The sequence below is a fragment of the Phyllobates terribilis genome, unplaced genomic scaffold (assembly GCF_046119375.1).
Source record: "Phyllobates terribilis strain yellow unplaced genomic scaffold, ASM4611937v1 Scaffold_306__1_contigs__length_2273795, whole genome shotgun sequence".
Lineage (NCBI taxonomy): Eukaryota > Metazoa > Chordata > Amphibia > Anura > Dendrobatidae > Phyllobates > Phyllobates terribilis.
This window is the reverse complement of record NW_027363066.1, coordinates 683,282-827,460: the sequence shown is the minus strand read 5'-3', so window position 1 is coordinate 827,460 and position 144,179 is coordinate 683,282.

Here is a 144,179-nt window from a genome sequence, read left to right as displayed (position 1 = left end):
AATTAAAAATAATTTTTTTCTTCATTTATCTCTGAAAAAATATTTGGGCTTCTAGCAGCGTGTGGGACTTGTTCTATTAGTCCATCTATACTGACCTCCATCAGGTTGCAAATTAAAAATAATTTTTTTCTGCATCTAGCTCTGAAAAAATATTTGGGCTTCTAGCAGTGTGTGGGACTTGGTCTATTAGTCCATCTATACTGACCTCCATCAGGTTGCAAATTAAAAATAATTTTTTTCTTCATTTAGCTCTGAAAAAATATTTGGGCTTCTAGCAGTGTGTGGGACTTGTTCTATTAGTCCTTCTATACTGACCTCCAGCAGGTTGCAAATTGAATATAATTTTTTTCTGCATCTAGCTCTGAAAAAATATTTGGGCTTCTAGCGGTGTGTGGGACTTGGTCTATTAGTCCATCTATACTGACCTCCATCAGGTTGCAAATTAAAAATAATTTTTTTCTGCATCTAGCTCTGAAAAAATATTTGGGCTTCTAGCAGTGTGTGGGACTTGGTCTATTAGTCCATCTATACTGACCTCCATCAGGTTGCAAATTAAAAATAATTTTTTTCTGCATCTAGCTCTGAAAAAATATTTGGGCTTCTAGCAGTGTGTGGGACTTGGTCTATTAGTCCATCTATACTGACCTCCATCAGGTTGCAAATTGAATAAAAAAATTTTCTGCATCTAGCTCTGAAAAAATATTTGGGCTTCTAGCGGTGTGTGGGACTTGGTCTATTAGTCCATCTATACTGACCTCCATCAGGTTGCAAATTAAAAATAATTTTTTTCTGCATCTAGCTCTGAAAAAATATTTGGGCTTCTAGCAGTGTGTGGGACTTGGTCTATTAGTCCATCTATACTGACCTCCATCAGGTTGCAAATTGAATAAAAAAATTTTCTGCATCTAGCTCTGAAAAAATATTTGGGCTTCTAGCGGTGTGTGGGACTTGGTCTATTAGTCCATCTATACTGACCTCCATCAGGTTGCAAATTAAAAATAATTTTTTTCTGCATCTAACCCAGCCAATAGTTTTGGCCTAATACCACAGTTTGGCCACTCAGCTCTGCTCGGTTACCATCCATTGTTTTTTTGTGCAAACAACTCCAGAGTTGTGAATTAGTTAACCACCAAAATGAGTGGAAAAAGGCCTGCTGCTGGTGGAAAGGGGAATAGGCGTGTTGGGAAGGGGAAAAAAGGTTGTGTCCGTGGGGTAGGTGCAGAAGAAAGACCATCTTCCAGCCAAACTAAAATGTCTACTTCTTTTAGCGGACAATGTGATAAGATCCCTTTCTTACGGCCACGCCAATCGCTACAAATTCCAGATGAGGCACAAAAACAGCAGGTGCTTCAACGGATATCAAGTGCTCCTTTAAGTGGGCTCTCCTCCACATCAACTTCAACATCACAAATACTCCAGTCCTCAAAGGTGTCACCCAAATCGCACTTGCTTCCTCACAGCTCCCAAATCTCCAGCTGCCCGTCTGAGTATGAGGTAGAACAGATGGTTGAGTCTGCAGAGCTGTTTACTCATACTATAGCCTGGGAATCAGAGGTCGACTCCAGCGCTTCTGTGAATCCAGACGAGGAAATGATCTGCACTGATGCCCAGAATCTTTATGAGTCGGATCCAGGACCAGACGCAGAAGGTTCTGACCATAATGTAGACCCTCATTCCCAAACTGTAACTCCTGTTGGTGGAGACAATGAGGAAGACGATGATAAGACTCAAATACCTGATTGGAGCGACAACTTTAGTTTTTTGTCAGGGCAGGAACAGGTTGGCTCTGAGGACGACGGGTGTGATAACGCACAGGGTGATGATGATGAGGTCGGAGATCCCACTTACTGTCAACCCACAGTCAGCCAAGAGATGAGGTCAGCAGAGGAGGTGAAGGAAGATGCTAGTGACGACGAGGTCAGGTTGCGCCTTCCTGGACAGAGACGTAGTACTGGAAGCACGTCAACAACTGCATCCTCAAACACAACTCTGCCTCTCACCACAAGTCGTGGTGGCTCTTCAGGTCGCATGGGTGCTAAGCCTTGCATAGCCTGGGCATTTTTTCAGATCGATAAAGATGACCCAACTCGTGTTATCTGTAACATTTGTCAGCAAAAGCTAAGTAGAGGCCAAAAAATACATAGTTTGAGTACTTCATGCATGAACCGGCACATGGACATGAAGCATAAGTTGCAGTGGGAAGCTCAGTGTGCTACAATGCGGCCTAGCCGGCCGGGCCAACCACCGTCTGCCATATCTTGTGCATCCGCGGCCTCTTCATCCTCTGTGACTGGGGGGACAGCAGTCACACCTGTTTTGGGGCGCAGACCTGCCACCTCTTTACCCGCAACAGCCAGCGTGATTGGCAGGTCATCATTTTCTTTGGAGGTGGTAACACCAGCTGGTCTTGAGCGCTGTCCGACATCGATAGCACCACCTTTGGATCAAGGCAACCTAACATGTCCGCCTGCATCTTCCTCACAGACCGGCAGTTTGCCGGGGACACCCTTATCAACCCCGTCTAAGCACAATAGCCAGCCCTCGGTCCCTCAGATGTGGACAAGTAAAAGACCATTTCCTCCTAGCCATGAGAAAGCTAAGAGGTTGAATTTCACCATCTGCAAGCTCTTGGCTACAGAAATGCTGCCTTTCCGCCTGGTGGACACAGAGGATTTTCGAGACCTTATGTCCGTCGCAGTGCCCCAGTACCAGATGCCCAGTCGGCACTACTTCTCAAAGAAAGGTGTGCCTGCGCTCCACCAGCATGTCGCACACAACATCACCGCTTCTTTGAGAAACTCTGTGTGTGACAGGGTGCATTTCACCACAGACACTTGGACGAGTAGGCATGGACAGGGGCGTTACATGTCGCTGACTGGGCACTGGGTAACTATGGTGACAGCAGGACAAGGGGCTGCTGTCCAAGTCTTGCCGTCCCCACGAGTTGTGCGTCAATCCTCTTTATGTCAAAGTTCCTCCACTGCTTCTGCCTCCTCAACCTCCTCTCGGTCTTCCACCTGCACCCAAAGCCTGTCTGGTCATGCCACAAGCTTTCTAACTGCGCAGAAGGGATCCTGCACACCTCCTTACTATGCTGGCAGTAGGGCTCAACGTCATCAGGCGGTTTTTACATTGAAATGTCTGGGAAATGTGAGTCACACAGCTGAGGAGTTGTGGTCAGCTCTGGAGAACCAATTTCATGAATGGTTGTCTCCACTGGACCTGAAACCAGGGAAGGCCGTGTGCGACAATGCTGCAAACCTGGGTGCGGCCCTTCGCCGGGGCAATGTCACACACGTGCCTTGTATGGCTCACGTGTTGAACCTGGTTGTCCAGCAATTTTTAGCCCACTATCCCAGACTAGATGGCCTTCTGCAGAGGGCACGGTCGCTGTGTGCTCACTTCCGCCGTTCGCATCCCGCAGCTCAGCGACTTACATCTCTACAGAAGTCGTTGGGCCTGCCACTTCACCGGCTAAAATGCGATGTGCCTACCCGGTGGAATTCAACTCTGCACATGTTGCAGCGACTGTGGCAGCACCGACAAGCCCTGGTGCAATACGTTCTGACGTATAGCCTGGGCCAACGAGATTCAGAGGTGGGGCAAATCACGCTGGAGGAGTGGTCTCAGATCAGGGACCTATGCACCCTTCTGCACAGTTTTGAAATGGCGACGAAGATGTTTAGTGCTGACGATGCCATTATCAGCATGACTATTCCGGTGATTTACATGCTGGAGCACATGTTAAACAGAATTCGGAGTCAGGTGGTGGCACAAGAGGAGGTGGAGGAAGTAGAGGAGGAGGAGTTGTATGCGGAAGGGCTAACATCTGCAAGGTCCAGACGGTCGGCAGCACCAAGGCGGCAGGCATGTGAGGGTGGGGGAGATGATTTTACCAGGGCGCATGGTAGCAGCCAAACTAGTGAGGAAGGTGCAGGAGCCCAGGAAGAAGTGGAGGACGAACTGATGGAAGACTCATCAGATGAGGGAGACCTTGATCACATTTCTGTTGTGCGAGGTTGTGGGGAGAGGACAGAGGAAGGAAGCATGATTGTTACCTCGCCACCAACACAACAGGGACTTGGTGCTCCTGGATGCGCAACACACATGAGTGCCTTCTTGCTGCACTACCTGCAACATGACACTCGAATTGTGAGAATTAGAAATAATCCTGACTACTGTGTTGCCACACTGTTAGATCCCCGGTACAAAAGTAAATTTGCAGAAATTATTCCTGCCATAGAAAGGGATGCACGCATGCAGGAGTATCAGCAGAGACTGTTGCAGAATCTTACATGTGCTTTTCCACAAAATACCAGTGGTGCACGTAGTGAATCTCACAGTTCCAACTTGCCAACCGTGGGACCGTCAAGTGTTCAGCACTCAAACCGTAACAGAACCACAGTATCTGCTGGTAACATCAATTTTGCGGAATCATTTCACCACTTTTTTAGCCCATCCTTTGCAAGGCCACAGGAGACAAGAAGTCTGACACATAGTCAACGCCTAGAGACGATGGTACAGGAGTATCTCCAAGTAAACATTGAAGCCACGACTGTGTCACTGGACCCTTGCTCTTTTTGGGCTTCCAATCTGGATAAATGGCCGGAGCTAGCCACTTACGCCTTGGAGATCTTGTCATGCCCCGCAGCCAGCGTTCTGTCTGAACGTGTGTTCAGCGCTGCTGGTGGTGTGCTGACAGATAAGCGCATGCGGCTCTCCACTGATAATGTAGACAGACTCACGTTCATAAAGATGAACAAATCATGGATCCGAAACGACTTTTCTACCCCTGTGTCATCCTGGGGAGAGTAAAAGCTTGATGATTGGTTAAAATCACCCTACCAACCGTTTTAAGCTTTCAAATTACTAATCATGTTTATCTGTATCTTGACTGGAAAATAATTTGGGCTTTGTAGCAGTGTGCAGCACTGATCCTATTAGGCCATCTATAATAAGCTTCACCAGATTTAAAATTAAAAATAATTTTTAGCTGCATCTAGCCCGGAAAATAATTTTGGGGCTCCGAGATGCGCAAGACACATAAGTGCCTTCTTGCTGCACTACCTGCAGCATGACCCTCATATTGTCAGAATTCGAAGTAATCATGACTACTGGGTTGCCACACTCTTAGATCCCCCAAACTTTTCGATCAACCTTTTCATTTTAATAAAGACCAAAAAAATGGTCATTTTTGAAATTATAAGCATTAGCAGGTTGTTAGAAACTGAAATCAAACAGTTTTCAACTCAAAACTTTATTCTAGGTGATGTTACATTTTTACATAGGACCCCTTGTTCGAAAGGAGCTTCTGAACTCTCTCGTCCATTGAATTTGTCAGGTTTTGGATGGTTTCTGCTTCAATTGTTTTTCATGAGGACAGAATACCCTCCCAGAGCTGTTGCTTAGATGTGAACTGCCTCCCGCCATCATAGACACTCCTTTTAATGATGCTCCAAAGGTTCTGAATGGGGTAGAGGTCAGGGGAGCATGGGGGTCACACCATAAGTTTGTCCCCTTTTATGCCCATATCAGCCAGAGATGCAGATGTTTTATGTGCAGCATGAGATGGTGCATTATCATGCAGAAAAATGATCTTGCTGTGAAATACACGGTTCTTCTTCTTGAACCATGGCAGGAAGTGCTGTTTGAGAAAATCCACATACATTATGGAGTTCATCTTTAGCGCCTTCAGGGATCCTAAAGGGGCCGACAATCTCTCTCCCCATGATTCCAGCCCAAAACATTACTCCACCTCCTCCTTGTTGGCGCTGTAGCCGTGTTTGCGTGGGGTGTCCATCAACCAGCCATCCTCCACTCCATTCATCTGGACCATCGAGCGCTGCACGGCACTCATCCATGAACAAAACAGTTTTGAAATCAGTCTTCATGTAATGTTTGGCCCACTGGAGCCGTTTCTGCTTGTGTGAAGTGGATAGAGGAGGTCGACAGGATGGCGTATGCACAGCTGCAAACCTCTGAAGGACCCTGCATCTTGTTGTTCGGGGGACGTTGGAGGCACAAGCAGCTTCAAAAACTTGTCTGCTGCTATGACAAGGCTTTTTTGCCGCTGCTCTTTCAACCTGACGTAATTGCCTGTAGGAAAGAGTCCTCAATTTGCCCTTATCAGCACGCACACGTGTGTACTGTGAATCAGCTACATACTTCTTGATTGCCAAGACACTTCATCCTGATCATCGCACAATGTTGATTGTAGTCATGCCTTGACCTAAACACTCCACAATTTGTTGCTTCTCAGCAGCCGACACATCCTTTTTCTTTCCCATTTTGGCAGAAAATGTAGGCTGCTTAATAATGTGAGAGAGCCTTCTTAAGTAGTCTTGCCTTTCATTGGACACACCTGCCAAACTAATTAGCACAGGTGTCTGCAATTGCTTACAGTGATATAAAGAGCCCTGACACACATCACCATCAATGAGTTTAACTGACAAACAAATTCTTCCCTTATCACTCCTAAACACTTTTTGCATAATAATTTGGAACGCGGTGTACATGTGCTTTTCCACAAAACACCAGTGGTTCACGTAGTGAATCTTACAGTTCTAACTTGCCAACCGTGGTCTGTATGGAATTGTTCAATAAAGGGCCCAAAATTAAGATAACATAGATGGGAGAGGTCTCTATGAATAGGAATTCCTAAGTATTTGATACCCTGTGAGGGCCAGGCAAAGGGAAAGTTGGACTGGATGGAATCCTATATGGATTTAGGGAGGGAGACATCGAGGGCCTCAGACTTCGCTGCATTGATTTTAAAATTTTACCATGTAACAAAGTGATCTATTTCAGCCATAACAGCAGGGATGGATATATGTGATTGAGTGATATATACTAGGACATCATCAGCAAATAGAGAGCACTTGTACTCGGTGCCTCCCACCTCAATCCACCTAATATTGGGGTTATGGCGAATTGATGAGCGCAGGTGCTCCGTCACTAGGATGTATAAGAGAAGGGACAGAGGACATCCCTGCCTTGTCCCATTGGTGATTGTGAAAGGTGATGAAAATGTTCTGACGCACCCCCTGGGCCTTGGGACACCCGGAGCCGGACCCTTTTTGGTGGATGCTGGTGGTTGTAGTCTTCGTGGCGGCGATCTGGTTCCGTGGCTCATGGCGGTCAAACCAGTGGCGGAACTATTTATGTGGTTTTGATGTTTAAATGTCCGACTACGCCACCCGTGGATTGCGGTCAGAGTGAACCGCCGCTACAGGGCAGACCGCTAAGGCTGGTGTTGTGGGTGCAGCAGAGCGTAGCATAACTCCCCACGGGAGGAGTATAGCCTCAGGGCAGTGTATGCGGAGGATGGGGGTGATGGTGCAGGGCAGCAGCAGTAACGACACGGAGTCAGTGATGCAGTTCAGGGCCTTTACTCACAGTTCTTATTATCCAGACCACGTCTGCAGGTAACGGCTGCCCACGTCGTACTGTGCTCACCAGGTGAGGGGCTCAGACAACTCCCAGATAACTTTGGAGCGCTTCACAGGACCCCCTTTGTGTGTCCTTTGTCTGGCCTTTCTTACCAACACTTCTGTCCGGCTGCCTCGGGCCTCCTCTTGGTAAACTTGGCGCCAGTTTCCCTGACCCTATGTGGTGCCTTCCTAGCGGGTGGAGCAAGGGGCTGCGCCACATAAAATGTCAGAGCCTCCGGTTTCTAGCTGAGGGTCGTTTCCTGCCTCCACTAGTTCGGGGACCGGTCTCCCCCTTTGGCCTGACCCCTCCACGCAGGTGGATTCGGGCGTGCGGTGGCGACTCGCCCGTCCGCACCCCTGGGATCCCTTCATTCCTCGTTCCTGGAGCCTTCTCCGCTCCTCTTCCTTCCTTCTCCCTCTTGCAGGCCTGGGCCTCTGTTACTAGGCCCGCCTCCGGAGCAGAGCTCATGCAGAGCCCCTGCTCCCTGCCACTTCTGCTCAGACTTCTCTGCACTGAACTAAGATGGTGCCCACCTTTTATACTCCCTTCTCAATGCACCCAGGAACTGCTTCCTCCCTGCTCCTGCACTACAGGGTTCCCCTTCCTCAGTGTTCCCTCCCCCCACTCCAGCCAGGGACAGGGACTGTCGTGCCCATCTCAGGGGCATATTGGTCGCCCTGCCCCACGGCAATGTGGTGTAATGCATGCAGGTGTCGGGTCCTGATCCACACTCCATCCTTACCTGAGAGTGAGATATCACACCTCTGGGTGAGGTGCAATACGTCTGTAGCAACTGAGCCCTCAGGGTGCTACAGTTCCATTTATCTTCAGCCTAGGTGACGTATTGCGATACAGGGCCGTGATTTTGGCTATAAAAGGGTCCCCTAGACCCCTACCCCAAGCTCTTTAAGAGAATCATATATGGCGTGCCAGGAGACTCTATGGAATGCTTTCTCAGCATCCAACGAGAGTATCTAATTACAAATTTTTAACTGCATCTAGCCCAGGAAATACTTTGTGCCTAGTAGCAGTGTCTGCTAGTCAGCGGATTATCCCGGCTGTTAAGCAAGCTACACCACCTGTAGTTTAGACACTTAATTTTTTCAAAGGAAATGCTTCGGGACCATGGGATACTTAGTGAAGAGCATCAGGAGGCACCCCAAGGCATAGGGGCTGGGACTGGCAGTAGGATGCCTTGCGGTGGACAGCCGAGCTCGATCCTTATAAAAGCTTTTTAACTGCAGCAGCTTTAGTGGACGCTACTGGAGCTGGAATTACCGCGGCTGCTGGCATGAGACTTGCCCTCCAATAGATCCTTGTAAATGGATTTAAAGTGTATTCATTCAAATTAGAGAGACAATTTAAATTAAAAAGCTTAGAGCTGCCTCCACCACAGGGGGGCTCGCTCGACCCACCAGCGGACAGGCACCAGTATTGGGAGAGGGGGGCTGGCCGTCAGGGTTCACCGCGGCTCTGGCACAAACCCGGCGACACGGAGGTGGCACGGGCAGGAGCGGACTGGCCGTGTCGGCTTCTCACTTTTTGGATTTTAGAAGGGCATGACATGCCTATATCTGTGTCTCCCCCTCCTTTTACTCCTCCACCTCTTTTATTTTCGCATGACTATATGTACTTGTCACTTTTCCATGTGTTAGTTATGTCTTCTGAGCAGTTTGTCAGCTTTTGGACACCTTTGAAGGTGTTTTCTATGTGTTTCTATGTGTTTTTGTTTGCCTGCCATTGGTTTTAACGGTGTTCGAAGGTGTTCGACGAACAGTTCGACGAACAGTTCGGCGAACACACGGGTGTTCGACGAACCGAACCGAACTCGAACACTACGGGGGTGGCTCAACACTACTCCTCTCCTCCAGAACTGGGTACCATCCGCACATAGAGACGCATAGAAGCCGCTTGTAAAAATGTATAGTCGCGGTTTCTATGCGTCTCAATGCAAGTCAATGGCGGGAGTTCCGCTGCGCTTCCGCAAAATTAAATGACATGCTGCGGATTTTTGTACGCAGCATAAACGCTGCGGAAAAATCCGCAGCATGGGCATAGAACATGCGGAATCCCCTTGGGGACCATGGGGTGCGGATTACCTAGCGTTTCACAAGCGTTTATGCTGCGGAAATTCCGCAGCATAAACGCTTGAAAAACGCTACGTGGGCACCCAGCCTAAGTGTCATGATGTACTAAAAGCAGGGATTATAAATAAAATATAAAATTAATAAAAAAAATAAAAAGTGAATTAAAACTAGTAATGCGTGAATAAGAACCAAGAGAGAAATAGGGTTAATGAATCGCATTCTCAATTGTTAAATTAAGGCCCTCAGGGGACAGAGTGCCCAATCTAAAAATCCAATAACTCTCACGATTAATTAAACGACCCAAGCGGTCAGTCGTGGTTTCAGCAATCTGATCAATAATTTTAAGCCTTAAGTCAGTAGGATCCTTATTATGCGCCACAGAAAAATGATAGAAATGCTATGTAGAAGGAAACCACTACGAATGTTAGACCTATGCGTATTCATCCGTGCATGCATGGCCTGTATCGTACGGCCCACGTATTGTAGGCCGCACGTATATTCAAGAAGATATACCATGAACATGGAGTGACAGTTTTAAAATTGTCTAATGGTATATGTTTTACCAGTGGTATTCGAGGAGAAAGTCTTTGAACCACTCAAGATGCTCTGGCAACACATGCATTTTGGGGACCCACAAGAGAAGCAACCACTGATCAAATTGCTCATGCCTATAGGTTGGGTTGGCGAGGATTCACATAGAATATTGCTAGGAGCCACCATATTGCGGAGGTTCTTACCCCTTCTGAACACCACCCTTGGTTTATCAGGAAGGTGCCTAGAGAGGACTGGATCGCTCTAAAGGATAAACCAGAATTTGTCTAGTAACTTCTGCATGTTCCTGTGAGACTGGTTATAAGTAGTCACCAGGCTCCAGTTACTCAACTCAGTAGCGTCATCATGGTTTTTATCACTGGCCGAAGTCATACTCTTAACAATACTGTCTTGGGAACGGAGCTGGAGTTTTTTGATACAGGACTCTTGAAATAATGCTCTACATTTCTGAAAGGCATCACTCAGTAATTTCAGTGAATATCCTTTTTGCCTGAACCGTTTGTTGAGGATTTTGGCCTCCAGGGCAGAATCAGAATTATTAGTGCAGTTTTTTCTGATCCTCCAGTATTGGCCATGTAATAGTGGGGAAGGGCGTAGCCTTCCCTTGAGACTGAGAGAGTAAAAGGAAGAGTTCCTGAAGACAGACCTCCCCAACTGTGGTAAGCCAAGCTAAGGGGGTTAGCTTTAGTGGTCCGGTTGGTAGAGCAGAGGGGGAACTTAGTGCCCTTATCAAGCCTAGAGAGATATAGAGTTTGTTCCTGGTATAGTTCCTTCTGGGCTGTAGTACCTGAAAACAGCCACAAGATGCCACTGTTCGGGGTGCAGATGTCAGGATGAGTCTGCTAGCCGAGATATAGACAGTGATGGGTTAAGGTTCTGTGATGACAGCTCACTGAGGGTGGGCATATTAGGAAAGTCTCTGTTTTAATTTCCTGAATCAGGAAGTGATAGAGTAGTACAAGAAGGGATTGCGACCTGATGAGACAGCCTTACTATAGTGGCTGCTAGGGTAGACGGGAGCTCCGAACCCTCAGACAGTGAGATCCCAGTGCGCAGTTCTCCCCACGCAAGAGTACGAGTCCTGTTCGCTCGCCGTAGAAACTCACCAAAGCGTAGTGAGGACACGGGGCACTTCTGGTCTGCAGGCAGCAGAGGAAGCTAAACAGTACTCCATGCCAAGACGTGGGGGAGAGATATCGGATCCGTTCACTGTTAATACAGAGGAGTCTCTAGGGCCAGGAATTATAGCCACAGAGATGCTCCGCTTAAAGAGGGAACCAGGGCTGAAGCAGTTAACGGCGCCTGTGAGGGAGATGATTACCTGTCGGGCCTTATCCATTATATCTGACTGTAAATACTGTAAATATTCCTCTTCCCCAAGTAAAGTCCAAGTTCTGGTTAAGAACCTCGTGTCCTCTGAAATTATTGCTGCCCTGGTCCCAGAAGAAAATTGCCTGGAGACAGCCGCGATCGGATGGCGTGAAGTAAGTGAAGAGCACTACATACACAGCCACACTTCAGAGAGAGGACACGTATTGTCTGTAGGGTGCCATAGCGAGAGGGGGCTACAGCTCGCCCACGACTACCTCGCTGGGGCACCTTACATTTGGCGTAGTCGGCAGGATGCGAGCTCCTCGCATGAAGAAAGCGGGGAAGAGCCGACACAGAACACTGAGGAGAAAGTGTTGGAAGGCATGCGGCCCAAGATGGCGGCCCGAAGCATGGATTCCAAGATGGTGACGACGGCGGTAAAGTCTGGGAGAAGAACCGCCCATCGTGGGAGTGGACGGCGCTGGAGAGCGCGAAAAGATGTCCAGCCCCTACGAGTTCCGGCCCGAAGAGGGATGGGCCCAGCGGTGAAGATGCGCCCCAGGATGGGACGTCCAGTGAGGAAGAGGGTGCGGCGCAAAGTGAAGTCCGGCCCCGTGAGTATCAGCGCGCGCAGAGAGGGGGCGCGGCTGAAGGCGGAGCGGCCGAGAGTGACGAGTGACGCGGCGGTCGCGTCAGAGGTCCGGCCCAGGAAGAGGCGGAGCTGGACGCGCAGGACGCGCGTCACCGGTAAGCGACCGGCGCCATTTTCTGTCCGGCACATAAGGAGAAGGAGGTGCGGCAGCAGACGTCCTGAGAGGATGGCAGCCCCAGAGCCTGACAACGTGCGCGAGGCAAGCGGTGAGGAGGAACCCCTGAAGATCACTACACCAGGGGCCGCGGCTGGAAGTCGTCCGCCGGCGGGCGCTGCCCGCGATCCGCTGCCTTTACCCCCAGTGGCTGTTCAGTGGGCCACTAGGCCTGATCCGGAGCTGGGCCTGCTAGTCCACGAGCTTCACATGTGGTGCTGGAGCCGGATGCCGGAGGAAACGTCCCCCTCGGCTGAGAGAGGAGAACATCCAGGTGGGGCCGGAGCAATAGCTGCAGCGAAGCTTACAGAAGGTGAGCGGTCCATGCCCCAGGGGCCGGTCACGTCTGCGGTACCTGCCCCAGTAGTTTCCGTGGCAACAGAGGCCCCCAGGCCTTCAGGGGACGGTGCGGAAGGGAAGCCCCCTAAAAGAAAGGCCCCGCGGGAGAATTTCTGGTCGTTGGCCTTGGAGGCCCTACATTCCCCCTCGGCAGAGCGGTACGCCGAGCCCAGGAGTCCTAAGTGGGCTACCCGGGACCCCCCGATGACCGCGCGAGAACAGCGGCGATGGACCGATACCTTCCTGAGAGGCTGGCTGGAGGGGTCCAACGCGGCAAGAAGGGAGTCAGTGGAGGAAGCTCAGACCCGGGGGCGGGTCATAGAATTCCGTATCCATGAGGGGTACGGGTTTCTGGAAGAAGAATGGACCGGGCACGAGGTGTTCGTGTCCCGCGAGGCGGTAAAACGGGACTATCTGCCTGACCGTTTACACAACCTGCACGTGGGGGACATCGTGCACTTTGTAAAATGTGAGTGCCAAAACGGGTGGTATGCGGCTGCGGTCACCCGCCCATATAAATGGGAAGACGTCCTAGAGAAGGACCGACAGGTCTTCGAGAGGAGGGCCAAAAGAGAGGCTAAGCAACGCTGGGCTAGGGAAGCCCCTAAAGGCTTTCTGTCCCCACCTAAGGCCAGTACTCCACCGACAGAGGAGCCTGGGAGGCGGCAGTGGGGAGATATTGTGAGCGACGAGTAGGAGGATGTCGCCAGCAGCAAGGAAGCCGATTTCCTTAGTGAGGTGCCAGAGAAGGAGTCGGCACCACAACACCCAGGAGGGGCTGAGGCAGTTGAGCAGGGGGCTGCCAGAGAGACTCAGGCTGGTGTTAGCCAGGAGGTCCATCATTTTTCTGTCACCAGCTACGGCCCTACCCAGGTCGGCTGTGGCAGTGCTACGTCCTCGGACGAGGACCCCGGGCCTAGCAGATACCCCGATCAGCCGTGGAAGTGGAGGAAGCCACCTTCATCTGCAGCATGGGCCGCCTTCATGAGGGAACAGAGGGAGGCCCGGAAGAAGTGAGCTAAGTGGGCTAAAAGGTCCGTTGACCTTTCACTTCTTCTCCTACTAGGACCCATCGGTGGTGGTCCTTTCTGTAGTTTGGGACTGTTACCCAGTGGGGGCGAAGTGCCCCATGTTGACTTCAGTTGAAACAAAAAAAAAAATGGAGGACTGTTCCCCTACCTCCTAGGCCAGGAAGGCCTTAAGCAGCACCCAAAAGTTGCGTGCCCGGGAGAGCTGCTCTTTTTGTTTTTATTTTTGTTTTCTTTTTGTTGCGCTTGTTGCGCCTTTTTCAGCTGGAATTTAAATTGCTGAGGCACACCTTGAGGATGGTTATCCTCCAAATCTAAGAGACTTGCGGCCTAGCGGGAAGAACCGGTGACCCCCGCTAGGGCCAAGAAGAAAAGAGACTCACAGGGTGTTACCTGTGACGGTGTGCCTCAGAATGTAGCCCCAGGAGGGGATTAAGGGCTATTGAAGAGTTGACCTGATTTAAAAATGTGGACATGGACACTTCGTTTCCAGGGCCCTTAACCGAGAAGGGCCGGTCTTCCATCCAAGAAGATGACCTCAGGACCAGTCGCTTACTAAGAATGTTTTAGTAAAATTTAGTAATGTAATTTTATAACTGTTGATTGATGTTTATTGCCTAGTGTGGTCAGGGACGACCAACATTAAAGTGTCGGGGAATGTAATAGTGGGGGAGGGCGTAGCCTTCCCTTGAGACTGAGAGAACAAAAGGAAGAGTTCCTGAAGACAGACCTCCCCAACTGTGGTAGGCCAAGCTAAGGGGGTTAGCTTTAGTGGTCCGGTTGGTAGAGCAGAGGGGGAACTTAGTGCCCTTATCAAGCCTAGAGAGATATAGAGTTTGTTCCTGGTATAGTTCCTTCTGGGCTGTAGTACCTGAAAACAGCCACAAGATGCCACTGTTCGGGGTGCAGATGTCAGGATGAGTCTGCTAGCCGAGCTATAGACAGTGATGGGTTAAGGTTCTGTGATGACAGCTCACTGAGGGTGGGCATATTAGGAAAGTCTCTGTTTTAATTTCCTGAATCAGGAAGTGATAGAGTAGTACAAGAAGGGATTGCGACCTGATGAGACGGCCTTACTATAGTGGCTGCTAGGGTAGACGGGAGCTCCGAACCCTTAGACAGTGAGATCCCAGTGCGCAGTTCTCCCCACGCAAGAGCACGAGTCCTGTTCGCTCGCCGTAGAAACTCACCAAAGCGTAGTGAGGACACGGGGCACTTCTCGTCTGCAGGCAGCAGAGGAAGCTAAACAGTACTCCAAGCCAAGACGTGGGGGAGAGATATCGGATCCGTTCACTGTTAATACAGAGGAGTCTCTAGGGCCAGGAATTATAGCCACAGAGATGCTCCGCTTAAAGAGGGAACCAGGGCTGAAGCAGTTAACGGCGCCTGTGAGGGAGATGATTACCTGTCGGGCCTTATCCATTATATCTGACTGTAAATACTGTAAATATTCCTCTTCCCCAAGTAAAGTCCAAGTTCTGGTTAAGAACCTCGTGTCCTCTGAAATTATTGCTGCCCTGGTCCCAGAAGAAAATTGCCTGGAGACAGCCGCGATCGGATGGCGTGAAGTAAGTGAAGAGCACTACATACACAGCCACACTTCAGAGAGAGGACACGTATTGTCTGTAGGGTGCCATAGCGAGAGGGGGCTACAGCTCGCCCACGACTACCTCGCTGGGGCACCTTACATTTGGCGTAGTCGGCAGGATGCGAGCTCCTCGCATGAAGAAAGCGGGGAAGAGCCGACACAGAACACTGAGGAGAAATTGTTGGAAGGCATGCGGCCCAAGATGGCGGCCCGAAGCATGGATTCCAAGATGGTGACGACGGCGGTAAAGTCTGGGAGAAGAACCGCCCATCGTGGGAGTGGACGGCGCTGGAGAGCGCGAAAAGATGTCCAGCCCCTACGAGTTCCGGCCCGAAGAGGGATGGGCCCAGCGGTGAAGATGCGCCCCAGGATGGGACGTCCAGTGAGGAAGAGGGTGCGGCACTACATACACAGCCACACTTCAGAGAGAGGACACGTATTGTCTGTAGGGTGCCATAGCGAGAGGGGGCTACAGCTCGCCCACGACTACCTCGCTGGGGCACCGTACAGCCACATAGTACGTTTCTGACCCATCTAGGGAGGTGTCCACTGTCAAAGCAAAGGTAGCTGTTAACATCAACCTGTTTAAAATGGGTAGACGTGGACAACCTCCCCGACTGGTCCACCCGCACCAAAAGGTCCAAATAATGGAGGGTTGTTTCTGACACAGTTGCTGTAAAGGTAAGACCCCATGTATTCAAATTTAATTCTTCCACAAACATAGATGCCTCCTCTTTAGTCCCTGACCACAAAAAGAAGAGATCATCAATGAAACGCTTGTAGAGGAGAACATATCCAGCTGCAGAGGGGGACTGCGCGATGAAGACAGACTCAAACACCCCCATAAACAGGTTAGCGTAACTGGGGGCGAATCTCGTCCCCATCACACAGCCCCTCAACTGCCTGTAAACAGATGTCCCAAAAGTAAAAATATTGTTGTTCAAAATGAATAGGATCCCCATCTTAAGAAATTCCTTCTGGTCCTCCAAGATAGTATCATCCAAGGACAGAAAATGATCTACCGCAGATATGCCTAGCTCGTGAGGAATATTGGAATAAAGAGCTGTGACGTCTAAAGTCATCAGCAAACAACCTGGCACTGAAGGAACATCTCTAAGGTGACTGATCAATTGGGATGAGTCCTTCAGATAGGACTCTAACTAAAGAACAAACTTTTGAAAAAAAAGGGCAATTTGATCAGTGGTTGTTTCTCTTGTGGGTCCCCAAAAGGCATGTTTTGCCAGAGCATCTTGAGTGGTTCAAAGACTTTCTCCTCTAATACCACTGGTAAAATATATACCATTAGACAATTTTTAAACTGTCACTCCATGTTCGTGGTATATCTTCTTGAATATACGTGCGGCCTACAATACGTGGGCCGTACGATACAGGCCATGCATGCACGGATGAATAAGCATAGGTCTAACATTCGTAGTGGTTTCCTTCTACATAGCATTTCTAAACATTTTTCTGTGGCGCATAATAAGGATCCTACTGACTTAAGGCTTAAAATTATTGATCAGATTGCTGAAACCACGACTGACCGCTTGGGTCGTTTAATTAATCGTGAGAGTTATTGGATTTTTAGATTTGGCACTCTGTCCCCTGAGGGCCTTAATTTAACAATTGAGAATGCGATTCATTAACCCTATTTCTCTCTTGGTTCTTATTCACACATTACTAGTTTTTATTCACTTTTTATTTTTTTTATTAATTTTATATTTTATTTATAATCCCTGCTTTTAGTACATCATGACACTTATTGGGTATACTGTGGCATCTTTTATCCTTTCTTTTTTAACCTTTTGATCTAATGTAGTATTTATATTCATATTTATATGATATTCATTTCTTTTACTAATTTTTTTTATTTTTTTTACTTCCTGTTTTGTATTTCCTGTGTTGTCATAATTGTTAGTGTCCTTTGATTGGTGCACCTAACCTATATAATGGTTGCTCTTTCATTTGCTCTCTAATCTACCTGAGGAAGATAGCGTCTGCTATTGAAACGCGTGGTGGCGTTAGAGAGCGTACTAAACAATAAAAGGTTTGTGTGCTATAACCTAATCCCCTGTCTAGTTGTTCTAGCGCTTCACTAACACCGCACAATTCCTTCTTTCTTGATTGCTAATCTCCCCTGTGGAGAGCGGTGGAAGCTGCTCTGTTTACAACTAGCCTACTACAGGACCTGCCGTGTTGTCACTGTGGAACGCCCACTTCGGTCACGCGGTCATGGTCATGTGACCGCTGAAGCAGACAGAAACTCCCTACAGCAGTTCCTGCTAAGCTGCAGTCATCTTACAGACTCCCACCTGGAAGTGTTTTCCCTTGCTGTGAGGGGCTCCTTTGCACAAGGACCAGGTGAGTGGTCACAACATCTCCCCCTTCATCCCCCCCCCCAAACCTCAGGCTCTTCACCATTGGCGCTCCAACTGCTTTTGTTTTCCATGAACTTAAAAGTTCGGCATTCATACCGGATAGTTAGTCCAATGCTAAACGCCGAACATGGACTTTCTCTAGAAGTCTGTTGCAATGTTCGGAGTTGTGGGGGAAGTCCGTTGTAGAGAGTTTATTTTTCTTACTCAGACCCAAAGTTCGGGTCTCCATTGTTTTTCAATGAGGTTCGGGTCCTGGTTCAAGTTTGGGTACAGTTCTGGTACCCGAACCAAAGTTTGGAATACAGTTTGGGTCGGGTACCAAGATCCAAATTTCAACAGGTCCGCTCATCCCTTATCCTGAGCTATGGATGTTTACAGCCTGATTCTTTGTGACCCATTCACTTTAGCAGGATTATATGTATCTAAAAATAAATATTATTTATTTTATATGTAAAAGGGTTCATCATGGTTATTTCTCTCTCTGGTGTGTTGTGAGTCTGGATGTGAGGTTATAATGAAAAAAAGAATAAGTAAAAATTATATTTTGTAACTTATAAGATATTCATTGTAATTATTTATAGTAATTTCGCTAATGAATATTCTGTAATTCCAACTACATACAAGTATGTTAAGAATACTTAACTGCCCTTTTGTTTTTGATACAAAATTATCTAATTAAAAAACAAAACATTACCGATTGATTGCATTCCAGTTTCTTTGCTTCTTGTGGTCATTACTGTTGAGGCTGCACTTGAAAAGCATGTTATTCAATGCACTCTTTTTATTGTTGTCAACAAAATATAAAAAGCAGAAAGTTAAAAAAAAAACTGTTTTGGCAAGAAAAACTAAAGGGTTATTTTTCATTAGACTTGTGAAACAATTGTTATAAAATTTTCATTTTTACAACTTATTTATGAAAGCTAACAATACCAATCTTGTTGCCAAGTGTAACTTTCTTTTTTTCCAACAAAAGAAAGCCCAAGTTCTGATTTAAAGAAGATGTTTCACCATTTTTTAGATGCTAAACTGGCTATATCATGATAAAGTGGCTGAAAATCGGAATAAAACATAATTTTTTATTCCTCATCTCCTTTGCACAGCTGTTAGCTTGTAAAGTTTATATACTAATTAACGTTACAACTAAGAAACGGCAGGATCACAGATTCTTCTCTGAGGGCGTTTCTCTTTTTCCCCTGTATCATGTTGCCCAGTAATAAACAAGCAGCGTTGCACAGGGAAAAAATAAGATGTCCCAGTGAAGGTTAGACCAAGCTTTCTCTATTAGATCTGGTAAAATTGATGAGTCTAACTAGGTCACATGGATCTCACCGTCATCACTACCTGTGATTACGAGTGCAAGGGGAGTAGAGCATAGCAGTATGACATTACATTCACCATTCTGCATCAGCGAATACTGCAAAGTGGTGTATGTAATGACTTACAGCTCTTGTCCTCCTCCGGGCACTTGTAATCACAGTAGGTATTGGCAGAGAATTTTGTGTGACCTGGGGAAGAGAGCCGAGTAGTGTTGAGTGAGTGTGCTCAGTTAACCCTTCACTGAACACGCTCGAGTGCTGCCCGAGTATTTTCGGCATGCTCAACAACTGTGTTCGAGCTGCCGCTGCATGTGTCACGGCCACTAGACAGCTGCGACACATGCAGGGATCACATAACAAACAGGCAATCCCTGCATGTGTCGCAGATGCCTAACAGCCATGGCAGGCAATACCTGTGAGGTTTTTTTGGCTGTATAACAGCTGCAAAACATATGGAGCGGAGACTCGAGCACACGCGATACTCAGTATATACCCGAGCACCCGATGCAAACTCAAGTAGCGAGCACTTACACTCAACACTAGTCGCCATATCGTCGTCTTTTTTTTTTACTTTGGAAAAAATCCCATCCCCAACACAACCCTAACTTTAACCCTAATACAACTCCAACCCTAGCACAAACCCAACCTAACCCTACTCCAACCATAACCCTAGACCAACCCTAACAGTAGCCCACCATAACCGTAGCCCAACCCTAACCCGAGCCTAACCCTAACCCTAGCCTAACCGTAGCCCAACCCTAACCCTAGTCTAACCCTAACCCTAGCCCAACCCTAACCATAGCCCAACCATAACCTTAACCCTAGCCCAACCCTAACCCTAGCGCAACCCTAACCCTAACTCTAGCCCGACCGTAACCCCAGCTCAACCTTAACCCTAGAGGTTTTTTTTTGCGCCGTTTTTTACACCCGATGCCAATCGCCGCGGCACCGCTTGTGTGTGGGCGCAATCACAGTATGAAGTAATAGTACGTCCCTGGCCCAATAAGCCCATGGCACAAGGACGTACTATTACCACATACGTCAGAAAGGGGTTAAAATCTGAAATGTTGGCCTACTGAAATGTATGTTCAGTAAATGCACTCAATACTTGGTCGGGGCTCCTTTTGCATCAATTACTGTATCAATGTGTTGTGGGTCATTATCCCCCACTTGGTCTGGGGAGGTTAAGGACTCCGCCGTGTGAATAGAGTTATTATTTACAGTGTAGAGTTTGGCAATAGTGGCATAACGTGGTAATTTAACCTCGTCTTCCCGATAGTTAAGAAGACGGACGGGCACCCTCCCATTGCGTACATCTACTACCCCCCTGGCGGTTAAGAGTGTAGGTCTGTGCTCTGAGCTAAGGGGTTCTACTACCGCCTGGTAGCTCTGTCCTTTAAGACCTATTGCTGCTCTACACCAGATAAGCATTTCACTCATTGGGGGAATTACAATGGGTATCGGGTCAGTTACCCGCACGTTACCAATCTCACCGCCGGTCAGCTTCGCTTGCTGCTGGTACGTCAGGGCTCGGATCTCCTTCTGGATCGCTCTCCTCTGCCCTGGTCTGGCAACGTCAGCGAGCTGTTGGAGTAAAAACACAACCTCCTCCAAACAGTTACCAACAATGTTAGTGCCTAGTACCATATTCAGTCCATTTTCCTCATTGACAGTCTTCACTACAATGAGTCCATGGTCCTTTAACTCCACTCTCCCCACTTTTACTGCTACATTCTTAACCCCGAGTAGGTCAAGAGGGAGGCCGTTAGAGGCATATACTGAAAAGTCTGGGTTTGGGGGTTGGAGACTGTCCATGGACCAGTATTTGCTATAGAGGACATCAGGTATGATTGTTACCTGGGATCCGGTGTCCAGCAGGGCAGGTATCGCAATGCCATCAAGTATGATGGATAGGAAAGGTCTTCCTCCCACGAACCTGCGGTGCCAGTCTGAGGGGCCTGCTGAGTCTATTCCTGGGTGCTGGTCCTCGGACCCAGGGTTTACTCGTTTAAAGGACACTGGTGCACTGTGTGACCTGCCTTCTGGCAGCGGTGGCAGACGAACTCTTGGTGAGGATGGCGCTGGTTGTTGGTCCTTCCTGGGGGTGGCGTTGTCCTCCTCCGGGGTGGCGATGTCCTCCTCCGGGGTGGCGACGTCCTCCTTCTCCTCCGGTTCATCCAGGGGACATCCTCAGGGCAGTCGGCTAGCAGGATCTTTCCTTCCGTCTCTGGCTCAGTCCGTAGTTGCAGGGCACTCATCACAGTGGCCAGGTTTTTGGTCAGCTGGCGCACTTCTGAGCGCAGACAGTCCAGCTCAGTAGGGGGCGCTGTGTGCACTTTGGCTTCAGCAGCCAGCGGGGAAAAGGTGGGTGCTGCTGGCGTTGGAGTGGCCCCACCCTGGTAACGCTGGATAGACGTATCTGCTGTCTCCAGGGGTTGCAGTCCCTTGATAGCCATGTCCTTAAGGGTGTCGAAGGTAGCATCTGGATGGTCCAAGGACCACCAACGCACAGTCCTGCTCTCCGCTTGGGACCTCAGCCCCCGGACAAATTGTTCTTTTAGCATTTTACTCTCATTGGTTATGCTAATTGGACTAACCTGTTTTAGAGCTTGCAGGGCCACCTGTAAACGGCAGGCATAATCCCGAACGCTGTCCTCCGGCTTCTGAGAGCATTGGTAGAACTTCATCCGGAGGTCTGCCTCAGTGCGGTCCTCAAAGGCACTCTGTAACTTTTTGAAAATTGTGGACACTGATTCCTGGTCTGCGGCCGACCAAGTCTCTACTTCTCTCTCCGCAGCACCAGTCTATTGTCCCACAACTACTGCAGCTCTTTGTTTGCCGGTCATAGAATACATGTCCAGAATGCTGCATATTTTGCGCTTGAATCCGGACAGGGTGTCCGGCTTGCCGTTGTACTGGGGGAGCCACTTTGCTCCAGGCATGTACGGTAAAGTCAATGGTACAATAGGGGCTACAGGCGCCGGTAATGGGGCGGCTGCTCCGTCTTGCGCGGCGGCAGCTGCGGGCGCATCATCGGGGCTGTCAGCCTGGTCAGCGACGTCGGGCTGTTGCTGCAACATCTTGGCGCCCCCCTAGTGAACCGTGGCCTACCTTCCTTCTGTAGGCCGCAGCTCCGCAGGCGGAGGTCTTCTGATAGGACCTTGCATCGCTTACGTTCCACGTCAGAGCGTTCGCTTGGGCTTCCTGCCAGGACCTGACGCTGTGTCAGTGCGTGGGGCGTGTCCTCGACTTCACTCGCTTTCAGGGGTTACGCCCTCTAGTTTTCCCGCGGTTACGCCCTTCTTCTCGCATGGCGACCGGAAAGATGGCGGCCAATGGCGGGAAACTCCAGAAAATGGCGGGAAAAGCTTCACCACTGTGAGTTTTTTACAGTTTCTTAAGGCGCACAGTACCCGGTGGCAACGGGCACAACTCTTTCTGTTGCCGCGGGCACGCAATCCTGTTCGTGACGCCAGTTAGAGAGATGTGGCACCCAGGGGATGGGGACTACTCGGCGCCCGGGCCTTAATGCCTGGCCTTGGGGGATGTCGCGGTGGTCGGCTAACGGGCCCGTACCCTGGGGTCTCTCTTAAAAAAAAAAGGGGTTAAATGGAAAATGAAAGTTCGTGACGCCACCTGTGGTGTCTGGTGACGACCACCAGCGCTGCGGCAGTCCACTGAGGCCGGTGTTACGGCAGCTATGATGGGGTAGCTCCCCACAGGTGGAGCTAGGCCTCAGGGCAGCGGTGTTCGGTAAGGTGCACTATATGGTGGTGACCCAGCCGGGTCCAAGGAAAAAATGGGAGACACACTCACGTTTGGCTTCAGTACCTTTTTACTGGTGGAGTTGCGGTACCACCCGGAGCACTGTAGGGTGAGGGGTGCACTGCAGGTCTCTCCCCAGTGAGCAGGTATAGGGCCTCCTGTATCCTTGCCGCTTGTGTAGTTTATGGCCTGTCTGAAACTAGGCCTAACTTAGTCCTTGTGTTGCGCCGGCTGACCTGGTGTTAGGGCCTTTTGCTGAAGAGCACGCTCCTGGTATGGCGGAGCCTCCGTGCCTCCTGGTCCTGTTACGTGTCAGCTCCTGGGCTATCCTGAGACCTGAAGTCTTCCAGGAAAGATCCAGTTGTTTTCCACAGAGGGTATACTGCTCTGCAGACTCGGAGCCGGTGTCCGGTATATTTCTGGGGTGAGCTTATGAAGCTCCTCGGTCCCCGATGCTACTGTTCCACTAGCCTTCGGCCTACTCTGGGCCCTCACTAGGCTATACACACTGGCAGTAAGCTGGCTGCCTCTTCTGCCGCTCTTTAGAGCGTCGGCAACGCTACTAGCTGTCTCTCTCTGAGCTGCTTGCAGCAGACTCCAAACAACTCCTCTCAGCAGAAACCTGCTGAGTCACTAACCTTCTGTGTCTCAGCAGAGACTCCTGACTGGACTCACTCCTTAGACAACTGACTGAACTCCCTCTCTTCCTGCCTCCACCCTCCTTTATATATTCACTAAAGGGCTCCCTCTGGTGGTTCTGAGGTAGGGTGGAGGTGTGTGTATGCTCTGAGGGCCTCTTGTGGAGAAAACCTGAAATGCACCCCCCTTTGGTCTGTGACTTCATGCACAGCAGGGCGTCACAGACCTATCTCATCTCTGTTGATATTTGTTATTGGCGTTTTTAGGTGATTTTTATTGAGGTTTTTTAATCAATTCTAATAAAAATATATTTTTAATTAGTCCAATTACTGCTTTTCTTGACTTAAATCTGTTTGGGCATCTACCCCTTGCTTTTTTGACTATATTTTATGCATCATAGATACAGTCATTACATTAGTAGACACATAATTACCGCCCTTGTATTTCAGTTTGCCTTCATATTGTGGCAGCCGTGGATCATAAAAATGAGAACTGACATATACAACTACCTGAGTGCTATAAAATAAAGACACAAGGAGACAGAGCATTAATTTTAAACATTTTATTAAATAAAATGTTTACCCCTACCTAAAGCCAATGATCCAGAAGAAGGCAAAAAACCTGGACACGTTCAGCCAATGTGTGTCACAGGGAAAAAATTCCTTCTTGACCCCGAGAAAAGGCGATCAGTTCGAGAACCCTGGACCAAGGCCATACTACAACTAACTAACTGATATATAGAGCAATGACTCGTTTCCGGAGAGCAGATCTTCTTTGTCCTGGTAACACGCCTCACCTCTCCTTATCAGATCGGACTCTGAGCTCATAGCTTGTCTACGTTGATCTCCCCTGTAAAAATACAGAACACTACCCCCCACAAACACTACACCCCACAAACACTACACCCCACAAACACTAGCCCTTCGGATACAGACATAGGGCAGTTATATCATATCAGGTCCCTTATACAATTAGGTTAGACAGCAGACACCTATGTAATATGATGTCATGATGCACTGATTCCAGAATTAGATCTATATAATCAGTATATAATGACCTCATAAGACAACAAATATTATCTATAGACATATTAAATGATTAACACTAAATAATCCCGTGGCTCTTGTTAGATTCTTCTGTCTTCTTTCCAGGATCCAGATATTCTTCCTGGTAAGAAAAAAAAAATAATACAAGACGGATCAGGCAAAGACCCATAGAAAATCAGTCATATATATATATTGTACTTTAAGCCCCCTTTTCTTTGCATTTTTAAATTTTGATGTAGATACTTAAAAACGGTGCAATAAGATTTCATTTAAAAAAAAATGAGGAAAATGTGTACATATATATATATATATATATATATATATATATATATATATATATATATATATATACATATATACACATTTTCCACAATTTTTTATATATGTAAAATAAAGAGTAAAATAAATAAATATATGTCCCCCAATGTATGTACACCAACCTCTCTCCCATGTGGGGGACTAAGGGTAGATTTTTTTTGCCTCAAAAATCTGAAATTAAAATGACAAAACCACCACCAGCAATCTGGAACTGTCACTGACCGAAGTAGCCTATACAGTGTCTCCATCCAAGGTCCCATCTTGTTACTGACCTCTGTGATAGCCCCAGGGATGTCCCCATGTTTGCTGCATAGAACTCTCAGTGTCCAACATTCCGCTGTGTGACCTCACAAAGAACCTTCATCACCCAAGTCTAGAGATTCTGCCAGCAAGGACTGGAGAAAGCTAGAACCTTACAGCCACAATCTGTAGACTTGGAGGATCGATGTCCATGTTGGCGCTAAGTTCACTAACAAATCCCTGTAAAGTTTCTCATTTACCTGTATCCTCAATCCAGGAACTTCCAATCTCCTCGTCTCATCTCCTGAAATGAGAATCTGTGTCCTCGATCCTGGATCCTCTGCTCTCCTTGTCTTCATCTCTTGAAATGAGCATTTGCCCCCTGAACACCCGTTTATATAGACCCACAATCATTGTGACATCATGCTGTGAGGTAACAATGGCCTCCTGGATTTGATGATGTCACATATGACCATGAGTGATATCTCCATAGGTATTAATTAATATTTATAACAAGTAGTAATAATATGGCAGATCACATTGGTTAGCATCAAGGCTGGAGGAGCAGGATGAATAAGGAAAAGTTCCCAAAAGTAAAATGCATTTACTGCGACTGAAAAAAATAAATAACTTTATATTACTTCAAATTTAATTAAATTCTAGGCTCTATGACAACACTACACTGTTACCATAGGAACAAAGACCTATAGCCCATAGCAACCAGTCCAATTCCAGCTTTAGTGTATTTAAGGCCTGAAATCAAGAACATTGAGTGCTTTGTTTGCTGGTGATACATCTAGCAATGGACAAATGACAGGTAAGAGCAGGAATCATTGTCTATGAGAGAAACCATTCCCATTGTTACACATTTTCACACATTTTGTAGGTGCAGGAACTATGGACATTCCAGTTTTTGTGAAACAACAACTCCCAGCATTCACAGGATAAATATGAACAAAAGTTCAAGAATTGCTTTTTATTTCTTTCATGACATTCGCCGTGCGGTATTAGCAGGGTCGGCTCCAGGTTTTCGTGGGCCCTGGGCGAAAGAGTCTCAGTGGGCCCCTTTATCACATACCACGATTCTTGACGCACAGATGCCGCAGAAAAATATATATATAATACAATGCAGAAGATTTCACTTCTTACATTACATGACCAATATCTATTGGAAATTCCACAATAGCTCAGAAACCAGCGAATCGCTGCATACAGAATACTGGCCCCCATAAAATGCTCCATACAGGATACTGGCCCCCATATAATGCTCCATAAAGGATACTGCCCCCCATATAACACTCCATACAGAATATTGGCCCCCATATAATGCTCCATGCAGGCTGTTTCCCCCACATAATGCCTCATGGAGGCTGTTTCCCCCATATAATGCCCCATGCAGGATGTCACACCCTCTTATAATGCCCCATGCAGGATGCCACTTCCCCCTTGTTTAATGCCCCATGCAGGATGTCACCTCTCTCCCCCCTCCCTTATAATGCCCCATGCAGGATGTCAAAACACCCCTTCCTTATAATGCCCCATGCAGGATGTCACTCCCCCCTATATAATGCCCCATACAGGATGCCACTTCCCCCTTGTTTAATGCCCCATGCAGGATGTCACCTCTCTCCCCCTTCCCTTATAATGCCCCATGCAGAATGTCACAACCCCCTTTCCTTATAATGCCCCATGCAGGATGTCACACCACCCCGCTTTTAATTTCCCGCTTGCAGGATGTCACACTTCCCCTCCCTTATAATGCCCATGCAGGATGTCACTTCCCCTTTATTATAATGCCCCATGCAGGATGTAACACCACCCCCTTTGATGCCCCATGCATTATGTCACCCCCCTTATAATGTCCCATGCAGGATGTCACCCACGCTTATAATGCCCCATACATAATGTCACCACCCCTTATAATGCCCCATGCAGGATGCTACTTCCCCCCATATAATGCCCCATGCAGGATGTCACTTCCCCCTCTTTCAATGCCCCATGCAGGATGTTACCTCTCCCCCCCCTCCCTTATAATGCCCCATGCCTCCATACATTAAAAAAAAATAAAATAAAATACTCACCTAACTTCTCACCTGCTGCCGCTGCTCTGGACTCCAGCATCGCCGGCGTCTTCCCACTCTGCGCTGTGATGGCTCAGGAGAGAGCGCGGTGGAAAGACGTCACCACACCCGCTGACCTGAGACGTCACAGTGCTGCAGCTGCGGAAGACATCGGACCTGCTGCGGAAGCACAGGGAGAGGTAAGTATTGTGCCGACGGCTGACGGGGCGGGGCCCTGAGCAAGCGGGGGGAGCGGGAGTTGACACCGCCCTCCTCCGCTCACGGGTCCCATAGTGCGGCGGGTGAGTGAGCCCCCCCGCCAGCTCAGGGCCCCGACACTTGATACGATGGCTTTATTCTGTAGGTCAGTACGATTACAGCGATACCAGATTAATATAAGATTTTTAATGTTTTCCTGCTTTTTCACACTAAAAACATTTTTTTTTGGATGCATAATATTTAATGAACCCTTTTTATTCAGCAGTATGCATAACATACCGCCATACACTCGTCCTAATTTTCTGGATCAACATCGGACCAATTTTTTATACGCTAGTATGACTCCAGCCTTAAGTTTCCAAACTGATAGCTCTATAACAGATCACTTTATTGAGCTCTGTCCAGTTTGCCTTATATACTCCCTGCTGACATAACCGATAGACCTGTATGAGAATGTTCGGAGAGGTCTGGGCATGTACGTTGGAATATTTCCAATATATAATACATTAACATTATAAATTAATAGGTTTTGCATGTATAACTTAAAATCTAAATGTGTCAGGAAAATTCGGAGTTCATGTTTGGAATCAGCGCGTTCAATTTAGTGTAAATCACAATAAATCAAAAGTTTTTCTCTCAGTAGCAAAATCATTTTTGGCATGTACTTACTTTTCTAATGTGGCCACTAACCATTAATACAATAACCTTAGTAATCCAGATAATAGATTATCTGCTTGAAGATGGGGTGTAGAAACTCCAGAAGGAGATTAACTTGCCTTATCATCTTTTTAAAAATACCTACAACTTAGGCACACATATTAGACCCAGTCAACTATGACAAGGATGCTAATACACAATCACTTTATCCCAGATATGATCCTACCTGTGAACCACACACATGGTTTAATTTCTACTAAATATTAACAACTTCGGTGACCTTGCATAGATGAGAACCCTCTGACAGTTAAAGGTTTATTCTCATCTCCAAGATCCTACTTCAATATGTATCAGTTGTAATAATAATATTAGCGAATTACTCCAATTATAAATGTAGTATAGTTCTTCTGATTCACTATGCTGCTTACCCCATGCACAGATCATTGCAACATCTTAGGCTTCCATGTGTCACGCAAGATGTGGGAAAGACATAGTGCATCACAAAGGGAAGAGGGAAAGGAAGCCCAGACTCTAAGGAAAGGGGGGAAGTGGAGACCTCTTAGGTTAATCAAGCATCACCCTGTCTTCCCTTGTATTGGCTCTTCACCAATCGCCGCACATGTGCCTTGTCCTGTCTTTCCCTGGCATATGGCTAAGGCTAGGGAAGGGAGGAAATGAGCACTAGTTGATCTCAATTAAACACTATAGACAACAGAGGTAGACAAACAGGGGGAAATTGCTTAGCTTTAGACGAACTCAGGACAAATGCGCACCCGTTCTCAAGCTCCAGAGAGCATGAAGTACTGCTCTTGCTAAAGCCTCCACAAGTAGTAATGAATACATAGCAGGTATTTATACACCCAGGCAGGGTGTTAAATAGCCAGAGGAAGGTAGCCGCTGGGTCCTAGAGACAGCGTCTAAGAAAATGTCTGTAAAGCCAAACGTAGAGATCTCCTGCAACCAACTGCAGGGTGACTGTCTGTCACTTGTGACACACCCGTTACACCATGGTTACAAAAATTAAAAACTTACTAATTGTCACTTTATGATAAGCCATAACCATGGATATCTAAGCTGCTGCAATGCCCTGCCATGGGGTAGGTGACAAAGCAAATCAGAAGAACTATACTACATTTCTAATTGGAGGTATTTGCTAATATTATTATTATACCTACTTTATATTGGGATAGGATCTTGGAGATAGGAATACCGATTTAAATCTAAGTGGGAAGCAGATATTGGTCCAATTTCTGAAGAACCGTAGAGGGAGTTGTTGGAGCTCATTCCCAGGTTATCCCCTTGTGAATCACAGAATCTTTCACAGATCTTTTTTATTCATAGGGTTTATAGAAAACCCAGTTTCCTTCATAAAATTGGGGTTTACTCAAGTGCAGAATGAGAATGAGTGCAGAATGAGGTGTGGAGTGCAGAATGCACAATTGATGAATATGTTCTGGGAATACACTCAGGCCCATTTTGGAAAGATGTTCTGTCCCTAAAAGAAAGCATATTTGAAATCCGATTTTAGGCGCATCTCAGGATTTGTGTATCGGGGGTTTCTGAAGGATTCGGTTGACTTGGAATCTCCGATTGCTATAGGTATATCACATATTTTATATATCAGGCACAAAAACATTGGTTAGATGTCCAACCACCAATAATTGGGGAATAAAATGGACAATATGTGGTTGTAAATAGGAGTCTATGGAAAGAGAAATGCAATTAAGAAATTTGAAAACATTCAGCAACCATTGTTGGATGTACTAGGATTACCCACCGGAGTCTTGTTGAGAGACAGAATGCTTCCGTTACTTGTCCTTTTTAGTTTTATTTGATTGCTCTAGATTCTGTGTACTAAAATTAAATCAAGTAATCTTGAGTAGAGATGAGTGTACCTGAACTTAAAAGTTCAAGAAAGAAGGAATTGTGCGGTGTTAGTGAAGCGCTAGAACAACTAGACAGGGGATTAGGTTATAACACACAAACCTTTTATTGTTTAGTACGCTCTCTAACGCTACCACGCGTTTCAATAGCAGACGCTATCTTCCTCAGGTAGATTAGAGAGCAAATGAAAGAGCAACCATTATATACGGTAGGTGCACCAATCAAAGGACACTAACAATTATGACAACACAGGAAATACTTTTTTTTTTTTTTACGTCCTGTTTTGTAAGTAAAAGAAATGAATATCATATAAATATGAATATAAATACTACATTAGATCAAAAGGTTAAAAAAGAGAGGATAAAAGATGCCACAGTATACCCAATAAGGCTATGTGCCCATGATGCAGAAAATTTCTGCAGCATTTCTGCATCTCCCTGGCAGAAAAAAACGCATGCAGATTGTGCATGCGTTTTTCCTGCAGAATACATGCGGATCCACATGCGGATTCACATGCTTTTCCGCATGCAGATTGACAAGCGCTTTCCAGGCGATAGCATCACTTAGAAAGTGCTTGACAACTAGGTCACGCTGTATAAATCCATGCAAACAGCATGGATTTATACAGTGTGAACCGTAAAAATTAAAACAAATAAAGCTATACTCACCCCCGATGCCCAGGTGGCTGCAGCGCTGCTTCCTGGCTGGTTCCCGGCTGCCGGCATATCGCGAGACAGAGCGGTGAAGGGCCTGCGGTCACATGACTGTGACGTCACCGCAGGTCCTCAAGCGATGCCGGCATTCAGAGAGAAACCTTCGGAAAGGTGAGTATAAACTTTATTTGTTATTTTATTCTTTTTTTACAGGTACAATGGTACCCAGGTCTGGATGAGAGTCTCCTCTCTAGAGATGAGCGTTGTTCTACTCGAACTGTTCGCCAATCTCAAATTCGAGCTGTTTTGGGCGGTGTTCGAGCCGGTCGGCGAACACGAACAATTTGAGAAAAATTCGGCTGTTCGAGGTTATGTTCGATAACTGTTCGTGCACCAAAATCATAACTGGATTTTTTCTCAGTAATGGTGAAAATTAATGTTAATACGCAGTTTGAGTGTACAGCGGGGCGGGGGGAGGGGCAGGGGATGGATCTCTGCAGGAACAATGAAGATCTCCATTTTTTTTTCTCTTTCCCGCATTTGCAGTGGGGAGGTGCAATCTGTCAGCCTATCAGCAGCGCACACACGGAGCGAAGTGCTTTTTTTCACACAAGCAAGGGCATGTGTGATTGGCAGTGTATGTCACATGTCCTTGCCCTATAAGACCAAGCCATTTTCCCCGTTGCCACCATTTTCTCACTGCTGCAGCTGCGTGTTAGACGGCACCGCTGTTGCTGTGTGCGCTATACCTTGTTAATTTCAAGCCAATTTTCGCACAAATATACAGATAGCTTGGGAGTAGGGAATAGTTGTGATTGCAGTCCTTTTAAGGACTAGGTTACAGCATTTCCTACGACTTTTATCAAGCAGGTCTGTGCTCTTAAATAGATAGATTGTGGGAGTAAAGACTAATTGTAATTGGAGTCCTTTTCAGGACTAGGTTACATCAGTTCCTATCAGTTTTTGCCAGGCAGGTCTGTGCCAGTGCTGTGCAAGTTTTTTTCACAGCATTTGGCTGAATCTAGCAAAGCTAATCCTTTTTGGCCTATTGCAGAGTGTCTTAGTCAGTGGAGTAGCCTATCTGTGTTGCAAGATATACCACCTGTGTATAGAATACCAATTTTTTTACTGCACCTAGTGAAGTAAAATCTTTTGGGCATAGCATCATTCTATTAGTCCATCTATACTGACCTCCATCAGGTTGCAAACTGAATATAATTTTTTTCTGCATCTACCTCTGAAAAAATATTTGGGCTTCTAGCAGTGTGTGGGACTTGGTCTATTAGTCCATCTATACTGACCTCCATCAGGTTGCAAATTAAAAACAATTTTTTTCTTCATTTAGCTCTGAAAAAATATTTGGGCTTCTAGCAGTGTGTGGGACTTGTTCTATTAGTCCTTCTATACTGACCTCCAGCAGGTTGCAAATTGAATATAATTTTTTTCTGCATCTAGCTCTGAAAAAATATTTGGGCTTCTAGCGGTGTGTGGGACTTGGTCTATTAGTCCATCTATACTGACCTCCATCAGGTTGCAAATTAAAAATAATTTTTTTCTGCATCTAGCTCTGAAAAAATATTTGGGCTTCTAGCAGTGTGTGGGACTTGGTCTATTAGTCCATCTATACTGACCTCCATCAGGTTGCAAATTAAAAATAATTTTTTTCTTCATTTATCTCTGAAAAAATATTTGGGCTTCTAGCAGCGTGTGGGACTTGTTCTATTAGTCCATCTATACTGACCTCCATCAGGTTGCAATTTAAAAATAATTTTTTTCTGCATCTAGCTCTGAAAAAATATTTGGGCTTCTAGCAGTGTGTGGGACTTGGTCTATTAGTCCATCTATACTGACCTCCATCAGGTTGCAAATTAAAAATAATTTTTTTCTTCATTTAGCTCTGAAAAAATATTTGGGCTTCTAGCAGTGTGTGGGACTTGTTCTATTAGTCCTTCTATACTGACCTCCAGCAGGTTGCAAATTGAATATAATTTTTTTCTGCATCTAGCTCTGAAAAAATATTTGGGCTTCTAGCGGTGTGTGGGACTTGGTCTATTAGTCCATCTATACTGACCTCCATCAGGTTGCAAATTAAAAATAATTTTTTTCTGCATCTAGCTCTGAAAAAATATTTGGGCTTCTAGCAGTGTGTGGGACTTGGTCTATTAGTCCATCTATACTGACCTCCATCAGGTTGCAAATTAAAAATAATTTTTTTCTGCATCTAGCTCTGAAAAAATATTTGGGCTTCTAGCAGTGTGTGGGACTTGGTCTATTAGTCCATCTATACTGACCTCCATCAGGTTGCAAATTGAATAAAAAAAATTTCTGCATCTAGCTCTGAAAAAATATTTGGGCTTCTAGCGGTGTGTGGGACTTGGTCTATTAGTCCATCTATACTGACCTCCATCAGGTTGCAAATTAAAAATAATTTTTTTCTGCATCTAGCTCTGAAAAAATATTTGGGCTTCTAGCAGTGTGTGGGACTTGGTCTATTAGTCCATCTATACTGACCTCCATCAGGTTGCAAATTGAATAAAAAAATTTTCTGCATCTAGCTCTGAAAAAATATTTGGGCTTCTAGCAGTGTGTGGGACTTGGTCTATTAGTCCATCTATACTGACCTCCATCAGGTTGCAAATTAAAAATAATTTTTTTCTGCATCTAACCCAGCCAATAGTTTTGGCCTAATACCACAGTTTGGCCACTCAGCTCTGCTCGGTTACCATCCATTGTTTTTTTGTGCAAACAACTCCAGAGTTGTGAATTAGTTAACCACCAAAATGAGTGGAAAAAGGCCTGCTGCTGGTGGAAAGGGGAATAGGCGTGTTGGGAAGGGGAAAAAAGGTTGTGTCCGTGGGGTAGGTGCAGAAGAAAGACCATCTTCCAGCCAAACTAAAATGTCTACTTCTTTTAGCGGACAATGTGATAAGATCCCTTTCTTACGGCCACGCCAATCGCTACAAATTCCAGATGAGGCACAAAAACAGCAGGTGCTTCAACGGATATCAAGTGCTCCTTTAAGTGGGCTCTCCTCCACATCAACTTCAACATCACAAATACTCCAGTCCTCAAAGGTGTCACCCAAATCGCACTTGCTTCCTCACAGCTCCCAAATCTCCAGCTGCCCGTCTGAGTATGAGGTAGAACAGATGGTTGAGTCTGCAGAGCTGTTTACTCATACTATAGCCTGGGAATCAGAGGTCGACTCCAGCGCTTCTGTGAATCCAGACGAGGAAATGATCTGCACTGATGCCCAGAATCTTTATGAGTCAGATCCAGGACCAGACGCAGAAGGTTCTGACCATAATGTAGACCCTCATTCCCAAACTGTAACTCCTGTTGGTGGAGACAATGAGGAAGACGATGATAAGACTCAAATACCTGATTGGAGCGACAACTTTAGTTTTTTGTCAGGGCAGGAACAGGTTGGCTCTGAGGACGACGGGTGTGATAACGCACAGGGTGATGATGATGAGGTCGGAGATCCCACTTACTGTCAACCCACAGTCAGCCAAGAGATGAGGTCAGCAGAGGAGGTGGAGGAAGATGCTAGTGACGACGAGGTCAGGTTGCGCCTTCCTGGACAGAGACGTAGTACTGGAAGCACGTCAACAACTGCATCCTCAAACACAACTCTGCCTCTCACCACAAGTCGTGGTGGCTCTTCAGGTCGCATGGGTGCTAAGCCTTGCATAGCCTGGGCATTTTTTCAGATCGATAAAGATGACCCAACTCGTGTTATCTGTAACATTTGTCAGCAAAAGCTAAGTAGAGGCCAAAAAATACATAGTTTGAGTACTTCATGCATGAACCGGCACATGGACATGAAGCATAAGTTGCAGTGGGAAGCTCAGTGTGCTACAATGCGGCCTAGCTGGCCGGGCCAACCACCGTCTGCCATATCTTGTGCATCCGCGGCCTCTTCATCCTCTGTGACTGGGGGGACAGCAGTCACACCTGTTTTGGGGCGCAGACCTGCCACCTCTTTACCCGCAACAGCCAGCGTGATTGGCAGGTCATCATTTTCTTTGGAGGTGGTAACACCAGCTGGTCTTGAGCGCTGTCCGACATCGATAGCACCACCTTTGGATCAAGGCAACCTAACATGTCCGCCTGCATATTCCTCACAGACCGGCAGTTTGCCGGGGACACCCTTATCAACCCCGTCTAAGCACAATAGCCAGCCCTCGGTCCCTCAGATGTGGACAAGTAAAAGACCATTTCCTCCTAGCCATGAGAAAGCTAAGAGGTTGAATTTCACCATCTGCAAGCTCTTGGCTACAGAAATGCTGCCTTTCCGCCTGGTGGACACAGAGGATTTTCGAGACCTTATGTCCGTCGCAGTGCCCCAGTACCAGATGCCCAGTCGGCACTACTTCTCAAAGAAAGGTGTGCCTGCGCTCCACCAGCATGTCGCACACAACATCACCGCTTCTTTGAGAAACTCTGTGTGTGACAGGGTGCATTTCACCACAGACACTTGGACGAGTAGGCATGGACAGGGGCATTACATGTCGCTGACTGGGCACTGGGTAACTATGGTGACAGCAGGACAAGGGGCTGCTGTCCAAGTCTTGCCGTCCCCACGAGTTGTGCGTCAATCCTCTTTATGTCAAAGTTCCTCCACTGCTTCTGCCTCCTCAACCTCCTCTCGGTCTTCCACCTGCACCCAAAGCCTGTCTGGTCATGCCACAAGCTTTCTAACTGCGCAGAAGGGATCCTGCACACCTCCTTACTATGCTGGCAGTAGGGCTCAACGTCATCAGGTGGTTTTTACATTGAAATGTCTGGGAAATGTGAGTCACACAGCTGAGGAGTTGTGGTCAGCTCTGGAGAACCAATTTCATGAATGGTTGTCTCCACTGGACCTGAAACCAGGGAAGGCCGTGTGCGACAATGCTGCAAACCTGGGTGCGGCCCTTCGCCGGGGCAATGTCACACACGTGCCTTGTATGGCTCACGTGTTGAACCTGGTTGTCCAGCAATTTTTAGCCCACTATCCCAGACTAGATGGCCTTCTGCAGAGGGCACGGTCGCTGTGTGCTCACTTCCGCCGTTCGCATCCCGCAGCTCAGCGACTTACATCTCTACAGAAGTCGTTGGGCCTGCCACTTCACCGGCTAAAATGCGATGTGCCTACCCGGTGGAATTCAACTCTGCACATGTTGCAGCGACTGTGGCAGCACCGACAAGCCCTGGTGCAATACGTTCTGACGTATAGCCTGGGCCAACGAGATTCAGAGGTGGGGCAAATCACGCTGGAGGAGTGGTCTCAGATCAGGGACCTATGCACCCTTCTGCACAGTTTTGAAATGGCGACGAAGATGTTTAGTGCTGACGATGCCATTATCAGCATGACTATTCCGGTGATTTACATGCTGGAGCACATGTTAAACAGAATTCGGAGTCAGGTGGTGGCACAAGAGGAGGTGGAGGAAGTAGAGGAGGAGGAGTTGTATGCGGAAGGGCTAACATCTGCAAGGTCCAGACGGTCGGCAGCACCAAGGCGGCAGGCATGTGAGGGTGGGGGAGATGATTTTACCAGGGCGCATGGTAGCAGCCAAACTAGTGAGGAAGGTGCAGGAGCCCAGGAAGAAGTGGAGGACGAACTGATGGAAGACTCATCAGATGAGGGAGACCTTGATCACATTTCTGTTGTGCGAGGTTGGGGGGAGAGGACAGAGGAAGGAAGCATGATTGTTACCTCGCCACCAACACAACAGGGACTTGGTGCTCCTGGATGCGCAACACACATGAGTGCCTTCTTGCTGCACTACCTGCAACATGACCCTCGAATTGTGAGAATTAGAAATAATCCTGACTACTGGGTTGCCACACTGTTAGATCCCCGGTACAAAAGTAAATTTGCAGAAATTATTCCTGCCATAGAAAGGGATGCACGCATGCAGGAGTATCAGCAGAGACTGTTGCAGAATCTTACATGTGCTTTTCCACAAAATACCAGTGGTGCACGTAGTGAATCTCACAGTTCCAACTTGCCAACCGTGGGACCGTCAAGTGTTCAGCACTCAAACCGTAACAGAACCACAGTATCTGCTGGTAACATCAATTTTGCGGAATCATTTCACCACTTTTTTAGCCCATCCTTTGCAAGGCCACAGGAGACAAGAAGTCTGACACATAGTCAACGCCTAGAGACGATGGTACAGGAGTATCTCCAAGTAAACATTGAAGCCACGACTGTGTCACTGGACCCTTGCTCTTTTTGGGCTTCCAATCTGGATAAATGGCCGGAGCTAGCCACTTACGCCTTGGAGATCTTGTCATGCCCCGCAGCCAGCGTTCTGTCTGAACGTGTGTTCAGCGCTGCTGGTGGTGTGCTGACAGATAAGCGCACGCGGCTCTCCACTGATAATGTAGACAGACTCACGTTCATAAAGATGAACAAATCATGGATCCGAAACGACTTTTCTACCCCTGTGTCATCCTGGGGAGAGTAAAAGCTTGATGATTGGTTAAAATCACCCTACCAACCGTTTTAAGCTTTCAAATTACTAATCATGTTTATCTGTATCTTGACTGGAAAATAATTTGGGCTTTGTAGCAGTGTGCAGCACTGATCCTATTAGGCCGTCTATAATAAGCTTCACCAGATTTAAAATTAAAAATAATTTTTAGCTGCATCTAGCCCGGAAAATAATTTTGGGGCTCCGAGATGCGCAAGACACATAAGTGCCTTCTTGCTGCACTACCTGCAGCATGACCCTCATATTGTCAGAATTCGAAGTAATCATGACTACTGGGTTGCCACACTCTTAGATCCCCCAAACTTTTCGATCAACCTTTTCATTTTAATAAAGACCAAAAAAATGGTCATTTTTGAAATTATAAGCATTAGCAGGTTGTTAGAAACTGAAATCAAACAGTTTTCAACTCAAAACTTTATTCTAGGTGATGTTACATTTTCACATAGGACCCCTTGTTCGAAAGGAGCTTCTGAACTCTCTCGTCCATTGAATTTGTCAGGTTTTGGATGGTTTCTGCTTCAATTGTTTTGCATGAGGACAGAATACCCTCCCAGAGCTGTTGCTTAGATGTGAACTGCCTCCCGCCATCATAGACACTCCTTTTAATGATGCTCCAAAGGTTCTGAATGGGGTAGAGGTCAGGGGAGCATGGGGGTCACACCATAAGTTTGTCCCCTTTTATGCCCATATCAGCCAGAGATGCAGATGTTTTATGTGCAGCATGAGATGGTGCATTATCATGCAGAAAAATGATCTTGCTGTGAAATACACGGTTCTTCTTCTTGAACCATGGCAGGAAGTGCTGTTTGAGAAAATCCACATACATTATGGAGTTCATCTTTAGCGCCTTCAGGGATCCTAAAGGGGCCGACAATCTCTCTCCCCATGATTCCAGCCCAAAACATTACTCCACCTCCTCCTTGTTGGCGCTGTAGCCGTGTTTGCGTGGGGTGTCCATCAACCAGCCATCCTCCACTCCATTCATCTGGACCATCGAGCGCTGCACGGCACTCATCCGTGAACAAAACAGTTTTGAAATCAGTCTTCATGTAATGTTTGGCCCACTGGAGCCGTTTCTGCTTGTGTGAAGTGGATAGAGGAGGTCGACAGGATGGCGTATGCACAGCTGCAAACCTCTGAAGGACCCTGCATCTTGTTGTTCGGGGGACGTTGGAGGCACAAGCAGCTTCAAAAACTTGTCTGCTGCTATGACAAGGCTTTTTTGCCGCTGCTCTTTCAACCTGACGTAATTGCCTGTAGGAAAGAGTCCTCAATTTGCCCTTATCAGCACGCACACGTGTGTACTGTGAATCAGCTACATACTTCTTGATTGCCAAGACACTTCATCCTGATCATCGCACAATGTTGATTGTAGTCATGCCTTGACCTAAACACTCCACAATTTGTTGCTTCTCAGCAGCCGACACATCCTTTTTCTTTCCCATTTTGGCAGAAAATGTAGGCTGCTTAATAATGTGAGAGAGCCTTCTTAAGTAGTCTTGCCTTTCATTGGACACACCTGCCAAACTAATTAGCACAGGTGTCTGCAATTGCTTACAGTGATATAAAGAGCCCTGACACACATCACCATCAATGAGCTTAACTGACAAACAAACAAATTCTTCCCTTATCACTCCTAAACACTTTTTGCATAATAATTTGGAACGCGGTGTACATGTGCTTTTCCACAAAACACCAGTGGTTCACGTAGTGAATCTTACAGTTCTAACTTGCCAACCGTGGTCTGTATGGAATTGTTCAATAAAGGGCCCAAAATTAAGATAACATAGATGGGAGAGGTCTCTATGAATAGGAATTCCTAAGTATTTGATACCCTGTGAGGGCCAGGCAAAGGGAAAGTTGGACTGGATGGAATCCTATATGGATTTAGGGAGGGAGACATCGAGGGCCTCAGACTTCGCTGCATTGATTTTAAAATTTTAGCGTGTAACAAAGTGATCTATTTCAGCCATAACAGCAGGGATGGATATATGTGATTGAGTGATATATACTAGGACATCATCAGCAAATAGAGAGCACTTGTACTCGGTGCCTCCCACCTCAATCCACCTAATATTGGGGTTATGGCGAATTGATGAGAGCAGGTGCTCCGTCACTAGGATGTATAAGAGAGGGGACAGAGGACATCCCTGCCTTGTCCCATTGGTGATTGTGAAAGGTGATGAAAATGTTCTGACGCACCCCCTGGGCCTTGGGACACCCGGAGCCGGACCCTTTTTGGTGGATGCTGGTGGTTGTAGTCTTCGTGGCGGCGATACGGTTCCGTGGCTCAGGGCGGTCAAACCAGTGGCGGAACTATTTATGTGGTTTTGATGTTTAAATGTCCGACTACGCCACCCGTGGATTGCGGTCAGAGTGAACCGCCGCTACAGGGCAGACCGCTAAGGCTGGTGTTGTGGGTGCAGCAGAGCGTAGCATAACTCCCCACGGGAGGAGTATAGCCTCAGGGCAGTGTATGCGGAGGATGGGGGTGATGGTGCAGGGCAGCAGCAGTAACGACACGGAGTCAGTGATGCAGTTCAGGGCCTTTACTCACAGTTCTTATTATCCAGACCACGTCTGCAGGTAACGGCTGCCCACGTCGTACTGTGCTCACCAGGTGAGGGGCTCAGACAACTCCCAGATAACTTTGGAGCGCTTCACAGGACCCCCTTTGTGTGTCCTTTGTCTGGCCTTTCTTACCAACACTTCTGTCCGGCTGCCTCGGGCCTCCTCTTGGTAAACTTGGCGCCAGTTTCCCTGACCCTATGTGGTGCCTTCCTAGCGGGTGGAGCAAGGGGCTGCGCCACATAAAATGTCAGAGCCTCCGGTTTCTAGCTGAGGGTCGTTTCCTGCCTCCACTAGTTCGGGGACCGGTCTCCCCCTTTGGCCTGACCCCTCCACGCAGGTGGATTCGGGTGTGCGGTGGCGACTCGCCCGTCCGCACCCCTGGGATCCCTTCATTCCTCGTTCCTGGAGCCTTCTCCGCTCCTCTTCCTTCCTTCTCCCTCTTCCAGGCCTGGGCCTCTGTTACTAGGCCCGCCTCCGGAGCAGAGCTCATGCAGAGCCCCTGCTCCCTGCCACTTCTGCTCAGACTTCTCTGCACTGAACTAAGATGGTGCCCACCTTTTATACTCCCTTCTCAATGCACCCAGGAACTGCTTCCTCCCTGCTCCTGCACTACAGGGTTCCCCTTCCTCAGTGTTCCCTCCCCCCACTCCAGCCAGGGACAGGGACTGTCGTGCCCATCTCAGGGGCATATTGGTCGCCCTGCCCCACGGCAATGTGGTGTAATGCATGCAGGTGTCGGGTCCTGATCCACACTCCATCCTTACCTGAGAGTGAGATATCACACCTCTGGGTGAGGTGCAATACGTCTGTAGCAACCGAGCCCTCAGGGTGCTACAGTTCCATTTATCTTCAGCCTAGGTGACGTATTGCGATACAGGGCCGTGATTTTGGCTATAAAAGGGTCCCCTAGACCCCTACCCCAAGCTCTTTAAGAGAATCATATATGGCGTGCCAGGAGACTCTATGGAATGCTTTCTCAGCATCCAACGAGAGTATCTAATTACAAATTTTTAACTGCATCTAGCCCAGGAAATACTTTGTGCCTAGTAGCAGTGTCTGCTAGTCAGCGGATTATCCCGGCTGTTAAGCAAGCTACACCACCTGTAGTTTAGACACTTAATTTTTTCAAAGGAAATGCTTCGGGACCATGGGATACTTAGTGAAGAGCATCAGGAGGCACCCCAAGGCATAGGGGCTGGGACTGGCAGTAGGATGCCTTGCGGTGGACAGCCGAGCTCGATCCTTATAAAAGCTTTTTAACTGCAGCAGCTTTAGTGGACGCTACTGGAGCTGGAATTACCGCGGCTGCTGGCATGAGACTTGCCCTCCAATAGATCCTTGTAAATGGATTTAAAGTGTATTCATTCAAATTAGAGAGACAATTTAAATTAAAAAGCTTAGAGCTGCCTCCACCACAGGGGGGCTCGCTCGACCCACCAGCGGACAGGCACCAGTATTGGGAGAGGGGGGCTGGCCGTCAGGGTTCACCGCGGCTCTGGCACAAACCCGGCGACACGGAGGTGGCACGGGCAGGAGCGGACTGGCCGTGTCGGCTTCTCACTTTTTGGATTTTAGAAGGGCATGACATGCCTATATCTGTGTCTCCCCCTCCTTTTACTCCTCCACCTCTTTTATTTTCGCATGACTATATGTACTTGTCACTTTTCCATGTGTTAGTTATGTCTTCTGAGCAGTTTGTCAGCTTTTGGACACCTTTGAAGGTGTTTTCTCTGTGTTTCTATGTGTTTTTGTTTGCCTGCCATTGGTTTTAACGGTGTTCGAAGGTGTTCGACGAACAGTTCGACGAACAGTTCGGCGAACACACGGGTGTTCGACGAACCGAACCGAACTCGAACACTACGGGGGTGGCTCAACACTACTCCTCTCCTCCAGAACTGGGTACCATCCGCACATAGAGACGCATAGAAGCCGCTTGTAAAAATGTATAGTCGCGGTTTCTATGCGTCTCAATGCAAGTCAATGGCGGGAGTTCCGCTGCGCTTCCGCAAAATTAAATGACATGCTGCGGATTTTTGTACGCAGCATAAACGCTGCGGAAAAATCCGCAGCATGGGCATAGAACATGCGGAATCCCCTTGGGGACCATGGGGTGCGGATTACCTAGCGTTTCACAAGCGTTTATGCTGCGGAAATTCCGCAGCATAAACGCTTGAAAAACGCTACGTGGGCACCCAGCCTAAGTGTCATGATGTACTAAAAGCAGGGATTATAAATAAAATATAAAATTAATAAAAAAAATAAAAAGTGAATAAAAACTAGTAATGCGTGAATAAGAACCAAGAGAGAAATAGGGTTAATGAATCGCATTCTCAATTGTTAAATTAAGGCCCTCAGGGGACAGAGTGCCCAATCTAAAAATCCAATAACTCTCACGATTAATTAAACGACCCAAGCGGTCAGTCGTGGTTTCAGCAATCTGATCAATAATTTTAAGCCTTAAGTCAGTAGGATCCTTATTATGCGCCACAGAAAAATGATAGAAATGCTATGTAGAAGGAAACCACTACGAATGTTAGACCTATGCGTATTCATCCGTGCATGCATGGCCTGTATCGTACGGCCCACGTATTGTAGGCCGCACGTATATTCAAGAAGATATACCATGAACATGGAGTGACAGTTTTAAAATTGTCTAATGGTATATGTTTTACCAGTGGTATTCGAGGAGAAAGTCTTTGAACCACTCAAGATGCTCTGGCAACATATGCATTTTGGGGACCCACAAGAGAAGCAACCACTGATCAAATTGCTCATGCCTATAGGTTGGGTTGGCGAGGATTCACATAGAATATTGCTAGGAGCCACCATATTGCGGAGGTTCTTACCCCTTCTGAACACCACCCTTGGTTTATCAGGAAGGTGCCTAGAGAGGACTGGATCGCTCTAAAGGATAAACCAGAATTTGTCTAGTAACTTCTGCATGTTCCTGTGAGACTGGTTATAAGTAGTCACCAGGCTCCAGTTACTCAACTCAGTAGCGTCATCATGGTTTTTATCACTGGCCGAAGTCATACTCTTAACAATACTGTCTTGGGAACGGAGCTGGAGTTTTTTGATACAGGACTCTTGAAATAATGCTCTACATTTCTGAAAGGCATCACTCAGTAATTTCCGTGAATATCCTTTTTGCCTGAACCGTTTGTTGAGGATTTTGGCCTCCAGGGCAGAATCAGAATTATTAGTGCAGTTTTTTCTGATCCTCCAGTATTGGCCATGTAATAGTGGGGAAGGGCGTAGCCTTCCCTTGAGACTGAGAGAGTAAAAGGAAGAGTTCCTGAAGACAGACCTCCCCAACTGTGGTAAGCCAAGCTAAGGGGGTTAGCTTTAGTGGTCCGGTTGGTAGAGCAGAGGGGAAACTTAGTGCCCTTATCAAGCCTAGAGAGATATAGAGTTTGTTCCTGGTATAGTTCCTTCTGGGCTGTAGTACCTGAAAACAGCCACAAGATGCCACTGTTCGGGGTGCAGATGTCAGGATGAGTCTGCTAGCCGAGCTATAGACAGTGATGGGTTAAGGTTCTGTGATGACAGCTCACTGAGGGTGGGCATATTAGGAAAGTCTCTGTTTTAATTTCCTGAATCAGGAAGTGATAGAGTAGTACAAGAAGGGATTGCGACCTGATGAGACAGCCTTACTATAGTGGCTGCTAGGGTAGACGGGAGCTCCGAACCCTCAGACAGTGAGATCCCAGTGCGCAGTTCTCCCCACGCAATAGCACGAGTCCTGTTCGCTCGCCGTAGAAACTCACCAAAGCGTAGTGAGGACACGGGGCACTTCTGGTCTGCAGGCAGCAGAGGAAGCTAAACAGTACTCCATGCCAAGACGTGGGGGAGAGATATCGGATCCGTTCACTGTTAATACAGAGGAGTCTCTAGGGCCAGGAATTATAGCCACAGAGATGCTCCGCTTAAAGAGGGAACCAGGGCTGAAGCAGTTAACGGCGCCTGTGAGGGAGATGATTACCTGTCGGGCCTTATCCATTATATCTGACTGTAAATACTGTAAATATTCCTCTTCCCCAAGTAAAGTCCAAGTTCTGGTTAAGAACCTCGTGTCCTCTGAAATTATTGCTGCCCTGGTCCCAGAAGAAAATTGCCTGGAGACAGCCGCGATCGGATGGCATGAAGTAAGTGAAGAGCACTACATACACAGCCACACTTCAGAGAGAGGACACGTATTGTCTGTAGGGTGCCATAGCGAGAGGGGGCTACAGCTCGCCCACGACTACCTCGCTGGGGCACCTTACATTTGGCGTAGTCGGCAGGATGCGAGCTCCTCGCATGAAGAAAGCGGGGAAGAGCCGACACAGAACACTGAGGAGAAAGTGTTGGAAGGCATGCGGCCCAAGATGGCGGCCCGAAGCATGGATTCCAAGATGGTGACGACGGCGGTAAAGTCTGGGAGAAGAACCGCCCATCGTGGGAGTGGACGGCGCTGGAGAGCGCGAAAAGATGTCCAGCCCCTACGAGTTCCGGCCCGAAGAGGGATGGGCCCAGCGGTGAAGATGCGCCCCAGGATGGGACGTCCAGTGAGGAAGAGGGTGCGGCGCAAAGTGAAGTCCGGCCCCGTGAGTATCAGCGCGCGCAGAGAGGGGGCGCGGCTGAAGGCGGAGCGGCCGAGAGTGACGAGTGACGCGGCGGTCGCGTCAGAGGTCCGGCCCAGGAAGAGGCGGAGCTGGACGCGCAGGACGCGCGTCACCGGTAAGCGACCGGCGCCATTTTCTGTCCGGCACATAAGGAGAAGGAGGTGCGGCAGCAGACGTCCTGAGAGGATGGCAGCCCCAGAGCCTGACAACGTGCGCGAGGCAAGCGGTGAGGAGGAACCCCTGAAGATCACTACACCAGGGGCCGCGGCTGGAAGTCGTCCGCCGGCGGGCGCTGCCCGCGATCCGCTGCCTTTACCCCCAGTGGCTGTTCAGTGGGCCACTAGGCCTGATCCGGAGCTGGGCCTGCTAGTCCACGAGCTTCACATGTGGTGCTGGAGCCGGATGCCGGAGGAAACGTCCCCCTCGGCTGAGAGAGGAGAACATCCAGGTGGGGCCGGAGCAATAGCTGCAGCGAAGCTTACAGAAGGTGAGCGGTCCATGCCCCAGGGGCCGGTCACGTCTGCGGTACCTGCCCCAGTAGTTTCCGTGGCAACAGAGGCCCCCAGGCCTTCAGGGGACGGTGCGGAAGGGAAGCCCCCTAAAAGAAAGGCCCCGCGGGAGAATTTCTGGTCGTTGGCCTTGGAGGCCCTACATTCCCCCTCGGCAGAGCGGTACGCCGAGCCCAGGAGTCCTAAGTGGGCTACCCGGGACCCCCCGATGACCGCGCGAGAACAGCGGCGATGGACCGATACCTTCCTGAGAGGCTGGCTGGAGGGGTCCAACGCGGCAAGAAGGGAGTCAGTGGAGGAAGCTCAGACCCGGGGGCGGGTCATAGAATTCCGTATCCATGAGGGGTACGGGTTTCTGGAAGAAGAATGGACCGGGCACGAGGTGTTCGTGTCCCGCGAGGCGGTAAAACGGGACTATCTGCCTGACCGTTTACACAACCTGCACGTGGGGGACATCGTGCACTTTGTAAAATGTGAGTGCCAAAACGGGTGGTATGCAGCTGCGGTCACCCGCCCATATAAATGGGAAGACGTCCTAAAGAAGGACCGACAGGTCTTCGAGAGGAGGGCCAAAAGAGAGGCTAAGCAACGCTGGGCTAGGGAAGCCCCTAAAGGCTTTCTGTCCCCACCTAAGGCCAGTACTCCACCGACAGAGGAGCCTGGGAGGCGGCAGTGGGGAGATATTGTGAGCGACGAGGAGGAGGATGTCGCCAGCAGCAAGGAAGCCGATTTCCTTAGTGAGGTGCCAGAGAAGGAGTCGGCACCACAACACCCAGGAGGGGCTGAGGCAGTTGAGCAGGGGGCTGCCAGAGAGACTCAGGCTGGTGTTAGCCAGGAGGTCCATCATTTTTCTGTCACCAGCTACGGCCCTACCCAGGTCGGCTGTGGCAGTGCTACGTCCTCGGACGAGGACCCCGGGCCTAGCAGATACCCCGATCAGCCGTGGAAGTGGAGGAAGCCACCTTCATCTGCAGCATGGGCCGCCTTCATGAGGGAACAGAGGGAGGCCCGGAAGAAGTGAGCTAAGTGGGCTAAAAGGTCCGTTGACCTTTCACTTCTTCTCCTACTAGGACCCATCGGTGGTGGTCCTTTCTGTAGTTTGGGACTGTTACCCAGTGGGGGCGAAGTGCCCCATGTTGACTTCAGTTGAAACAAAAAAAAAAATGGAGGACTGTTCCCCTACCTCCTAGGCCAGGAAGGCCTTAAGCAGCACCCAAAAGTTGCGTGCCCGGGAGAGCTGCTCTTTTTGTTTTTATTTTTGTTTTCTTTTTGTTGCGCTTGTTGCGCCTTTTTCTGCTGGAATTTAAATTGCTGAGGCACACCTTGAGGATGGTTATCCTCCGAATCTAAGAGACTTGCGGCCTAGCGGGAAGAACCGGTGACCCCCGCTAGGGCCAAGAAGAAAAGAGACTCACAGGGTGTTACCTGTGACGGTGTGCCTCAGAATGTAGCCCCAGGAGGGGATTAAGGGCTATTGAAGAGTTGACCTGATTTAAAAATGTGGACATGGACACTTCCTATCCAGGGCCCTTAACCGAGAAGGGCCGGTCTTCCATCCAAGAAGATGACCTCAGGACCAGTCGCTTACTAAGAATGTTTTAGTAAAATTTAGTAATGTAATTTTATAACTGTTGATTGATGTTTATTGCCTAGTGTGGTCAGGGACGACCAACATTAAAGTGTCGGGGAATGTAATAGTGGGGGAGGGCGTAGCCTTCCCTTGAGACTGAGAGAACAAAAGGAAGAGTTCCTGAAGACAGACCTCCCCAACTGTGGTAGGCCAAGCTAAGGGGGTTAGCTTTAGTGGTCCGGTTGGTAGAGCAGAGGGGGAACTTAGTGCCCTTATCAAGCCTAGAGAGATATAGAGTTTGTTCCTGGTATAGTTCCTTCTGGGCTGTAGTACCTGAAAACAGCCACAAGATGCCACTGTTCGGGGTGCAGATGTCAGGATGAGTCTGCTAGCCGAGCTATAGACAGTGATGGGTTAAGGTTCTGTGATGACAGCTCACTGAGGGTGGGCATATTAGGAAAGTCTCTGTTTTAATTTCCTGAATCAGGAAGTGATAGAGTAGTACAAGAAGGGATTGCGACCTGATGAGACGGCCTTACTATAGTGGCTGCTAGGGTAGACGGGAGCTCCGAACCCTCAGACAGTGAGATCCCAGTGCGCAGTTCTCCCCACGCAAGAGCACGAGTCCTGTTCGCTCGCCGTAGAAACTCACCAAAGCGTAGTGAGGACACGGGGCACTTCTCGTCTGCAGGCAGCAGAGGAAGCTAAACAGTACTCCAAGCCAAGACGTGGGGGAGAGATATCGGATCCGTTCACTGTTAATACAGAGGAGTCTCTAGGGCCAGGAATTATAGCCACAGAGATGCTCCGCTTAAAGAGGGAACCAGGGCTGAAGCAGTTAACGGCGCCTGTGAGGGAGATGATTACCTGTCGGGCCTTATCCATTATATCTGACTGTAAATACTGTAAATATTCCTCTTCCCCAAGTAAAGTCCAAGTTCTGGTTAAGAACCTCGTGTCCTCTGAAATTATTGCTGCCCTGGTCCCAGAAGAAAATTGCCTGGAGACAGCCGCGATCGGATGGCGTGAAGTAAGTGAAGAGCACTACATACACAGCCACACTTCAGAGAGAGGACACGTATTGTCTGTAGGGTGCCATAGCGAGAGGGGGCTACAGCTCGCCCACGACTACCTCGCTGGGGCACCTTACATTTGGCGTAGTCGGCAGGATGCGAGCTCCTCGCATGAAGAAAGCGGGGAAGAGCCGACACAGAACACTGAGGAGAAATTGTTGGAAGGCATGCGGCCCAAGATGGCGGCCCGAAGCATGGATTCCAAGATGGTGACGACGGCGGTAAAGTCTGGGAGAAGAACCGCCCATCGTGGGAGTGGACGGCGCTGGAGAGCGCGAAAAGATGTCCAGCCCCTACGAGTTCCGGCCCGAAGAGGGATGGGCCCAGCGGTGAAGATGCGCCCCAGGATGGGACGTCCAGTGAGGAAGAGGGTGCGGCACTACATACACAGCCACACTTCAGAGAGAGGACACGTATTGTCTGTAGGGTGCCATAGCGAGAGGGGGCTACAGCTCGCCCACGACTACCTCGCTGGGGCACCGTACAGCCACATAGTACGTTTCTGACCCATCTAGGGAGGTGTCCACTGTCAAAGCAAAGGTAGCTGTTAACATCAACCTGTTTAAAATGGGTAGACGTGGACAACCTCCCCGACTGGTCCACCCGCACCAAAAGGTCCAAATAATGGAGGGTTGTTTCTGACACAGTTGCTGTAAAGGTAAGACCCCATGTATTCAAATTTAATTCTTCCACAAACATAGATGCCTCCTCTTTAGTCCCTGACCACAAAAAGAAGAGATCATCAATGAAACGCTTGTAGAGGAGAACATATCCAGCTGCAGAGGGGGACTGCGCGATGAAGACAGACTCAAACACCCCCATAAACAGGTTAGCGTAACTGGGGGCGAATCTCGTCCCCATCACACAGCCCCTCAACTGCCTGTAAACAGATGTCCCAAAAGTAAAAATATTGTTGTTCAAAATGAATAGGATCCCCATCTTAAGAAATTCCTTCTGGTCCTCCAAGATAGTATCATCCAAGGACAGAAAATGATCTACCGCAGATATGCCTAGCTCGTGAGGAATATTGGAATAAAGAGCTGTGACGTCTAAAGTCATCAGCAAACAACCTGGCACTGAAGGAACATCTCTAAGGTGACTGATCAATTGGGATGAGTCCTTCAGATAGGACTCTAACTAAAGAACAAACTTTTGAAAAAAAAGGGCAATTTGATCAGTGGTTGTTTCTCTTGTGGGTCCCCAAAAGGCATGTTTTGCCAGAGCATCTTGAGTGGTTCAAAGACTTTCTCCTCTAATACCACTGGTAAAATATATACCATTAGACAATTTTTAAACTGTCACTCCATGTTCGTGGTATATCTTCTTGAATATACGTGCGGCCTACAATACGTGGGCCGTACGATACAGGCCATGCATGCACGGATGAATAAGCATAGGTCTAACATTCGTAGTGGTTTCCTTCTACATAGCATTTCTAAACATTTTTCTGTGGCGCATAATAAGGATCCTACTGACTTAAGGCTTAAAATTATTGATCAGATTGCTGAAACCACGACTGACCGCTTGGGTCGTTTAATTAATCGTGAGAGTTATTGGATTTTTAGATTTGGCACTCTGTCCCCTGAGGGCCTTAATTTAACAATTGAGAATGCGATTCATTAACCCTATTTCTCTCTTGGTTCTTATTCACACATTACAAGTTTTTATTCACTTTTTATTTTTTTTATTAATTTTATATTTTATTTATAATCCCTGCTTTTAGTACATCATGACACTTATTGGGTATACTGTGGCATCTTTTATCCTTTCTTTTTTAACCTTTTGATCTAATGTAGTATTTATATTCATATTTATATGATATTAATTTCTTTTACTAATTTTTTTTATTTTTTTTACTTCCTGTTTTGTATTTCCTGTGTTGTCATAATTGTTAGTGTCCTTTGAATGGTGCACCTACCCTATATAATGGTTGCTCTTTCATTTGCTCTCTAATCTACCTGAGGAAGATAGCGTCTGCTATTGAAACGCGTGGTGGCGTTAGAGAGCGTACTAAACAATAAAAGGTTTGTGTGCTATAACCTAATCCCCTGTCTAGTTGTTCTAGCGCTTCACTAACACCGCACAATTCCTTCTTTCTTGATTGCTAATCTCCCCTGTGGAGAGCGGTGGAAGCTGCTCTGTTTACAACTAGCCTACTACAGGACCTGCCGTGTTGTCACTGTGGAACGCCCACTTCGGTCACGCGGTCATGGTCATGTGACCGCTGAAGCAGACAGAAACTCCCTACAGCAGTTCCTGCTAAGCTGCAGTCATCTTACAGACTCCCACCTGGAAGTGTTTTCCCTTGCTGTGAGGGGCTCCTTTGCACAAGGACCAGGTGAGTGGTCACAACATCTCCCCCTTCATTCCCCCCCCAAACCTCAGGCTCTTCACCATTGGCGCTCCAACTGCTTTTGTTTTCCATGAACTTAAAAGTTCGGCATTCATACCGGATAGTTAGTCCAATGCTAAACGCCGAACATGGACTTTCTCTAGAAGTCTGTTGCAATGTTCGGAGTTGTGGGGGAAGTCCGCTGTAGAGAGTTTATTTTTCTTACTCAGACCCAAAGTTCGGATCTCCATTGTTTTTCAATGAGGTTCGGGTCCTGGTTCAAGTTTGGGTACAGTTCTGGTACCCGAACCAAAGTTTGGAATACAGTTTGGGTCGGGTACCAAGATCCAAATTTCAACAGGTCCGCTCATCCCTTATCCTGAGCTATGGATGTTTACAGCCTGATTCTTTGTGACCCATTCACTTTAGCAGGATTATATGTATCTAAAAATAAATATTATTTATTTTATATGTAAAAGGGTTCATCATGGTTATTTCTCTCTCTGGTGTGTTGTGAGTCTGGATGTGAGGTTATAATGAAAAAAAGAATAAGTAAAAATTATATTTTGTAACTTATAAGATATTCATTGCAATTATTTATAGTAATTTCGCTAATGAATATTCTGTAATTCCAACTACATACAAGTATGTTAAGAATACTTAACTGCCCTTTTGTTTTTGATACAAAATTATCTAATTAAAAAACAAAACATTACCGATTGATTGCATTCCAGTTTCTTTGCTTCTTGTGGTCATTACTGTTGAGGCTGCACTTGAAAAGCATGTTATTCAATGCACTCTTTTTATTGTTGTCAACAAAATATAAAAAGCAGAAAGTTAAAAAAAAAACTGTTTTGGCAAGAAAAACTAAAGGGTTATTTTTCATTAGACTTGTGAAACAATTGTTATAAAATTTTCATTTTTACAACTTATTTATGAAAGCTAACAATACCAATCTTGTTGCCAAGTGTAACTTTCTTTTTTTCCAACAAATGAAAGCCCAAGTTCTGATTTAAAGAAGATGTTTCACCATTTTTTAGATGCTAAACTGGCTATATCATGATAAAGTGGCTGAAAATCGGAATAAAACATAATTTTTTATTCCTCATCTCCTTTGCACAGCTGTTAGCTTGTAAAGTTTATATACTAATTAACGTTACAACTAAGAAACGGCAGGATCACAGATTCTTCTCTGAGGGCGTTTCTCTTTTTCCCCTGTATCATGTTGCCCAGTAATAAACAAGCAGCGTTGCACAGGGAAAAAATAAGCTGTCCCAGTGAAGGTTAGACCAAGCTTTCTCTATTAGATCTGGTAAAATTGATGAGTCTAACTAGGTCACATGGATCTCACCGTCATCACTACCTGTGATTACGAGTGCAAGGGGAGTAGAGCATAGCAGTATGACATTACATTCACCATTCTGCATCAGCGAATACTGCAAAGTGGTGTATGTAATGACTTACAGCTCTTGTCCTCCTCCGGGCACTTGTAATCAAAGTAGGTATTGGCAGAGAATTTTGTGTGACCTGGGGAAGAGAGCCGAGTAGTGTTGAGTGAGTGTGCTCAGTTAACCCTTCACTGAACACGCTCGAGTGCTGCCCGAGTATTTTCGGCATGCTCAACAACTGTGTTCGAGCTGCCGCTGCATGTGTCACGGCCACTAGACAGCTGCGACACATGCAGGGATCACATAACAAACAGGCAATCCCTGCATGTGTCGCAGATGCCTAACAGCCATGGCAGGCAATACCTGTGAGGTTTTTTTGGCTGTATAACAGCTGCAAAACATATGGAGCGGAGACTCGAGCACACGCGATACTCAGTATATACCCGAGCACCCGATGCAAACTCAAGTAGCGAGCACTTACACTCAACACTAGTCGCCATATCGTCGTCTTTTTTTTTTACTTTGGAAAAAATCCCATCCCCAACACAACCCTAACTTTAACCCTAATACAACTCCAACCCTAGCACAAACCCAACCTAACCCTACTCCAACCATAACCCTAGACCAACCCTAACAGTAGCCCACCATAACCGTAGCCCAACCCTAACCCGAGCCTAACCCTAACCCTAGCCTAACCGTAGCCCAACCCTAACCCTAGTCTAACCCTAACCCTAGCCCAACCCTAACCATAGCCCAACCATAACCTTAACCCTAGCCCAACCCTAACCCTAGCGCAACCCTAACCCTAACTCTAGCCCGACCGTAACCCCAGCTCAACCTTAACCCTAGAGGTTTTTTTTTGCGCCGTTTTTTACACCCGGTGCCAATCGCCGCGGCACCGCTTGTGTGTGGGCGCAATCACAGTATGAAGTAATAGTACGTCCCTGGCCCAATAAGCCCATGGCACAAGGACGTACTATTACCACATACGTCAGAAAGGGGTTAAAATCTGAAATGTTGGCCTACTGAAATGTATGTTCAGTAAATTCACTCAATACTTGGTCGGGGCTCCTTTTGCATCAATTACTGTATCAATGTGTTGTGGCATAGAGGCGATCAGCCTGTGGCACTGCTGAGGTGTTATGAAAGCCCAGGTTGCTTTGATAGCAGCCTTCAGCTCGTCTGCATTGTCGGTCTGGTGTCTCTCATCTTCCTCTTGACAATACCCCATAGATTCTCTGTGGGGTTAAGGTCAGGCGAGTTTGCTGGCCAATCAAGTACAGTGATACTGTTGTTTTTAAACCAGGTACTGGTACTTTTGGCAGCGTGGACAGGTGCCAAGTCCTGCTGGAGAATGACATTTCCATCTCCAAAAAGCTTGTTGGCAGAAGGAAGCATGAAGTGCTCTAAAATTTCCTGGTAGACGGCTGCACTGACTTTGGTCTTGATAAAACACTTCACACTAGACGTCAAGCAGCTTGGATTGTGTGCCCCTCCACTCTTCCTGCAGACTCTGGGACCTTGATTTCCAAATGAAATGCAAAATGCACTTTGCATTACTTAATGTGTCAATGACTGTCTTCTGGACATCTGTCAAGTCAACAGTTTTCCTCATGATTGTGGAGCCTACTGAAACAGTCTAAGGGACCTTTTTAAACTCTTAGGAAGTATGTGCCCACGATGCAGAAATGAAGCAGAAAATTTCTGCAGCATTTCTGCATCTCCCTGGCAGAAAAAACGCATGCAGATTGTGCATGCGTTTTTCCTGCAGAATACATGCGGAATACATGCGGATTCACATGCGTTTCCGCATGCAGATTGACAAGCGCTTTCCAGGCGATTAGCATCATTTGGAAAGTGCTTGTCAACTAAGTCACACTATATAAATCCATGCAAACAGCATGGATTTATATAGTGTGACCGTAAAACAATGCTTAAAATAAAGCTATACTCTCCCCCGATGCCCCGGCGTGTGCTGCAGCGCTCGTTCCTGTCTGGTTCCTGGCTGCCGGCATATCGGGAGACACAGCGGTGAAGGGCCTGCGGTCACATGACTGTGACGTCACCGAAGGTCCTTCAGCGCTGCCGGCATGCAGAGAGAGCCGTCGGAAAGGTGAATATAAACTTTATTTGTTATATTCTTCTTTTTTTCACAGGTACAATGGTACCCAGGTCTGGATGAGAGTCTTCTCTCCTCCAGAACTGGGTACCATACGCACATTGAAACCCATATTATCCGCGTGTACAAATGTACAGACACGGATTATATGCGTCTCAATGCAAGTCAATGGCGGCAATTCCGCTGCGCTTCCGCAAAATTAATGAACATGCTGCGCATTTATGAGCGCTGCAGAAACGCTACGGAAAAATCCTCAGCATGTGCATTGACATTGCGGAATGCCATTGGGGACCATGGGGTGCGGATTACCAAGCGTTTTTGATGCGTTTCCGCTGCGAAAACGCATGAAAAACGCATCGTGGGCACGCAGCCTTAGGAAGTATTTGCAGGTGTTTTTGTTAATTATTCTAATTTACTGAGATAATGACTTTCATGTTTTCATTGGCTGTAAGCCATAATCATCAAATTTAACAGAAATAAACACTTGAAATAGATCACTCTGTTTGTAATGACTATATAATATGAGATTCACTTTTTCTATTGGAGAACTAAAATAAATTAACTTTTTGATGATATTCTAATTTAGTGAGACGCACCTGTATGTAGGATGACAATAATATCAGTCAGACATCCACTATAAACCTGTCTACTTTGGGCAAAGGGGATAACACTCTTATAGATGCAGCTGTTGAGGTATCAAAAACTCCCTCTTGCTCTTGTCTAGCGCCCCCTGGCTGTAGCCCTCATTAATAAGACCTTTTAGCTCACTCATGAACCCCTCTAATGGGTTACTAGATAGCTTTTTGTAACCCATCCCCTCACTTAGGAATGATTGGCACAGTAATAAGTAATTCTCAGTATTATTATTATTATTATTTATAGCACCATTAACCCCTTAAGGAACGAGCCACTTTGTAGGTTAATGACTATGCCAATGTTTTCAATTCTGACCACTGTCATTTTATGAGGTAATTACTCTGTAACGCTTCAACGGATCCCCCTGATTCTGAGAAAGTTTTTTCGTGACATATGGTACTTCATGATAGTGGTACAATGTCTTCGATAACTCTCGTGTTTATTTGTGAAAAAAAATGGAAATTTGGCGAAAATTTTGAAAGTTTTGCAATTTTCAATATTTGAATTGTTCTGCCCTGAAATCAGAGATATATTGTACACAAAATAGTCAATAAATAACATTTCCCACATGTCTACTTTACATCAGCACAAATTTGGAACCAAATTTTTTTTTTTGTTAGGGAGCTACAAGGGTTAAAAGCTGACCAGCAATTTCTCATTTTTCCAACAAAATATACCAAACCATTTTTTTTAGGGACCACATCACATTTGAAGTGACTATGAGGTGTCTATATGACGGAAAATACCCCAAATTGACACCATTCTAAAAACCGCACCCCTCAAGGAACTCACAACCACATTCAAGAAGTGTATTAACCCTTCGGGTGCTTCACAGTATATGAAGCAATGAAGAAGAAAAAAAATAACATTTAACTTTTTTTCACAAAATATTAAATTTAGACAAAATTTTTTTTATTTTCACAAGAGAAACATATAAAAATGGACCACAAAATGTATTGTGCAATTTCTTCTGAGCATGCTGATACCAAATATGTGTCAGAAAACCACTGTTTGGCCACACGGCAGAGTTTTGAAGGGAAGGAGCGCCATTTGACTTTTTGAATTCAAAATTTGCTGGAATAATCAGCGAACGCCATGTTGCGTTTGGAGAGCCCCTGATGAGCCTAAACAGTGGAAACCCCCAACAAGTGACCCCATTTTGGAAACTAGACCCCTCAATGAACTTATCTAGGTGTGTGATGAGCGCTTATTGCTCTTCCCAGCCCCATCATTCCTCTCCCCAAGCCCCATCATTGCTCTCCCCAGTCCCATCAGCCCCATTATTGCTCTTCCCAGACCCATCAGCCCTATAATTCCTCTCCCCAGCCCCATCATTGTTCTCCCAAGCCCCATCAGCCCCATAATTGCTCTCCCCAGCCCCATCAGCCCCATTATTGCTCTTCCCAGACCCATTATTGCTCTCCCTGGCTCCATCCGCCCCATCATTTCTCTCCCTGGCCCCATCAGCCCCATTATTGCTCTTCCCAGCCCCATCATTCCTCTCCCCAGCCCCATTATTGCTCTCCCCAGCCCCATTATTGCTCTCTCCAGCCCCATTATTGCTCTCCCCAGCCTCATCATCCCATCATTCCTCTCCCCAGCCCTATCAACTCCATTATTCCTCTCCCCAGCCCCATCAGCCCCATTATTGCTCAACCCAGCCCCACCATCCCATCATTGCTCTCCCCAGCCCTACCATCCCTATCATTGCTCTCCCCAGCCCTATCATTCCTCTCCCCAGCCCCCTTCATTGCTCTACCTAGCCCCACCATCCCATTATTCCTCTCTCCAGCCCCATCAACCCCATTATTCCTCTCCCCAGTCCCATCATTCCTCTCCCCAGCCCCATTATTGCTCTTCCCAGCCCCATCAGTCTCATTATTCCTCTCCCCAGCCCCATCATTCCTCTCCCCAGCCCCATCAGCCCCATTATTGCTCTCCCCAGCCCCATCATCCCCATTTATTCCTCTCCCCAGCAGCCCTCTCCCCAGCCCCAATATTTCTCTCCCCAGCCCCATCAGCCTCATTATTGCTCTTCCCAGCACCATCATTCCTCTCCCCAGCCCCATCAGCCCCATTATTGCTCTCACCAGCCCCACCATCCCACCATTGCTCTCCCTCCACCTCCCCTCCCCACCATTTCAGTAAAAAAACTGAAAAAAAACAACAAATTACCTCAGCTCGCTCCCCTTCAGCATCCTCCTGGTTGCCGGCAGCTTTCTTCCTGACCAAGGCGTGCGCTGCATGATGACATCATCAAGCTGCGTGCGCCTGGGTCAGGGAGCAAGCAGAGGACGAACCCTCCAGCTCCGCTGCTATTCTCCTCACTGACCGCCACGTGCAGGGAGCAGCTGCACCTTGTGGGCCCCTTGGTGCAGCTGCATGGTGGGGACCCGGCACAGCTGCACCGGCAGTGGTATGTTCACCCCTGGACTGCTATGGGGCCCCCCCCGGCTCACGGGCCCCATAGCAGTCGCATGGTCTGCCGCCATTGGCGGTACGCCACTGACCACTACATTAAAAGGGATTGGAAACCTGATGTAATGGAGGGTGGCAGAAACCAAATTGCCTGCTACGTGTCTCTGCTCCACTTGGCTCCTACATTAGTTTTGCTACATCTACCCCAAAATAGGGTGATATTTCCTATAATCTGCCGTCCTTGTATAATACGGGGTTATCTAGGACTTTGATATATCAGGGGGCTTCTTACACTCGGCACCCCACTGATCCATTGTTTGCAGCTCACATGGCACCCAAAAGTGAAGAGTGTATGGAGTCAGGACACCACGTAGTGGCCATTCTCAGGTACTACAGCTCAGCTCCCATTGAAGTAAATAAGAGCAGAGCTGCAGAACCTGATAACGGTCTTTACACAATGTACAGAGCTTAGGTGTTCCACCTCCGTATACTGTGTACACCCAGCTGCCGGGGGAGCTGCTGCGGACCTCCACCCATCCAAAGGATAAGTCATCAATATCTAAGTCTTGGACAACCCCTTTAACATATGGAGAGTTTAAGATAACACATATAATGTGTTTGCAAAATTAATGTTTATGATATAATTTCCCAATAATATCACCTCAAATCTTTGTGATCCAATGGTCACTGACCTGACACAGTGACGTGATCTTTTCAAGATAGTCATCTGGTGAAATAATTGTACCCAAAATCATAGGTTCAAGATATTCCTTTACTACAGATTTGTCAGGAATTTCAGATGGATTTACAATAGTAATCTCCGTTCTCCATATTCCTAAAGGAATAATGCGAAAAATTAGATGGGATCATACAATTGGAGCTGATCTGCAGAACCCGACAGTGACTGGTGACCAGCGTGCTGGAGTGGTGTGGATCCGCTCCGAACACCATCTGGCCACCGCTGCATACAGCAGATAGTTGGTGATGCCAGTTGTTGGGACTTCGACCGATCTGACATTGATAACCAGTGCTGGGATTAGGTCATTAATGTTACAGTAGCAGAAAACCACTTTAACTGCAAATACTGAACAAAAAATGTCATCATCTCAACATCCAAGTCCAATTTTACTGATTTTGTTTCCCCCAGAAGTAATGAAACACCCTGATAGTTAGTTTTGGCGTATGGCACAACAAATTAGAGTGGCCGACAATACAGCGCAGAGTGGTTACGTTTCGCAGCCTATGATCCACCAGATCCATGTATAAGGCATTACTGCATCATGGAAGCCATAGACAGAAAGTACCTTTATCAGCTTTGGAGAGGACAGCACAGCCTTGTATGGGACTGTAGGGGACGTCATTATGACAGATACATTGTATTCCTGCTCAGGTCTCTGGTTAAACACCTCCATGTGTTAAAGCCACAGGAAGCCCAACCTGTGAAGGACATGAACATTAGTTATAATTTATATAGAGAGGCAAATATACCGAAAGTGTTAATAAAATGGGAAACTACTTAGTGCTCGATAGGGATCCACCACTCTAATAGAAATTGGTCTGGAAAATACCAGTAACGCGGTGTCCATCATAACAGAGAAACACCACGCTATTTGCACTGCCTACTATACACAAGGCAGGTAGTAGAATGAACTATAAACCAGTTCAAGACCAGATTATTTCTGATCATCACCAGGCATATTTTTTCTTTTTCGTACATGGGATTTTAAGATCTCTAAAAATGTCTCTGGTTCAGTCATCCAAATAACGTTTGCCTTCATTTTGTCATTACTGAATTCCCCTGTAACTGGGGCTTATATGCCAGGCCAAGTTACAGGGGAATTCAGTAATAAAACATGACAAAATTCAACTTCCTGCAAACTGTTGAGTCAATCTGGGGCTAACCTAGCAATGCATGCTGCCAGCAACCGGTACTCACATGATCATCGTCATTGCTTCCTAAACTATACGCACAGCACTTGTTTAGGAAACAATCAGGAAGGCAGAGGTGGTAATAAACCATTTCTGACTTCTCTATGGGAAGTCCAGAAGGCTCATGTGTACATGTACATGTGTATTGATGAGGATATGAGGATTCAGATCTACACAATACTGTACCGATAACAATCCTGGCTATGGAATTGCAGGATAATATGTCACAAACATATCTGGATAAGCTGGAGGTTTGGGCCGAGAAGTGACAGATGTGATTTAACAATGAAAAATACATTTTCACTAGTCAGACTCCATATGGAACATGGTGCACAGATTTGGCCACCAGTGTGCAAAAAAGACAAAGCCGAGGTCTAGCACGTACAAGGTGGGAAATTAAAGTAAAGATGGAATAGGTGGACTGCAATACAAGGAAAGAGTAATATAATTAATTATGAGTTAAAATTATTAATTATTATTAAATTATTAGTTAAAAAGAAATGCTAAGGAGTGACCTAGTGTAGTATATTCAGTACCGTATCTATAACAAAAGGGCCAAGACCAGGATTCTTTACTGTAAGAGTGTGAGACTGTGCAACTCTCTGCGTGATACAATGCTGAATTCACTAGGGGACTAGATACCATTCGTGAGTGTAATATACAAGTGGTTAACACATTACCAAGATGAACTGTTGAGCCAGTGGTTTGTTCTGCCAAAAATTGGCCTTTACCTTGTAACGTTTTTTTGCTTTCCTCCTGATCATTGTTACAGAAGAATTTTCTGAGCTGAAGATGTTTTTTTACAGCCTTACACACTAAATCAATAATTAAACTTTCACAAATGACCCCTTTTCAGAAATTAAAGTTATTGAAATGTCTATCTAATGCTCAATTAATCGGCCAGTAGGTGATAACTGTGCCCTTATGATCACTGTAGGACACATTAATGCCTGCATGGTATATTTTCATCATAAGTATAGGAAATGACTGAAATAAAATATATAGTGATATAAAATAAGTCAGATAATGGCAGTAGAAGACGCACCTCCAGCCAGCACCCAGAGCTGCACTGCTGTCTGTAACGGGTCTGGGAGGCGGAACCTCTGAGCAACTATACAAGGGGGCGGTCCTTGTAAGGAAGCGGGTGGCGCCCAGGGAAGACGGGCAGGTAGTCACAGCAAGTGACAGGGACAGTCTCTGGGTAAACGGGCAGGTGGTCACGGCAAGTGACCGGGACAGTCTCTGGGTAAACGGGCAGGTGGTCACGGCAAGTGACCGGGACAGTCTCTGGGTTAACGGGCAGGGATCACAGCAAGTGACCGGGACAGTCTCTTGACAGGCAGGTGGTCACGGCAAGTGACGGCAGAGCCTCCAGGTAGGCTAGCAGGCTGGTAGCAGGTGGACGCTCCCAGGTGAGCGAGCAAGAGTCTCTGGACAGGCAGGTGGTCACAGCACGTGACGGCGGAGCCTCCAGGTAGGCTAGCAGGCAGGTAGCAGGTGAGCGCTCCCAGGTGAGCGGGCAAGAGTCTCTGGACAGGCAGGTGGTCACAGCACGTGACGGCGGAGCCTCCAGGTAGGCTAGCAGGCAGGTAGCAGATGTGCGCTCCCAGGTGAGCGGGCAGACGGATCCATAGACAGACTGGCAGGGCTGGTAGGCAGACTGTCGGACTGCAGGAATAGCAGCAGGTAGACAAGAGTCAGGCAGGTATCAGACAGGAAACTGGCAGGTAACTGGCAGGTAACTGGAAACGGGACCTGGGGGCTGAAGCAGAGTGATGAACTGTGCTACAACATTGCTCGGGCACCTCCATTTTGGAGGAGGTGCCTTATATATGGTGAAGTCCTCCGGCCATTGGCCGGGGACTCTTTAGGACGGCGCGCGCGGCCCTTTTAAGAGAGGGGGAGCGCGCACCCTAAGCACCGTGGCCGGGAAGCAGCGCGCGCTGCCAGCAGAGCGGGAGGAAGACGCCGGGCACGGAGCGGAGAGGTGAGGGGAACAGCGTCCCTGCCTAGCAGGAGGCAGGGACGCCGACGCTACAGTACCCCCCCCTTTAGGCCCCCCCTTTTTTAGGCCAGAGAGAAATTTATCAAGGATGAGAGGGGCATGGATATTCTCCCGGGGCTCCCACGTTCTCTCCTCAGGACCAAACCCCTTCCAGTCTACCAGAAAAAAGGTCTTTCCTCTTACCCTTTTGGTGGCCAGAATGCTCTCTACCTCAAACTCGTTCTCAGCGGAAACCGGAGCAGGAGGCGTACCTGTAGACTTGGAAACCACGGGTTTGAGGAGAGATACATGGAAGGAGTAAGGAGTTAGGGATCCGTAGGTTGGCCGGGAGTTTCAATTTATAGGCCACCGGGTTGATCTGTTTGATAACTTCCAGTGGGCCGATGAACTGAGGCCCTAACTTGTAGGAAGGAATCTTGAGCCGGACATATTTGGACGAGAGCCAGACTTTATCTCCAGGATGGAATTGTGGAGGATCCAGGCGTTTCTTGTCAGCGTGTTTCTTCATCCGCTCGGACGACTGAAGGAGTGCGGATCGGGTACTCTCCCAAATGGAGGAGAATTCGCTAACGAGAGATTCCGCAGCCGGATTGTCCACCGAGGTGGAGACGGGAAATGGGATCCGAGGATGCTGACCGAAGACTACAAAAAACGGGGATTTGGAGGAAGATTCGCTCTCGTGATTATTGTAAGAGAACTCGGCCCATGGTAGGAGATCCACCCAGTCCGAATGGTGGGCATTAACGAAGTGCCGGAGGTAACTGGTCAGGTTCTGATTGATCCGCTCCACTTGACCATTGGACTGTGGATGGTAAGCGGAGGAGAAGTCCAGAGTGACGTCAAGCAACTTACATGTGGCTCTCCAGAAGCGTGAGGTGAACTGAACCCCACGATCTGACACGATGTGGAGGGGCAGGCCATGGAGACGGAAGATGTGGCGGATAAAGTCTTTAGCCAGTTCGGGTGCAGACGGGAGACCCGGCAGGGGAATGAAGTGCGCCATCTTGGAAAAGCGATCAGCGACCACCCAAATGACCGTACAACTGGCAGAGACAGGAAGATCCGTTATAAAGTCCATAGCAATATGCTGCCACGGGGCCGCAGGTACTGGAAGAGAAAGAAGGCGACCGGCTGGCAGATGTCTTGGAACTTTGTTGCGGGCGCAGGACACACAGGCAGAAACAAAGTCTATTACATCCTTGTGCAGGGTAGGCCACCAGTAATGCCGGGTAATGAGCTGGAGGGTCTTTTTCTGACCGGCGTGGCCAGCTAGCTTAGACAAGTGACCCCAGTGTAGGACCTTCTTCCGATCAGGAGGGAGACGATTTAGATTCACGGGAGCCACTTGCATTACTCTGGCGGGATCAATGATGTGCTTAGGTTCCTCCTCTAGATCAGATACCAGGAAGGATCGGGACAAGGCGTCAGCTTTGATGTTTTTGTCTGCCGGGCGAAAATGAAGAACAAAATCAAAGCGGGCAAAAAACAAGGACCACCGGGCTTGGCGCGGGTTAAGTCTCTGGGCGCTCTGAAGGTAAGCCAAGTTCTTGTGGTCCGTGTAAATTATTACCGGGTGAAGTGCCCCCTCGAGCAGGTAACGCCACTCCTCCAGTGCCAGCTTAATGGCTAACAATTCTCGGTCTCCAATAGAATAATTGCGCTCAGAAGAGGAGAAGAGTTTGGAGAAAAAAACGCAGGTTACCATTCTTCCGGAAGATGACTTTTGGGTAAGTACCGCCCCGGCTCCGGAGGAGGAAGCGTCAACCTCTAGGAAGAATTGTTTGTTACCGTCCGGACGATGCAGCACCGGGGCGGAGGAGAAGGCCTGTTTTAAGGAAAGAAAGGCCTCCTCAGCTTCGGGCGGCCATCTTCTGGGATTAGTACCCTTACGGGTGAGCGCAGAGATAGGGGCAGTCCTGGAAGAGAAGTGCGGTATGAAGAGGCGGTAATAGTTGGCGAAGCCCAGGAACCGCTGAATAGCCTTCAACCCCTCTGGTCGCGGCCACTTCTGGATGGCAGACAGTTTCTCAGGATCCATTTGTAGGCCGGTCTGAGAGATTATGTAGCCCAGAAATGGAAGAGAGGTCTGCTCAAAGATGCACTTCTCATATTTAGTGTAGAGGTGGTTCTGCCTGAGCCTGAGCAGGACCTGACGAACATCCCTCCGGTGAGAAGGAAGGTCCAGAGAGAAGACCAAGATGTCGTCCAGGTACACCACCACGCAGGAGTAGAGAAGGTCACGGAAGATGTCATTGACCAACTCTTGAAAGACGGAAGGAGCGTTACAGAGACCGAAGGGCATTACAAGGTACTCATAGTGGCCGTCCCGGGTGTTGAATGCCATCTTCCACTCATCCCCCTGACGGATACGGACCAGGTTATACGCCCCACGGAGATCCAGTTTGGTGAAGATTCTAGCCCCCCTCAGGCGGTCAAATAATTCAGGAATGAGCGGGAGGGGGTATTTATTCTTCACTGTAATCTGGTTAAGGCCTCTATAATCTATACATGGACGGAGTGAGCCGTCCTTCTTTTTGACGAAGAAGAAGCCTGCTTCCGCCGGGGAGGTAGATTTCCGGATAAATCCCCGGGCAAGATTCTCCTCAATATATTCAGACATGGACCGGGTCTCTGCTGCGGACAAAGGGTAGATACGCCCACGGGGAGGAGTAGAGCCGGGTATCAGGTCGATTGGACAGTCGTATGGTCTATGAGGGGGTAATGTCTCTGCTTCTTTTTTATTGAAGACATCCGCATAAGACCAATAGGGAACCGGTAGACCGGGTAGATTGACTGGGGTAGGAGAAGGACGAGCAGGATGAACGGGAACTAGACAAGTCTTATGGCAGTCCTGTCCCCAGCGAAGGACTTCTCCGGTCTGCCAGTCAAGCACGGGTGCATGTTTCTGGAGCCAAGGTAGGCCCAGCAAGAGTGCGTGAGAGAGTCCAGGCAGAACATGAAAGGAGATGCTCTCAGAATGCAGCATTCCCACCTGCAGAGTTATGGATTCGGTGATGAGTTGGATGGGATGTGGTAAAAGGCCCCCATCCACGGCGGCGACAGATAAAGGTACAGCCAGAGGTTTGGTGGGAATGCGGTACTTCTCTACCAGGGATTAAGAGATGAGATTACCAGCAGCTCCTGAGTCAAGTTAAGCCAGTTCGAAATAGCGGTTCTCTCCGCAGGTGATAGAGACTGACAGCATCAGGGATGGAGAGGGTTTACTTTTGTCTAGGGCGACCTCCCTGAGCGACCCTAGACACAGGCTTTTCCCGACCTCTCAGGGCAGGAACGGATCCGGTGCTCCTTACTGCCACAGTAGAAGCAGCTCCCCTCGGCACGGCGAGAGTCTTGACGGGTTTTGACCATCTTGGTCTGGTCGACCTGCATAGGCTCAGGTGAGTGTGCCTGGGGAGTAACGGAGGGAATGACGGGTTTCTGGAAGGTGGGGGCTAGATGTGGAAACCTCCTCTCACGGGTGACCTCTTTGGCGCGCTCCTGGAACCTGATGTCAATCCGGGTGGCAAGTGGTATTAAGTCGTCGAGAGTGGTAGGAATGTCCCGACCGGCGAGTTAATCTTTAATACGGCTGGACAGACCCTCCCAGAAGACAGACACCAGAGCGTCGTTATCCCAGGCCAGCTCCGAAGCAAGGGTACGGAACCGTATGGCATATTGGCCCACGGTGAGATTTCCTTGGCGGAGGCGTAAGCAGAGACGAGGCGGATGAGGTCTTCCGTCCGGGTTCGTCGAAGACTTTCCGGAAAGCCGTGAGAAAGGCTGGCAGGTCGGACACCAGGGGGTCTCCTCTCTCCCATAGAGGATTTAGCCAAGCCAGTGCCTCCCCCGTGAGATGGGACATGATGAAGGCAACTTTGGCCCGGTCGGAGATAAACTGGTGGGACAGGAGTTCAAAGTGCAGGGTGCACTGGTTTATGAAGCCCCGAGCTTGAGCGGGGTCGCCTCCGAAGCGAGGAGGTGCAGAAAGCCGGGGTCCGGGGCAGGATACCATGGTATTGGTAGGCAGCGGCGCTGCCGGGTTGCGAGTCATGACACTAGCGGTGGTTGCTGGTGGAGCAGTCAGAGTGTCCAGGCGAGAGTTGACATTCCGCAGGTGACTCAGGATGGACTCCTGTTGGGACCTCTGACGGGACAGTTCATGACATAGGTCCGAGAGCAAGGGAGCTTGGGTGCCACCGGGTTCCATGGCCTGAGCAAACTGTAACGGGTCTGGGAGGCGGAACCTCTGAGCAACTATACAAGGGGGCGGTCCTTGTAAGGAAGCGGGTGGCGTCCAGGGAAGACGGGCAGGTAGTCACAGCAAGTGACAGGGACAGTCTCTGGGTAAACGGGCAGGTGGTCACGGCAAGTGACCGGGACAGTCTCTGGGTAAACGGGCAGGTGGTCACGGCAAGTGACCGGGACAGTCTCTGGGTTAACGGGCAGGGATCACAGCAAGTGACCGGGACAGTCTCTTGACAGGCGGGTGGTCACGGCAAGTGACGGCAGAGCCTCCAGGTAGGCTAGCAGGCTGGTAGCAGGTGGACGCTCCCAGGTGAGTGAGCAAGAGTCTCTGGACAGGCAGGTGGTCACAGCACGTGACGGCGGAGCCTCCAGGTAGGCTAGCAGGCAGGTAGCAGGTGAGCGCTCCCAGGTGAGCGGGAAAGAGTCTCTGGACAGGCAGGTGGTCACAGCACGTGACGGCGGAGCCTCCAGGTAGGCTAGCAGGCAGTTTCAAAAAAAAGGTCATAAACTTTAACTACCTCAATAAGGATGTCCAATCACCATAAAAAACTGCGTTGCATAAACCAGATTTTTTGAAAAGAGGATGTGAAACAAATAATATTAAAAATTATTTATTTTTTATTACATCAATTTAAAATTTTCAATAAAAAGCATAGCAGAGCAGTGACCTATCGATCCCATGCAAAAAGTCTTCCAATTGATAGATCATAGTAATCATATATTGTATTATTGCACAACAAGGAGGGGGGGAAAGGTTAATGTAAACATAAGGCCAATAAATATATTATATATCACAATTCATGTAAATATTTGTATAAATATATATATCACCTAAAAGAAAATTATTTTTCCCAACCATATTCTATCAATTGGATGAATCTAGTATTAATAGCAATTGTAGAAGTAGCCTTCCATTCAACAATGTATCATCATTTACATAGCTCTCCAAGAATTTATAATGGTGTGACCGGTGGAAGTAAAAAATCTATTAATTACAAGTGTAATGATAAGCTACCATCAGTCTCCCCATTCTAGTTATCATGACAATATCCTGGAATGATCATGATCATACAAAATAACCAATCTAAAGGAGGTCCAAAAAATACACTTACTGAGTGCTTCTAAGACATGGAGACAATCTCACAGGGATCCGCCCGACGCCGCCGTTTCGCTTGTGTGCTTCTTCGATGGGGCGTGCAGTATGTGTGTGTGTCATACCTATTAATAGGCTGACTGTCACCTGTTTGGAATTCCCGTAATTAATGGAGAGTGCTTGGCGCATGCGCACGCTACATGACTCCGTGTGTAGAAAGATGACTTCCGGAATGTAGCGGCTGGCACGCATGCGGTGGAACGCATGCAGTGCCTAATGCGCAAAACCGGAAGTCCACGGGTCTGTATGCGTACATGCGCACTTCTCCAATGTAGAATCCCCATATATCTGAGGTGTAGTTCAAAAGAGGCGTGACAAAAGGCCAAAAATGGGACAATATGAGGGCGGACCCCTACCGAAGAGCCTTAGATTTCTACAGGCACATACACATTATGAAATCCTCATATGTTAATAGCGGGACTCCGGAGAAAAATTTAGATGTCATAAAAAGAATGGTAACAAGACCAATATAATAATATGTGATAAAAAAAATGGTAGTGAGTGAATGTCGAAGCAGTGTTAAGGATGTGAAGGGGAAAAGGAAAATGAAATAAGAAGTGAAAGTCAGGCAAAGAAATATAGTATTAGAAAAGAAAAGAGAAGTAAAAAGATAAAAAGGAAATTGGAATGGAATGAAAAAGGTAAAATAAAGTGTAAAAAGGTGAAGTGATAAGAAACTTAGACACATGGTATAAAAAATGATAGGGAGGATATTGGGGTGAATGTAGTGTGGTAAAGGAATAAGACATGAGCAATACCAGAAAGGTATGAATAAAAAAGTGCACGGTGTGTATAGTGTAAATATATATTCTTAGTAATAGATAAGAATAGTGTAAAGGCTAGCAGGCAGGTAGCAGATGTGCGCTCCCAGGTGAGCGGGCAGACGGATCCATAGACAGACTGGCAGGGCTGGTAGGCAGACTGTCGGACCGCAGGAATAGCAGCAGGTAGACAAGAGTCAGGCAGGTATCAGACAGGAAACTGGCAGGTAACTGGCAGGTAACTGGCAGGTAACTGGAAACGGGACCTGGGGGCTGAAGCAGAGTGATGAACTGTGCTACAACATTGCTCGGGCACCTCCATTTTGGAGGAGGTGCCTTATATATGGTGAAGTCCTCCGGCCATTGGCCGGGGACTCTTTAGGACGGCGCGCGCGGCCCCTTTAAGAGAGGGGGAGTGCGCGCTGTAAGCACCGTGACCGTGGCCGGGAAGCACCGCACGCTGCCAGCAGAGCGGGAGGAAGACGCCGGGCACGGAGCGGAGAGGTGAGGGGAACAGCGTCCCTGCCTAGCAGGAGGCAGGGACGCCGACGCTACACTGTCCCAACTAACAGACACACTTGAATCGTCCAAGGTCAGCTTTTCCAGCGCACTCTTCAAATTGCTGTATTTGGATTGGTCAACTGGAAACATTCCTGGAACAGAAAGTTAAAAGAAACCATTAGGGTATGTTCCCACAATATTCTGAAGTGGATTCTGCTCCAAAAACCACATTTAGGGGATGTTCACACTGAGTTTTTTGACTGCTTCAGAAAACGAAGGGGCCGATTCATCCAGCAGTTTACGTTCGTTTTCTAGTGTAAAATTGCTTAAAATTTTGTGGGTTTTTTCTCCCATCTAGGACCACTTTGCCAAGTTTTTGAACGGTGGTCAGAACTCAACTGGGAGTGGGTATGGCCACTCAATAAATGCACATAAAAAAATCCACATCAAAATACTGTGTGTGAACTTACCCCAAGCCTGGAATCTGCCAGATAAAGCACCCCATAATATGAACATAATGCACAGCAATGTCAAAGCAACATGGCTGTGCACATCTTCTGTCTTATGTCTTTTAACCACTTTAGGATTCGGAAACTGAAGTGGTTAAAATAAGGAACAGGTTCATTCTTTGAGCGTTTTCGCTAGGAAGCCGCCTGCTCTCTATAGTTACCAGTATAAAGTGAAAAAGCTGCAAAGCCGCTGGAAAGGACACCTCAGGAAAACAACCGTCGAGGTCTTCCTGAAGCGGCTTTGTCTGGAAAATCTCGGTGGCGGTGCCGAAATCTAAGAGAAGCCGTGTGCACATAGCTTAAAATGGTTTTCCAAAAACTCAGGAAACAGCAGGAAAGGTGTTCAATTCAAAATCCCTATTCTCTCCTCTTTGTTCCACCCTTGGCTCCATCACTATTGCTCCAGTAGTCCGCACTGGTCTCCGCTTACTTCCTGCAGACTTTCCGTACATCATTCATGTGTCTAAGGTACTGGCATCAGCAGTGAAGCCGACATCTCCAGCATATGACCTTTAAGGCTCCCGATAATCTTAAAGAGTAACCCTCATTTTAATTGTTATTTCATGAATCAATAGTACACATGAAATTAAACAACTTTATAATTTTCTTCATTCTCTGCCAAAATGTATCATTCATTATGAAATTCTGAGGTAAAATCTGTATTCAGTGAAGACACTTTCCCATTACTGAGATAGGAGATGGCAGCTGCTACTGATACAATTCTATGTGGGCAGGAAGAGGGAGGAGCTTGAGACAGCTTTTCCCCCTTATCAGTAGCAGCTGCCATCTCCTATCTCAGTAATGGGAAAGTCTGTGTTCACTGAATACAAATTTAAAACCTCAGAATTGAGACTTGATGATGACTGATCAATTTTAGCAAATAAAGAAGCAAATTTCTTTGATAAGATATATTACAAAGTTTCTTATTTTCATGTAAACTATTCTCATTTCTGAAATAAAAATTAAAACGATGGATACACTTTACCGCCGAGGGTGGTTTGCACGTTAATGACCAAGCCAATTTTTACAATTCTGACCACTGTCACTTTATGAGGTAATTACTCTGGAACGCTTCAACGGATCCCGCTGATTCTGAGATTGTTTTTTCATGACATATTGTACTTCATGATAGTGGTAAAATTTCTTCGATATAACTTGCGTTTATTTGTGAAAAAAATAGAATTAGACTTACCGGTAATTCGGTTTCTAATAACTCACCACGACAGCACCAAAGGAGGATGTCACCCCACCCTAATAGGGACAGGAAACACAAAGAGGTGAAATAGCCCCTCCCTCATCCTCCCTCCATTGTTTTTATAAAGGACCACACAAGTATGGATGCTTCAAATTATATTTATTCAAATTAAATGATTGGCTAACCAAGCCTGGGAGGGAATTACCAGTGCTGTCGTGGTGGGTTATTAGAAACCAAATTACCAGTAAGTCTAATTCTATTTTCTCCAATAACCTCCCACGACAGCACCATAGGAGGAGTACCAAAGACTCATGTTTAGGGAGGGACAATGGCCTGAGGCACTTTCCGCCGAAAGGCCAAGTCTTTAATGGACATTAAATTAAGTTTGTAATGCTTGGTGAAGGTATGAACCGAGGACCATGTAGCTGCTCTACATATCTGCTCGAGGGAAGCGCTAGCCTTCTCTGCACAGGAGACAGACATGGCTCTAGTAGAGTGTGCTTTCAGCTTCTCTGGTGGTGAGAGATCTTGGATCTGATATGATTCTATAATTGCTTTCTTGATCCAAGTGGCGATGGTAACCTTTGAGACCTTCTTCCCTCTGTTCTGACCAAATGGCTGAATAAAGAGGTTCTGATCCTTCCTCGAGGCCTCTGTTTTTTGGAGGTAGTGAAGAACAACCCTCCTTACGTCCAAAGTATGGTATTCTTCTTCCCTTTTATTTTTTGGGTCTTGACAGAAGGAAGGAAGAATTATCTCTTGAGACCTATGAAAGTCTGAGACTACCTTTGGCAAGAAAGATGTGTCCAGTTGTAGAATAATCCTATCATCCAGGATTCTCAGATATGGGTCATTCACTGAGAAGGCTTGGATTTCTCCCACTCTCCTGGCAGTGGTAATCGCTACTAGAAATATTGTTTTCCAGGCTAATTTATCCAGCTCTATTGAGGCCAAAGGTTCAAACGGTGGTAGTGTCAGACGTTTAAGGATGATATTAAGATCCCAGGAGGGAACGTGGTTAATTATTCTGGGACGCAGGCGATTAGCTGCTGTCATGAACCTTTTTACCCATCGGGGTTCGGCTAGGCTCTTGTCAAAATAAATACTCAGTGCTGCGATCTGAACCTTGAGGATGCTAGGTCTAAGGTCCTTCTCCAGCCCTTCTTGTAGAAAATCCAAGATCTGGGTCATGTCAGGATGCCGAAGATCTGGTATATTTGGTTTATACCATGTTAGGAAGGTCTTCCATATCTTGCTGTATATGGAGTTTGTGCTTTGTTTCCTACTTTTTTGTAGGGTGTGAATTACTCTTTCTGAGAGTCCTTTGGCCTTCAGGATTGTGAACTCAGAAGCCAGGCCGCTAGATGGAGGTTCTCTGGATCTGGATGGAGTATTGGACCCTGATGGACAGGGGTTCTTGATTGCTGGCAGAATGAGGGGTCCCTCTATGCTTAAACTGTTTAGTGCACAGAACCAGCTCCTTTTGGGCCAAAGGGGGGCTATCAAAATTATCTTGACCTCCTCGGTCCTTACTTTCTGTAAGGTCTTGGCTAGCAATGGAATTGGGGGAAAAGCGTAAGCCAGATGGAAACGCCACGGGTGAGAGAATGGATCTATCCCCAGGCATACGTCGTCTGGATCTAGGGAGAAGTATTTTTGGTGTTCTTGCGTCTTGCAAAGAGGTCCACCTCCGGACGACCCCATTGTCTGGTCAGCATGTGAAAAATGTCTGAGTCCAGCTCCCATCCCCCCGGATGGATATTCCTTCTGCTCAGAAAATCGGCCTGGATGTTGTCTGAGCCTTTTATGTGCAGACCTGATAAGGAACAAAGATGTCCTTCTGCCCAGAAGAATATTCTTGCCGAGATACTTTTTAGATTCTCGTACCTTGTGCTCCCTTGATGGGACAGGTGAGCTACGGTAGTCATGTTGTCTGAATAGACTTTTACGTGTTTGCCCGTAATGATTGGAGCCGACATTTTGAGTGCCTCCTCCACCGCCTTTAACTCGCGGAAGTTGGAGGATCTCCTGCTGGTCTCTTCTGTCCAGACCCCTTGGAAGGGGGTTTGAGCCACGACGGCTCCCCATCCTGTCTTGCTGGTGTGACGCCCAGCTGCACTTGGTATCACAGATCCTGGAAGAGTGCATTGATGGATTCCTCCACAAGAGGCCCCCATAAACATTCACACATCTGCACCTTCCACCTCAGACCACCAGAGGGAGCCCGTTACGGATATAAATAGGGAAGGTGGAGCCAGGCAGTTCAGTCTGGAGTGCACAGAGAGTGATTCAGCAGTTCCTCTGGAGAGTTCAGCAAGTACAGGTCTGAATACAGAGTCGAGCTCAGGTCAGATGTAGATCAGAATAGTGAGCTTTAGGTGTGCCGGCGCCATAAGATCGGTGAAGCGCGGCAAGCTGCCATTAATGTGTATAGCCTAGTGAGGGCCCGAGTTGGCCGAAGGTGAGTGGAGAGTTAGTACATAGGGGGCAGAGGAGCTTAACTAGCTCCCCCGAACCTGTTACCGGACACCGGGTCCGAGCTTACCGGGATCTCTACGACCCAGTTAGGCATAACCGGAATCCCTGGAGAACTACAGGTCCCAGGATCGCAAAAGTGCTGATTCGTAACAGAGCCAGGAGACACATAGGCCCCGTAAGCCGGGAGCGTGCACTCCAAGAGAAGGCCCAACCACTACGTCAGCCAGCGCAGGACAGAGACAAAGTTAGGCCTAGCTCCAGGCAGGTCAGAAACTTAGTACGCAGAGGCAAGAGACAGGAGGCCCTACACCTGCTCATTGGGGAGGATCCTGATATTCACCCTTCACCCTACAGTGCTCCGGGATGTGCCTGAATTTCCATCAGTAAAAGGTACTGAAGTGACTATCGTGTCTGTCCCTGTTCTTGCTCTGACCCGGCTGGGTCTCGCCTGTCCCGCTTCTCCTTTCTGTACGCTGCCCTGAGGCCTAGCTCCACCTGTGGGGAGCTATACCATCAAGCTGCCTTATCACCGGCCTCAGTGGACTGCGCAGCACTGGTGATTCTCACCAGAAACCACAGGTGGCGTCATGAACTCTTATAAAATTAATAAATATCCACCCTTTCAAAGAGTGACCCCAGGGTACGGGCCCGGGAGCCGACCACCGCGACATCCCCAAGGCAAAGGCCCGGGTACCGAGTCATCCCCATTCCCTGGGCTGGTCATCTCTTCTGGCGTCACGAACAGGATCGCGTGCACGCTGCAACGACGGAGTGTTATGCCCGTTGCCACCGGGTACTGTGCGCCTTTGTTGAAGTGAACTGCATATTTGACTGTGGTGAAGATTGCCGCCATTGTTGGGTCGCCGAGCGAGAAGAAGGGCGTAACCGCGGGAAACTGAGGGGCGTACCTGCAAAAGAGCGCGAAGCCCCGGACACGCCCCACGCCTCGACGTCAAAACAAGAAGCGCCAGGTCCTGTAAGGAGCGTCTCTGAACGCTCTGACGTAGGATGCAAGCAACGCAAGGTCCAGAAGACGACCGTCACCTGCGGAGCTGCGGCCTACCGGAAGAAAAACTAGAAGGTAGACCACGGTTAGCTAGGGGGGCGCCAGAATGTCTGACGAACAGCACAACGCCGGAATACCGGTCAACGGCCCTGATGTTCAACCCGCGCCCGATGCTGATCAGGCCGAGGCGGCCGCTTCACCAGCAGCGCCTGTAAGTCCTGTCATTCCCATAACTCTCCTGGAGCAAAGTGGCTCCCCCAGTACAACGGCAAACCAGATACCCTGTCTGGATTCAAACGGAAGATATGCGGCATTTTGGACATGTACTCTATGACAGGCAAGCTGAGGGCCGCTGTTGTATTAGGACAACTGACTGGTGCTGCGGAACGGGAAGTGGAAACATGGTCGGCCGCAGACCAGGAGTCAGTGTCCACAATCTTTAAAAAGCTACAGACTGTTTTTGAGGATCTTACTGAGGCGGACCTCCGGATGAGGTTCTACAATTGTTCCCAACAGTCGGAGGACAATGTTCGGGACTACGCCTGGCGTCTACAAGGGGCCCTGCGGGCCCTGAAACAGGTTAGCCCGACCAGCATCGAAAATGAAAACAAAATGCTAAAGGACCAGTTTGGCCGGGGACTGTGGTCTCCAGAGGAGACTGTGCGTTGGTGGTCCCTGGATCATCCAGATGCCACCTTTTACAATCTCAAGGGCATGGCTATAAAAGGACTGCAGCCCCTGGAGACAAATGCCATCCATTGTTACCAGGGTGGGGCTACCCCAGTGCCTGCTACACCCACCTTTTCCCCAGTGGCTGCTGAAGCTAAGGTTCCAGCAACGTCCCCTAGAGAGCTGGACAGTCTGCGCTCTGAGGTGCGCCAGCTGAGCAAAACCCTGACCACTGTGCTGAGTGCTCTGCAGCTGCGGACGGAGCCCAAGGAAGGAGGGAAAATCCTGTTAGCCGATAGCCCTTAGGATGTCCCCTGGATGCGAAGGAGGTGGCCAACACCACCCTCTACGAGGACCAGTGACCAGCGCTGTTCACAAAAGGACCCTACCTGCTACCGCAAGACCGGACACACCGCCCAGAATTGTCCTTTAAACGAGAAAACCCTGGGTCCGAGGGCCGACACCCAGGAGTAAATTCCCCAGGCCCAGCAGACTGATACAACAGGTTTGTCGGACACAGGATCTCAGGTAACCATCATGCCTGATGTCCTCTACAAGAGGTTCTGGTCCATGGACGATCTACGTCCGCCAGCTCCAAATCTTTCTGTTTATGCCTCAAATGGACTCCCCCTTAACCTAATCGGGGTTAAGAATGTGACTGTAAAGGTGGGGAGAGTGGAGCTGAAGGACCAGGGGCTAATTGTAGTTGGAGACTAATCCTGATGACACCAATCCGTATATGGTACTTGGCACTAACAATGTTGGTAACTGTTTGGGAGAAGTTGTGTTCTTGCTCCAACAGATAGCTGACACTGCCAGACCAAGACAGAGGAGGGCGCTGCAGAAGGAGATCCGAGTCCTGATGTAACAACAGCAAGTAAGGTTCACAGACGGTGAAATCGGTAATGTGTGGGTGACGGATCCCATACCCATTGTCATCCCCCCAATGAATGAAATGCTTATCTGGTGTAGAGCTGCTATAGGTCTTAGAGGACAGAGCTATCAGGCAGTAGTAGAACCCCTTTGCTCCGAGCACAGACCCACGCTCTTAACCGCCAGGGGAGTGGTAGATGTACGCAATGGGAGGGTGCCCCTGGGTAGCTCCCCTAGTTCTAGTTAGGAAAAAGGACGGGAGCATGAGAATGTGTGTAGATTACCGACAAGTAAATCTCATTACACATAAAGATGCATACCCTTTACCACGCATAGAGGAGTCTCTAGCTGCCTTAAAGTCTGCAAATTAGTTTTCCACCCTTGACCTCACTAGTTGGTACTGGCAATTAGCTGTGGCTGAGGAGGATCGGGAGGAGATGGCCTTTACAACCCCGATGGGACTCTGCGAGTTCAACAGTATGCCGTTTGGACTCTTAATTCCCCTGGAACGTTCCAGAGATTGATGGAGTGCTGCCTGGGGCACCGCAACTTTGAGACTGTGTTACTATACCTGGATGACGTGATAGTGTACTCCAGAACACACGAAGACTACTTGAAACACCTGGCAGAGGTATTTGAGTCGCTGTCCTGGTACGGGATGAAGTTGAAGCCCTCAAAGTGCCACCTGCTCAAGAGAAAGGTACAGTACCTGGGGCACATCGTTAGTCCGGAAGAGGTAGCACCAGACCCGGAGAAGGTCACTGCCATCCAGAAGTGGCCGGAGCCGAAGAATCTCAAAGAGGTGCGTCAGTTCTTGAGACTAGTAGGATACTACCGGAGGTTTGTAAAAGACTACATCAAGAAACAGCTCCTCTGCAAGACCTCCTGGTATGGCAGTCCCCCAAAGGCAGAAATCCCCCATTCCACTGGGGTAAGGAGCAAGCAGAGTCATTTCAGGAAATTGAGGAGATACTGACAGGCGATGAGATCCTAGCCTACCCTGACTACAGCCAACTGTTCCTGCTGTATACAGATGCCAGCAACGAAGGACTGGGAGCTGTCTTAAGTCAGAAGCAGATTTGCCAAGAGAAAGTGATCGCATACGCAAGCAGGAAGCTCCGCCCGACCGAGAGGAACCCAGAGAACTATAGCAGCTTTAAGGTGGAGTTCCTGACCCCGGTCTGGACCATCACTGAAAGGTTCAAGCACTATATAGCCTCCAGTAAGTTCACTGCCTTCACTGATAACAACCCCTTGACCCATCTTGAAACAGCTAAGCTAGGAGCACTGGAACAACGATGGATGGCTCGGATGTCAAATTATAAATTTACAATTAAATACCGGGCGGGCCGCAAGAACGCCAACGCCGATGCCCTGTCCAGGATGCCTCACCAGTCAGACACAGAAGAAGAAGTGGATGACCTGGAAGAGATTGAGCTACCTGCCTTTCACCGGAATGGGATGATCCACGAGGAACGAGCTTCTAGAAGGCAGCGTGGAAAGACGTTAAACCCTCTGCCTCACCACAGCTGGAAAGAGACCCAGGACAGTGACACGGTTGTCAGACACATCAAGGAACTGATAACCCAAGAAGATTCTTCCCTGGAAAAAGACACATCTCTGCAAGCAAAGCAGCTGTGGAACGAGAGAAGCCGGCTGTTTATCTACCGTGAGAAGCTGTGCCGGAGGTACGTCAATCCAAAAACCCATGAGATGGTATAGCAGATAATGGTCCCCAAGACAGACATCCAAATAGTGTTGGAGGCCTGCCACGATCAGGCAGGGCACTTTGGCTGGAAAAAGTTAGAGACCCTGCTGAAGTGTCGATTCTACTGGGTAGGAATGCGCAGCTCAATTGAGAGGTGGTGCCGGGACTGTGCACCCTGTGGCCTTAGAAGAAAAGACTACAGCAGCCAGAAGGCACCCCTGCAACCCATCAAGACGACTCGACCCCTGGAGATCGTGGCCCTGGACCATGTCAAGCTGTCCCCCTGCAGGTCAGGGTACTTTTATGCTCTGACCATGGTGGATCACTACTCGCGTTTCCTGGTGGTCGCCCCCGTCAAAGACCTGACGGCAGATACAGCAGCAAAGATGTTCCAAGCGTATTTCTGCAGACCCCATGGTTATCCTGAGCAGGTGCTGACAGACCAAGGCCCGGCCTTTGAGGCTGAGTTGTTCAAGGAGTTCTGCCATCTCTACGGGTGTAAGAAAGCCTTACGGGGCCTATGTGTCTCCTGGCTCTGTTACGTATCAGTACTTCAGCGATCCTGGGACCTGTAGTTCTCCAGGGATTCCGGTTATGCCTTACTGGGTCGTAGAGATCCCGGTAAGCTTGGACCCGGTGTCCGGTAACCTCTTCGGGGTGAGCTAGTTAAGCTCCTCTGCCCCCTTGGTACTAACTCTCCACTCGCCTTCGGCCAACTCGGGCCCTCACTAGGCTATACACACTAACGGCAGCTTGCCGCGCTTCACCCATCTTATGACGCCGGCACACCTAAAGCTCACTATTCTGAGCTACAACTGACCTGAGCTCGACTCTGTATTCAGACCTGTACTTGCTGAACTCTCCAGAGGAACTGCTGAATCACTCTCTGTGCACTCCAGACTGAACTGCCTGGCTCCACCTTCCCTATTTATATCCCTAACAGGCTCCCTCTGGTGGTCTGAGGTGAAAGGTGGAGATGTGTGAATGTTTATGGGGGCCTCTTGTGGAGGAATCCATCAATGCACTCTTCCAGGATCTGTGATACCAAGTGCAGCTGGGCGTCACATTCCATCCCCTGGGCTGGTCACTGGCGTCTACCGTGACTGTTATCAGAGGGAACTGAGATCATGGAACCCCTGTTCCTAGGTTTTTTGTGCTGAGCCACCATGATAGGGATGTCTTCACATAATGAGGGATCATGATCATCCTGTTTAGGGAGTCTGGGGATCCGTCCCACTGTGCAAGAATATGGGTTTGCAACACCCTGGTGTGAGCCTGAGCCCAGGCTACGGATTGGATGTAGGCTGTCATGGAGCTGAGGGTTGACATGGCAGACCTTAGGGACACTCTGTTCAGGGCCTTCAGATTCGATATCTTGGATCTCAAAAGTATCTGTTTGTCTTTCGTTAGGAAGGAGGTTTGTCTGGCGGAGTCTAGTAGAACACCCAGAAATGTTTTTTTCTGTGGCAGGGACCAGGTCTGACTTTTGATGATTTATCAACCACCCTAGGGTGGTCAGGATTAGGATTCTTCTCTGCAGATCTTCCTGGAGTGATTCCACCGAGGGATATACTAGTAAGAAGTCGTCAAGGTAGGGAATGATGCAGATTTTTTCTTTTCTGATTGAAGCCACTACCTCTGACATAATTTTGGTGAATATTCTTGGTGCTGAGGATATCCCGAACGGCAATACATTGAATTGAAAATGCAGCGTTTGATCCTCTTGAACCACCGCAAACCGTGATAGTATGCGTCCTGTAAGTCGATGGTTGCCATCACATATCCTTGTCCTATCAAGGGAACTGCTGATCTGATGGACTCCATTTTGAATCTTCGGTAGATGATGTATTGGTTTAAGGGTTTCAGATTTATTATTATTCTGTAGGTGCCGTTTGGTTTCTTTATCATAAACAGGCGTGAATAGTGGCCTGTGTGTCTTTCTGTTTTTGGGACTGGTGAAATAGCCCCCAAGGATAGTATGTCTTTTAGGCCTGACATCATTGCGGTTCTTAATCTCGGGGAGGTTAGACGAGTTATCCTTACTTTTCTTGGAGGATATGAGGAGAATTCGATCTTTACCCCTTCTTGAATTACTTTCAAGACCCATTGATTGTAGCAGATCTTTTGCCACTGGGGAAGGTATTTCATGATTTGTCCCCCCACTGCTCTGGCGTCACCGCTTCTGTTGTCGCTGTCCTTTTGGGAAAAAAATATTCCTATCTTTCCCCCCTTTGGGGTAGCTCCACCGAGCAGACTTGCCGTTCCCCCTGTACTGGGGATTCTGTTCCCGAGGGGGGCGAAAGGGGGTCTTCTTGTAGTGTCTGGGTTCAGGCAGGGATTTCTTTTTATCAGCCGCCTTCTCCAGGAGAGGGTCAAGGGCCTGGCCAAACATATATTCTCCCCTGAAGGGAATGGAACAAAGTTTTGTTTTAGAAGCCACGTCACCGCTCCACGATTTCAGTCATAGTGCTCGCCTTGTGGAGTTCGATAGGACTGCTGCCCTGGCGTTACCCTCACAGATTCCGCTGAAGCATCCGCGAGGAAGTCAGTGGCTTTCTGCAGTAAAGGTAGGGAAGCTTGTATCTCCTCTCTGGATGTGCTGGTTGAGCCATCTTGACATGGACCGTGCAACACACGTGGAGACTGTTTGTGTCCAGAAGGACTGCTGATGTTTCCCAGGATTTTCTGAGAAGGCTGTCCATCTTGCGGTCCAGAGGATCCTTTAGTTGCGATGAGTCTTCGAATGGCAATACTGTCTTTTTAGCGACTCTTGCCACCTGAATATCGACCTTAGGTATCTCGGTCCAACCTTTTGAGGTTTCTTCATCTACAGGAAACCTGTCTTTCAATTCCGTTGGTGTATTCAGTCGTCTTTCAGGATTTTCCCATTCGTCCAGGATTAGATCCTGAATGTTTATATGTATCAGGAACACCATCTTTTTTCTTTGAGCGGAGACCACCGAACATCTCTTCCTGGACTGATCTAGAGGGCTTCTCTTCTTCCACTTCCATCGTTCTTCTTACTGCCAAGAGGAGGTCTTCCATAAATTCCATTGATATAAAAAAAGAATAAAAGGGGAGACAAGGGGTGCAGAGTCTAAGTGTAGATGAATATGTGCATTTGCCACAACAATATTTGTTTTTTGCACTCACCCTTTAGATGTCTTGTATTTTCACTCAAATGATCCGTATAGTGGATCAGCTCTTTGCAATCCTCTGGTCTGCAGCACAAATGCGGGAAGTATGTCAGCCCTGGTATAAGGCTTGCATGTTGGATATTGTAGTGGAGAGAAGATTTCCCTTTTTCAGCGCTTCCAGAGGATAAGGATCATCCGGGTCACCAGAGAGTAGGAAGATTGCTTGGGCATGCGCAGTGCATCTCCAAGCAATCTTCACACTGTGCACTTCTGACAGCCTTCATGGCATAGGGATGGTGCTTCATTCCTGTGCCATGCAGGCGATCAGAAAAAAAAAAGTGAAAGTCCCAGAGTGGGACAAAGTAATAAAGTGTATAAACTGTGTGAAAGTGGAAAAAAAAAAAAAAATGTGCAAAAATATTATAAAAAAATAAAAAAAATAATACACCAAACATAAAAATATAATGTACCCATCAATAAATATTATTATAAAAAAAAACAAAAAAAAAACAATAAAAATACACATATTTGGTATCGCCGCGTCCGGAACAAACTGACCTATAAAACTGTCCCACTAGTTAACCCCTTCAGTGAACACGGTAAAAAAAAAAAAAAAAACGAAGCAAAAAACAATGCTTTATCACCATACCGCCAAACAAAAAGTGGAATAACACGTGATCAAAAAGAGGCATATAAATAAGAATGATACCGCTGAAAGCGTCATCTCGTCCCGCAAAAAACAAGCCACAATACAGCTCCATCAGCCGAAAAATATAAAAGTTATAGCTCTCAGAATAAAGCGATGCTAAAAAATATTTTTTTCTATAAAATAGCTTTTATTGTGTATAAGCGCCAAAACATAGAAAAATTATACAAATGTGGTACCGCTGTAAACGTACTGAACCGAAGAATAAAGCTACCTCATCAATTTTACCACACGCGGAACAGAATAAAAAAAAAAAAAAAAACAATTCCTGAATTGTTGGTTTTTGTTTATTCTGCCTCCCGAAAATCGGAATAGAAAGCGATCAAAAAATGTCACGTGCCTGAAAATGGCACCAATAACAACGTCAAGTCATCCCGCAAAAAACAAACCGTCACATGACTGTCTGCCAAAATATGGAAAAATTATAGCTCTCAAAATATGGCGATGCAAAAACTATATTTTACAAAAAATGCGTCTTTTAGTGTGTGACAGCTGTCAGTCATAAAAACCCCATATGATTCTGGCATTGCTGTAATCACACCGACCCGAAGAATAAAGTCGTCTAATCACTTATACCGCACAAGGAACGGCGTCAAAAATAAACTCTTGGGTTAGGATTGGGCTAGGGCTAGGGCTGGGTTTGGGGCTAGGGTTGTGCTGGGGCTAGGGTTGTGCTGGGGCTAGGGTTGTGCTAGGGCTAGGGTTGTGCTAGGGCTAGGGTTGTGCTAGGGTTAGGGCTGGGGTTGGGATTTTTTTCAAAAGTAAGAAAAAAAGATGACGATATGGCGACTAGTGTTGAGAGCAAGTGCTCGCTACTTGAGTTTGCATCGGGTGCTCTGGTATGCATTGAGTATCGTGGGTATTTGAGTGACATGCTCGAGTCTCTGCCCCATATGCTTCGCGGCCAAAAAACTTTACGGGGATTGCCTGCCATGCACGAGCGATCCCCGCATGTTTTTTTTTGGGTGTCTAATAACCGTGAAACATGCGGAGCAGGGACTCGAGCATGTCACTCGAGCACACGCTGTACATGGTGCATACCTGAGTACCCGATGCAAACTCAAGTAGCGAGCACTTGCGCTCAAGAATAATGACAACTTATTCAATATGATGACCTAATGTAAACAAATTCTGTGCCGTACCTCTGGGTTCAAAATGTTCACTATACACCTTAATAAAATCCTTGAGGGGTATAGTTTCCAAAATGGGGACACTTGTGGGGGAGCTCCACTGTTTAGGCACATCACGGGCTCTCCAAACACGACATGGTGTCCGCTAACAAATTGAATGGAAAATCGGCTCAAATTGTTAGCGGACGCCATGTTGCGTTTGGAGAGCCCCTGTGTGCCTAAACATTGGAGCTCCCCCACAAGTGACCCCATTTTGGAAACTAGACCCCCCAAGGCACCTATCTAGATGCATAGTGAGCACTTGGAACCCCCAGGTGCTTCACAAATTGATTCGTAAAAATGAAAAAGTGAAAAAAAAAACACTTTTTAATTTTTATGAATCAATTTGTGAAGCACCTGGGGTTCCAAGTGCTCACTATGAATCTAGATAGGTGCCTTGAGGGGTCTAGTTTCCAAAATGGGGTCACTTGTGGGGGAGCTCCAAAGTTTGGGCACACAGGGGCTCTCCAAACACCACATGGCGTCCGCTAATTATTCAAGCAAATTTTACAATCAAAAAGTCAAATGGCGCTCCTTCCCTTCCGAGCCCTGCCGTGCGCCCAAACAGTGTTTTTTCCCCAAATATTGGGTATCTGCGTGCCCAGGGGAAATTGCACAACAAATTTAGGGGTCCATTTTTTCTTGTTACCCCTGTGAAAATAAAAAAAATTGGGTCTAAAGTAACATTTTTGTGAAAAAAGTTAAATGTTCATTTTTTTCTTCCACATTCAAAAAATTCCTGTGAAGCACCTGAAGGGTTAATAAAGTTCTTGAATGTGGTTTTGAGCACCTTGAGGGGTGCAGTTTTTAGAATGGTGTCACTTTTGGGTATTTTCTATCAAAAAGACCTCTCCAAGTCACTTCAAATATGATGTGGTCCCTAAAAAAATGGTTTTGTAAATTTTGTTGGAAAAATGAGAAATCGCTGGTCAAGTTTTAACCCTTATAGCTCCCTAACAAAAAAAAATATTGGCTCCAAAATTGTGCTGATGTAAAGTAGACATGTGGGAAATGTTATTTATTAACTCTTTTGTGTGACATATCGCTCTGATTTCAGGGCTTAAAAATTCAAATTTTGAAAATTGCAAAATTTTCAACATTTTCGCCAAATTTCTGTTTTTTTCACAAATAAACGCAAGTGATCTCGAAGAATTTTTTCCACAATCATGAAGTACAATATGTCATGAAAAAACAATCTCAGAATCAGGGGGATCCGTTGAAGCGTTCCAGAGTAATTACCTCATAAAGTGACAGTGGTCAGAATTGTAAAAATTGTCCCGGTCATTAACGTGCAAACCACCCGCGGGGCTTAAGGGGTTAATACTTACCATTTTGGGGAACAACTTTTTGATTGCTCCATCAAATGAATAGTCGTTACTTACCGGTAATGGGATTTTTCAGAGACCATGACAGCAGCAAGAGAGAGGGGATCCGCCCACCAAGGAGAGGAAACCTACAGGCTTAAAAGGGCGCCACCTCTCTCCCGCCTCAGTTTGGATTACAGAGCATTGAGAGGACCGCCGGGTTAATGAACACAGCAAACAATCACAAAATTGCCATACCACACGACACCTATTGAGTGTGAGATTATAATTAATAAAAGGGGAGTGCTCCCACAAACGTGAAGGGAGGGAATGTAAGGGTGGTGTCATGGTCTCCGAAAAATCCCATTACCGGTAAGTAACTTACGATTTTATCGGTCGACCATGACAGCACCACGAGAGAATTACAGAGCTGAAGTAATCTATTGAAGGACCACAGCCTGGAACACTCTTCTCCTAAAGGTGAGGTCAGCCGATATACCCATATCTAACCTATATAGTGTCTATGGAATGGAGAGGGACAGGACCAGGTAGCAGCCCTACATATGTCTTCTGTCGAGACACCTGTCTTCTCAGCCCAGGAGGTCGCCACAGCCCGGGTGAAATGAGCCTTCAGCCCTTCTGGTACTTCCTCGCCGCTAGATGTATATGCTAGAGAAATGGCCTCCCTATTCCATCTAGCTATGGTGGACTTCGTGACTTAAGACCGTTTCCTAGCCCCTTGGTAGGATATAAACTACGAGTTATCTTTTCTAAAGCTTTTGGTAACTGAAAGGTACCTAACCACACATCTCCTCACTTCTAACGTATGTAACTCCACCTCTTTCTGGTTACTAGGATTTGGACAAAAGGAGGGTAGGAGGACTTCATGAAGTCTGTGGAAACGAGTGGCTACCTTAGGGAGAGAGAATGATTTTTAGACCAGATCCTGCCTATCATCCAGAATTTTAGTAAACGGCGAGGCCAGAGTCTGGGCCTGGATGTCACTAATGCTCCTGGCTGAGGTTAAAGCTATTAACAAAGTGGTCTTAAGGGAGAGGGATTTAAGGGTTGCTGACTATTGGCTCAAAGGTCGAGCTAGTCAAGGCCTTTAGAACCAAATTTAAATCCCAGGGAACCAAGCTGCTTTTAATAGATCTAGTTCTAAAAGCTGCCTTAATGAACCGACAAACCCAGTAGTTACCCGCTAGATCATAGCTATATAGGGCACCCAAGGCAGAAACCTGAACTTTAAGGGTGCTGGTGGATAACCTTAGTTCATGACCTTTTTGTCAAAACTCCAAGATGTTTCCTATTGGCGCCCCCCATCAACCACAGAACCAGAGAAAGACAAAAACTTTCTCCAAGTTCTGGCATAAATTTGGGTTGCAACAGGTTTTCTGCTGTGCATCAGGATGGTTTCTAGACCTTGGGAAAAACCTTTCCGATTTAGCAGTGTCCTTTCAAGTTCCACCCCGTCAAGTGGAGGCCAGTTGCTTGAGGATGGAATATCGGACCCTGGAGAAAGAGATACGGAATCTCTGGAAGAACCCAAGGATCGGAGATGGACATGCTCCTTAGGCATGAGAACCAGGGCCTCCTGGGCCAAAAGGGTGCAATCAGCAGAACCCTGGCCTTGTCCTCCCTGATCTTTCTTATGACCATGAGAAGAAGAGCCAACCGGGGTGGGGGAGGCATACGCCAGGCTGAAATCCCAACGTATCATGAGAGCGTCCACAGCTAGGAGATTTAGGGAACACAAGATCTTTGTCTTCCGATTTAGTTTTGTGGCAAACAGATCTACCTGACAGGAGGCTATTTGGGTAAAAATTCATTGATTTAGCTCCCATTCCCCTTGCATCAGAGGATAGTAGCTTAGGAAATCTGCTCTGGTGTTTTCTTTTCCCCTTATATGGAGGGCCATCAGGGAAAGGAGGTGACTTTCTGTAATCTGGAAGAGATGATCTGTCCCTCTCATCAGCTATCTTGACCATGTACCCCCCTGGTGGTTCACATATGCTACCGCAACTAGGTTATCCAAGAGGATCTTTACATTCTGGCCCTGAAGGAAAGGTAAGAAATTATTCACCGCCTTGTCTACCGCCAGAAGTTCTTTTGCATTGGAGGAGAGACCCTTTTCGATATCTGACCAGGTCCCCTGGGCTACCATGTCTCCCAGATGGGCTCCCCACCCTCTGGGACTCGCATCTGCGGTAATTGTTCTAGTGACCATAAGTACACAAGGAACCCCTCGAGATAGGTTAGGCTCATCCTGCCACCACTATAAAGATTTTACTGACCGGGGTGATAAGGACATCTTCCCTTCCAAGTGCCCCTTAAGAGAAACTTTATTATGTAGCAGATCCCACTGTAGAACCCTGGAATGGTATTGTGCTCACAGAACCCCTGGGAAGCACGATGTCAGGGTACCCAACAGATACAATGCACCTCAAAGGGACCTGACAGAATTTGCTATGGCTTTCTTCACCTAGCCCCTCATTTATTGTATTTTAGCTTCCGGTAGGTAGCAGTCTTGAGATTCATAATCCCCAAAAAGTGCTGAACTGTCGAGTAATCTGGATCGTGTGCTCGCGATTCAGGACGAAATCCGTGACACAGTGACGGCAGGATGAGATATTGCATGATCGCCCCGGTGTCGTCTGAGGAATCCCTGACGCTGCGCATTAAAAAGAATATTGCACAGTGACAAGATCCTGCTGAGCAACTGAGAGTTGGAATTGACAACCGACACATGCACAGAGTAGCAAGGACTAGCCCAGCCCCTGAAACAGGCATCACTGATGACGCTTCATTCAGGGTGCGGAAAGAGGCAGCAGCAGTGACCGCAGCCTCTGCTCCCTGATCGCGTCCGTCTTCATATCCCAGGATGCACTGGGGATTTTCAAACTAAATGTTATCAAACAGGATGTTAGTAAAAAAAACAAATATACACACACACATACAAACACACCCCAGTTAGATAAATTCAGATTAACTTTTAATTAAAGTATATTAGAAAAGCAATTAGATTATTAAATTAAATAGAGATTTAGAATTAAATCAGTGTTGGTTTCAGACAACCCCTTTAAATTGTTAATTGAAATAAAAACAGTTCCCCGTTGTATTAATAAGGCAGTGATTCCAACTGTATTACCACTGGGAGACCCCCAACTCACACTCCTATTTCCCGAGTGCCTTCCATGCCAAGCTTGGTTATGGAGGCTTTGGATTACAATCCATACTGTTCAGCACAGATCATGCTTCTTACAGTGGTGGCCAAAAGTATTGGCACCCCAGCAATTCTGTCAGATAATACTCAGTTTCTACCTGAAAATGATTGCAATCACAAATTATTTGGCATTATTATCTTCATTTCATTTGCTTGCAAGGAAAAAACACAAGAGAATGAAGGAAAAATCAAATCATTGATCATTTCACACAAAACTCCAAAAATGGGCCAGACAAAAGTATTGGCACCCTCAGCCTAATACTTGGTTGCTCAACCTTTAGCCAAAATAACTGCGAACAACCGCTTCCGGTAACCATCAATGAGTTTCTTACAATGCTCTGCTGGAATTGTAGACCATTCTTCTTTGGCAAACTGCTCCAGGTCCCTGATATTTGAAGGGTGCCTTCTCCAAACTGCCATTTTGAGATCTCTCCACAGGTGTTCTATGAGATTCAGGTCTGGACTCATTGCTGGCCACCTTAGAAGTCTCCAGTGCTTTCTCTCAAACCATTTTATAGTGCTTTTGGAAGTGTGTTTTGGGTCATTGTCCTGCTGGAAGACCCATGACCTCTGAGGGAGACCCAGCTTTCTCACACTGGGCCCTACATTATGCTGCAAAATTTGTTGGTAGTCTTCAGACTTCATAATGCCATGCACACTGTCAAGCAGTCCAGTGCCAGAGGCAGCAAAGCAACTCCAAAACATCAGGGAACCTCCGCCATGTTTGACTGTAGAGACCGTGTTCTTTTCTTTGAATGCCTCTTTTTTTTCCCTGTACACTCTATGTTGATGCTTTTTCCCAAAAAGCTCTACTTTTGTCTCATCTGACCAGAGAACATTCTTCCAAAACGTTTTAGGCTTTCTCAGGTAAGTTTTGGCAAACTCTAGCCTGGTTTTTTTATGTCTCGGGGTAAGAAGTGGGGTCTTCCTGGGTATCCTACCATACAGTCCCTTTTCATTCAGACGCCGACGGATAGTACGGGTTGACACTGTTGTACCCTCGGACTGCAGGGCAGCTTGAACTTGTTTGGATGTTAGTCGAGGTTCTTTATCCACCATCCGCACAATCTTGCGTTGAAATCTCTCGTCAATTTTTCTTTTCCGTCCACATCTAGGGAGGTTAGCCACAGTGCCATGGGCTTTAAACTTCTTGATGACACTGCGCACGGAAGACACAGGAACATTCAGGTCTTTGGAGATGGACTTGTAGCCTTGAGATTGCTCATGCTTCCTCACAATTTGGTTTCTCAAGTCCTCAGACAGTTCTTTGGTCTTCTTTCTTTTCTCCATGCTCAATGTGGTACACACAAGGACACAGGACAGAGGTTGAGTCAACTTTAATCCATGTTAACTGGCTGCAAGTGTGATTTAGTTATTGACAACACCTGTTAGGTGACACAGGTAAGTTACAGGTGCTGTTAATTATATGAATTAGAGAAGCATCACATGATTTTTCAAACAGTGCCAATACTTTTGTCCACCCCCTTTTTTAGGTTTGGTGTGGAATTATATCCAATTTGGCTTTAGGACAATCCTTTTTGTGTTTTTTCATTGAAGACAAATTAAATGAAGATAATAATACCAAAGAATTTGTGATTGCAATCATTTTCAGGAAGAAACTGAGCATTATCTGACAGAATTGCAGGGGTGCCAATACTTTTGGCCACCACTGTATACAAGTCATTACCCTAGAAAGGATGTTCCTTAACATATTTCCCAGGAAAATCCATTTTGGTTTTGTTTTTGTATGTTTTATTGTGAGTCCTTAAAAGTGGCGTAATACTCTGACAACGTTGTTGACATCAGTGACCTGGGAGTCAGAAATGCTTCCAGAGGCCTTCCCCATGCTGTTCCCATGTCATTTGAGCACTGTTCCCATCGATTTGGGCAATTTTTAGGCCCTCTGTAGACCGCCTGGGGGAACCGCCTGAAAAATGCTCAAGTTTCCCATAGACTTTCATTGAGCACGTTTCTCGGGTCGAGCACCCGAGTATTCCTATTTGCTCGTCCCGAGCAATGAGTACCCGAGCATTTTAGTGCTCGCTTATCACTAGATATCAGGTTCAGTGAGGTAGATCTGTATGACATCGGCATAGAGGTCATACTGAAAGCCATGAGACTCTATGAGCTGTCCAATGCCGAAGGTGGAGATGGAGAAGAGCAGGGGTCCCAGAAATGTTCCTTAGGGGACACCGACAGACAGGAGGCGGGATGAGGAGGTGGTATGTGAGTGGGAGACACTAATGTCCTGTATGTCTATGAAGAGATCAAAAATAGGGCCAAGTCTGTGATGCCGAGAGATGAGAGAGTCTGTAGTGGTATCCATCACAACCACATTGCCACCTTTGTCGGACGGCTTTATGGTTATGGTTTGATCCTTTTCAAGTCTGCGTAGTGAATCCATTTCACCTCTTGCAAAGTTATGTTATTCCCAATGATTAGTTTTTGTCAGTTGTATGATGTCCTCCGTAACCAAATGAAGGAAGACATCTATGGAACTTAAGTCTCCGGTAGGAGGTGGCAGTCTAGAAATTTTATTTTTAAGGTCCGTGAAGGCACCAATGTATTCGGGTTCACCTCATCAAGATGATATAGCAACCTCACGCCTTGTAAAAGGTTATTGGGTATTCCCAAGTTGTCACACTCCTTTCTATCCTCCCTAAGGAAGTGCTCTTTTCATTTCAAACGTCTGATGAATAGATGCAGGACTTTTATTATTTCAAATTTGTCAAAATCAGTGGTGTGGATAAAACTTAAACCTTTACTCAGTACGCAGATTTCATCAGTAGTGAGGGGCATTGATGATAGATTGATGACCTGTGTTGTTAAACGGGATTCCGCTGGTTGGATCGGCTCCTGAGCAGGTAGTTCAGCTCTAAAAAACTCCCTCTCTGCGGGGTTCTCCTGTTATTTCCTCTCCCCTGATATCCACCCCTTCCTTTTAATTTTCCCTTTTGGGTTTTCGATTTTGTATCAGTATGTGAGACCTCTGTTTCAGAGTAGGATAAGTCTATCTCAGGAATATAATTCTGTCTGGTAAGCGCCACTGAATATTCCTTGTTTTCCCTGAATTCTTCAAGGTAATAAAGAACTTGTGTTTATACTCTTTTAGGTGGTATTGGTACCTTTCTACCTTGTTCTGTAACTGTGTTTCTTTTTTTGCGAAGTCCAGTTCTGCCGAGAATTTTTTAGTTACCTCTATTTGCTCCTTAAGAGCTTCCTTTTTATGGTGCCAGTAGGGAATAATTGACACTTCCTTCCTCGTTTTTCCCAAATAGTGAAGGTTGGTGGTATCACCCTACTATGCTAGCACATGTAGGGTATCCATGCATGTGTATCTGTATCATTTTTTGACCATAATGGTAAGCTGAGGTTCCAATCTCGTTCTTGATCTACACCCTCCTTACGTAAGTAATACACACTGTACATAACGGTAAAATATCTTTGCCCAATCATTTTCTTGTTCTATACCGCAACCTCTGAGATCATCTGCCTCTTTAGAGTACCACTGTGTGTTTATAAAAATATCAGAGTATATCCCATTTGTTTACAGTGATCCGTGACCATGTGTCTTCTTGGGGGATTGAAGGAGCAATAAAAAAATATGTGTCCCTTAATGTGGATCTCCATTTTCCAGCTGCAACCCATATAGCAGGGCATGCGTCTGAAGTATACCTGTTTATGCCACATGGCAACATGCCTGATGAGCAGCATACAGGAGGTTACAACCCTCTTACATGGTATCTTCGAGACTGGGAGGCAAGGACGAGGAGTGTGACACCTGGACACTGTTACCATGGGGCGGCGCCTTAGGCGTCGCTTCCGGAACCAGTGAGTTTCAGCAGCCATGTCCTGCGTTCCATAGACCGGAAGTGAGGTCTTCTGACCGGAAATGCGTCACACGCTGTGGACGAAGCCACCGCAGCGAAGTGTTGCTTTAAAATGGAAACAGTGTGGTGAGTGCCTATACTGCAGCATTGAGCAAGTTATCCCACAAACGTGTCTGTAACGATATTACTGTGGTACACGATCGGAATAAGTTCCTCCCCTGATGAATCAATGTGTTTGAGGAAACGCGTAGGGAGAATAGAGGAAAAAGGGATCAACACCTATGAATGAATTAGGGAACCAGCATAGTATATCCTCAACTTGGGTGAGATTTTTCCCTTTTTTTCCTACGGTTGGTGAATAATTACAGGTGTGCACACACTTACACCAATACCGCATTATTGTGCATACAGGGTGACAGTGGTATGTTGAGATCATAGCCCTATGTCACTGCATGTACAGTATGTACCTGCATCTATAAGAGTGTTATCCCCCCTTTACCAAAGTGGACAGGTTTATAGATGATGTCTGACTGATATATGCTAATTATTGTCATCCTACCTAAATACCTGAGAAAAGGCATAATATGCTCCACAGTTGAAGAAAAGGACTGGGGGTTCCACTAGTAACCACTTGAATGCTCACCTAGTTTGAATGAGCATTGCCATTTCTGCACTAAGGTACATATAAAAACTGTTCAATAGTATATGAGGATATGAGCATTTATTGTACAGTTTGTGGCCACCCCTAGCTGGTCACTAAATTGTTATTTGTACCTGCTGTGTGTTTGGCTGCATGTCCAGTGACAATTGGTTTTGGAATACTGGCACTATTCTAAGCACCTACTGGTCACTGAGGTGACCTACCTCATCTCTGTTGATATTTGTTATTGGCGTTTTTGGGTGATTTTTATTGAGTTTTTTTAATCAATTCTAATAAAAATATATTTTTAATTAGTCCAATTGCAGCTTTTCTTGACTTAAATCTGTTTGGGCATCTACCCCTTGCTTTTTTGACTATATTTTATGCATCATAGATACAGTCATTACATTAGTAGACACATAATTACCGCCCTTGTATTTCAGTTTGCCTTCATATTGTGGCAGCCGTGGATCATAAAAATGAGAACTGACATATACAACTACCTGAGTGCTATAAAATAAAGACACAAGGAGACAGAGCATTAATTTTAAACATTTTATTAAATAAAATGTTTACCCCTACCTAAAGCCAATGATCCAGAAGAAGGCAAAAAACCTGGACACGTTCAGCCAATGTGTGTCACAGGGAAAAAATTCCTTCTTGACCCCGAGAAAAGGCGATCAGTTCAAGAACCCTGGACCAAGGCCATACTACAACTAACTAACTGATATATAGAGCAATGACTCGTTTCCGGAGAGCAGATCTTCTTTGTCCTGGTAACACGCCTCACCTCTCCTTATCAGATCGGACTCTGAGCTTATAGCTTGTCTACGTTGATCTCCCCTGTAAAAATACAGAACACTACCCCCCACAAACACTACACCCCACAAACACTACCCCCCACAAACACTACACCCCACAAACACTACACCCCACAAACACTACACCCCACAAACACTAGCCCTTCGGATACAGACATAGGGCAGTTATATCATATCAGGTCCCTTATACAATTAGGTTAGACAGCAGACACCTATGTAATATGATGTCATGATGCACTGATTCCAGAATTAGATCTATATAATCAGTATATAATGACCTCATAAGACAACAAATATTATCTACAGACATATTAAATGATTAACACTAAATAATCCCATGGCTCTTGTTAGATTCTTCAGTCTTCCTTCCTGGATCCAGATATTTTTCCTGGTAAGAAAAAAATAATATGAGACAGATCAGGCAAAGACCCATAGAAAATCAGTCATAAATATATTGTACTTTATGCCCTCTTTTCTTTGCATTTTTAAATTTTGATGTAGATACTTAAAAATGGTGTAATAAATTTTAATTAAAAAAAAATTGTGTAAAATGCACATATATATATATATATATATATATATGTAAAATAAAGAGTAAAATAAATAAATATACAGTATGTCCCCCAATGTATGTACACCAACCTCTCTCCCATGTGGGGGAATAAGGGTAGATTTTTTTTGCTCCAAAAATCTGAAATTAAAGTGACAGAAGCACCACCAGCAATCTGTGCCAGCCACAGATACCACTGGAACTGTCACTGACCAAAGTAGCTTCTGTAGTGTCTCCATCCGAGGTGCCATCTTGTTACTGACCTCTGTGATAGCCCCAGGGATGTCCCCATGTTTGCTGCATAGAACTCTCAGTGTCCAACATTCCGCTGTGTGACCTCACAAAGAACCTTCATCACCCAAGTCTAGAGATTCTGCCAGCAAGGACTGGAGAAAGCTAGAACCTTACAGCCACAATCTGTAGACTTGGAGGATCGATGTCCATGTTGGCGCTAAGTTCACTAACAAATCCCTGTAAAGTTTCTCATTTACCTGTATCCTCAATCCAGGAACTTCCAATCTCCTCGTCTCATCTCCTGAAATGAGAATCTGTGTCCTCGATCCTGGATCCTCTGCTCTCCTTGTCTTCATCTCTTGAAATGAGCATTTGCCCCCTGAACACCCGTTTATATAGACCCACAGTCATTGTGACATCATGCTGTGAGGTAACAATGGCCTCCTGGATTTGATGATGTCACATATGACCATGAGTGATATCTCCATAGGTATTAATCAATATTTATAACAAGTAGTTATAATATGGCAGATCACATTGGTTAGCATCAAGGCTGGAGGAGCAGGACGAATAAGGAAAAGTTCCCAAAAGTAAAATGCATTTACTGTGACTGAAAAAAATAAATAACTTTATATTACTTCAAATGTAATTAAATGCTAGGCTCTATGACAACACTACACTGTTACCATAGGAACAAAGACCTATAGCCCATAGCAACTAGTCCAATTCCAGCTTTAGTGTATTTAAGGCCTGAAATCAAGAACATTGTGTGTTTTGTTTGCTGGTGATACATCTAGCAATGGACAAATGACAGGTAAGAGCAGAAATCATTGTCTATGAGAGAAACCATTCCCATTGTTACACATTTTCACACATTTTGTAGGTGCAGGAACTATGGACATTCCAGTTTTTGTGAAACAACAACTGCCAGCATTCACAGGATAAATATGAACAAAAGTTCAAGAATTGCTTTTTATTTTTTTCATGACATTCGCCGTGCGGTATAAGCAGGGCCGGCTCCAGGTTTTCGTGAGCCCTGGGCGAAAGAGTCTCAGTGGGCCCCTTTAACACATACCACGATTCATGACACACAGATGCCACAGAAAAATATATATATATAATACAATGCAGAAGATTTCACTTCTTACATTACATGACCGATATCTATTGTAAATTCTACAATAGCTCAGAAACCAGCGAATCGCTGCATACAGAATACTGGCCCCCATAAAATGCTCCATACAGGATATTGGCCCCCATATAACGCTCCATACAGGATACTGTTCCCCTTATTACAATCCTACAGGATACTGGCTCCCATATAACGCTCCATACAGGATACAGTCCCCATATAACGCTCCATACAGAATACTGGCCCCCATATAACGCTCCATGCAGGATGTGCCCCCATATAATGCTCCATGCAGGCTGTGCCCCCACATAATGCTCCATGCAGGCTGTTCCAACCACATAATACCTCATGCAAGCTGTTCCCACCACATAATGCCCCATGCAGGATGTCACCCCTCTTATAATGTCCTATGCAGGATGTCACCCCGCTTATAATGCCCCATTCATTATGTCACCCCCCCTTATAATGCCCCATGCAGGATGTCACCCTCGCTTATAATGCCCCATACATTATGTCACCACCCCCATATAATGCCCTATGCAGGATGTCACTTCCCCCATATAATGCCCCATGCAGTATGTCACTCCCCCCATATAATGCCCCATGAAGGATGTTACTTCCCCCCCTTTGAATGCCCCATGCAGGATGTCACCTCTCCCCCCTCTTATAATGCCCCATGCAGGATGTCACACCCCCCTCCCTTATAATGCCCCATGCAGGGTGTCACTCACCCACCTTATAATGCCCCATGCAGGATGTCACAGCATCCCCCCTTTTAATTCCCCATGCAGGATGTCACCCCCCCTTATACTGCCCCATGCAGGATGTCATCCCCCCTTCCTTATAATGCCCCATGCAGGATGTCACACCCCCCTCCCTTGTAATGGCCCATGCCTCCATACATTAAAAAAAAATAATCAAATACTCACCTCACTTCTTCTCACCTGCTGCCGCTGCTCTGGACTCCAGCGTCGCCGGCATCTTCCCACTCTGCGCTGTGACGGCTCAGGAAAGAGCGCGGTGAAAAGATGTCACCGCACCCTCTGACCTGAGACATCACAGTGCAGCAGCCGCGAAGAGACTGGAGCGGCCGCGGAGGAACGGGGAGAGATAAGTGATGAGCCGCAGGCTGTAGGGGCCCTGAGGCCCTGAGCAAGCGGGGGAGGAGCGGGTGCTGACACCGCTCTCCTCCTCTCACAGGTCCCATAGCGCGGCACGGTGCTAGACGGCGAGTGGGCCCCCCCCGCCTGCTCAGGGCCCCGGCACTTGCCCGTGTGCGCCAGGTGCTGACGCCAGCCCAGGGTATAAGTGATATGATGACTTTATTCTGTAGGTCAGTTCGATTACAGCGATACCAGATTAATATAAGATTTTTAATGTTTTCCTGCTTTTGCACAATTAAAACATTTATTTTTGGGTACATAATATTTTATTGAACCCTTTTTATTCAGCAGTATGCATAACATAGCGCCATACACTCGTCCTACTATTCTGGATCAACATTGGAGCAATTTTTTATACGCTAGTATGACTCCAGCCGTTTCCAAACTGATAGTCCTATAAGAGATCACTTTATTGAGCTCTGTCCAGTTTGCCTTATATACCGTATTTTTTGAACCATAAGACGCACTTTTTCCCCCCAATTTATGGGGGTGCGTCTTATGGTCCAAATGTACTGTTTTGTGATGTGGAGGCGGCTGGGGTTGCGGCAGCGTCGGGGGCTGCAGCAGCTGGGGCGGCGATGGAATGGTGTTACCCAGTAAGGAGCGGCGGCAGCAGCATGTTTGTGGGCTCAGCCATGAATTCACTATGTCCACACTAGCTATCAGGAGGTGGGCGGTCTCAGGTCCAGATCGCGCGCTGCAATGACGTTACAAAGAGGCAGGGCCGGGGCAACAAAGAACAGCACAGCGCGCAGTCATTACCGACCCTGCCTCTTCGTAACGTCACTGCAGAGCTTGATCAGGATGAGAGACCGCCCACCTCCTGATTTCGAGCACGGCCATAGTGAATTCATGGCTTTGCCCACAAACATTCTGCTGCCGCTGCTCATTACTGGGTAAAATCGCTCCTTCGCCACCACAGTCCCCTCCGCTGCCACAGCCCCCTCCGCTGCCACAGCCCCCTGCCGCCACAGCCCCCTCTGCTGCCACAGCCCCCTGCCGCCACAGCCCACTCCGCTGCCACAGCCACAGCCCCATCCGCTCATACAGCCACAGCCCCCTCCGCTGCCACAGCCCCAGCCCCCTGCTGCCACAGCCCCCTCCTGCCACAGCCCCTTTCAGCCCCAGCCGCCTCCGCTGCCACAGCCCCAGCCCCCTCCTGCCACAGCCCCCTCCGCCGCCACATCTCCCTCCGCTGCCCCAGCCACCTCCGCTGCCACAGCCCCAGCCGCCTCCGCTGCCCCAGCCCCAGCTGCCTTCACTGCCCCAGCCACAGCCCCCTCCGCCGCTGCAGCCCCAGCTCCCTCCACCTCCGCTGCCACAGCCCCAGCCGCCAGCACTGCCACAGCCCCAGCCACCTCCGCTGCCACAGCCCCAGCCCCCTCTGCAGCCCCAACCGCCTCCGCCCGCTGCCACAGCCCCAGCCACCTCAGCTGCCACAGCTCCCTCCGCAGCCCCAGCCGCCTCCGCTGCCACAGCCCCAGCCCCCTCCTGCCACAGCCCCCTCCGCCGCCACAGCCCCCTCCGCTGCCCCAGCCACCTCCGCTGCCACAGCCCCAGCCGCCTCCGCTGCCCCAGCCCCAGCTGCCTTCACTGCCCCAGCCACAGCCCCCTCCGCCGCTGCAGCCCCAGCTCCCTCCACCTCCGCTGCCACAGCCCCAGCCGCCTACGTTGCCAAAGCCGCCTACACTGCCACAGCCCCCTCTGCAGCCCTGGCTCCCTCCGCCTCCGCTGTCACAGCCCCAGCCGCCTCCGCAGCCCCAGCCGCCTTCGCTGCCACAGCCCCAGCCACCTCCGCTGCCACAGACCCAGCCCTCGCTGCAGCCCCAACCGCCTCCGCCCGCTGCCACAGCCCCAGCCACCTCTGCTGCCGCAGCCCCCAGCCAGTGTGACCCCGCTTCTTGCCTATCGTGGGTCCAGAATGAGAGGCAAGCATTATGACGTAGAAGTAAAATATAAAGTAAAGTGAAAAAGCACATGACATAAAACATTGTACTACTCCTGTGGTGAACTATAACTCCCAGCATGCCATAAGAGCTGAAGGACTTGCTGGAAGTTATAGTTCTCCTCAGAGCAACCACATGACAAATATGTGGTGAACTATAACTCCCAGCATGGCAAAAGAGCTGTAGGACATGCTGCGAGTTATAGTGCCCCTCAAAGTCAACCACAATACCTGTGGGATCTTAAAGAGGACATACCATACATGGCTGAATACAGCCAGTACATGATACAAGCAACCAGTGGATCGAGCAGCATACTGGCTGTATGACTTCAGCCACATTTGTTTTTTGGCGTTTCTTCCTGCGTGTGTGTACAGTTAGACCACTCAGTCATTGACAGCAGGAGAGGAGAAGCCAAAGGACGGTATGTTTTCCTCTGCCGCAGCATTTCAGACGGAAGACTGAAACATACCATATCAGCCTTACGTCGTACATCCGGTGTCTGATACATTCTGCCTGATCCACGGGCAGCATGCATCAGCTATCGCAATCCATGGGCAGAATGCTTCAAAAGGTTTTTCTCCACTATTTTCCGCCTCTAAAACCTTGGTGCGTCTTATGGTCCGGTGCGTCTTATAGTCCGAAAAATACGGAGCTTCCTGCTGACATCAACTGACCTGTATGAGAATGTTCGGACAGGTCTGGGCATGTACGTTGGAATATTTCCAATATATAATGCATTAATATTATAAGTGAATAGGCTTTGCATGTATAACTTAAAATATAAACGTGTCAGGTAAATTCGGAGTTCATGTTTGGAATCAGCGCATTCAATTTAGTGTAAATCACAATAAATCAAAATATTTTTCTCTTAGTAGCAAAATCATTGTTGACATGCACTTACTTTTCTAATGTGGTCACTAACCATTAATACAATAACCTTAGCAATCCAGATAATAGATTATCTGCTTGAAGATGGGGTGCCTAAAAGTTTAAAGAAACTCCAGAAGGAGATCAACTTGCCTCATTATCTTTTTACGAATACCTACAACTTAGGCACACATAATGGCCCCAGTCAACCACGACAAAGGATGTTAATACACAATCACTTTATCACAGATATGATCATATCTGTGAACCACACACATGGTTTAATTTCTACTAAATGTTAACAACTTCTGTGACCTTGCATAGATGAGAACCCTCTGACAGTTAAAGGTTTATTCTCATCTCCAAGATCATAACTCAATGTGTATTAGGTGTAATAATAATATTAGCAAATTCCTCAAATTATAAATGTAATATAGTTCTTCTGATTCACTATGTTGCTTACCCCATGCACAGATCATTGCAACATCTTAGGTATCCATGTGTCACGCAAGATGTGGGAAAAACTTACTGCATCACAAAGGCAAGAAGGAAAGGAAGTCCAGATTCTAGGGAAAGGGGGGAAGTGGAGACCTCCTAGGTTGATCTAGCATCACCCTGTCTTCCCTAACGTCCTTGTATTGGCTCTTCACCAATCGCCGCACATGTGCCTTGCCCTGTCTTTCCCTGGCATATGGCTAACGCTAGGGAAGGGAGGAAATGAGCACTAGTTGATCTCAATTAAACACTATAGACAACAGAAGTAGACAAACAGGGGGAAATTACTTAGCTTTAGACGAACTCCAGACAAATGCGCACACGTTCTCAAGCTCCAAACAGCAAGAAGTACTGCTCTTGCTAAAGCCTTCACAAGTTGTAATGAATACACAGCAGATATTTATACAACCAGGCAGGGTGTTAATTAGCGAGAGGAAGGTAGCCGCTGGGTCCTAGAGACAGAGTCTAAGAAAATGTCTGTAAAGCCAAACAGGAGGAGAGCGGACCCTTCCCGCGAGGGCTCACAATCTACAAAGGATAGGTGAGCATACAGTAGATGAGGGAAGAGCTGGTCATGCAGCGGTATGGTGCAAAGAAGGTTACTGCAGGTTGTAGGCTTGTCGGAAGAGGTGGGACTTCAGGTTCCTTTTCAAGGTTTCCTTGGTAGGCAAGAGTCTTTTATGATTGGAGGTGTTGGTCTGCTTCTTTCAACAAAATGTACTTTTCAGGTTATCCCCCCTGTACCCTCCCTTATCTTCCCGTCTTTTGAGGCCCACACAGTCAGACTCTACCGGCCCTTCTCCCTGCGAGTGGCGGTTGTCTATCGCCCTCCAGGTCCCCCCCGTCAATTCCTGGATCACTTTGCTGCCTGGCTTCCAAATTTTCTATCCTGCGACATCCCCACGATAATCATGGGAGACTTTAACATCCCAATTGGCGATCCTCTTTCCCCATCTGCCGCTCATCTTTTATCCCTAACCTCCTCCTTCGGCCTTTCACAGCTTGCTAATTCTCCTACACATGAGGATGGGAACACATTGGACCTGATCTTCTCCCGGCTTTGCTCAGTACATGTGTAGCACCCTGAGGATTCGGCTGCTACAGGGGTATTGCACCTCAACCCAGAGGTGTGATATTCCACTCCCGGGTAAGGATGGAGTGTGGAACTGAGCTCGGTAGGCTGCATGCACTACATACATCCCATTTCCGAGGAGCAGGCCGACGGTACTCCCACTTAGAAATGTGCAGGTACGACCGAGTCTGTTCCTGGCTGGAGTGGGAGGGGGGTGGTACATCCCAAGTAGTGTAGGGGCAGATAGGGGGAGCAGCCTGGGTAAAGATAGGAGCTCATTGGGTGCTGGTCACCTGAGCTCACACATAGAGGGTGTATATAAGGTGGGCACCATCAAAGAACAGGGTCAGTCTGTCAGAGTAAGAAGCAGAGGAGCAGAGAAGCCCCAGAGAGAGAGAGAGGAGAAAGAAAGAGAGACCCAGAGGGGGAAACAGAAAAGGAACTCTGAGAACCCAAAGTCCATCAGCGGGTGAAGAGTTGGCATCAGGGTACCGGAACCCAAGCTGGTGGGGGCAAAAACACACCCCAGCCAGAGACCGGAGGCTGTGGGCAGCGTCTGCCACGGCCACCCACCACATCCACCACGAAGGCATACCACGTGGAGGGTCAGGGAACCCAAGGCCAAGGGTCTCCCAACAGAAGGCCCGAGGGAGCTGGACCTGGGTGGATCACTAGTGGGGACGGCCAGAGAAAGGACAGAAGGAGAGCTCAGGGTCACGCTCCGGACTTGCTTGGGGGTTGGCTGGATCCAGGACCTGGTGGATGCAGCACGGCTCGGGAGGTCACTCGAAGCTGGAGTGACCGGAACATCAGCAGTGAGTAAATACCCTTAACTGCATAACCCGACTCTGTCTTCATTACCATCTATGCTGCACCACCACAACCCCCATCCTCTGCACCTGACCCCCTGAGGCTATACCCTACCCGTTGGGGGTTATACCATAAAAAGCTGCACCTACACCATCAGCCTCAGCGGACCCTGCTGCAGCGGCGGCCATAGTGACCGCAATACAACGGGTGGCGTAGTCGACATTAAGAACTTATTAACATCTGTAGGACTGCCACATACAACTGAGTTTGACACCCTGGGCACGGACCGGGTCACAGCCACTCGGAAGACTACAACCCCCATCTGATCCGGCTCCAGGTATTCCCCTAAAGAATATGGCCCAGGGGGCGCGTCAACTTTGGCGTAGTCGGCAGGATTACGTGCCCGCAACCACCGGGTACTGCGTGCCTGAAGAAAAGTGCAAGTTTACCTCAGAAAGAAGTCTCCCGCCGGTTCCGGAGGGTCCACGCCATCGGACCCCATCACAGGTCGTTTCCCGCCGATTGTCCACCATTTCCAGCTTGGTCCCGCCATCTGCAGAGTTTCCCGCCACTGGGCGACGCTTCCCGCCAAATCCGAAGATTTCCCGCCTTGGAAGAGCAGCGGACGCCATTATGGGCGTGCCAAAGGAGGGCAAGAGGCCGCCTCCCATCGTGGGCCAGGACAGAAAATGGCGCCAAAAGTGGAAACCGCCCCCACCAACAGAGACTGTGATGCTGGAGGTGTCTGTCAGCGTGAAAGAACTACCCCTGGAGCTGACAGTCACCGAGTTGCCCCGGGACCGCCCTCGAAGTGGGAGGAGACGAAAGAAAAGAACGAAGATGGGTGCCGCCTGGAGCAGTCTGGAGCGAGCGCACCCGGAGACAAGAAGTCTAACGAGGAGACTAGAGCGAGCGCACCCGGAGGCAAGAAGCCTGGAGAAGAGTATCGGAGGAGCTTACCCGGAGATGGCGAGAAAGCAGAGCAGCACCGGCCCGCTGGCCAGGAGCCTGCTGGAGACGACTGTAGGAGAGCAGAGCAGCACCGACCCGTTGGTCAGGAGCCTGCTGGAGACAACGACCCCACTAGGCCTAGTGGAGGTCCTAGCACAGCTTCCCCGAGACCGGGAGTGTGCGCAGACCGCTCTGGAGGGCCTCGCAAGGAGGATGGCCCGGGTGCAGCGAGAGACGTTGGCGGAGTGGAGCCGTGAGATGGCCCAGCAGACCGAGACCTGTCAGCGGAGCACGCCACCCGAGACGAGGAGACAGACCGCCTCTGAGGATGGCGCGGGAGGACTGAAGGCCGGAGACGGCGCCGAGAAGGGAGCCGAACGAGTGGAGGCAGGTAAAGGGGACGCCTATACCCCAGACCGGGAAACCGCGTACCTGCCCCAGCTCCCCGTCGCAGAGCCCGAAGTCTATCCTGCCGTGCCCGTCGCTGCAACGTCACCGCCGCCGACTAGGCCTCAAACGGGAGCCGCGACCCCTGTGACGTCACACGCCTCGACCCCGAGCGTGACCAAGCAGGAAGTACCACCAGCCTGGTCGCAAGGCCTAGTACCCCCGGGCGCCGCAATACCAACAGCGCCCTCTACCTCCGCGGAGCCCCCGGCCTGGTCGCAGGGCCAAGTAGCCCAGGGCGCCGCCGTCCTTACGGTGCCCTTTACCTTCCAGATACCCCAGGCCTGGCCGCAAGGCCCGGGCAACCAGGGCGCCACCACCACCGCGCCCATAAGACCAAGAGTGCCGCATCTGGGAGAGGACCTGTACGCCCAGCATACGTGCCCGGATGGGCAGCCATTTATATGGCCACCGGAGTTTCACCATCCCCGACTCCGGAGAGAGAGACCCCTGGATGAACCCCTGATCCCGGCTCCAAAGCCCGTAAAGAGGATCTCGCCCCCGCTAGCGGAAGCACAGTTTGAGTGGGACCCCACCGGAGAAGATCTTATGGGATTCACTCAAGAGACTCGGGCAGCTGCAGCGGAGCGTGCTGAGTGCTGCCGCCAACAGCTCGAGGACTTCGAGAGGGAGCGGAGAGAGAGGCGGGTACGGGAACAGCTAGCTCAAGTAAAGAGCGCGGAGCAGAAGAGCAGGGCCAGGAGAGACCCCCGTGCAGCGCATAGTCCCCGCACCACCGGGACTGTGATAAAGTTTAACCTGCAGCATGGGTGGGGCTTCATCCGAGACCACCATACCCTAGGCGACGTCTTTGTGACCAGAAGAGACGTTGAGTCCCACCTACCGGAGGGACACAGAGGTCGTGACCTTTACATCGGGGACGAGGTCACCTTCACCCGGCACAAGTGTGCCAAAGGTCCTTACGCCCTCCATGTGCATCGCCTGACGGAGGAAGAGCTGCGGTGTGAGGAGGAAGAACAAGAGGACCCGGACGGGTCTGAAACTAGAGCCAAAGGTAACCAAAAAGCAAGAGCAGGAGGACGCCGTCGCTAAGGACAGCGAAGCAGAAGCTGTATATAGTTGCCCGTCGGGGCACAGTAAACTGAAACTGAAACTGAAACTGAAACTGAAACTGTTGTTGCTAATATAGTCCCCGTTGGGACCAGCATGTGTGAACTGTTACCCGTTTTTCCCTAAATCCCACTGACCGAGGACTGAGAGCGGTCATTCCTCCCCAATACCTGGCCGAGGACTGAGGGCGGCCATAATCCCTGTATATAGTTGCGCGTCCTAAAGCGCCCCCTACCGGTTTTATAGGAAAACCAGTTTTCCAGAAAGACTGTCGCACTTTACCCGGTCACTCGTTGCACGGTGACCGGAGGAGGAGCCAGAGGCGACGAGAATGTTTTATCTGAAAAGTTTTATATATATATAATGTTTTATATATTTTATATGTTTATGCAAAAATTTGTATGTTTGGTGTTATGTCTTACAGCCCGAGGACGTGCTGTGATTTACCAGGGGGGAATGTAGCACCCTGAGGATTCGGCTGCTACAGGGGTATTGCACCTCAACCCAGAGGTGTGATATTCCACTCCCGGGTAAGGATGGAGTGTGGAACTGAGCTCGGTAGGCTGCATGCACTACATACATCCCATTTCCGAGGAGCAGGCCGACGGTACTCCCACTTAGAAATGTGCAGGTACGACCAAGTCTGTTCCTGGCTGGAGTGGGAGGGGGGTGGTACATCCCAAGTAGTGTAGGGGCAGATAGGGGGAGCAGCCTGGGTAAAGATAGGAGCTCATTGGGTGCTGGTCACCTGAGCTCACACATAGAGGGTGTATATAAGGTGGGCACCATCAAAGAACAGGGTCAGTCTGTCAGAGTAAGAAGCAGAGGAGCAGAGAAGCCCCAGAGAGAGAGAGAGGAGAAAGAAAGAGAGACCCAGAGGGGGAAACAGAAAAGGAACTCTGAGAACCCAAAGTCCATCAGCGGGTGAAGAGTTGGCATCAGGGTACCGGAACCCAAGCTGGTGGGGGCAAAAACACACCCCAGCCAGAGACCGGAGGCCGTGGGCAGCGTCTGCCACGGCCACCCACCACATCCACCACGAAGGCATACCACGTGGAGGGTCAGGGAACCCAAGGCCAAGGGTCTCCCAACAGAAGGCCCGAGGGAGCTGGACCTGGGTGGATCACTAGTGGGGACGGCCAGAGAAAGGACAGAAGGAGAGCTCAGGGTCACGCTCCGGACTTGCTTGGGGGTTGGCTGGATCCAGGACCTGGTGGATGCAGCACGGCTCGGGAGGTCACTCGAAGCTGGAGTGACCGGAACATCAGCAGTGAGTAAATACCCTTAACTGCATAACCCGACTCTGTCTTCATTACCATCTATGCTGCACCACCACAACCCCCATCCTCTGCACCTGACCCCCTGAGGCTATACCCCACCCGTTGGGGGTTATACCATAAAAAGCTGCACCTACACCATCAGCCTCAGCGGACCCTGCTGCAGCGGCGGCCATAGTGACCGCAATACAACGGGTGGCGTAGTCGACATTAAGAACTTATTAACATCTGTAGGACTGCCACATACAACTGAGTTTGACACCCTGGGCACGGACCGGGTCACAGCCACTCGGAAGACTACAACCCCCATCTGATCCGGCTCCGGGTATTCCCCTAAAGAATATGGCCCAGGGGGCGAGTCACATGACTTTACTAACTCTCCCCTTCCACTCTCTGACCATAATCTTCTTTCATTCTCTGTCAAGAACTGTGACTCTACTCAAGACACTCCCACCGTCCACACTTATAGAAATTTATGCGCCATTAACACCCAGAAATTTATAAAAAGGTTGCAATTATCATTGGCCCCAATCTCCTCCCTCTCATGTCCCGACTCTGCATTGAAGCATTATAACAAAATAATACTATGCGCCCTGGATGAAGCCGCACCTCCTACACAAAGAAAAATTTGGCATAGACGGTGACAACCCTGGCACACGCCTCAAACACGTCTTCTCCAGAGGTACTCCAGGTGCGCTGAACGGCTGTGGAGAAAATCAAATCTGTCCGAAGATTTCCTCCACTATAAATTTATGCTGAAAACATATAACTCTGCCCTTCACCTCTCCAAACAAACCTACTTTAACAACCTCATAATCTCACTTTCCAATAATCCTAAACGACTCTTTGACACGTTTCATTCTCTCCTTAATCAAACAACACAGGCCCCGACCACCGACCTCAGCGCTGACGATCTGGCCATTTATTTCAAAGAAAAAATTGACCATATCCGACAGGAAATTTTCTCCCAATCCCCAAATGTTATGCATGCTCTCCCCCGCCACATTGTATCTTGCTCATTTTCTGACTTCGAACCAGTCACGGAAGATGAAGTGATCAGGCTCCTTGCATCTTCTCGCCCTACCACCTGCACCTGTGACCCTATTCCCTCACATCTCCTTCAGTCCCTTGCTCCAGCTGTCACCACTCACCTAACTAAAATTTTCAACCTTTCCCTCTCATCTGTTATCTTTCCCTCTTCTTTTAAACACGCCAGCATACAACCATTACTTAAAAAACCATCCCTCGAACAGAACTGCACGGCCAACTACATACCTGTTTCCAATCTTCCCTTTATCTCTAAACTCCTGGAACGCCTTGTCCATTCCCGTCTAATCCGCTATCTCTCAGACAACTCTCTTCTTGACCCTTTACAATCTGGTTTCCGCTCTTTACATTCTACTGAAACTGCCCTCACTAAAGTCTCTAATGATCTACTAACAGCTAAATCTAATGGTCACTACTCCCTGCTGATTCTCCTGGATCTCTCTGCAGCATTCGACACTGTGGATCACCAGCTCCTCCTCACTATGCTCCGCACTATTGGCCTCAAGGACACGGTTCTCTCCTGGTTCTCCTCTTATCTCTCTGACCGCTCCTTCTCTGTGTCTTTTGCCGGCTCCTCCTCCTCCCTACTTCCTCTTACTGTCGGGGTTCCTCAAGGATCAGTCCTAGGCCCCCTTCTTTTCTCCTTATACACCGCTCCTATTGGACAAACAATCAGTAGATTCGGTTTTCAGTACCATCTCTATGCTGATGACACCCAATTATACACCTCTGCTCCGGACATCACCCCTGCATTACTACAAAAGACCAGTGATTGTCTTTCTGCCGTATCTAACATTATGTCCTCCCTCTACCTAAAACTGAATCTGTCAAAAACTGAACTACTCGTATTTCCTCCCTACACTAACCTACCTGTGCCCGATATTGCCATTTCCGTTTGTGGCTCAACCATTACTGCCCAGCAACAAGCCCACTGTCTTGGGGTCATTATTGATTCAGATCTTTCTTTCACTCCTCACATCAAATCACTCGCTCGTTCATGTCATCTACACCTCAAAAACATCTCAAGAATCAGGACTTTTCTCACCTTTGACTCAGCAAAAACTCTTACTGTCGCTCTTATTCATTCTCGTCTTGACTATTGCAACGCTCTACTAATCGGTCTCCCTCTTACTAAACTCTCCCCTCTCCAATCCGTCCTGAACGCAGCAGCCAGGATCATATTCCTCGCCAACCGCTACTCCGATGCCTCTTCCCTGTGCCAGTCATTGTATTGGTTGCCCATCCAATATAGAGTTCATTTTAAACTTATCACGCTTACCCACAAAGCGCTCCATGCTTCAGTACCCCCCTACATCTCCTCCCTTGTCTCAGTCTACCACCCTGCACGTGCCCTCCGTTCTGCAAATGACTTAAAACTAAAATCCTCCATAATCCGAACTTCCCACTCCTGTCTCCAAGATTTCTCGCGTGCTGCGCCAATTCTCTGGAATGCACTACCCAGGACAGTTCGATTAATTCCCAATACCCACAGTTTCAAGCGAACCCTAAAAACACATTTCTTTAGACTGGCGTATCACCTAAACACACTGTGTCCATCCCAGTATTCCCCCATATTAAAATCTTCTTCAACTTCGAGTTCAAACCAACCATGCACATAATAGCCTCTGTCAGGACTGCACACATACTGGCTGGCGACCAGTCCATGTATTATTATTTATCCTATTCAGTATATCAAGGCTGCATTATACAATATATGTACTTTTTACCTTTTGTGTCTCCCCCACTTCCTCATAGACTGTAAGCTCGCGAGCAGGGTCCTCACTCCTTTCGATATGAGATATGCTTATTCTGTATTGTCTGTATATGTCCCCCCTAAAAATTTGTAAAGTGCTGCGGAATATGTTGGCGCTATAAAAATAAACTATTATTATTATTATTATTATTATTATTATTATTATTGGATAGAGAGTTCCAGAGTAGCAGGGATGAATGGGATAAAGTTTGTGTGCGATTGTGGGAAGAGAAGATAAGAAGTGAGTAGAGCAGGAGATCTTGTGAGGATTGGAGGTTGCGTGCAGGTATGTACCGGGAGATTAAGTCACAGATACATGGAGGAGACAGGTTGTGGATGGCTTTATGTGCCATGGTTAGGGTTTTGAACTGGAGTCTCTGGGCAACGGGGAGCCACTGAAGGGATTGACAGAGAGGAGACGCATAGGAATAGAGGGGAGACAAGTGGATTAGTCGGGCAGCAAAGTCGGGTGAGATGAGGAGGTGGTGTGTGAGTGGGAGAGACTGATGTTTTGTCTGTCTATGAGGAGATACAAGATAGGGCCAAGTCTGTGATGCCGAGAGATGAGAGAGTCGGTAGTGGTATCCATCACAACCACATTGCCGCCTTTGTCGAACGGCTATATGGTTATGGTTTGATCCTTTTCAAGTCTGCATAGTGAATCCATTTCACCTCTTGAAAGGTTATGTTGTTCCCAATGCTTAGTTTTTGTCAGTTGTATGATGTCCTCCGTAACCAAATTAAGGAAGAAATCTATGGAACTTAAGTCTCCGGTAGGAGGTGGCATTCTAGAAATTTTATTTTTAATGTCCGTGAAGGGATCAATGTATTAAGGTTCACCTCATCAAGATGGTATAGCAACCTCACGCCTTGTAGAAGGTTATTGGGTATTCCCAAGTTGTCACACTCCTTTCTATCCTCCCTAAGGAAGTGCTTTTTTAATTTCAAACGTCTGATGAATAGATGCAGGTCTATTATTATTTCAGATTCATCAAAATCAGTAGTGTGGATAAAACTTAAACGTTTACTCAGTACGCATATTTCATCAGTAGTGAGGGGCATTGATGATAGATTGATGACCTGTGTTGTTAAACGGGATTCCGCTGGTTAGATCGGCTCCTGAGCAGGTAGTTCAGCTCTAAAAACTCCCTCTCTGCGGGGTTCTCCTGTTATTTCCTCTCCTCCGAAATCCACCCCTTCCTTTTAATTTCCCCTTTTGGGTTTTGGATTTTGTATCAGTATGTGAGACCTCTGTTTCAGAGGAGCATAAGTCTATCTAAGGAATATAATTCTGTCTGGTAATCGGCACCTAATATGCCTTGTTTTCCCTGAATTCTTCTAGGTAATAAAAAGCTTGTGTTTACACTCTTTTAGGTGGTATTGGTACCATTCTACCTTGTTCTGTAACTATGTTTCTTTTTTTGCGAAGTCCAGTTCTGATGAGAATTTCCTAGTTACCTCTATTTGCTACTTAAGAGCTTCATTTTTAGGGTGCCAACCACCATGTGAGGTAGGGGACAATATAGAATAGGGAGAGAGTAGGGAATAATAGACACTTTCCTTCCCAGTTTTTTCCAAATAATGCAGGTTGGTGGTATCACCCTACTAGCTTAGCACATGTAGGGTATCCATGCATGTGTATCTGTATCATTTCTTGACCCTAATGGGAAGCTAAGTGCCTAATCTCATTCTTGATCTAGACCCCCCTGACATAACTAATAAACAATGGTAAAATATCTTTGCCCAATCATTTTCTTGTTCTATACCCCATTAATATATATAACTGTGATGTACCTCTGAGACCATCGGCCTCTTTAGAGTACCAATGTGTGTTTATAAAAATATCAGGGTATATTCCATTTGTTTAGAGTGATCCGTGACCATGTGTCTTCTTGGGGGTTTGAAGGCGCAATAAAAAATATGTGTCCCTTCACGTGGATCTCCATTTTCCAGCTGCAAACCCTATAGCAGGGCATGCGTCTGAAGTACACCTGTTTATGCCGCATCACAACATGTCTGAGGAGCAGAATATACAGTCGGTACGGAAAGTATTCAGACCCCTTTAAATATTTCACCTTGTTTCATTGCAGCCATTTTATAAGTTTAAAAAGTTCATTTTTTTTCTCATTAAAGTACACTCTGTACCCCATCTTGACTGAAAAAAAAACAGAAATGTAGAAATTTTTACAAATTTATTAAAAAAAGCAAAAGCTGAAATATCACATGGTCATAAGTATTCAGACCCTTTGCTCAGACACTCATATTTAAGTCACATGGTGTCCATTTCCTTGTGATCCTCCTTGAGAGGGTTCTACTCCTTGTGCGGTAGCGCTATTGATCATGTTGAGGGGCACTCACTTCACCGGGTTAATTAAAGCACACATGCAACGTTTTCCAGTAATCTAAAGTCCAGCAGTTTATTACACATCATAAACTGCTTATAACATAGTCCATCTCAGGGGCTCGCAGGAATATTACACATGTAATTGTAGCACCCTGAGGATTCGGCTGCTACAGGGGTATTGCACCTCAATCCAGAGGTGTGATATTCCACTCCCGGGTAAGGATGGAGTGTGGAACTGAGCTCAGATAGCTGCATACACTACATACATCCCATTTCCGAGGGACAGACCGATGGTACTCCCACTAGGAATATGTGCAGGTACGACAGTGTCTGTCCCTGGCTGGAGTGGGAGGGGGGTGGAACATCCCAGTAGTGTAGGGGCAGATAGGGGGAGCAGTCTGGGTAATGCTAGGAGCTCATTGGCTGCTGGTCACCTGAGCTCACACATAGAGGGAGTATATAAGGTGGGAACCATCTTAGATCAGGGTCAGTCTTCTGTAGAGGGTTAGTGAGTCCTGAGAGAGGTCCAGGAGCGCCTGCAGAGAGAAGAGAGAGGAGAAGAGAAGGACCCAGAGGGGGAGAAGAAGGAACCCCAAGAACCCAGAATTAAACCAGAAGGGTGAAGGGTTGGCACGCAAGGGAACCGGATCCCAAATTAGTGGAGGAGAGAAACAACCCTCAGCTAAGAACCGGAGGCTGCGTCATTTCATGTGGAGCAGCCTCTCACTAAGTCCACTAAGAAGGCACACCAGGCATAGGGTCAGGGAACCCCGGAGAGGTGCACCCACCAAGAGGCCCGAGGGAGCCGGATATAAGTGGACCCCTGGTGAGAAAGGCCAGTAGAAAGGACAGTCAGAAAGGGAGCTCAGGACCACGCTCCAGAATTGCTTGGGGGTTGGCCGAGTCCAGGACCTGGTGGACGCAGCACGGCTCGGGCGGTCACTCAAGGCCAGAGTGACCAACAGAACAGCAGTAAGTAAAAACCCTGAACTGCACAGCCCGACTCTGAGTCTTCTTACCATCCACACTGCACCACCACTACCACCATCCTCTACACCTGACCCCCTGAGGCTATACCCCTCCCGTTGGGGGTTATACTACCCGAAGCTGCACACATACCACCAGCCTCAGCGGACCCTGCTGCAGCGGCGGCCGTATTGACCGCAAATCAACGGGTGGCGTAGTCGACACAAAGAACAACTAATAACATCTGTAAAGACTGCCACACACTGAGCTTGACACCCTGGGCACGGACCGGGTCACCGCCACTCGGAGACTACAACCCCCATCTGATCCGGCTCCGGGTATCCCCCAAACAACACTGGCCCAGGTGGCGCGTCAACTTTGGCGTAGTCGGCAGGATAACGTGCCCGTAACAACCGGATACTGCGTGCCTTAAGAAAAGTTCACCGTTACCTCAAAAAGAAGTCTCCCGCCGGTTCCGGAGGGTCCCCGCCAAAGGACCCCATCACAGGTCGTTTCCCGACGGTTGTCCGCCATTTGCAGCTTTTTCCCGCCATCCATGGAGTTTCCCGCCACTGGGAGACGATTCCCGCCATTTCCAAGGATTTCCCGCCTTGGAAGAGCGGACGCCATTATGGGCGTGCCAGAGGGTGGCAAAATGCCACCTCCCATCGTGGGCCAGGTCGAAGAATGGCGCCAAAAGCGGAAACCGCGCCCACCAACAGAGACTGTGATGCTGGAAGTGTCCATCAGCGTGAGAGAACTGCCCCTGGAACTGACAATCACTAAGTTGCCCCGGGACCACCCTCAATGTGGGAGGAGACAGAACAAAAGAACGAAGATGGGTGCAGCCTGGAGGAGTCTGGAGAGAGCGCACCCGGAGACAAGAAGTCTGGAGAGAGCGCACCCGGAGACAAGAAGTCTGGAGAGGAGTCCAGAGAAAGCGTACCCGGAGATGGAGGGAGAGACAGGCAGCACCGACCCAGTGCTCAGGAGCCTGCTGCAAGCAACAACCCCACTAGGCTTAGTGGAGATCCTAGCACAGCTCCCCCGAGACCGGGAGTGTGCACAAACCGCGCTGGAGGGCCTCGCACGGAGGATGGCCCAGGTGCAGCAAGACACGCTGACGGAGTGGAGCCGTGAGATGGCCCAGCAGACCGGAACCCGTCAGCGGAGCACGCCGCCCGAGACGAGGAGACAGACCGCCTCTGAGGATGGCGCAGGAGGAATGAAGGCAGGAGACGGCGCCGAGAAGGGAGCTGAACGGACGGAGGCAGGTAAAGGGGACGTCTCTACCCCGAGCCGAGAAACCGAGTACCTGTCCCAGCTCCCCGTCGCAGAGCCCGAAATTCCCCCTGCCGTGCCCGTCGCTGCATCGTCACCGTGCCAGACTAGGCCTCAAGCAGAAGCCGCGGCTGCGACCCCTGTGACGTCACGCGCCTCAACCCTGAGCGCGGCGAAGCAGGAAATACCATCGGCCTGGTCGCAAGGTCTAGTACCTCCGGGCGCCGCAATTCCAACAGCGCCCCCTACCTCCGCGGAGCCACTGGCCTGGTCGCAAGGCCGAGTAACCCCGGGCGCCGCCGTCTTCACGGTGCCCTTTACGTTCAGGGTACCCCAGGCCTGGTCGCAAGGCCTGGCGAACCCGGGCGCCGCTTCCACCACCGCGCCCTCAACATCTAGAGTACCGCACCTGGGTGAAGATCTATTTGCCCAGCACACGTGCCCGGATGGGCAGCCCTCTGTATGGCCCCAGGAGTACTACCAACTGGAACTCCAAAGAGCAAGGCCCCTGTGCGAGCCCCTGATTCCGGCTCCGAAGCCCGTCAGGAGAACCCCGCTCCCGCTAGAAGAAGCACAATTCGAGTGGGACCCCACCGGAGGAGACCTCATGGGGTTCACTCAAGAAACGCGGGCAGCCGCAGCAGAGCGAGTGGAGTGCTGCCGCCAGCAGTTGGCAGCCTTCGAGCAAGAGCGGAAAGAGAGGCGGATCCGTGAGCAGCGGCTGCAGGAACAGAGCGCAGGGCAGAAGAGCCGGACCAGGAGGAACCCCCGTGCAGCTCATGGTCCCCGTACCATCGGGACTGTGATTAAATTCAACCTGCAGCATGGGTGGGGCTTCATAAGAGACCATCATACCCCCGGCGACGTCTTTGTAACCCGCAGAGACGTAGAAAGCCATCTGCCGGAGGGACACAGAGGTCGTGACCTGTACGTAGGGGACGAGGTCACGTTCACCCGGCACAAGTGTGCCAAAGGACCCTACGCCCTCCATGTACATCGCTTGACGGAGGAGGAGCTGCGGTGTGAGGAGGAGCAAGAGGACCCGGACGGGTCTGAAGAAGGAGCAGGAGGACGCCGTCATTAAAGTACGGTAAAGAGACTGTAAATAGTTACCCGTCAGGGTATAAGAACTGTTACTGCTGCTAGTTAAAATATAGTCCCCGTTGGGACCAGCAAATTGAACTGAAACCCGTGTGTCCCTATTCCCACTGACCGAGGACTGAGAGCAGTCATTCCTTTCCTAATACCTGGCCGAGGACTGAGAGCGGCCATATTTCCCCTTGTACATAGTTGCGCTTTCTAAGGCGCCCCCTACCGGTTTTATAGGAAACTGTTGTTTTTCTACCAGAGACTGTCGCACTTTACCCGGTCACAAGTCGCACCGTGGCCGAAGGAACAAGAAAGTTTTATATAAAAAGTTTATGCTGATGATATATATATAATGTTTTATATGTTTATGTTGTTATAAAAAATTGTATGTTTATGGATGTTTTGTTCTCTTACAGCCCGAGGACGTGCTGTGATTTACCAGGGGGGAATGTAGCACCCTGAGGATTCGGCTGCTACAGGGGTATTGCACCTCAACCCAGAGGTGTGATATTCCACTCCCGGGTAAGGATGGAGTGTGGAACTGAGCTCAGTTAGCTGCATACACTACATACATCCCATTTCCGAGGGACAGACCGATGGTACTCCCACTAGGAATATGTGCAGGTACGACAGTGTCTGTCCCTGGCTGGAGTGGGAGGGGGGTGGAACATCCCAGTAGTGTAGGGGCAGATAGGGGGAGCAGTCTGGGTAATGCTAGGAGCTCATTGGCTGCTGGTCACCTGAGCTCACACATAGAGGGAGTATATAAGGTGGGAACCATCTTAGATCAGGGTCAGTCTTCTGTAGAGGGTTAGTGAGTCCTGAGAGAGGTCCAGGAGCGCCTGCAGAGAGAAGAGAGAGGAGAAGAGAAGGACCCAGAGGGGGAGAAGAAGGAACCCCAAGAACCCAGAATTAAACCAGAAGGGTGAAGGGTTGGCACGCAAGGGAACCGGATCCCAAATTAGTGGAGGAGAGAAACAACCCTCAGCTAAGAACCGGAGGCTGCGTCATTTCATGTGGAGCAGCCTCTCACTAAGTCCACTAAGAAGGCACACCAGGCATAGGGTCAGGGAACCCCGGAGAGGTGCACCCACCAAGAGGCCCGAGGGAGCTGGATATAAGTGGACCCCTGGTGAGAAAGGCCAGTAGAAAGGACAGTCAGAAAGGGAGCTCAGGACCACGCTCCAGAATTGCTTGGGGGTTGGCCGAGTCCAGGACCTGGTGGACGCAGCACGGCTCGGCGGTCACTCAAGGCCAGAGTGACCAACAGAACAGCAGTAAGTAAAAACCCTGAACTGCACAGCCTGACTCTGAGTCTTCTTACCATCCACACTGCATCACCACTACCACCATCCTCTACACCTGACCCCCTGAGGCTATACCCCTCCCGTTGGGGGTTATACTACCCGAAGCTGCACACATACCACCAGCCTCAGCGGACCCTGCTGCAGCGGCGGCCGTATTGACCGCAAATCAACGGGTGGCGTAGTCGACACAAAGAACAACTAATAACATCTGTAAAGACTGCCACACACTGAGCTTGACACCCTGGGCACGGACCGGGTCACTGCCACTCGGAGACTGCAACCCCCATCTGATCCGGCTCCGGGTATCCCCCAAACAACACTGGCCCAGGGGGCGCGTCATAATATCCTAGAGCCTTTTCAGTGGCAGCTCTGCCCGCTTGGCTTCAGAAACAGTCCTCAGCAAGGTAACAACATCAAGGTCCATATCAAGCACCGTCTTTTACCTTTGTCAGGTATAGCTGCTTCCATTAACTCTGTTCTGCCAAAGCTGTGGTTTAAGGCTCACCAGATGTGGCCTACAGGCCTTGTGCCTTCCAGGTCTAATGGTGTCTCAGGCACAGAGATCAGGTCTCTTGACTCACTGCGTTTCAAAACCCCCCCGAATATATATCCCTCTGTGCGCACAGGACCTGTGATGATGTCACAGTCATGTGATTAGTCTTTGTCACTAACTTCGTCAACTCACATTTCCGAGTCGTAACCTTGTCAGACCCCCCTCGCTCCCAGCGGTCAATACAGCAGTGCGACTCACTTGCCCTTGTATCTAAGGTCAGGTCCGACTCCATACTGTCTCTTACTGTATTGGGTCATTTGTATGGGCCTCTCAGACTTGAGCTAATGGAGGACTCACGACCTCTAAACCCACACCCACTATCCTCAGAACATCTTGAAAGGTCTCTAACTTCTGCTGTAGCCGTTCTATTATTTGGAAGGCCCTTTCTCTGTCTGGTCTCACAATTTATAAACGGCTGCCATCTTCTGCTGCTCAGTCGACGCTGTCTTTCCATTCACAGTCTGGCGGGATTCAACTGTTCTACCTCTCGCAGGTAGGTCACTCGGTACTCCATCAGCATTCTTACATATGCAAGATTTTCTTCCGTTCCTACAGTGGAGAATGACACCATGCTGTCTTCATCCGGTATCCAGTCCTGATGATCACGTGGACTGCTTACTTTCATCACACCAGACTTCTTTACCATCATTTGCATGGCTTGGCCATTTCTCCCAATGAGCTTTCTTACCAGAGCATGAGGCACCCAGATGACTTCTTCTCGCAGACTTTGAGCTTTTCTCATAAGCTCCAGTTGTCTAATGGCTTGTTCAGTCTTCAACCGGACAATCCTCTTCATGCAAACACATCGCCAGTGCATGTCACTTAGGACAGCCACCCTCTTCCCTGTGACTTCAGTTGTGGACAGGACCACCAGCTGTTTAGCTTCTGAGGTCGAGTACACCTTACAGGCTCCCACGGCTTTCTTAAACTCTTCATGCACTGACTCTCTGGTGCATTCTTCTCTCAAATCTTCGGGTACATCTATGAGGCACTTGTACAGTGAAGTTTCTGTCTAATCAGTGGTCTCCAAACGATCATCTGGCTCAGGTTTCAGGGACAACTGAGTTTCAGATTCTTCACACTGTATGCTTCCCCTGAGCTGACTCACAGCTATGAACTCAAGAATTCTCCTCTTGACATTTTCCATCCCATACTGATCTTCTTTTAACACTTCCTCAGCTCTCCTCAGTTCCACCTTCTCATAGTATAAACGATTAAGCGCAACTTGTTTGCCCTTTTTCTTCTCGAAGGCGGCCTCGTTCACTGATTGGTACTTTGCCAGGCGACCTTTGAGCTCGAAAACTTCTTCCTCTAGCTCAGCTACTCACCTCTCAGCAGCCCATCTCTGAAGTTCTTCCTGCTTCAACTGCTCCTTTATCAGCAGAATTCTCTCAGCCCTCTCTGTCTCCAATGAGCCTACTCCGCACTCGACAGCCAGTCTCTCAAGCTTCTCTTGCTTCAAATGGGCTTGTAGCGTCTCCTTGAGCTCCTTGATCTCGGCTCTTACATCCACCAAATCATCCAAGCTCACATTATTCGAGGAGGTATTTGCTTCATACCTCCCTTCTTCAGTGGCAAACTCCTGACCCTGATCTGTGACTTCTCCGATAGACTCCTCCATCTTTTTCCACTCAGCTTCCATCCTGCTGATTCTATCCTGAAGGCACGTCTCTGCCCTCTGCAGATCATCACAGAATGTCTTCAGCTCCTTCACCTGAGCTTCCAGTCCTAGGATCTTTCTACGGAGATCATCATTCTCATCATGGGTGTCCTGCTGAGTGGTCTCAATCATTTGTAGCATGTGCTCTGCATCAGCCTTATCATCCTCTAGTTTTTTCTTAACCTTGAGGAGATCCTCATAGTCCCTCTTGGTTTATAGCAGGTCCCTATTGTGTTCATCATACTCCTTCTTGGATTCACGCAGCTCCCGGTTGAACTGTTCTCGCAGGTGTTCTAGGTCTTGATCGCGTCCAGAAACTTCGTCCTTCAGCGCCCCTTTTAAGGCAGATAGCTCCCTATCCCGCTGGTGTAGACCCTCGTCCAGCCTTTGCATCTCCTGCATCAGCTGCTTCACCTGCTCTTGAAATCTCTGCACTTCCTTTCTTGTGACCTCTGCTTCCTCCGCATCCCCAGAGCCTTTCTTCACTTGGTTCAGCTCTGACTGCACCAGGGAGAAATGATTTTTCATTTCATTCAGCTCATCTTCAGACTACTCTTTCTCAAGCTTCAACTGCAAAACCTCCTCCTTGGTTTTGCGGAGGTCCTCTTTATTTTTCTGGAACATTTCCTTCCATTGGTTGAGTTCCTGTAACGGGTCTGGGAGGCGGAACCTCTGGGCTACTATACAAGGGGGCGGTCCTTGTAAGGGAGCGGGTGGCGACCAGGCAGGCAGTCACAGCAGGTGACCGGGACAGTCTCTAGAAGAACGGGTAGGAGGTCACGGCAAGTGACCGGGGCAGTCTCTGGATGAACGGGCAGATGGTCACGGCAAGTGACCGGGGCAGTCTCTGGGTGAACGGGCAGATGGTCACGGCAAATGACCGGGGCAGTCTCTGGGTGAACGGGCAGATGGTCACGGCAAGTGACCGGGGCAGTCTCTGGGTGAACGGGCAGATGGTCACGGCAAGTGCCCGGGGCAGTCTCTGGGTGAACGGGCAGATGGTCACGGACAGGCGGGTGGTCACAGCACGTGACGGCAGAGCCTCCAGGTAGGCTAGCAGACAGGTAGCAGATGTGCGCTCCCAGGTGAGCGGGCAAGCTGGTCCATAGACAGACTGACAAGAGTTGGAAGGCAGACCGTCGGACCTCAGGCTAGCAGGCAGGTAGCAGAATATCAGGCAGGAATAAGACAGCAGGCTGGCAGGAATCTGGCAGGTATCTGGCAGGTAACTGGCAACGGGACCTGAGGGCTGAAGCAGAGTAGTGAACAGTGCAACAACATTGCTCGGGCACCTCCATTTTGGAGGAGGTGCCTTATATATGGTGAAGTCCTCCGGCCATTGGCCGGGGACTCCTTAGGACAGCGCGCGCGGCCCCTTTAAGAGGGAGGGAGCGCGCGCGCGCGCGCCCTAAGCACAGTGGCCGGGAAGGAGCGCGCGCTACCAGCAGAGCGGGAGGAGGACGCCGGGCTCGGAGCCGAGAGGTGAGGGGAACAGCGTCCCTGCCTAGCAGAGGGCAGGGACGCCGACGCTACAGTTCCTCTCTGCTTTCCTCCAGTTCTCACTGCAAGTTCCTCAAAATCTGGTTTATTTTCTGCCGCTCAGACTCCAGGCTCAGCTGGTCCTGGGACACATTCTCCATGTTTTTCCTTAGTTGCTGTACATCACTCTGATACTGCTGCCTGAAAGGCTCCAGCTCTTGGTCATGATTGGCCACCTCCTCTTTCAGCGCTTGCTTCAGGGCTGTCAGTTCCTGAACCTTCTGTCTCAGTAGATCATCATGCTTGTACTGAATCTACAGAACTGCATCCAACTCTTCCTCCTGGTCTTCTTTATTGTTGGATACTGTACCAGAGGTTGCTACTGGCAGTGTCAGCTCCTCTTCCATCCTGATCTCCTCTGCTTCTAAAGGAGAATCCACACTCGGAATAAAGGCACACAGCATTGCATTTTCTATATTTACCCTTTCAGCAAAGACTACAGGAGCAACTTCTTTGTGGCCCTTGTACCTTCGAAGACGAAAGTGGGACTTTCTCACCTCATTTAACTCCTCCTGACTGAACTCTCTTTCTACTTTCATAGTGTCACTCCCCATGGTGTCAACCCCTTCTACTGGAGCTACCCAGTTATCAACGGTTGAATTGTCATTTTTAGGCGGTACCAACACACGACCAGTAACCAATTCTGGTTTTCTATGCCCCACCCCCTTTTGAGACTCCATCCCTTTTGGACAACTACACCTGTAGGGGGTGCTTTAAAAAAAAACAACGTCATAGTCTCAGGACCCAGTTCACAACATATCTTAGTACCTCCCTGGGCACTCTGGGATAGTGCCGGCGCCACAGGAGAACTCAAGGATTGGTCCGCTGCCGCCATTCTGTAATGTGCCAACAGCTCCTGCCGTTCCAGCACCATGTCCTGTTGCCGTTTCCCAAATACCTGCTGCAATTTTAACAGGCACTTTAATCGCTCAATAGCTTCAGTCTCATTTTCTGCTCCATTCACAGCCATCTTTATCAGCTCCTGCATTTCTTTAGCACACTCTATTTTGCTGAAGAGCGTTTGCAGCCGGTCATCTAACCCTTTCTCCATTCCGTCTGGGGATACTGCTCCATTTATAGCCATCGCAGTGCGCTGTTCACACCAGACACTTCACACCGCTCTCACCAGAAAAAATTTCGTGGCCCCACCAAGCCACAGCAAACCAGGTTTGAGTGCGACGACAATTTTTAGAACCCTGCCGAGTTACAGCCAGATGCTTAAATCTTTGTGGCCCCATCAAGCCACAGTCAGATGCTTGCATCCACATTCGTCGTCCTGTGCCGTTACCCCTTGCAACCAGACTGCAGTTGCCCGCATTCTCTAACCAATTGTGAGGTAGCGCTATTGATCATGTTGAGGGGCACTCACTTCACTGGGTCAATTAAAGCACACATGCAATGTTTTCCTGTAATCTAAAGTCCAGCAGTTTATTACACATCATAAACTGCTTATAACATAGTCCATCTCAGTGGCTCGCAGGAATGTTACACACGAAATATCCTAGAGCCTTTTCAGTCGTAGCTATGCCCGTTTGGCTTCAGAAACAGTCCTAAGCAAAGTAACAACATCAATGTCCATATCAAGCACGGTCTTTTACCTTTGCTAGGTCTAGCTGCTTCCATCATCTCTATTCTGCCAAAGCTGTGGTTTAAGGCACACCAGATGTGGCCTACAGGCCTCATGCCTTCCAGGTCTAATGGGGTCCCAGGCACAGAGATCAGGTCTCTTGACTCACTGCGTTTCAAAACCCGCCCAAATATATATCACTCTGTGCACACAGGACCTATGATGATGTCACAGTCATGTGATCAGTCACCTGAAGGGGAGGTACGTGGTGAGCCAGAACACACCCCCTCAGACATTTTGGCAATGCAGCAAGCCGCTGCATTACATCCTTCATTGGAGTCCAGCTGTGTTTAATTAAACTGATAGGACTTAATTTGGAAAGGCACACACATCTCTATATAAGACCTCACAGCTCACAGCGCATGTGTAACATCCCTGGCGGCGTGCTGACATGGCTTACCATCTCCCACCATGCAAGACCGCCAACTTACCTACCAGTCCAGGCTGCACACTATGCTCCTCTACCTGCTGTGCGCATGTCTCTTGTCTGCTGGCTTAGTGCGGTGGCGCTGGCACTTCCTGATTCTTAACCCTCAACTGGTGAGGTGGGGTTTTTGTCACGCAACTGGTGATGTGGGGTTTCCTATAACCCAGAATTTAGAGATCTCTTATTTTTACAGAAAATTCAAAGATCACGTTTGTTTTAATCATTTTCTTATTGGCGATTGATTACACATGAGTATAACAAATTTTTGACACCCACAAATGGATGGAAGCTAATGAGACACGGATCCTCATACCAGCATTTTTCAATGAATGGAAGCCGAACAAAAATTCCCTGGGTTGTGGCAAACCCCACCTCACCAGTTGAGTGTTAAAGTTACAGTGTGCACAGTCCTAATGCGTCCCCAGCCTATTGCTGTGAGTCACTGGATACTTAAACCTCCTCCACCCAGTGGGAGGTGCCTGAGCAACACTTTCTTTTAATGTGTTCTGTGCAACTGAGTAGGCAGGTCCTGTCCTGTATCTGTGACTTCTAGTCTGTTTCCGCCACCCCGGGGGCTGAGAACTCAGGCCCGTTACCTGCATCTGTGACTTCTAGTTTTTTCCACCACTATGGGGGCTGTATGCACAGGCTTGTTCCTGTATCTCTTTCCAGTGTCAGTTCCTGTCTGAACTGTGTCCTAGCCCGTTACCTGTTTGTCTCTATGTCCGATCCTTCCCTTTTCCTGCAGTGTCTGAACCAGTACCTAACTCCTACTCATTGTCTCTGTACTTCTGTTTGTGAGTTTTGTGTCCACTCGCTACTTCATTGCAAGTACCTTGTGTGTATCTGGTTCTGCTTGTCCAGCTTCCCTGCCTTTGTATCTACTGTCTGTGTTCCAGCTATCTTCCTGTGTTTCCCAGTCTGTTCCATGGGATCAGAGCCCTGTCCTGTCTGCCCGCACCTGCGGCTCTGCTCCGCTCTGCTTGTCCTCCGGACCTGCGGCTCTGCTCTGCTCCGCTTGTCCTCTGCATCTGCGGCTCTGCTCCGCTTGTCCTCCGCACCTGCGGCACTGCTCTGCTCCGCTTGTCCTCCGCTCCTGCGGCTCTGCTCCTGTATCCCAGTCTGTACTGGTCCCTATCCAGCCTGTTTACCTACCTGTCAGTACCTGCCTGTCTGTATACCAGCCGTGCCTGCCAGTACCCGCCCGTCTGCATACCAGCCAAACCTGTCCTTTCCTGCATTCCCTGGTGTGGGTCAACAGCTGTGTGACAGAGGTCTGACTTGGAGTAGCACCTGGGCCACCTCCCTCATCCCTCCTCAGACCACGGAGTCGATTAAGCCGCCGTGTGTCCGTTGTCGGATCTGGCAAGGCACATAGTCACGCCCCTCCAGGCACTCCTCGGTTCGTGGCCCAGTGGAACCACTAACCACGCTCACGCCAAACAGTCCGGGCGTGAGCTTAACAGCATGTCAGACTAAATGAGAATCATGAGCTCAAAGGAACTGCCCAAGGAACTCAGAGACAGAATTATGACAAGGCACAGATCTGGTCAAAGTTACAAGAGAATTTCTGCATTACTCAAGGTTTCTAAAAGCACAGTGGCCTCCATAATCCTTAAATGGAAGAAGTTTGGGACCACCAGAAGTCTTCCTAGACCTGGCCGTCCAGCCAAATTGAGCAATCGTTGGAGAAGAGCCTTGGTGAGAGAGGTAAAGAAGAACTCCAAGATCACTGTGGCTGAGCTCCAGAGATGCAGTAGTGTGGTGGGAGAAAGTTCAAAGTCAATTATCACTGCAGCCCTCAACCAGTCGGGCCTTTATGACAGAGTAGCCCGACGGAAGCCTCTGCTCGGTGCAAGACATATGAAAGCCCGCATAGAGTTTGCTCAGAAACACATGAAGGACTCCCAGACTATGAGAAATAAGATTCTCTGGTCTGATGAGACAAAGATAGAACTTTTTGGTGATAATTCTAAATGATATGTATGGAGAAAACAAGGCACTGCTCATCACCTGCCCAATACAATCCCAACAGAGAAACATGGTGGTGGCAGCATCATGCTATGGGGGTGTTTTTCAGCTGCAGGGACAGAACGACTGGTTGCAATTGAAGGAAACATGAATGTGGCCAAGTACAGAGATATCCTGGATGAAAACCTCTTCCAGAGTGCTCTGGACCTCAGACTTGGCCGAAGGTTCACCATCCAACAAGACAATGACCCTAAGCATATGTAGCACCCCGAGGGCTCGGCTGCTACAGGGGTATTGCACCTCAAACCAGAGGTGTGATATTCCACTCCCGGGTAAGGATGGAGTGTGGACCAGGACTCGGTAGGCTGCATGCACCACACACACCCCATTTCCGAGTGACAGCTCAACGGTGCTCCCACAAGATAGAAGTGCAGGCACAACAGCATCTGTCCCTGGCTGGAGTGGGGGAGGGGAAAGTACACCCAGTGGTGTAGGAGCAGATAGGGGTGGGTCTCTGGGCATAGGCAGGAGCCCATTGGTTGCTAGTCACCTGAGCTCGGGTGTCAGAAGGAGGTAAATTAGGTGGGCACCATCTTAGGACAGTGGTCAGTTCAGAGAGGAGTTCAGCCAGAGAGGGCTGACAGGGAGCTGTGGCTCAGTCTGGGCCCAGCTCCAGAGGCAGGCCTGGAGTGGAGGCCAGGAACAGCAGAAAGAGAGAGGAGAAGGAATGGAAAGGAAAGTAAGAAAGGAACTGGAACAGAGGAGAAAGGAAGCAAGGAACACAGAGAAAGGCCCAGAGACACGAGGACAGAAGGAACCCCATATGCCCAGAGGAGATACAGGGTGAAGGGTTGGCAGAACAGGGTACCGGAACCCAAATTGGTGGAGGCAACAGATTCCTCAGCCAAAGACCGGAGGTTGTTACCACATCTTGGTGCGACCCCTCACTACATCCACCAGAAAGGCATACCGTATAGGGTCAGGGAAACCGGAGAAAGGTTTCACCAACAGAAGGCCCGAGGGAGCTGGACAAAGGTGGGTCACTGGTGGGGACGGCCAGAGAAAGGAAAGGAAGGGAGCCCTGTGCCACGCTCTGGAATTGCCTGGGAGTTGGTCGAGTCCCTTGCCTGGTGGACGCAGCATGGCTTGGGCAGTCACCGCCGGTACCGAGGTGACTAGGACCAGTAAAGGACTGTGAGTAAAGCATTGAAAACTGCAACTGCACGTCTCTGTGATTCCTCGCCGCACCAGCACCATTAGCATTGGGACCCTCACACCATCACTCCCATCATCATTTACACTAGCTGCCCTGAGGTAATACTTCTCCCGTGGGGAGTTATCCCATACTCGGCTGCGCAAACAACATCAGCCTCAGCGGTCGGCAGCGCAGCGGCGGTCCCCACTGACCACAATCCACGGGTGGCGTAGTCGGACATTTGCTATACATTAAGACTGTCACTGGTTTGACCGCCCTGGGCACGGACCGGGTCAGCACCACGGAGACTACAACCCCCAGCGATCCGGCTCCGGGTATCCCCTGCACAACACAGGCCCAGGGGGCGCGTCACATACAGCTAAAATAACAAAGAAGTGGCTTCAGAACAACTCTGTGACCATTATTGACTGGCCCAGCCAGAGCCCTGACCTAAACCCAATTGAGCATCTCTGGAGAGACCTGAAAATGGCTGTCCACCAACGTTCACCATCCAACCTGACGGAACTGGAGAGGATCTGCAAGGAAGAATGGCAGAGGATCCCCCAATCCAGGTGTGAAAAACTTGTTGCATCATTCCCAAGAAGACTCATGGCTGTACTAGCTCAAAAGGGTGCTTCTACTTAATACTGAGCAAAGGGTCTGAATACTTATGACCATGTGATATTTCAGTTTTTCTTTTTTAATAAATTTCAAAAATTTCTACATTTCTGTTTTTTTTCAGTCAAGATGAGGTGCAGAGTGTACTATAATGAGAAAAAAATATAACTTTTTAGAATTTACCAAATGGCTGCAATGAAACAATGCGTGAAAAATTTAAAGGGCCCTGAATACTTTCTGTTCTCACTGTAAGAGGTTACAACCCTTCTACCTTGTATCTCGAGTCTGGGGGGCAAGGACAAGTATTGTGAGCCCTGGACACTGTTACCATGGGGCGGCGCCTTAGGCGTCGCTTGCGGAACCAGTGAGTTCCAGCGGCCATGTCCTGCGTTTCACAGACCGGAAGTGAGATCTTCGGACTGGAAATGCGTCACACACTGTAGATGGAGCCACAACAGCGCAGTGTTGGTTTAAAATGGAGACAGTGAGGTGAGTGCCTCTACTGCAACATTGAGCACGTTATCCCACAAACGTGTCTGTAATGATATTACCGTCTACATGGTAGGAATAAGTACCTCCCCTGATGAATCAATGTGTTTGAAGAAACGCGTCGGGAGAATGGAGGAAATGAATGAACTAGGGAACCGGCATGGTATATCCTCAACTTGGGTGAGATTATTCCCTTTTTTTTCCTACGGTTGGTGAATAATCACATGTGTGCACACAGTTACACCAATACCGCATTATTGTGCATACAGGGTGACAGTGGTATGTTGAGATCATAGCCCTATGTCGCAGCATGTATGTAGCTGCACCTATAAGAGTGTTATCCCCTTTGCCCAAAGTGGACAGGTTTATAGAGGATGTCTGACTGATATATGCTAATTATTATCATCCTACATAAATACCTGAGAAAAGGCATAATATGCTCCACAGTTGAAGAAAGGGACCGGGGTTCCACTAGTAACCACTTGAATGCTCAGCTAGTTTGAATGAGCATTGCCATTTCTGAACTAAGGTACATAGAAAAACTGTTCAATAGTACACACATGGTCAAAATTATTGGTTCCCCTCGTTTAATGAAAGAAAAACCCACAATGGTCACAGAAATAACTTGAATCTGACAAAAGTAATAATAAATTAAAAATGATTAAAATGAACAAATGAAAGTCAGACATTGCTTTTCAACCCTGCGTCCACAGAATTTTTAAAAATATTAAGCTCATGAAGTAGGCCTGAACAGAAATGATGGTACTCTTAACTTAATATTTTGTTGAACAAACTTTTAAGGCAATCACTGATATCAAACGATTCCTGTAACTGTCAATGAGACTTCTGCACCTCTCGACAGGTATTTTGGCCCACTCCTCATGAGCAAACTGCTCCAGTAGTCTCGTGTTTGAAGGTTGCCTTTTCCAGACGGCATGTTTCAGCTCTTTCTAAAGATGCTCAATAGGATTTAGGTCAGAGCTCATAGAAGGCCACTTCAGAATAGTCCAATGTTTTCCTCTTAGCCATTCTTGGGTGTTTTTAGCTGTGTGTTTTGGGTCATTATTCTGTTGCACGAATCATGACCTGCGACTGAGACCAAGCTTTCTGACACTGGGCAGCACATTTCTCTCTAGAATCCCTTGGTCGACTTGAGATTTCATTGTACCCTGCACTGATTCAAGACATCCTGTGCCAGATGCAGCAAAGCAGCCCCAAACATAACAGAGCTTCCTCCATGTTTAACACTTGGGACAGTGTTCTTTTATTGCTATGCTTCAAGGGGTTGTCCACTACTATGGAAAATAGCCCAATGTATTTTTATGATGAACAGAAGCTTCTTTGTAATTACCTTCCTCTGCTGTTTCTGCCTGTGAGCAACGCTATCACTGGCCACTCACAGGCAGCACGTGACCCCCGCTGAGGTCATGTCAAGTGAGGCGTGACTCAACGCTGGGATCCCCGCGGTGGCTGCTGGGTTGTGGGCAGGGTTACCCCCGCGTCACACTCTGCATCCACCATTTGCTTTCCCACTGAATGGGGAGAGGGAGAGCACGCGGTGGATGCCGGGTGTGATGCGCAGGGTAACCCCGCCCACAACCCAGCAGCCACCATGGACCGCAGAAGAGGGACCCTCGGCTGCAGCCTGAACTTGTCAGCGCCGACTGCAGCTGGGGGTGACGTGATTCCTGTGAGCGGCAAGTGATAGTGCCGCTCACAGGCAGAAACAGCAGAGGAAGGTATATACAAAGAAGCTTCTATTTATCATAATAATACATTGGACTATTTTCAATAGTAGTGGACAACCCCTTTAATTTTTCTGTCTGTGAACACAGACATCTGTCCATGGGACATTCTCACAGTAACTTTGTGGCTTGTCAACAAGTAGTTTGGCAAATTCCAGTCTGGCTTTTTTATGACTTTTTTTTCAACATTGATGTTCTCCTTGGTCGTCTCCCATGAAGTCCACTTTGGATCAAACAACGACGAATGGTGCGATCTGACACTGATGTTCCTTAAGCTTGAAGTTCACCTTTAATCTCTTTAGAAGTTATCCTAGGCTCTTTTGTTACCATTAGTATTATCCGTCTCTTTGATTTATCATCAATTTTCCTCCTGCGGCTACGTCCAGGGAGGTTGGCTACAGTCCCATGAATCTTAAATTTCTGAATAATATTTGCAACTGTAGTCACAGGCATATCAAGCTGCTTGGAGATGGTCTTATAACCTTTACCTTTAACATGCTTGTCTATAATTTTCTTTCTAATCTCCTGAGACTACTCTTTCCTTTGCTTCCTCTGGTCCATGTTGAGTGTGCTACACACCATGTCACCAAACAGCACAGTGAGTATCTGTAACCTTATATACAGGCCCACTGGCTGATCATAAGATTGTAGACACCTGTGATGCTAATTAGTGGACACAACTTCATTTAACATGTCCCTTTTGTCACATTATTTTCAGGGGTACTATCATTTCTGTCCAAGCCTATTTCATGAGTTTATTTTTTTTTTTAATTCTGTGGAAGCAGGGTTGAAAAGCAATGACTGACTTTCATTTGTTCATTTTCATAGATTTTTAATTTATTATTACTTTTGTCAGATTCAAGTTATTTCTGTGACCATTGTGGGTTTTTCTTTCTTTAAACGAGGGGTACCAACAATTTTGACCACGTTTGTATATAAGGATATGAGCATTTATTGTACAGTTTGTGGCCACCACTAGCTGGTCACTAAATTGTTATTTGTACCTGCTGTGTGTTTGGCTGCATGTCCAGTGACAATTGGTTTTGGAATACTGGCACTATTCTAAGCACCTACTGGTCACTGAGGTGACCTACCTCATCTCTGTTGATATTTGTTATTGGCGTTTTTAGGAGATTTTTATTGAGGTTTTTTAATCAATTCTAATAAAAATATATTTTTAATTAGTCCAATTACTGCTTTTCTTGACTTAAATCTGTTTGGGCATCTACCCCTTGCTTTTTTGACTATATTTTATGCATCATAGATACAGTCATTACATTAGTAGACACATAATTACCGCCCTTGTATTTCAGTTTGCCTTCATATTGTGGCAGCCGTGGATCATAAAAATGAGAACTGACATATACAACTACCTGAGTGCTAGAAAATAAAGACACAAGGAGACAGAGCATTAATTTTAAACATTTTATTAAATAAAATGTTTACCCCTACCTAAAGCCAATGATCCAGAAGAAGGCAAAAAACCTGGACACGTTCAGCCAATGTGTGTCACAGGGAAAAAATTCCTTCATGACCCCGAGAAAAGGCGATCAGTTCAAGAACCCTGGACCAAGGCCATACTACAACTAACTAACTGATATATAGAGCAATGACTCGTTTCCGGAGAGCAGATCTTCTTTGTCCTGGTAACACGCCTCACCTCTCCTTATCAGATCGGACTCTGAGCTTATAGCTTGTCTACGTTGATCTCCCCTGTAAAAATACAGAACACTACCCCCCACAAACACTACACCCCACAAACACTACCCCCCACAAACACTACACCCCACAAACACTACCCACCACAAACACTACACCCCACAAATACTAGACCCCACAAACACTAGCCCTTCAGATACAGACATAGGGCAGTTATATCATATCAGGTCCCTTATACAATTAGGTTAGACAGCAGACACCTATGTAATATGATGTCATGATGCACTGATTCCAGAATTAGATCTATATAATCAGTATATAATGACCTCATAAGACAACAAATATTATCTACAGACATATTAAATGATTAACACTAAATAATCCCGTGGCTCTTGTTAGATTCTTCAGTCTTCCTTCCAGGATCCAGATATTCTTTCTGGTAAGAAAAAAATAATACAAGACGGATCAGGCAAAGACCCATAGAAAATCAGTCATATATATATATTGTACTTTATGCCCCCTTTTCTTTGCATTTTTAAATTTTGATGTAGATACTTAAAAATGGTGCAAGAAATGTAATTTATAAAAAATCGTGGAAACTATATATATATATATATATATATATATATATATATATATACACATATATACAGTGTATATATATATATATATCTATGTAAAATACAGTAAAATAAATTAATATGTGTCCCCCAATGTATCTACACCAACCTCTCTCCCATGTGGGGGACTAAGGGTAGATTTTTTTTTGCCTCAAAAATCCGAAATTAAAATGACAGAACCACCACCAGCAATCTGTGGCAGCCACCTATACCACTGGAACTGTCAATGACCGAAGTAGCCCATACAGTGTCTCCATCCAAGGTCCCATCTTGTTGTTGACCTCTGTGATAGCCCCAGGGATGTCCCCATGTTTGCTGCATAGAACTCTCAGTGTCCAACATTCCGCTGTTTGACCTCACAAAGAACCTTCATCACCCAAGTCTAGAGATTCTGCCAGCAGGGACTGGAGAAAGCTAGAACCTTACAGCCACAATCTGTAGACTTGGAGGATCGATGTCCATGTTGGCGCTAAGTTCACTAACAAATCCCTGTAAAGTTTCTCATTTACCTGTATCCTCAATCCAGGAACTTCCAATCTCCTTGTCTCATCTCCTGAAATGAGAATCTGTGTCCTCGATCCTGGATCCTCTGCTCTCCTTGTCTTCATCTCTTGAAATGATTATTTGCCCCCTGAACACCCGTTTATATAGACCCACAGTCATTGTGACTTCATGTTGTGAGGTAACAATGGCCTCCTGGATTTGATGATGTCACATATGACCATGAGTGATATCTCCACAGGTATTAATTAATATTAATAACAAGTAGTAATAATATGGCAGATCACATTGGTTAGCATCAAGGCTGGAGGAGCAGGACGAATAAGGAAAAGTTCCCAAAAAGTAAAATGCATTTACTGCGACTGAAAAAAGTAAATGACTTTATATTGCTTCAAATGTAATTAAATTCTAGGCTCTATGACAACACTACACTGTTACCATAGGAACAAAGACCTATAGCCCATAGCAACCAGTCCAATTCCAGCTTTAGTGTATTTAAGGCCTGAAATCAAGAACATTGAGTGTTTTGTTTGCTGGTGATACATCTAGCAATGGACAAATGACAGGTAAGAGCAGGAATCACTGTCTATGAGAGAAACCATTCCCATTGTTACACATTTTCACACATTTTGTAGGTGCAGGAACTATGGACATTCCAGTTTTTGTGAAACAACAACTCCCAGCATTCACAGGATAAATATGAACAAAAGTTCAAGAATTTCTTTTTATTTCTTTCATGGCATTCGCCGTGCGGTATTAGCAGGGTCGGCTCCAGGTTTTCGTGGGCACTGGGCGAAAGAGTCTCAGTCGGCCCCTTTTACACATACCACGATTCATGACACACAGATGCCACAGAAAAATATATATATATAATACAATGCAGAAGATTTCACTTCTTACATTACATGACCGATATCTATTGTAAATTCTACAATAGCTCAGAAACCGGCGAATTGATCCATACAGAATACTGGCCCCCATAAAATGCTCCATACAGGATACTGGCCCCCATATAACGCTCCATATAGGATACTGGCCCCATTATAACGCTCCATATAGGATACTGGACCCATATAACGCTCCATACAGAATACTGGCCCCCATATAACGCTCCATGCAGGCTGTGCCCCAACATAATGCTCCATGCAGGCTGTTTCCCCCACATAATGTCTTATGCAGGCTGATCCCCCCATATAATGCCCCATGCAGGATGTCACCCCCCCTTATAATGCCCCATGCATTATGTCACTCCCCCTTATAATGCCCCATGCAGAATGTCACCCCCCTTATAATGCCCCATGTATTATGTCACCCCCTTATAATGTCCCATGCAGGATGTCACGCACGCTTATAATGCCCCATGCATAATGTCACCACCCCTTATAATGCCCCATGCAGGATGTCACTTTCCCCCCATATAACGCCCCATGCAGGATGTCACCTCTCTCCCCCCTCCCTTATAATTCCCCATGCCTCCATACATTAAAAAAAAATAAAATAAAATACTCACCTAACTACTCACCTGCTGCCGATTCTCTGGACTCCAGCATCGCCGGCGTCTTCCCACTCTGCGCTGTGATGGCTCGGGAGAGAGCGCGGTGGAAAGACGTCACCGCACCCTCTGACCTGAGACGTCACAGTGCTGCAGCTGCGGAAGACATCGGACCTGCTGCGGAAGCCCAGGGAGAGGTAAGTATTGTGCCGCCGGCTGACGGGGCCCTGAGCAAGCGGGGGGAGCGGGAGCTGACACCACCCTCCTCCGCTCACGGGTCCCATAGCGCAGCGGGTGAGTGAGCCTGCTCAGGGCCCCGGCACTTGCCCGCGTGCTCCGGGTGCTGGCGCCGGCCCTGGGTATAAGTGATACGATGGCTTTATTCTGTAGGTCAGTACGATTACAGCGATACCAGATTAATATAAGATTTTTAATGTTTTCCTGCTTTTGCACACAAAACATTTTTTTGGGGTGCATAATATTTTATTGAACCCTTTTTATTCAGCAGTATGTATAACATACCACCATACACTCGTCCTAATTTTTCAGCATCGGACCAATTTTTTATACGCTAGTATGACTCCAGCCTTAAGTTTCCAAACTGATAGCTCTATAACAGATCACTTTATTGAGCTCTGTCCAGTTTGCCTTATATACTCCGTGCTGACATAACCGATAGACCTGTATGAGCGTGTTCGGAGAGGTCTGGGCATGTACGTTGGAATATTTCCAATATATAATGCATTAATATTATAAGTGAATAGGCTTTGCATGTATAACTTAAAATCTAAATGTGTCAGGAAAATTCGGAGTTCATGTTTGGAATCAGCGCATTCAATTTAGTGTAAATCACAATAAATCAAAATATTTTTCTCTTAGTAGCAAAATCATTGTTGGCATGTACTTACTTTTCTAATGTGGCCACTAACCATTAATACAGTAACCTTAGTAATCCAGATAATAGATTATCTGCTTGAAGATGGGGTGTAGAAACTCCAGAAGGAGATTAACTTGCCTTATCATCTTTTTACAAATACCTACAACTTAGGCACACATATTAGACCCAGTCAACTATGACAAGGATGCTAATACACAATCACTTTATCCCAGATATGATCCTACCTGTGAACCACACACATGGTTTAATTTCTACTAAATATTAATAACTGCTGTGACCTTGCATAGATGAGAACCCTCTGACAGTTAAAGGTTTATTCTCATCTCCAAGATCCTACCTCAATATGTATTAGTTGTAATTATAATATTAGCAAATTCCTCCAATTCTAAATGTAGTATAGTTCTTCTGATTCACTATGTTGCTTATCCCATGTACAGATCATGGCAACATCTTAGGTATCCATGTGTCACGCAAGATGTGGGAAAGACATAGTGATTCACCCCCTGGGCCGCGTGGGGAACCCGGAACCGGGCCTTTGGTGGGATGCTGGGGGTTGTTGTCACCGTGGCGATGACCCGGTCCCGTGGCTCAGGGTGGTCAAACCAGTGGCAGTCTATTGATATGGTTTTCATTATTTTCAAATGTCCGACTACGCCACCCGTGGTTTGCGGTCAGGATGAACCGCCGCTGCAGGGCAGACCTCTGGGCCTGATGTTTGTGAGCAGCACAGGGATGGTATAACTCCCAACGGGAAGAGTGTAGCCCCAGGGCAGTGTAGGTGAATGATGGGGGTGATGGTGCGCGGGAATAATAACTCAGAGTCTCTGTAATGCAGTCCAGGATCTTTACTCACAGTTCGTTACTCCACGTTACTCCGGCCAGCTGTAACTTCCCGCGTCGCACCATGTTCACCAGGTGAGGGGGCTCGGCCAACTCTCAGATAATTTTGGAGCGCTTCGCAGTACCCCCTTCTCGTGTCCTTCCTCTGGCCTGTCATACCCCACCAGTGACCACGCTTCTGTCCGGCTGCCTCAGGCCTTCTCTGGGTAAACTTCGGCGCCAGTTTCCCTGACCCTCTGTGGTGCCTTCCTAGCGGGTGTAGCGAGGGGTTGCACCATATAAAATGTCACAGCCTCCGGTTTCAAGTTGAGGGTAGTTCCCCGCCTCCGCTAGTTTCGGGGACCCGTCTCCCCCTTGGCCTGACCCCACTGCTCAGGTAGATGCGGGCGTATGGTGGCTATCAGCCGGTCCATACCCCTGGGGTCCCTTCTCTCCTTTGTGTTCCTGGAACCTCCTCCGCTCTTCTTCATTCTTCTCCCCAACTCTCTCTCTCTTTCTTCAGTGCTGACTGGGCCTTACAGGCTAGACCCGTGACGCGCCCCTGGGCCTGAGTCGCGCTGCGTTGCGCACGCGGGAGCCTACCCGGAGCCGGATCAGATGGGGGTAGTAGTCTCGTGGCGATGACCCGGTCCGTGCCCAGGGAGTCAGACTAAGTGGCAGTCTATTAGCAGTAGATGGTGGATGACTACGCCACCCGTTGAATGCAGCTATGGAGCTGCCGCTGCAGGGCAGACCGCTGAGGCCGGTGGAAGGATGGTGCAGCGTGGATGGTATAACCCCCAACGGGAGGGGTATGGCCTCAGGGCAGCCGACGTGGATGATGGGGGTAGCAGGAACCACTCAGAGACGATGCGGTGTAGTTCAGGGTCTTTACTGGTGACAAAGATAGACCCTCCCGGAGTACTTGCTAGCAATCGGGGCCTGGTCAGTCCTTGAGCAGATGGGATCTCCCCTGGCCAGGCGGAGTTGTAGGCCTTCCCAACGAACTGTACTCTTCTGGCTACCTTGCTAGAGGCGGGTAAAAGTAGCCCACGTCCCTGAGTTTACCGTGTGGTGCTCACCCGTATGGCCGGTGACTCGGGGCCTTCTAATGGCTTCCGCTCCACGATGGCGGTGCTGGTCCCACGCGTGTGACCGTGCCTTCGGGTTTCTGGGCCAGAGGACCTGCAATCCCCTGCCGGTCGGTTTCTGCTGCTGGGTAGAGATTAGTCCCCACAGCCTCGGACTCCGGGTCCGGTAAGAAATCTTCTCAGTCAGGGCGAGCTCTGCAGCTGCCAGCCCCTGACTCCTTGTAACACTGCTCCCACAGAGCTCCTGATGTTCTGTTCCTATATTTGCTTCTTTTCTCTGTCTCTACTTCTTCTCTACTCACTAACCTCAGCCTCAGCCCTAGGTTTATATAGGGGAAGTTCTTCCCCTCCCAGGACTGGGCAGGAGGTGTGGCATGCATAGGATTCCTGACCAAGAGACCTCCCACCTGCTCTCAGACGTAATATCTCTATCACTGTGGCAACCAGACCCCTGGGGTGTCACACCCGCGTCTGGAGCAGAGCTCAACAGAGACCTGATCTGTCACATCTTCCCTCTGACTGAACCGACTTCTCTTTGAACTAAGATGGTGCCCACCTTTTATACCTCCCTCTAGGTGCATCCAGGAACTGCTTCCTCCCTACTCTTGCACTACCGGGTTCCCCTTTTACTAGGTATTCCCTCCCACCACTCCAGTCAGGGACAGGGACTGTCGTGCTCTACTTGGAGCATATCAGTCGCCCTGCCCCCCGGACATGTGGTGTAATGCATGCAGGTGTCGGGGTCCTGGTCCACACTCCATCCTTACCTGAAAGTGAGACATCGCACGTCTGGGAGAGATGCAATACCTATATAGCAACTAAACCCCCAGGGTGCTACAATAGTGCATCACAAAGGGAAGAGGGAAAGGAAGCCCAAACTCTAGCGAAAGGGGGGAAGTGGAGACCTCTTAGGTTGATCTAGCATCACCCTGTCTTCCCTTGTATTGGCTCTTCACCAGTCGCTGCACATGTGCATTGTCCTGTCTTTCCCTGGCATATGGCTAAGGCTAGGGAAGGGAGGAAATGAGCACTAGTTGATCTCAATTAAACACTATAGACAACATAGGTAGACAAACTGGGGGAAATTGCTTAGCTTTAGACGAACTCCAGACAAATGCGCACCCATTCTCAAGCTCTAGAGAGCATCAAGTACTGCTCATGCTAAGCCTTCACAAGTAGTAATGAATACATAGCCGGTATTTATACACCCAGGCAGGGTGTTAAATAGCCAGAGGAAGGTAGCCGCTGGGTCCTAGAGACAGTGTCTAAGAAAATGTCTGTAAAGGCAAACGTAGAGATATCCTGCAACCAACTGCAGGGTGACTGTCTGTCACTTCTGACACACCCGTGACACCATGGTTACAAAAACTAAAAAACTTACTAATTGTCACTTTATGATAAGCCATAACCATGGATATCTAAGCTGCTGCAATGCCCTGCCATGGGGTAGGTGACATAGCAAATCAGAAGAACTATACTACATTTCTAATTGGAGGTATTTGCTAATATTATTATTATACCTACTATATTTTGGGAGAGGATCTTGGAGATAGGAATACCGATTTAAATCTAAGTGGGAAGCAGATATTGGTCCAATTTCTGAAGAACCGTAGATGGAGTTGTTGGAGCTCATTCCCAGGTTGTCCCCATGTAAATTACAGAGGCTTTCACAGATCTTTTTTATTCATAGGGTTTATAGAACACCCAGCTTCCTCCATAAAATTGGGGTTCACTCAAGTGCAGAATGAGAATGAGTGAAGAATGAGGTGTGGAGTGGAGAATGCACAATTGATGCATATGTTCTGGGAATACACTCAGGCCCATTTTGGAAAGATGCTCTGTCCCTAAAACAAAAGCATATTTGGAATCCGATTTTAGGCGCATCTCAGGATATGTGTATCGGGGGGTATCTAAGGGATTGGGTTGACTTGGAATCTCCGATTGCTATAGGTATATCACATATTTTATATCAGGCACAAAAACATTGGTTAGATGTCCAACCACCAGCAATTGGGGAATAAAATGGACAATATGTGGTTGTAAATAGGAGTCTATAGAAAGAGAAATGCAATTAAGAAATTTGAAAGCATTCGGCAACCATTGTTGGATGTTCTAGGATTACCCACCGGAGTCTTGTTGAGAGACAGAATGCTTCAGTTATTTGTCCTTTTTAGTTTTATTTGATTGCTCTAGATTCTGTGTACTAAAATTAAATCAAGTAATCTTGAGTAGAGATGAGTGTACCTGAACTTAAAAGTTCGGCATTTATACCGGACAGTTAGTCCAATGCTAAACGCCGAACATGGACTTTCTCTAGAAGTCTGTTGCAATGTTCGGAGTCACGGGGGAAGTCCGCTGTAGAGAGAGTTTTTTTTCTTACTCAGACCCAAAGTTCGGGTCTCCATTGTTTTTCATTGGGGTTCGGGTCCTGGTTCAAGTTTGGGTACAGTTCTGGTACCCGAACCGAAGTTTGGAATACAGTTTGGGTCGGGTACCAAGATCCAAATTTCAACAGGTCCGCTCATCCCTTATCCTGAGCTATGGATGTTTATAGCCTGATTCTCTGTGACCCATTCACTTTAGCAGGATTATATGTATCTAAAAATAAATATTATTTATTTTATGTGTAAAAGGGTTCATCATGGTTATTTCTCTCTCTGGTGTGTTGTGAGGCTGGATGTAAGGTTATAATAAAAAAAAGAATAAGTAAAAATTAAAATGTTGTAACTTATAAGATATTCATTGTAATTCTTTATAGTAATTTCACTAATGAATATTCTGTAATTCCAACTACATTCAAGTATGTTAAGAATACTTAACTGCCCTTTTGTTTTTGATACAAAATTATCTAATTAAAAAACAAAACATTACCGATTGATTGCATTCCAGTTTCTTTGCTTCTTGTGGGCATTACTGTTGAGGCTGCACTTGAAAAGCATGTTATTCAATGCACTCTTTTTATTGTTGTCAAAAACATATAAAAAGCAGAAAGTTAAAAAATATTGATTTGGCAAGAAAAACTAAAGGGTTATTTTTCATTAGACTTGTGAAACAATTGTTATAAAAATTTCATTTTTACAACTTATTTATGAAAGCTAACAATACCAATCTTGTTGCCAAGTGTAACTTTCTTTTTTTCCAACAAATGAAAGCCCAAGATCTGATTTAAAGAAGACGTTTCACCATTTTTTAGATGATGAACTGGCTATATCATGATAAAGTGGCTGAAAATCGGAATAAAACATATTTTTTTATTCCTCATCTCCTTTGCACAGCTGTTAGCTTGTAAAGTTTATATACTAATTAACGCTACAACTAAGAAACGGGAGTATCATAGATTCTTCTCTGAGGGCGTTTCACTTTTTCCCCTGTATCATGCTGCCCAGTCATAAGCAAGCAGCGTTGTACAGGGAAAAGATAAGATGTCCCAGAGAAGGTTAGACCAAGCTTTCTGTATTAGATCTGGTAAAATTGATGAGTCTAACCAGGTCACATGGATCTCACCGTCATCACAACCTGTGATTACCAGTGCAAGGGGAGTAAAGCATAGCAGTACGTCATTACATTCACCATTCTGCATCAGCGAATGCTGCAAAGTGGTGTATGTAATGACTTACAGCTCTTGTCCTCCTCCGGGCACTTGTAATCACAGTAGGTATTGGCAGAGAATTTTGTGTGACCTGGGAAAGAGAGCAGAGTAGTGTTGAGTGAGCGTGCTCAGTTAACCCTTTCACTGAGCACGCTCGAGTGCTGCCCGAGTATATTCTGCATGCTGAACAACTGTGTTCGAGCCGCCGCTGCATGAGTCACGGCCGCTAGACAGTTGCGACACATGCAGGGATTGAATAACAACTAGGCAATCCCTGCATGTGTCGCAGCTGCCTAACAGCCGTGAAACATGCGGCCGCGGAGTCTCGAACAACGTCGTGCATGGCAGGCAATACCCGCAAGGCTTTTTTGGCTGTCTAACAGCTGCAAAACATATGGGGCGGAGACTCGAGCACACGCGATACTCAGTTTATACCCGATGCAAACTCAAGTAGCGAGCACTTACACTCAACACTAGTCGCTGTAACGGGACTGAGAGGCGGAACCTCTGAGCTACTATACAAGGGGGCGGTCCTTGTAAGGGAGCGGGTGGCGACCAGGGTAGACAGGCAGGCAGTCACAGCAGGTGACTGGGACAGTCTCTGAATGAACGGACAGGAGGTCACGGCAAGTGACCGGGGCAGTCTCTGGATGAACGGGCAGGAGGTCACGGCAAGTGACCGGGGCAGTCTCTGGATGAACGGGCAGGAGGTCACGGCAAGTGACCGGGGCAGTCTCTGGATGAACGGGCAGGAGGTCACGGCAAGTGACCGGGGCAGTCTCTGGGTAAAGGATTGGTACGACCTGTGGCGGCAGATGATAGACGTGACAGATGAGCGCCCTAAGCACACTGCCAGGGAAGGAGCGCGTGCCGGAAGCAGCGGGGAGAGAAGCGCTGGAGGACGCCGCGCCAGGAGCGGGGAGGTGAGAGGGACGGCGTCTCTGCCTAGAACGGGGCAGAGACGCCGATGCTACAGTACCCCCCCCTTTAGGCCCCCTCTTTTTTTGGCCAGAAAGAAATTTCTCAAGGAGAAGCGGGGCGTTGATGTTCTCCCTGGGTTCCCAAGTTCTCTCCTCAGGACCAAACTCCTTCCAATCTACCAGAAAAAAGGTTTTTCCTCTTACCCTCTTGGAGGCCCGAATACTCTCTACCTCAAAGATGTCATCAGCAGAAACCGGAGCAGGAGGGGCACCTGGATTTTTGGAAAAAAAGTTAAAGACAACAGGTTTGAGGAGAGATACGTGGAAGTAGTTGGGGATCCGTAGGGTGGCCGGGAGTTTTAATTTGTAGGCCACAGGGTTAATTTGCCTGAGGACTTCGAAGGGGCCGATGAATCGAGGACCCAACTTGTAGGAGGGTACTTTGAGCCGCACATGTTTGGATGAGAGCCAAACCTTGTCTCCCGGATGGAATTGGGGCGGATAGAGACGTCTCTTATCAGCATATCTCTTCATCCGCTCAGAGGAGAGAAGAAGAGCGGACCTGGTGCTCTCCCAAATAGTAGAAAATTCGCTGACAAGAGACTCCGCAGCAGGGTTGTCCACAGAAACGGAGACAGGAAGTGGAATCCGGGGATGTTGGCCACCGACTATAAAGAAAGGGGATTTGGAAGAGGACTCGCTCTCATGGTTGTTATAAGAGAACTCGGCCCATGGTAGGAGATCCACCCAGTCCGAGTGGTGAGCATCAACGAAGTGCCGGAGGTAGCTGGACAAGATCTGATTGATCCGCTCCACTTGACCATTGGACTGAGGGTGGTAAGCGGAGGAGAAATCCAGGGTAATGTCCAGCAGCTTACATGTGGCTCTCCAGAAGCGAGAGGTGAACTGAACCCCACGATCCGACACGATGTGGAGGGGCAGACCATGGAGACGGAAGATGTGGCGGATAAAGTCTTTAGCCAGCTCGGGTGCAGACGGAAGACCAGGCAGGGGAATGAAGTGGGCCATCTTAGAAAAACGGTCAGCGACAACCCAAATGACAGTACAACTGGCAGAAACTGGAAGGTCGGTGATAAAGTCCATAGCGATGTGTTGCCAAGGAGCAGCAGGTACGGGAAGGGGCAGGAGATGGCCGGCAGGTAGATGTCGGGGAACTTTGTTACGGGCACAGGATGAACAGGCCGCGACGAAGTCTACCACGTCCTTACGCAGGGTAGGCCACCAGTAATGCCGGGTAATAAGTTGGAAGGTCTTCTTTTGGCCAGCATGGCCAGCTAGTTTAGAAGAATGTCCCCAGCGAAGAAGCCTCTCCCGATCTGGCACAGCTACGAACGTCTTACCGGGTGGAAGACGAGTCAGATCCAGGGGGGCCACATTCATCACCTTGGAGGAGTCGATGATGTGCGTAGGTTCCTCCTCTTGATCGGAGGACAGGAAGGAACGGGACAAGGCATCAGCTTTGACGTTCTTGTCCGCCGGACGGAAATGAAGAATGAAGTCGAAGCGGGCAAAAAACAACGACCACCGGGCCTGGCGAGGATTGAGTCTCTGGGCATTTTGGAGATATGCCAGGTTTTTGTGATCCGTGTAGATAATTACCGGGTAGAGAGCCCCTTCAAGCAGATAGCGCCACTCTCCCAGTGCCAATTTGATGGCTAGCAATTCCCGGTCTCCAATGGAGTAGTTGCGCTCCGACGAGGAGAAGATTTTGGAGAAGAAGCCGCACGTTACCATTCTCCCGGTAGAAGACTTCTGGGTGAGCACCGCTCCGGCTCCGGAGGAGGAGGCATCAACCTCCAGGTAGAATTGTTTATTACAGTCCGGACGGTGCAGGACGGGAGCAGAGGCGAAGGCTTTCTTTAGGGAAAGGAAGGCCTCCTCGGCTTCAGGCGACCATGTCCTGGGGTTAGCCCCCTTACGGGTTAGTGCAGATATGGGAGCAGTCCGAGACGAGAAGTGTGGGATGAAAAGACGATAATAATTAGCGAAGCCCAGGAATCGCTGTATCGCCTTCAAACCTTCAGGACGAGGCCATTTTAGAACGGAAGAGAGCTTCTCGGGATCCATTTGCAGACCTGTTTGGGAGATGACATAGCCCAAGAACGGAAGGGAGGTCTGATCGAAGAGGCACTTCTCGTATTTGGCGTAAAGGTGGTTCTGCCGAAGCCTAAGCAGGACCTGACGAACATCCCTCCGGTGTGTGGGGAGATCCGGAGAGAAGACCAAGATATCGTCCAGGTATACCACTACGCAGGAGTACAGGAGGTCACGGAAGATGTCGTTGACTAGTTCCTGAAAGACCGCGGGAGCATTACAGAGACCGAAGGGCATCACAAGGTACTCGTAGTGACCGTCCCGGGTATTGAATGCCGTCTTCCACTCGTCTCCTTGACGGATACGGACCAGATTATACGCTCCTCGTAGATCCAGCTTGGAGAAGATCCTGGCGCCCTTGAGACGGTCAAACAATTCGGAGATGAGTGGCAGGGGATATTTGTTTTTTACCGTGATGAGATTGAGTCCTCTGTAGTCAATACAGGGACGTAGCGAGCCGTCTTTCTTTTTGACAAAGAAGAATCCGGCTCCAGCCGGGGAGGTAGATTTTCGGATAAATCCCCTAGCCAGATTCTCTTCAATGTACTCAGACATGGCTCGGGTCTCGGCTGCAGACAACGGGTAGATATGCCCACGGGGAGGAGTGGTGCCAGGTACCAGGTCAATCGGGCAATCGTATGGCCTATGGGGTGGCAACGTCTCAGCTTCCTTCTTACCGAAGACGTCCGCATAGGGCCAGTAGGGAGCCGGGAGACCAGGTAAGTTAGCTGGAGTAGGCTGAGGGCGAAGTGGACGGACCGGGACCAGGCAGGTCCTATGGCAGTCAGGACCCCATCGGAGTACTTCACCGGACCGCCAGTTCAATACGGGTTCATGTGTCTGGAGCCAAGGTAGACCTAGCAACAGGGAGTGAGAAAGTCCGGACAGCAAATGGAATGAGATCTCCTCAGAGTGCAGCATTCCCACCTGCAGGGTTATGGGTTCGGTGACGAGCAGGATGGTCTCCGAGAGAAGTCTTCCATCCACGGAGGCGACTGACAATGGTTCAGCCAGGGACTTGGTGGGAATATGGTATCTCTCTACCAGAGACTGGGAGATGAGGTTTCCAGCAGCTCCAGAATCTAGATGGGCGAGTTCAAAGAGACAGTTTTCTCCCCAAGCAATAGAGACCGGTAAGGTCAGAGACGGAGAGGGCTTACTTTTGTCTAGGACGACCTCTCCGAGTGGTCCTAGACACTGGCGTTTCCCGGCTTTTCCGGGCAGGAACGGATGAAGTGCTTCATACTGCCACAATAGAAACAGCTTCCCTCGGCTCGGCGAGATTCTTGGCGAGAACCGACCATCTTGGTCTGGTCGACCTGCATAGGCTCAGGAGAGTGTAGCTGAGGAGAGACGGAGGGAGTGACGGGTTTCTGAAAAGTAGGAGCTAGACGTGGAAACCTCCTCTCACGGGTGACCTCTTTGGCACGCTCCTGGAACCGCAGGTCAATCCGGGTGGCAAGAGTTATTAGGTCATCGAGAGTGGTAGGAATGTCCCGACCGGCAAGTTCATCTTTAATACGGCCGGACAGACCCTCCCAGAAGACGGAAACCAGAGCGTCATTATCCCAGGCCAGCTCCGAGGCAAGGGTACGGAACCGTATGGCATATTGGCCCACGGTGAGACTTCCCTGACGGAGGCGTAGCAGAGATGATGCGGATGAGGTCTTCCATCCGGGTTCGTCGAAGACTTTCCGGAAAGCCGTGAGAAAGGCAGGCAAGTCGGACACCAGGGGGTCTCCTCTCTCCGATAGAGGATTTAGCCAGGCCAGGGCCTCTCCGGTGAGATGGGACATGATGAAGGCAATTTTGGCCCGGTCGGAGTTAAACTGGTGAGACAGGAGTTCAAAGTGCAGGGTGCACTGACTTATGAAGCCCCGAGCCTGGACGGAGTCGCCTCCGAAACGAGGAGGTGCAGAAAGCCGGGGTCCGGGGTAGGATACCATGTTATTAGTGGGCAGTGGAGCTGCCGGTTTGCGAGTCATGGCACTGGCGGTGGTTGCAGGCAGAGCAGTCAGAGTGTCCAGGCGAGAATTGACATTCTGCAGGTGACCCAGGATGGACTCCTGTTGGGACCTCTGACGGGACAGTTCATGACACAGGTCCGAGAGTGAGGGAGCTTGGGTGCCACCGGGTTCCATAGCCCGAGCAAACTGTAACGGGACTGGGAGGCGGAACCTCTGAGCTACTATACAAGGGGGCGGTCCTTGTAAGGGAGCGGGTGGCGATCAGGGTAGACAGGCAGGCAGTCACAGCAGGTGACTGGGACAGTCTCTGAATGAACGGACAGGAGGTCACGGCAAGTGACCAGGGCAGTCTCTGGATGAACGGGCAGGAGGTCACGGCAAGTGACCGGGGCAGTCTCTGGATGAACGGGCAGGAGGTCACGGCAAGTGACCAGGGCAGTCTCTGGATGAACGGGCAGGAGGTCACGGCAAGTGACCGGGGCAGTCTCTGGATGAACGGGCAGGAGGTCACGGCAAGTGACCGGGGCAGTCTCTGGGTAAAGGATTGGTACGACCTGTGGCGGCAGATGATAGACGTGAGCTCCCAGGTGAGCAGGCGAGAGTCTCTGGATAATCGGGTGGTCACAGCACGTGACGGCGGAGTCTCCTGGTAGGCTAGCAGACAGGCAGCAGATGAGCGCTCCCAGGTGAGCGGGCAGGAGTCTCTGGACAGGCGGGTGGTCACAGCACGTGACGGCGGAGTCTCCTGGTAGGCTAGCAGACAGGCAGCAGATGAGCGCTCCCAGGTGAGCGGGCAAGCTGGTCCTTAGACAGACTGACAGGAGTTGGAAGGCAGACCGTCGGACCTCAGGCAAGCAGGCAGGTAGAAGATGTGCGCTCCCAGGTGAGCGGGCAAGCTGGTCCTTAGACAGACTGACAGAAGTTGGAAGGCAGACCGTCGGACCTCAGGCTAGCAGGCAGGTAGCAGGATATCAGGCAGGAATTAAACAGCAGACTGGCAGGAATCTGGCAGGTATCTGGCAGGTAACTGGCAACGGGACCTGAGGGCTGAAGCAGAGTAGTGAACAGTGCTACAACATTGCTCGGGCACCTCCATTTTGGAGGAGGTGCCTTTTATATGGGAGGTCCTCCGGCAATTGGCCGGGGACTCCTTAGGACGGCGCGCGCGGTCCCTTTAAGAGAGGGGGAGCGCGCGCGCGCGCCCTAAGCACACTGCCGGGGAAGGAGCGCGTGCCGGAAGCAGCGGGGAGAGAAGCGCTGGAGGACGCCGCGCCAGGAGCGGGGAGGTGAGAGGGACGGCGTCTCTGCCTAGAACGGGGCAGAGATGCCGATGCTACAGTCGCCATATCGTTGTTGTTTTTTTTTTACTTTTGAAAAAAATCCCAACCCCAACACAACCCTAACTTTAACTCTAATACAACTCCAACCCTAGCACAAACCCAACCTAACCCTACTCCAACCATAACCCTAGACCAACCCTAACAGTAGCCCACCATAACCGTAGCCCAACCCTAACCCTAGCCTAACCCTAACCCTAGCCCAACCCTAACCATAACCCAACCATAACCTTATCCCTAGCCCAACCCTAACCATAGCGCAACCCTAACCCTAGCCCCACCCTAATCCCAGCCCAACCCTAACCCTAGCTCAACCCTAACCCTATCACAACCCTAAAGTTTTTATTTTACACCGTTCCTCGTGCGGTATAATTGATTAGACAACTTTATTCTTCAGTGCGATTACAGCGATACCATATTCATATAGTTTTTTTATGATTGACAGCTGTCACATACTAAAAGACGCCATATTTTGAGAGATATAATTTTTCCATATTTTGGCCGACAGAGTCATGTGATGGCTTGTTTTTTGAGGGACCAGTTGACGTTTTTAGTGATACCAGTTTCGGGCACGTGACATTTTCTTATCGCTTTCTATTCCAATTTTTGGAAGGCAGAATAAATAAAAAACAACAATTCCGGAATTGTTTTTTTTTGTGTGTTTTTTTATGCCGTTCCGCGTGTGGTAAAATTGATAAGGTAGCTTTATTCTTTGGGTCAGTATGTTTACAGCGATCCTACATTTATATTTTTTTTATGTTTTGGCGCTTTTACACAATAAAAACAATTTTATAGAAAAAAACAATTCTGTCTCTATAACTTTTTTATTTTTCGGCTGATGGAGCTGTATGGCGGCTTGTTTTTTGCGGGACAAGATGTTATTTTCAGCGGTACCATTTTTATTTGCTTTCATCTTTTTGATCGCGTTTTATTACATTTTTTGTTTGGCGGTATGATGATAAAGCAACATTTTTTGCTTTGTGTATTTTTTTTACTGTGTTCACTAAAGGGGTTAACTAGCGGGACAGTTTTATAGGTCAGGTCGTTACGGACGCAGTGATACCACATATGTGTACTTTTATTTATTTATTTTTTTCATAAGAATGTTTATTTATGGGTACAGTATATTTTTATTTTTGTGGATTATTTTTTTCATTTTTTTTAAAATAGTTTTACAGTTTGTTATTTTTTTACACTTTCTGACACTTTTGGAATTTTTACTTTTTTTACTTTTTGTTGAGCCACCGCTGTAGTGTTCAGGTTCGGGTCGGTTCATCGAACACCGGGATGTTCGTGGAACTGTTCGTCGAACACCGTCGAACACCGTTAAAACCAATGGCAGGCAAACAAAAACACATAGAAAACACATTCAAAGGTGTCCAAAAGCTGACAAACTGCTCAGAAGACACTCTCTTTAAAAAAGCCGGCCGGCAATTCAGCATCGGTACCCGACAATTTAGAACAGAAAGAATAGAGCATCACACATAGATTAGATAGATAGAAACATGTCAGTCACATATATAAGAAGTACAGTGATAGTGTTGATTACTGTTCTTGTCATTTAGTGTTAAAATAAAGGATTTATTAAAAAAAAATTGGCGTAGGGTTCCCCGTAATTTTAGTTTCTGGCGGAGGTTAAGCAGATGGCTGGGGCAGATGTTTGAAGCCGGGGAAGGGGGTAATACCCACAGAGCTTCCCAGGCTACTAATATCAGCCCCCAGCTGAATACCTAGCCTTTACTAGCTATTAAAATGGGGGACCCCCAAAAAAATGACGTGGGGTTCCCCCTATTTTAATAGCTAGCAAAGGCTAGGCAGATAGCCAGGGGGCTGATATTAGTAGCCCAGGAAGGGTGCCATGAATATTGGCCCCCTCCCAGGCTAGAAACACCAGCCGTCAGGCGCCCCAGAAATGGCGCATCCATAGGATGCGCCAATTCTGGCACTTAGCCTCGCTCTTCCCACTGCCCTGTAGCGGTGGCAGTGGGGTAATAGGGCTAGGGTTGATGTCAGCTTATAATGCCAGCTGACATCAAGCCCAGGTTAGTAATGGAGAGGCGTCTAAAAGACACCCCATTACTAACCCCATAGTCAAAGTTAAAAAGAACACAAACACCCAGAATAAAGTCCTTTAATTGAAATAAAGACACATTCCTTTAATGTTCTAAATTAAACCATACTTACCGTCATTCCCATTCCAGCGGAAGCCAATATCTTCTGCAATAAAAGTAAAATAATAAACCAACCTCATCCTTACTTTTCCATGGTTCCCAGGATGGCTTCAGCTCTGCTACATTGACATGACAGGCTGGATCGCAGCAGAAAGCTGCCATCCAGCTTGCCATGCCGCAGACACTGAGAAGCGCAGGCATGCTTGCGCTCCTCAGTGTCTCGCTGTGACGGCATCCAGATGAGCCAAGTTCATGTCCAATGAACTCAGCTCACCTCATGCACGTCAGTGACAGCGTGGGAGAATTCTCCTGCGCATGCGGTGAGCGTGAGAGAATTCTCCCACACTGTCAGTGACGTGTCTGGTGACTCGGATGTTGTCATGACGACATCCAAGTCACCATGACAACCACCAGCACCTGGCTCAGTATTGGCTTACCTCCCCTTGCCACCGGAATGCTGTGATTGATTTCGATCACAGCATTTCGGGGCTTAATGTTTAGGTAGCGGTGTGGAACCACTCCTTGCACATAGCACTGGGTGTCAGCTGTGACAATCAGCTGACACCCGGTGCCAATCGCCCCGGCACCGCTTGTGTGTGGGCGCGATCACAGTATGAAGTAATAGTATGACTCGCCCCCTGGGCCGTGGGGTACTCAGAACCGGGCCTTCTAGTGTATGGTGCTGATGGGGGTAGTAGTGGCAACCCGGTCCTGTGGCTCAGGGTGGTCAGACCAAATGCTGTGGCAGTCTATTAGTATAGTTATGAATGCCCGACTACGCCACCCGTGGATTGCGGTCAGAGTGAACCGCCGCTGCAGGGCAGACCGCTGAGGCTGGTGTTGTGGGTGCAGCAGAGAATAGTATAACTCCCCACGGGAGGAGTGTAGCCTCAGGGCAGTGAGCGTAGATGGTGGGGGTTGTGGTGCAGGGCGTCCCAGTGCCATTAGTGCTGGCGCGGTAAGAAACACAGAGACAACGTGTTGCAGTCCAGGTTCTTTTACTCACAGTTGATATCCAAGTCACTTCCGCCGGTAATGACTGCCCAAGCCGTGCTGCGTCCACCAGGTGAGGGGGTCGGTCAACCCTCAGGCATTTCAGGAGTATGGCACAGGACTCCCTTCTGTCCTTTCTCTGGCTCATGCCCCACCAGTGACCAAACTTCTGTCCAGCTGCCGCGGATCTATGCGGGCAAACGTGGGCCCCTTTTCCCACTATCCTATATGGTGCCTTCCTAGCAGGTGTGGCGGGGGGTCGCACCAATAAATGATCACGACCTCCGGTCTTTGGCTGAGGGATAATTTACCTCCACCAACTTGGGAATCCGGTACCCTTATTCTGCCTGACCCTTCACCCGTTATCTCGTGGGTTCTTAGGGTCCCTTCTGCCTTCTTGTTTCGGAGCCTTTCTACTTCTCTGTCTCTTCTCCTTCTTTCCTGTTCCTTCATCGCTCCTCCACTCTGGCACTGGCCTCTTCTCTAGGCCT